The 144,179-nt window shown below is 38.6% G+C and overlaps 2 protein-coding genes across 2 annotated transcripts; one reads left to right on the forward strand and one right to left on the reverse strand.

Moving 5' to 3' along the window:
* Positions 1 to 4,170: 4,170 nt before the first annotated feature.
* LOC139711300 (polycystin-2-like) lies at positions 4,171 to 39,490 on the forward strand. Its single transcript, XM_071623205.1, has 15 exons — positions 4,171 to 4,745; positions 10,295 to 10,408; positions 18,004 to 18,134; positions 20,262 to 20,515; positions 21,198 to 21,422; positions 23,545 to 23,773; positions 24,344 to 24,514; positions 25,097 to 25,278; positions 26,175 to 26,295; positions 26,766 to 26,998; positions 27,704 to 27,821; positions 29,277 to 29,452; positions 30,299 to 30,446; positions 33,569 to 33,763; positions 38,993 to 39,490. Exons 1-15 carry the CDS (start codon positions 4,346 to 4,348, stop codon positions 39,020 to 39,022), a joined length of 2,727 nt encoding a protein of 908 aa, XP_071479306.1. The 5' UTR covers positions 4,171 to 4,345; the 3' UTR covers positions 39,023 to 39,490.
* A 12,458-nt stretch (positions 39,491 to 51,948) lies between these two features.
* On the reverse strand, positions 51,949 to 121,115 carry LOC139711297 (low-density lipoprotein receptor-related protein 2-like). The gene is made up of 16 exons (XM_071623202.1): positions 120,989 to 121,115; positions 119,204 to 119,335; positions 117,688 to 117,887; positions 116,915 to 117,102; positions 115,509 to 115,730; positions 114,508 to 114,698; positions 113,580 to 113,928; positions 109,615 to 109,716; positions 108,904 to 109,118; positions 108,040 to 108,225; positions 106,124 to 106,252; positions 78,992 to 79,108; positions 65,724 to 66,246; positions 56,795 to 56,950; positions 55,928 to 56,075; positions 51,949 to 52,446 (listed from the first exon to the last, which is right to left on the reverse strand). Exons 1-16 carry the CDS (start codon positions 121,113 to 121,115, stop codon positions 51,949 to 51,951), a joined length of 3,483 nt encoding a protein of 1,160 aa, XP_071479303.1.
* Between the last annotated feature and the right edge of the window lie 23,064 nt (positions 121,116 to 144,179).

Here is a 144,179-nt window from a genome sequence, read left to right on the forward strand (position 1 = left end):
GTTGAATATTACGTTTTGGCATAATTACGATCATGTAAGGCGCTTAGAAACTGTGTATTAAGCGCGATATGAATGTTAATTATTATCATTATTATAATATTCTCTTCACTTCAAAAAATAAAAAGCAGCATTGATATAATATACTTTCAGCATTTCATAAAGGACGTTACAAATCTTTTCTAATTGGTTCGACTGAAATCTGGATCTCTGACGTATACCCAGCGAATAAATATGGCTATTCATTGCAAGATCTATCACGATTGTCAGAAATATGCCTGTTGATAATCAGCTTTAAAATGATAAAAGAACAAAAAAGAGAGGCGGCGTTGCACCGTACAAAATTTATGGACTGTTTTACATTATGCATGATGACATCAATCTAAATGGCACTGTAGAATCTTTGTTCGTGGAAATGTATAATTATTTATTCCAAAACGTGAAATCATATGATTGTGAATGCTATGGGTGTATTATGTTGTCCGCCCAAATCGAACTGCGGCGAATTCAATAAAATAATTCGGAATATTGTCTATAAGCGATGTATATAGCAAAACAAACTGGCCATGATTTACCGTGTGATATTTTTAATGGCGCTGTAAAGAATCTCTCTTCGTATAATATATAGAAATGCATATTCCCAGGGTAAAAATGTGATTGTGGGTGATCTTATCACCCGCCCACTGAAATTCACTGACAAATATTGTATTGTCTATTTATAGGGAGGTGGGAAGACAACAATTCCCACCTCCCTGCATCGTCTGTTATAAGACTTGTATTCAGCAAGCAAATTCTGTGTGATCACCTGAGATTTTAACATAACCTACATTATATAATCTATGAAAATAAGATCAAGAGTTTAAGATACACATCTGTAGTGCCCTTCATTGTCTGTTGTCACAAAACCCAAGAGAATGAATCCTAAATCATCATTTTCACCAATTTACACATAATCAATTATGTATTTCAGGATGACTATCAGGTTTTCGCTCATTTTGTTTCAGGACGATTTTATAACGACAGGCCAAGAACCAAATGACTTGAAGCTATCGCTATAAAGTCACTCCTATCTTAATATACAACACATACATAATATAAAGTTAAGACCAGGGACATTACTATAAGTCATTACATAAAATACCCGGCAAATCTATAATAGACAAGGGAAAAGTGTTTTCTTTTTAAATAAACAACATTCTCCATTAGAAGTAATTAAAAAAAAACTATTCACAGAACATGGCACATCGTATATGCCCGTTTGACATTTATCGACAAAATCGCTCATTCGATATTGATTCCTCTCTCGATACTGTTAACATTTTCGTGGAACTCTTCAGAGGCCTTCCATACCAAAAACTATGAAATAAAACTTCTCCTCAAATCATCTCTCTTAATGATAGGCTTGTAGGTTGTCCAAAAATTACCCATCAAACGATAAATAATAAACAGTTCTTCTGTCTCCATGTTATCTGTCTCTTGTGATTCTTGCAAGGCAGCTTCACTTACTTGGGACACACTTGATCTTAATTCACGTAAACGACATTAATGTTCTGAAATACGTAGCAAATTATGCCTATCGCTAATAACCTGAACTTTATATAGTGAAGAGTATGTGTACAAGGCATTGGAACTATCACCTCATGTATAAATTATAATTTGCTTTCAGTTTGAATCTGGATAGGCCTTAATTTTGCAATCGATGTCACTGCTTCATGAAGACCTGAAAACTATCGACTCATTCCCTGATATGGGCTACTATATAATATATATATATATATATATATATATATATATATATATATATATTATTATTATTATAAGATAATGAAACGTTAATTATTTTATTTTTTAGACGCATTTAAAAGTTAACTCTATGTCTGGATTTCAGGGGTGACAACAATGTTCGTTCGTTTGTTTGCTTGCTTTTATGTAATCATAGAGCAAAATGCCTGTGTTCTCAATTTATATACTGGTGTTCAGCAAGGCCGTGAACATTCACTATAAAGCGGGTTTTACAAACGAAATTACCATAAACAGAAATATACAATCAAAACGTATACACAAATGAATATTATAATATGGAAACTAATTATATGAACAGAAATCGAGATACAACTGAAGAAAATATTTACATACAGAAATATGCAAAGATTAGAAATAACAGATGCTAAAAAAGATGCTGATGTCGTTTTTGTTTGATGGCGTCATCCGTCCCTTGTTTTTTCTTTCCTCTTCTTATATTATTTCTTATATTCTTTATATCCTCCATCACATGCAAACTCTCGGTTTAAATTTGTGATGTATAGTATCATTTCTTCTTTAGAGTTTTGTTTAGGAATCGACGTAGGGCCCAATACTAGTAATTAATGATTCCGTCACCGTGGGGAAGGTGTGCGGGGATTGAGACAAAATATAAGAAAGAATCAAAATGGACCATCCAATAACACCATAACGAATAAGCGATTAAACAGCAAAGTCTCCTCTTACGCCATTTTGACATCGATTATCAAGAATTACAATTCTGGTGCAACTTTTAGAATAATATTATGATTCTGCAGATGTGATTTTAGAATACTCTTGATAACAGTATAGCTTTCAAACTGAAGATAATTTTCATTAATTCTTATGTAGCAGAATCTTACGCTCTATATAATTTCAGGTTTCTTTTTCTTCTTGTCAAAATCGTTTATCGTTTCAATATACATTGTACACAATCTCTCTCATCACAATCTCTCATGAACCTCGCATCTTGTTCCTCGCGTGTGTTGCATAGTGACCTATCAACTCCTCTTCCTTTACCCCCCCTTTTTAACTTCCCTGTCTCCTTTTTAGTCTTTTTCTGTTACTCCTTCGACGCTAATTCCTCTTCTTTCTTTTTTTTCTCTCTTTACATGAGAGCTTCCTCGTGTTTGTTTGTTTGTGTGTGTGTGTGTGAACGTGTTACTTTTTCCCTTTCATAGGCAATTTACCTTAGTATTATTAGTTTAGTTCAATAAGTATAAGTTATTGTCCACGAGGAGAGGACTGCAAAGTAGAAGCTTTGCTTTTCAACATGTCTTCTGAATTTCCAACAATTTTGATTTGAATTCATCACAGGACAGTCAGAAAGACCACAGTACTGTCGATCACGACAGTATTTTTCTTTGTTAACAACATTGTAATTATTTTGTGTTATACGTGTATGAATGTGTTGTGTTGTTGGAAATAAACTAAAATGAAATGAAATGCGGTAGCGCGAATTTTTCTAATCTTTCTATTTCTTTGAAAGACATTATTTATGCTTTAAAAAGAGATAATTGTACGCCTAATTCCCGTGAGTACTGAGTATGTTGGAACTATGTCTGATTATATTTTTGCATTTCTGTATCTTTACCCGATATGCCGTGAGATAAGTATTTCAGTCCAATATAGTAGAGCCTAGGTAACTGAAATTGTTGCGTTTTTCGCTTTCTTTCGTGAATTTACAATTTAATTGTTAACACAAGGAGGTTATGACTACTAAGTAATTTGGGTGTTTTATTTTTTGCTCGAGAGTATAGTCCTATAATGTCTGAAGATTTCTGGGCTAATTGATATCAAATTCTCCTCGCTCCTTTCTATTTCGCAATCAGAGGTTTGCGTCATCGGACATCAATCCTAGTCTCGAAGAACAGGCAGGTTGCGAATATTTATTCCCTGCCCTACGCTGAGAGGATGCCAAAATACAGACCATTGCGAAATGATTAGAGAACAAATTAGACAGAATTCTGATTTTTTTTTTCTAATGTTAATTTCTTTCTCTGGAAACCGGTTTGATTTTTTTTTTCTTTTATGTGAATTTCATGTAGCACGTGACGCCAAACTCATCCTCCCGCTTCCACCACCTCCTCCGCTTAATACCGCATCTCATGTCTAAGAAGTAGACTAGACTTTCTACGGCAACTCGTCAGTATCGATCGGGGCTCTTGAAGTTGGTGTCTTGCGTTCTCCCGCTGCGAGAGACTGCGCTGGAAAATCCACGAAAACACGCAAAGTTTTGCTGCGCAGAGATCATCATCATTCTCTTCACACACCTCCAGCTCCCATTGTGTAGCACAATCGAACGGTTTATACAATGCACTAGTGGAGGGTGGTGTTTGGTGTACACGTACACACGCGTACAATTCAATGCGCGGATCGGCGGATGCAACAGAAGTGAGTTGAGCAGGTAGAGAGGACGTCGTACCGGTTGTCTTCTAAAGTTTTCATCGCGTGATGCTGATGAATACTTAGAGATTGATGAGTACGATTGTACCCGAATAACATCAAACCCTGTTACGTTTTGCTTGTCAGGTAATCTGAGTAAATTGTTGCAGAGAGGGCCTTCAAAATGAGTTCCAACAGGCGGGTGAGTCCATCACCTAGGCCTTCTCCTCGTCCGGGCTCCAGTGCGAGCGGACTTTCTCTACAAGACGAGATGGAAATGGACAAAATCGAGGAGGAGGCAAGGAGACCAGGCAGCTCTGCATCTCGCAATGCCTGGAACGACAACGAAGGTTTTGACATGGGTACAGAAGAAAGGAATGTTCACAGCAGTTTTGCCGAAAGAGAATATGATGATGATGAAGAAGAGGAATCGGATAGCGAGGACGACGATCATGCACCTACTGCCATGGAAAATGAAGTTTACGTCGGTGGTCAGATCAGAGCGATGGACCCGAAAGTTGCCAAGGCAAAAGCGGAACGGGAGAAGGCGAGTTGCTGGGTTAAAATTGGCCGAGGAATCAGATGTGAGTAACAAAATAGATTTTTCTATTAAATTATTATAATTTGTATAAAAATTCCATCTCGCATGGAATGTACATGAAGTAGAGTTTAGAGTGTGAAATGAGGCTCTTCAGAAAGGAAGTGGTGTAGACCTCTAAGTTTAAAGTATGAGAAGATAGGTGATGTAGTGTTCACAAACTTATAAAATAGGCCCCTAACTTGATTAAATAGTATTATTAAAGAAACCTAGACAAGCTTAATAGTAGTAGAATTAAATAGATACAAGTTTTGTCAATTTTTTAAACTCAACAAAAACTTTGATAGTCATTAAATTCCTCAATGTTTACATGTTTCAACCAAGGCCAACAATGAGTAGAGCAAAGTCAGAAATATCTTAGGTCTCCGCTGCACTGACAAGTCCAGAAATGTTCAGCATTTTTATTGCACTTAACACTGAGAAACAAAATCCGTCAAATAGAATGCATGCTCTCCACTTCTGATTAAAGTCTAGAATAAGATATCATTCCAGGTGTGAAGAAATGCATATTAGATATGATGACTTTTTTAGAAATTAGATTGTAACTACAAATGATGTAGGCCAACAGCAGCATGATTTTATTCTTTTTTTTTTTCAGAACCAACAGGAGAAATGTTCCATGATGACATACACTATAAATTGCTTTTGGTATCCAATGCATTTATAATGTAAACAAGAACTTTTTCATGCATTTCAATATGGCAAATCTTGACTCTCACCAAATGTGCAATATTAAAATGCATGCAAACGTTTCTGGTTTTACATTGATTGTGTTGTGTCAAAATGATGAGCATAAATGGGTTAAATTCAATTCAATTCATTTCAATTCAATTCAATTCAATTCAATGTCAATGCAATGTAGTTTTGATTTATTTTTAAAACAATATTTGTGATTAGAAGAGCCATCCCTTATACTGTAGCCTCACTTCCTAAGTGCAAGAGATAATTAAATCCTCTGCTGACAAATTAATCAAGAAAAGTGTCAATCAAGGACCAGCTTATTTTGCTATGTGACACATCATATGCATTTATCAGAGACACCTGCCAGAATACTCTGGTTAGTTGAGACTGTAGTCTTCAAAGGGTTTAAGTGCTCATTTTGAGAGTTCCTGGTTCAATGGCCATCTCGTCATTAGAAGATGAATTGCCCCAAAACAAAACAAAACAAAACTCAGTCCTACCTTGTGCACATGTTGATGGTATGTAATTTGATCCATAATTCTTCATTTTGTGTGCATCCCAAGAAATGTGTTAAAAGTTTTTTGTTTAATTTACGACTGTAGCACAACCATGTTCACAAAGTTGTTTTGACACAGTAGTAATCAGTCAAAGTTTCATTTTAACCCTCCCTGAAGAAGAGGGAAATGCATCACAGTTAGGGTTCTGATTGACCAATAAGGGTACTTTCTTTAGAATTCTGATTATTTGTGAAATTTTCTGTTGAGAATTTCTAAGCAAACATACACATTTGATGGTAATATCTAAAAAATCAGTGTATTATTGCTTAGGGGTGGAAATGACTGAGAATATGAAGTTTCTTGATTTTATAGCATTGAGGGAAATTTAACAATTGTTAAGACTTCTCATTTCATAACAATCACAGTATATAACATTTGGTAGCATGAAATGGCAATGCATTATTGTGCAATAATGGAAATTAGTTTAGATAGACTGGCAGTACTATACCTGTGAATACAGGAGTACATTGGTACAGATAGGTGTAGATTTGAGGGATTATCAACTTCTTATACAATTAAAAGAGTAAAGTCCCTAATAGATTGTTAGTAATATAAATAAGACAAAACCAAGTAAGTTTGGGAACGTGAAGTTAAAATTGTTGAAAAGTGCAAAAGAGTTCACACACAATCACATACAATGTACTCAAAATAGAAGTGGTAAGATTTCATGATAATAATACATTATATTTATAACTTACTGAATACAATACATTCTAAGTGCAAGGGGAAAGCGACAAAAGGAAAAGAACTAAAAAATAAGATATGAGAGATAACAAATTTGAAAGTACAAATTACATGTACCTGAAGAAAAGAAAATAATGATGTACACCAGTATGTAACAGTAAATGAGCAGGTGCAGGTAATATGATTTGCACAAAGGTACTCTGTGATAGTTTCCACATTTAAAGTTGTGCATATGGATGATCATTCTTTTATGTGAATCCAATATAATCCTTTTTTTCCCTAGTCATCATTGCTAATTCATTAAAACTTTAGAAGGATCTGGTGTGAAAGTATCAATTTCATATTTTTGGAATCAGTAAAAAAAAAAAAAGAGGAAATTTGGTGCAGATTTGTGCGCACTGCAGTGCTTTATCATCACATGTGACAGGTTACCAATATCACCGTCCTCATGTTCAAATGAAAGTAAACAGTTTTAGAATTTTTTTCCCCAACTTACAAACTGCTGTGTAAAGCAAAGTTAGTTTTATTTTGCCATAGTCATAAAGTTAATACAGGAGTGAAGAATATATTTTCACTTTGAGCAAGTCTAATTAGGACAAATTGGGCTGCCGTTGTACTCTGGACACAAAAAAAAGGAAATAAAAAGAAAAAGGTCCGCCTCGAACAGAATTCATTGGTGCCTCAGTCATGAATGTATTGTACAACTTGTACGTGTACGATGTACAAAGCTCTACATATTCTGTTGTTTATGTTTTGCCCAAGGTTGCTTTTCCCTTCTCCCACATTTCGACCAGTCTGCTGTGTGTGCCATTTACATTGTAGATGAGATTACAAGTGCTACAAAAAGATTAGCTTTGCAATTCAAGCATAGAAATTGCATGCTGTATACATAGGTCTCACTGACATTTTTCTCATAATCATGAAAAATTACACAATACATCAAAGTTTACCATCAGATCATCAGTCTTGTCAAGGTATGCACTGCAGGCATGTGACAGCAATCATCTTTTCGCTCATATAAATCAAGCCCAAATGCAGCATGAAGGGACATGCCTTTGTTTTGCATCCAAATGGTGCTGTTTTCTGTGCAATCTCCAGTGCCATTCAAATTAAAAATTGATCTATTGTGTGTCACCATGGCAATTTGCTGCGATCAATCAGCCCTGAATGGCATGGGTCTTGATCTTGATGCAATTTACCAGTGGACTGTCAGTGACAGCATGTGCAATAATTTGTACAGTGTACATAGGGCAGAATGGCTGTAGCTTCAGCCGTTGACCATTTACAGTATGCTGCTTTAGGTTAAAATATAAAAGATACAAACTCTATGGTAGCATTTTTTTTTTCATTTATTTACAAGAATTAAAACTAAATGTGAGCCTGAGCAGCAGGCATGATGTTTTCCAAGGGCTGTCATATTTTCATTGAATTATTGAGTGGTATTGTGAGTTGTATGTTTCACTGGAGAAGTTGCTGAGCTAGCAAAACAAAGTGCATCATCTCTGGTATAGAGAATGACAAAATAATGCAAACCACCGTTTAATATCTACACACCTTCTTCCCTGGTCCTTCGAAAAAGATACCGAGGAGTGGATACTAAACCTTTCACAAACCAGCATTAACTATTTTCAGTGAAGCCGTGATATGATACTCTTTATGTACATTGCAGAGGAATATAGTATGTTGCTGCACTGGAGTCTGCCCAAAGAGCGGGTAATTAGATGTGTTGTCGTGGATGTTGTTGATTTGATCGTAATTTATCCAAGCTTTAGATTTTGCACAAGGTGATTGTAATGGGATGTTTAATGAGAAAGTGTGTTCCTACAATATCTTGTGATACATCAGACTCTAGCAAGCAGGGTATTGATTCCCCACTAACCAATATTGATTGTGTATGCCTCATATGTAAGTCAATAGAATGCCCTTGAAACAGATCTGAGGGGCTACAATTGTTCTTGTAAGGTTGTAACATGTAGCAGAAGTGTTTTGTGTACTGGAAGTAATGCTTGTTGTTTCATGTAGGAAGTATCTGTAATTATAATCCAAGCGTAGTTTTTAATAGCTGAGCTGGGTAGCTTCTGAAATTTGGTTATAATTTCTTGTGGTATGTCTTATTTTTAACTATATAGATTTAAAAGCAACACTTGGGCTTAATAAGTTGTTTTGCTATTCAAATTGACAATAACATTCCAGCTTTTAATGTACATGTATTTTTTTCCTGTCAGTGTATTTAGAAGTAGGAAAAAAAAAAATAACACTTACTAATATACAACTGCAAGTATGTTGTATACTTGTAGACAGCATACCGTATATTTGTGTTAGTTGTGCTTCCCAGTGTGCTATAAGTATTACCTCGCAGAAAATGAAAAGTCGAACGATTTTTAGATTAGTGAGCAACTGATTTTTCGCGGGGGGGGGGGGGGGGGGGGGGGGGAAGGGTCATAAACATTACATCCAGGAACACATGGACCGGAGATTACTCTTTCTTTTTTTTCTCTCTCTTTTTTTAAAGTTAGAACCGTGTAAATGCAATGATAGTGTAAACACAGGAAAGAAGAAATTATCAAACTCAAGGCAATCACATGAAATGAAGCAGTTGTTTGAAATGAAGCAGTTGTTTGAAGTGAATTTGAATAAAACATTACATTGACGTAAGTCATTAAGAAAAAAAAATGATAAAAGAGATCATACAAAAAGTGCATCACACATGCAGTATTGCATGTTTTTTTTTCACATAGAATGAAGTATACAAACTTTTGATTACAAATAGCATGCTGATTGATAAGAAAAGAGTTATCAAAAGCAATAGTTTGAAGAGAGATAGAAATATTGCCAGTCACATTTGTTCGTTTCTCTTTTCAACATAATGCTCTGCTGTGTACCAGAATTATACATAAGGCTTTCTTTTTGTCAACATTTTTTTAAAGGTCTAATTGAAGAATTCATTATCATTCATTTAGTGCACAGGCTGTTTTCAATACAACAGTTTCTGTTCACAGTAGGTTATGATATGACTGGGTACCTGACATTACCTATTCTCTTGGACTCTCAAGAGATAGCTGAAGCATTTTGATTACTATTCAATCAACAAATCCTTTATTTTTCTTTGTTAGATGCGGAGTGTGCCTTGACATATACCTTTCAATGACCCCTAGACTTTTTTTTTTGGAGGCATTGTGATGACTTGCAAAAGAGGGTTATACTTTATGTTTTAAATAAGAATTTGCAAAACAAGAAGAGTGGTTTTGAAATGTGCTTGTTGAAGATTGAATTTGCTTTTCATGTGCATGGACTAAACAGTTACTGTTTTGAACATTGATTACTATCACACTGCTTGAACTATTTGTATTTTATGTATCAAATAAATTAAACAGGACACAACTGAAACATGCCTGTATTAAGATATGAGACTTCTATACAATGCTTCAGTTTGGAGGAGCCCTATAAATTATGAATACATTTTCAATGAAGAAGGACTTGTATAGATACTATAAAAAGTGAATGAATGTCATTATGATAGTGATAAATGTAAATTCATGTGAACAGGAAAGAAGAGATAGCACTTCTTCTGGTTTCATATTCTGTATGATTTCTGCATTTTTTCCCTTTCCAGCCTTGTGGAGGACCAGACAGACGGAAGACACAACGGTTGATAAAGAACTCCATGTCAAGACTACGTTGAGAGAATTGGCTATTTACCTCGTTTTCTTGGTTGTCATATGCATCGGTAAGTCGAGAAGGAAAGAAGTGTACCCAAAACCTGCTAAAAATCTTAATTTTTATTCCATCTTTTATTTGTTAGTAATGTTGCATCAACAGCCTTTTGTATGTTCTCTTTCTCTTTGTAGTTTACATGTTCTGCGACATCCATTGATGCTGCCCTTAAAACAGGGAATGTGTATGATTGCTCATGGTAATAGACTATTAAATTTCATTGTTTTACTTCTTGCGCAGTAGCACAAGGACGTAGGGTACCGACTTATTTATGACAACCATTTTATGATGTAGTGTGTAGCTAGCTATAACCACTTTGTACGTGTCTATAGCTGCTTTGTTCACATCCCCTAAAAGCTAGTTATAGATCGCTCTTTTCATCCTGTCTGTACTCCATTGTTGCAAGTACCATGAATCTTTAATGATCCCTCCCAGATAATGCAGCATTTGGTCGGGGAAAGGTAGGCACTAATCGATCCTGTGAGATAGTCAGCTCTTCGACAGCCCCCTTCCGTGGTGTTGTGGGTGTCTGTAAGCTCTCCCTACAGGAGATGACAAAGAAAGGCTTAGGCAGTCATATAACGGAGATGCTATTATTGTGTAGCGCAGTGAGTCAACAATGCAGGGAATGGGCATGAGGAGGGATAAATTGATCTGCATAATAATAGAACAAAACTTCCAGAAACCTTGGGAGAAGATGTGTTGATAGAGTTTGCATGCTCTTTGACTGCAGTACAGATTGTAATCCCGGAATTTGTAGAGCGAGCCTTTTCAAGTGTTGAGCGTGTATGTGTGTTGGAATGGGCTGTGGATGAGAACTTGAATGCATCAGCCAAAATTAATCTAGATGAATCCTTTGTTTGAATGAAGACACAGATAAATGGTTGAAAGCCAAAAGCACATTAATGTATAGAGAAATACATGTATGTATATGAGTAAATGAAACTAACAACATAACAGAAAATTATTACTGGAAGTACTGAGTGTAGAATGAGGTAGGGACAAACATTTAAGCAATATGGTGCAATCTCATGTACATGGATGCACAACTTAACAAGAAAACAATTAAATATTCCATCATAATCCCTTGAGATCAACGCACAGTTACCATCATATTTGTGCGAGTGAGGTATTATCCATCAATATTCAGCATAGCCCTTTGCGCGATGAGCAGTGATCGTCAGTAGCCATGAGGCGCCAGCCTCAGCAGTTGCCACGGTAGCATCAAGCCGTTACCATGGCGCCACCGGCATCAGCAAATTTGATGCATGCCTCATTTACCGTCAACATGCAGCATCATATGCAGTAGGCATCCATGCCTTGCTATTCTTTGTCACAGACCCTTTATGCACCTTGTCCATGGATGCTCATTAATCTATCTGAAGTGGGTTTGACGACAAAGTAAATGTTCAATTTCTTGACTAACAGAAATGTTCAGTAAAAATTTATCTAGCTCAATCAGAACAACACAAAATTTAATTTGATTAAGATGTCTTGCTCCAGGTGAAGATGAAATGATAGTAATACAGTGTACTTTGCGTTCACTATGAAAGACATCGAGTATCAAAGGTGATTCAAACAGACACGAAGGACCAGTGCAGCGAACTTGCAGAATTTGAATGCTAAACATGTTCATGGTCATGCCTTTTGTCCAACAAAATTGTTTGTGAAGGACACATCATTCATGTGAAAAGCCAGTTTAAATGGCAGTAGTTTGTTGGGGTTTTTTTTATTGCTATTTGCCATTTTTACAAGGCTCTATTTCATTAGAGCTTTCATATGGTGGTAATGAGGTATTTTTAATATCCTTTTGTATGAAGTGGAATTGTTGATTGGGTTCTAGCTGTTTTTCCACTGTGCGTACAGCGTTGCGGATTTAATTGCTGCCATCCATATACTCAGCTCTAATGAACTGACATTGCTTGAAAAACATGATACATCAGAAGAGACAGTCTCTGTAAATTGCAGTGTTTTGCCATCCCATTAGTTTTTCTTATTGTAGGTAAGTGCCTCATTTTCCAAATTGTATCTTCTGATATTTTCAGACTCTGAGTGAGCATGAATAATAGCAAAAGAAAATGAAAGTCCATTTCAAAAATGCCACAACTCTTTTTAATTTTCTTTGCTGCTCTATAACAGAATATGGCCATTTTTACAATCAGTGGTGTAAAATGCAGTATTGGCACTAATTGGTGTATAACTTTCTTATACACTGACAGATATGCATTATTTTTTCTCATAAACTTACCACCCACAGTGTCTACCTTGGGTACCTTAATGAACTTTCCTCTCTTTTTCTTTCAGATGTGGCAGGCACTTACATGCTTGAAATCCAACACTTTTGGTGTACTCACTCTGACATTGATAGTATTTTTGTCAGAGCTAGCATATTAAATTGTTTATACCTTTTCATTATTTTTGTTGCTGTTTTGATAGACAGGTATCCAACTTTAAGAACTATTATGTTTACCAGGTTCTGCTTTGTCTTCTTTAAATACTGAAATTGTCCAAACTTTATGTTTCGGAGGTGACATTTTCCGTTAACAATTAACCCCTCTTTTGAGTTAGCTCTTGTTCACAATTATAAAATTCAACTTTGCTAATTTCCATCAAAACAGAATAGTAATCAATCTGACTTAACTTTGATCCAAAGATTATTTAATTCAAATAACTTATCATTTTTTGGTGAGCGTTTATAAATTTATGTAACTTTTCCGTTAACATTTCTGTCACCTCCGAGACAACAGATTTATGTATTTAATTTTTTTATTCTTGATATCAGTTATACATTACATTTGCAAAAATGTAACATATCCCCTCACGTTATCTCTGAAGGAAGGTAGTAGAAATAAAGCCTGTTGTTTTCATTTCGGAGCAATTTACAATTTTCCGTTAACACTTGTCACCTCCGAAACACTTGTCACCTCCGAAACAACAGGCATATTATATTTGATAATTTCTCGAAGACCAAGCAATTTTGTTTGATTCTGTCCAATTGACAGGAATCTCTTTTGGATGACAATAGTAATATGGCAACAGGAAGTGAGAATTTTCTAGGGATTAATAAAAGATTCAATAAAAACTAAAAATAACTGTTTCGGAGGTGACAAAACACTGTTAACAAGATTTTTTGTTCATTTCTGTTGAAGAGAAACCATATCATGTACACCAATGGTTTCATTTATTTTAGTAACATAAGTCTCAAAGTGGAGAAATCAACTACCACACTCTCACTCTTTTTTTTATTACTAGACTGTACGTTTTAGGGCAAATTTACATTTTTTCACTTTTTTTAACAATGAGAATGCACAAAATACACCCATCTGTTGTATATATAATATTGTAATCAAGATAATTTCTCCTGCTTTAGTTAAGTAAACATATAGATGCTTTCATCTTAGAAGCTTGATTTCCAACAAGCAATTTAGTTGTGAAAATTTACCAATCACAGCTTTCCATGTAGGTTGCTTTTTCCTGTGTTTCGGAGGTGACATTGTCCGTTAACACCATATTGTTATGTGATAGTGAAAGGCAAGACTTCAGTTCCTTTTCACTATCTATTAATATTTTCTAATACATTCAATATCTACAAAATCATCACAACAGAAGTGACTTTTGTATACATACAGTGTAGCTCACCAGAATTCCCTTGATACCAAAGTAATACATGTGGCAGTTCATGCATGCCCTAGTCCACAATCTTTAAAAAAAAAAGAATGTAAAAAAAAATCATCAAATAATCAAACTCCACAAAAAGGCCACATGCCTATAGCTGGTGCACAACTTGTTCTTGAATTCATAGTTGTTGTTTTTCCATGTACAATGTGGTAATCATAAACAAAATTATGTGATTTTTTGTTAATATGACAATAATTATTACATTTTCCAAGTTGAACCAACTGTTTATGACATTGTATTTTTTAAGATTATTGAAGTTATGTGACAACTAAAGTGAACAGAGGAACAAGTCCCAAGGACTGGAAAGGGAAAGATAAAAAAAAAACAAGATTTGTAGTTCTATTTCAGTACTTTTGATGAGGTGTTTACCTTGTTTTGTTATTATGTTTTATCTTAGAATTTGGCTTTAAGTACTGGAATTTCAAGGAAAAGAAAATGGTTTCTTAAAGGACAAACCCACTTTCACATGTGGATTGAGTGAATGCAAATGTTCAACAGTAAAACATATCATTGAAAGTTTGGGGGAAATTGGACAATCCATTCAAAAGTTATGGGTTTTTTAAGTATCTGCGCAATCACTGCAGGATGAGAAGACTACGACAGTGTATGATGTCACATGCATACAACGATATAAGGAAAATATTTATAAGTGAATTTCACAAAACTTTACTTTTTGAAAAAAGTGCACATTTCTTCAACTTGCTTCTGATGTATTTTAGGGCAATATTATTCACCCTGCCGTCCAAAAGAGAGAAGTCATGTGTTCTTTTTTTTATGCAAGAAAAGTGAAAATACAGAATGTTGAATTTTCTTGATACTTTCTCTATATCCTTGTACACATGTGACATCACAAGCTATAGAAGTCTTCTCATTCAGCTTTGACTGAGCAGAAACTTTAAAAGTCCATAACTCTGGAACGGATTGCCTAACTGTCCTCAAACTCTCACTGATGTGTTTTACTAATATTGCTATATTTACTCAACCCTCATGTCTATTGAGGTGAACTTGTCCTTTTCCAGTTTCGGTCCCTTATAGGTTTATTTGAGACCAGTTTGTGTCCGGGACCTTCTGTGAAGTTGATGGGGAAAATTACTGAACAAAAACAAATTTTCCCCTCAAGTTCACAGAAAAGCATTATGCTGCTCTCTTCAGCTGGGAAACACAAACTGTTGTCTTAACCAAACTGTAAAAACCTGTTAAAGATTAGTATGAATTACAATCTCGAACAAAATATGAGCTGGTATCCATTATCATGAAAGAGAATAACCAAACAAACTAACAAGTAAGAACTGAAAGAAAGAGCTTATATTTGAAAATTAAAGCCATGAGGAAAGACATGAATGTTCACTGAATAGTTAACACCTGAGAAGTTGGGTTGTCTGTGTGTTGTGTCACCTCAAAAACAATAAAATGTTTTTTCTTATCATATACTTTTTACTCTCAAAAGTGACTGTTAAATATGCATGATTTGCAGGTGATTTTCAATCAATTCAAAATGATATGTAAAATATATTTTAGTAATGTCAACAGTTTAAATGAATCTGGTGTATAGAAAATTTATCCCAGATGAACCAAACACCTTTCACCAGTATTATAACATTTGTATGGTGGCTATCAAGGATGATGAAGAATTCATGAACATCCTTGAATTAATCTATTCATAAAACTATGTGCAAACAAAAACGTACACAAGTCAAATAAGAATTTTTGCTTTTGGTATTCATACCGTATGTCCTCGCCAAAAATCATAGTGGTACCCTCCGCAACAATAACTTTAAAGATAGTGAATCAATCTAAAATACAATGTAAGGGATTGAAACTATAACTCATTGCCCACGCCTTACAGAAAACCCATTCAATTTGCTTCAGAGGTCAAAGAGAGTTGAGGATTTTTGTAGAGCATGTGAGGAATCCCTTCCCTCCAAGTTCTGCATGTGTTTACACATTAATACTTTCCAAGAGCATCCAAGTGCTGAACTTGGAAGAATCAGACTCCTGACATCCTTTATAACAATCCACATTTCTTTGAGATCACTTAACCAAATTGACTGGGGCTTTCTGCAAAATAGAGCTAAGATGTTATAATTTAAGACCCCATAGTAGAATTTAGTTGATTTAATCATATTGGGTGCTATCAATGCAAAAGTCTAATTGTAAATTCTTTTGGGGGGGACATACTATCAATACATGAACACAATGTTAACATTGAATGTCACCTCCGAAACAAAGTTATTCTTCCCTGGTGTTGTGGAATAAAATATTCTGAGAGTAAAGAAACATTACTGAAATGATCTTACACCCTCATTTCAATTTAAAGTAGAAAATGGAATGCCATGTTTCTTCAGGTTACAATATCTAGCTTATGTCCATCATATTCTTACTGTAAATTAATATTTTAACACAATGTTAACATTGAATGTCACCTCCGAAACAAAGTGATTCTTCCCTGGTGTTGTGGAATAAAATGTTCAGAGAGCAAAGAAACATTACTAAAATGATCTCACACCCTCATCTCAAGTTAAGGTAGAAAATGGAATGCCATGTTTCTTCAGATTACAATATTTAGCTTACATCCTTCGTCCAAATGGAAGGCAAACTACCGGTACCCATGCTAATTAATGAAGTGTAAAAAAACACTTGTTCTGTGTGGTTTATCTGCTTGAAACAGGAGTTAATTTCTTGTTCTCGAGTTATAATTATTAAAAACATTGATAAAAAGAAGAAGTTTTTGTGTTATTGTCACTTATTCTCAAAATAAGTGAGTATTAATATTAATGTCACCTCCGAAACATTCTAATATGTTAACTGTCACCTCCGAAACATCCATGTGTGAAAAATCCAAGTTTTAAAGAAATGATTGGAATTTCATTTAACCTACATAGGAAGGTAGCCCTTCTTAAAGACTTATTATAGTAAGAGTTTGACCTGGCCTGCCCTCCAATAAATAGTTAAAATCTTAAAAATTACATGTCAATTGGTATTTTTTAGCAAAAATTTATAAATCTCATGTATTTTTTTAAATTCACTTTATATTCAACCCCCAAATAGTTTTGATTCACAAACTATATATTGTTGTTAACCATATAAACTTTGCATGGTGAAGTTTGACTACAGAGTTTTGTCAATATGGTGCAATTCATGAAAGCAAAATTTTGCTTAAATTTACTTCAGGTGCCAGGGTTTTCCTTAAATTACACCAATAACCCTTCAGCTTTAAGGTCTGAAATGTTATTTTTTCAAAAATTTGAATACTTTCAAATAGGAATCAAACAGAATAATGAAAAAATATTTTGTTTGAAATTTTGACCCTCCGAGTACAAAAGTTACACCACTGATCGTAAAAAAGGCCATATGCAAAATCAGAAGTCTTGTTTCCAATATACATCACATCACTGTACTTGCATACCTTTTAAAGGGATGATATAGTATTGATTGAGCTGAGGATTCAGCCTTTAACTTTTTGCGAGATACTTTATGAAATGTGTAAATCCCAATGGAATCCCATTTCTTTGCTCATTTTTCCACTAAATGTTAAAGAGCTTACAATTCTAATGGGAATTCAAAGTTAATTTGATGAAAATCAGTTTGGAAATGGCTGAGATATCCAAGGGCAAAGTAAAACAAAGCAATCCTGATAAAAGATTGGTCTCACCTTTTGTAAGAATTGCTTTGTTTTGGATATCTCAACCATTTCAATACCAATTTTCATCAAATAGATTTTGAATTCCTCTTAGAATTATGCTCTTTCATACACATTTGATAAGAGGTTTCTCATTATCTCAAAAAATCTCAACTGTAACTGTACCAAGCATCCCTTTGAGCAGTTTTCCACATTACTTTCAGTCAGTGTAACTCAACAATGTTTTTGTATGCAGTGGCAGTCTGTAAAGATGTCTATGATAATAAATATTGCACATTGTCTCCACACAGTGACCTTCGGCATGACAGACTCGCACATGTACTACTACACCAAGGTCATGTCAGAGCTGTTCCTGGATACCCAGTTCCCTGACACCAAGAACACCTTCCGCGGGATGACCACCATGCACGACTTCTGGAGGGTGAGTCATGATCTCTATAGCAAATCTGCATCTTCTGGTCATGCATGCAAACGGAAGATCAGCAGATCTGTAGTATGCACTTCTACAGGAGTCAAAGTCCTGTATTATACAGAATAGCCATGCCTGATTTGTTTATATTGCATGTTACAGGATTGACTGAAGTTGCTGAATCCAGTTGGAATTACACACTGAGTTGATGATAGGTTGCTGTTGTTATGTTTTTTTTTTTCACTACATGATATATAGTATGCTGTGATTATGATTAACCATGATAAAACTTTAATAACCAGATATTTTATTCATGCTGCCATGACATCTTGGCTTCAATATGGGAAAACACCTCCGAAGGATGGAAGGTGGCAGAATAAACAGGAGTTAGAGAAGAGAGAGGGCAAACCTTGGTATCTAGTCATTCAGTGTTTTAGAGACAACTATGTTATCAGTGAAGAGAGGATTGTTTGGGGACAATATTTTGTCAGATAAAGATCAGCAGGGCATTAAAGTGCAATTTCTGCAGTGTGTTTACATTTTCTTTGATCGATTGAGTAAAATTTGCAACAAATGAATGGCAGATGCCTCATCTACAATGTAAATCAGACATGTTTGCACCAAATGGCGATAATTGGTCTCACGTACACGCAGGCAAACTGGGAGAGGCGTAAATTGGTTCGTTCTTAGAAATGAATGAAAATTATGTTTTTAGTCAGTAAAATCACAAATACAGCACCTGTTCTACTGAAAGGGATCATATAGTTTTGGTTGAGACTTAAAGGACAAGTTCACCTTCATAAACATAAGGATTGAGAAAATGCAACAATATCAGTAGAACACATCAGTGAAAGTTTGAGGAAAATCGGACAATCGATGCAAAAGTTATGAATTTTTTAAATTTTTGTGTTGGAACCGCTGGATGAGGAGACTACTTCAGCTTGTGAGTCATATGCGTACAACAGTATAAAGAAAATGTAAAAGAAAATTCAACATATTTTCACTTTTTTCGCATAATAAAAGAGCACTTGACTTGCCTCTTTCTAAAGGCAGGGGGAATGATATTACCCATAACATTTGTCGGTAAGGAGTCAGGGGAATGTGTACTTTTTTCAAAAGATGGAATTTTGTGAAATTCTCTTTATATTTTCCTTATATTGTTGTACGCATGTGACATCTAAGTTATTCATGCGTTGCAGTAGTCTTCTCATCCAGCGAGTACTGCACAAAAACTTCAAAAATTCATAACTTTTGAACCGATTGTCTGATTTTCCTCAAACTTTCAATGATGTGTTCTACTAATGTTGCTACATTCTCTCAATCCTTATGTTTATAAAGGTGAACTTTTCCTTTAACTTCAGGTTTTTATCATTTTTTGGTGAGATAGTGAGAAACCTCTAATGAAATATGAAAGAGCATGTAATTCCAGGAGGATTTCAACATTTATTTGATGAAAATTGATTTTGAAATGGCTGAGATATCCAAAACAGAGTGATCCTAATAAGGTGTGGGACCCACATTTTATTACGATCGTTTTGTTTTACTTTGTTTTTGGATGTTTCAGCTATCTAAACCCGATTTTCATCAAATAAATTTTGAGTTTCTCTTAAAATGGTATGCTCTGTGCTATTTCATAAGTGTTTTCTTGGTATCTCAAAAAAAAGTTAAAGCCCAATTTTCATCTCCACCAATACCGTACCATCCTTTTAAGGTCAAGTTCTAGCTTATTAGAATACTATAATAATATGATACGAAGGCTACACCTTGTTCTTATCAATTTTCTAAATGTCAAAATAGGAAAATTAATGAAGATTTGTATGCACATTGTACGTAGGTCAGTGACACATGTGAGGTGATAACATGATCATTACTTCTTTCCAATTTACACAAGTGTTTAGAACTGATATCACTGTTTTGCAAAACCATGTAAAACTTTCAAATCCAATAACTTGCCTTTTGAAAAAAGAAAAAATTACAGTCAACTATAGCAGGGTATGGAATTGCATCATGACATCCGAAACTTGTAGCAGTAGCAGCCATCAGGAGCTCAGCCATTGACTCATGTTCATACCACCACCAATTGTAAATGGTGTAGTGGTTCATCACTTCTTACATTTGCTTTAATCACTGCTCTTGCAGTTTGCTGAGGGACCACTTGTGGACGGTCTGTACTGGGAGACTTGGTATAACGATGACAATATCACATCTGACGAACTGGGCTACATCTTCTATGAGAACAAGCTGCTTGGCGTGCCGCGCCTGCGCCAGCTGAAGGTGACCAACGACTCCTGCACCGTCCACTCGGACTTTGAGAGCACGATCAGGACGTGCTATGCCGCCTATTCTGAGAGTGTGGAGGATATGGCCCCGTTTGGTCTCATGAACGGATCAGCGTAAGTGGCATTTTCGCAGCCTGATGACGTGCTGGCTTATGTTACTCACGCTGTTGAGATCATTGTGCTTTTGGCAGGCCGATGAAGTTAATGAGCCTGTCCTTGGTTTTGCCTCTGCAACGATAATCTGTAGCAAGCAAATGCTAGATGCAAACTGCCAACTCATTTTGCAATGTGAAATTGGGAAAATGTCCATTGGAGTTCAATTTATTATTGTTACGAAACTTGTTGAAACAAATTTAAAAGCACAAATTAGTAAAAAATTGCATTTGAAGACCTATATGAAGATGCTCGGGAGCATATACTTGTGTGGTGAAATGACATGCAGTAGAACACAAGTGATCATAGCAAATTCTTGCTCTTTGCTCAACTTCAGTAATCTACTACTGCTTCTTCAGATGAACTGCTGTTTGGTAAGATTGTCAACACAAGTACTCTCAAGCTATCAATCAGTAGTCCAATTTTAATGAAAACCTTTCATATTGAAACCTGTAGAAAGTTTACTTATATAGTAAATGGCAAACTAAACAGTGTTCAAAAAGTAAGATATTTCATAGTAATGAACACTTTCTATTGAGGAAATAACTCGACTGGATTACCATGTACCTGTTAGCGTAATGTAATGTCCTAGTGAATTGCAAGTAGCCTCAAACTTTCCTCTACCTCTCCTTTATTTGTATAGGTGGGTCTATAGTACGGAGGATGATCTAGATGGGTCAGGGCATAGTGGACTCATCACATCGTACGGCGGAGGCGGTTACTATGCCGACCTGAAGAAGACCAAGGACGAATCCCGGGCGATCGTAGAGTCCCTGAAAGAGAACCTTTGGCTGGATCGTGGCACCAGAGCTGTCTTCACAGACTTCACTGTGTACAATGCCAATATCAATCTCTTCTGTATCATACGGTAGGTTTTGTGCAAGTCTTTGTGATTTAGTACAACTATGTGGCATTTTGAGATGTAGATCAAATTCAGTTCTAGTTGCAAAGATTCTGCTAAGATGTGGAGATCAGCTGATGCAGAATTCTTATTTTCAGTTCGTCAGTTGATATAACGGTGATTGTGCAGTCATAAGATTACCTTGATAGATGAGACATGTTTGTTTTTTTTATGCCTCCGCCACGAAGTGGTGCCGGAGGCATTATGTTTTCGGGTTGTCCGTCCGTACGTCCGTCCGTCCGTCCGTGTGTCCGTACGTCCGTACGTCTGTACGTCCGTACGTCCGTACGTACGTCCGTCCGCTTTCGTTTACGCGATAACTTGAGTAATATTTACTGGAATTTTACCAAACTTGGTCCAAGTATGAAGTATGATGGGGCAATGATTTGATTAGATTTTGGGTGAAATCGGCTAAAGGTGAAAAGTCAAAGGTCAAGGTCAAATCATGAAATTGTATCCGTTTACGCGATTACTCAAGACTGGATAGAGCAAATTTCACCAAACTTCGTTAGAGGATGATGTATGATGGGACAATTACTTGATTAGTTTTTCAGTGAAATCGGACAAAGGTCAAAGGTCAAAGATCAAGGTCAAATCCTAAAATTTATCTGTTTACGTGATAACTCAAAACTGGATGAAGCAGCTTTCACCAAACTTGGTCCAAGGATGATGTATGATGGGACAATTAGTTGAGTAGATTTTAGTGACATTGGCAAGAGGTCAAAGGTCAAAAGGTCAAGGTCAAATGTTAAAAATGTTGCTATTTCCCCTATATCTATGCAGTGCCCGCAGTTATTTTCTTGAAACTTAGTGTAGACATGTACTACTGCGTAAAGATTCTCCAGAGAGAGCTTCATGTCATAAGGTCAAAGGTCAAAAGGTCAAAGGTGAGGTGAAAATGTTTTCACTTTTCTCGCAAATGGTTCAATGTACAATGTATCTTCATGAAACTTGGTACATATGCATGTACTGACTGGCAGGGATTATCTAGGGAATTTAGGGGTCATGGGTCAATAGTCAGGGGGTCAACGGTCAAGGTCAACTCCTCAAAATGTTACTATTTCCCTCATATACTAGTATATGCAATGATTGCATTATTAGTTTTAAAATTTAATATATGTACATGTATTACTTAATGGAGATTCTCTTGGAAATTTCCAGCCAGAAGGTCAAAGGTCAAAGGTTAAGGGTCAAAGGTCAGGTTTAAATGCAAAAAAAAAAGAGATATATTTTGTACTGTAATTACACTCATTCTTCATACCTTGAAAATTATACTCAATGCATAAACTTATAATAAGGTCGGTCAGAAGTCAAGTAAAAATGTTAAATTCCCCAAATATGTGTACCTGCACTCTTTAATAGACAATTATAGCAAACCCAGTTCGTGGAAAGTGAACATTTAAGATATTTCTGACAAACCTGTTATTTCGATATTTTGCCTGTTATGTGAAACTGTCATCACACATTGTGAAGACATTGTACTATACACCTATTGGGAGAATCATGCATTATGGCGGAGGCATCAGTCGCCATAGCGACATTTCTAGTTTGGTTCTGCTCTCAATTATTCTGTTTACTCAAAAGATTTGATGTGTTCTAGTAATACACTTGACACACTTGAAAGTTCTCTCTTTGAGTGGAAAAGTCACTTTTGTTTTTCATTTACCTTAAGATACAATTAACATTGTGGATATCTGAATAGCATTGTATGTTTCAATGACTGCCATGCAAACGTGAGAATGGAGGAGACCTACATCTGTATCATGAAGAAGTTGGCAGAAAAAAAAAAAAAAATTGCAATTCAAGCAAAGCATATCCCTTGGCCAGTGTAATTATACAAGTAAACAGCAAAATAGATCAGGGATGCTCGTTTTCAGGCAAGAGCCTAAATTCAGGCCTGGATAGTACCACATTTCAGGCCCTATTTTGTACAAAGTAGCCTTATATAAAGTATTTCAAGCCCTCTCTTTTATTCCAACTGGCATCCCTGATAGATTGAGTAGCCTCAAGAAACAGAATAAAGGGGCCTTTGATAATTCATACCTATTCTCTGCTGACTTCACTCTTTTTCTTTCTCTTTATCCATCAGACTGGTGGTGGAGTATCCCCCAACAGGTGGCGCCATCCCCTCCTTCCAGTTCCGCACTGTCAAGCTGCTGCGCTACGTGACGGCCTTCGACTACTTCATCCTCTGCTGCGAGGGCATCTTCTGCCTCTACATCCTCTACTACATGGTGGAGGAGATTTTAGAGATAAAGCGCCACCGCTGGTCCTACTTCAAGAGCACCTGGAACTGCCTGGATATCATCATAATCTTGGTGAATTGAAGGGCAATGAATGATGCATGCTTTTCTTCGTGTACAACATAAATGCTTTAGTTGAATTTTGAGGTTGTCATTTGTGTGTGTGTGTGAGAGAGTGCTCAATTTTGTGGATAGAAAGTGATGGAAAGTTGTCAGGTTTTAATGTATCAGTTGAAGACATCAATCCATCACGACTGCTGTATCGTAGTAAATTAATTTACCTAGATTTTATATATCATGCTATCAGTGGTGAGAGGTACCTCGGCACTCATTTCAATGTGTGAGTTTAAGTTGCAACATTAGTGCTTGACTCCATAATGAAAGTGTTGTGAAAATTTGTACTGACCTGCTTTGACTTTATGTTTGAAAATATTCTCTTCTAGTGATAACAGTATTGATTACTCAGATGTACATGCTGCATCATGGCACATAAATGTTAGTAGTAGGACATTTGGTAATTCAGTCCTACTTCATTATTTTCTTGTGTTTGTTTGTTCTATTCAGGCACTCAAAGCAAAGATTGATCAAAAGACTCATAGACTAATATTGTAAAGATTAGTTGTCTTTGTCATCATTTCTTCCCAGATCTCCATTGTCTGTGTGGCGTTCAGCTGCTACCGGACCCTGACTGTCGGTAACCTCATACAGGACCTCCTCGACCAGCCCAACATCTACCCCGACTTTGAGATCCTAGGCTACTGGCAGGATCTCTTCAACAACATCATAGCTGTCAATGTGTTCTTAGCATGGATCAAGGTATCTATTTGCTTTTTCCATCTCCCATCAGTCCCACCCTATCATTTTCCAGCATGCTTTGCTGGAACAATCGACAGTATCAAAACCTGTTGTGTTTCCATGACAGGCTAGAAGAATGACATTACGATTATCAAATTTTTGTTGTTAATGTATCAGTGGAGTAACAAGAATCCCAACCTTAACTTGATACACTGTTTTATAGCCACAATTGTACTTTGTGTTGGAAGTTTATTGTGTACCTACATGTAGTATCCAGCAAGAATGTGCATTTCCCTTTCCTCTTGTCTTGTATACACAAATCAAGACATTTCAGATATGTAGAAATGTACAACTACAGTTTTGCCACTGAGTCATGACATATATCAAACTGTTTCTCCATTTGTAAGTGTTATTGATATTGAGGTATGAACTTGTCTTAATTTGTCTAGTCAAGTAACCATGACTGACATATCAAAAAGAAAGAAAGACAAAGTAACCATGATTGAAACTAAGCATGGCCTATAAGCCCCTGTAGTTTGATTGATGTGTGTTCATAGACTGATGGTTAATTCCTGCCTCCTCCCTCCGTGCTTGTAACCCCAGACCTTCAAGTACATCAGCTTCAACAAGACCATGACCCAGCTGTCCTCCACCCTGTCCCGCTGTGCCAAGGACGTGGGAGGATTCACCGTCATGTTCCTCATCATCTTCTTGGCCTATGCCCAGCTGGGCTACCTCATCTTTGGCACTCAGATCAAGGACTTCAGCGACATTGGGTCCTGCATGTAAGCAGAACTATTTTGTTTAAAGGGATAGTATAGTATTGGTTGAGGTGAGGATTCAGCCTTTGACTTTTTGCAAGATACTTTCTTTTGCAAGAAATCACTTTATGAAATGTTAAAGAGCATACAATTATAGAGGAATTCAAAGTTCATTTGATTAAAATCCGTTTTTGAAATTGCTGAGATATCTAAAAACAACGTAAAACAAAGCGATCCTGATAATAGGTAGTTCCACCTTTTGTTAGAATAACTGTTTTGGATATCTCAGCCATTTCCTCACCAATTTTCATCAAATAAACTGTGAATTCCTCTTAGAATTATATGCTCTTTCATGTTTTATAAGAGGTTTCTCATTATCTCTAAATGGTGGATGTTGGAAACCTGAAGCTCCATCTCAACCAAAACTGTACCATCCCTTTGATTTAGAGCTGATATTTTGGGAGGCTCACAGACACATTTTTGAGATTCAAAGTCCTTAAAAGCATTGAGATGTAGCTTTGTCCTCAGAGGAAAGGGTTTATTTGGAGTGGGATAACTTTTTATAAAATAATGCTAACATAACTTTATGTCTCACTCTAAACTGGAGCACATGATTGTATTGTTCACCACGAAAAGACAAAATAAAATACGGAAAATACTAGGGCTGATATTTATGTTCTTTGTTCAGAGTTACAGATCATACTGTCATCAAGGATCAGCACAAGTTCTCTGTTGTTGTTGTTTTTTTTTAGGGAAAAAATAAATGGAGCCCAAAGGAAAATAATTTTCCCCAGGCAATATTGATATCAAATCGAGCCGTATTTCATGTACGTCCCTTGCTCTCGTTAGTGTTCTTCACAAAGCTTGAAGGATGCATTTACATATTCCTCATATTTTCTTCTCTCCTCGTCGTATCATAGCTATACCCTTCTGCGTATCGTCCTTGGAGACTTCAACTTCCATGAACTGGAGGCGGCTCACCGAGTCATGGGTCCGCTCTTCTTCCTCACCTACGTGTTCGTGGTCTTCTTCGTTCTGCTGGTGAGTTTACTACCATCACTCAGGCATGACTGCTTGGCATTCTAGTGTATTTGAGGAAACTTGGAACTTGAGCAAATGTGAAGTCAGCAAAATAATGATTATATGGGTTGGTGCCTTTTATGTTTGTCAAAAGAAGTAATAACTAAAATGCTTTTATATGACAAGGACAATAGAGATCTTTCCTCAGTATTGCTCGTTAGTCTAGTGAATGCGACACCTGTCTAGTAATCTAGAGATTGGTGGTTCGAGTGCAACCGGAGTATTATGGCTTCTACTAAAACACTGAATAGTAAGTGGTGCCCATTTACTAACTAGATCAGTTGCAGTAAAAACAGCTCGATGCAAGAATTCATTAATTTGAATAGAGATGTTCTGATGCATACAAACAGACACAGAAAATATAAGACAAAGTCACTTCAAACTAATTTTGCTGTAACATTAATCCTTTCTTCTCATTTTCTACTTCCCAGAACATGTTTTTGGCCATCATCAACGACACCTACAGTGAGGTCAAGGCCGACATCGCCAACCAGAAGTCGGAGTTCGAGCTGACCGACTACTTCAAGAAGGGCTACGAGAAGATGGTGGGCAAGCTGAACTTCAAGCGGGACAAGATCGCCGACATCCAGGAGGCGCTGGCCCACGCTGACCACAACGCAGACCAGCACCTTGACTTCGACGAGTGGCGACATGAATTGAAATGGTACAGCCCAAGGCTTAGTTTACACACATCAGTTTTGTCTTATTAGATTCCATTACATCATTAGGAAGGGGACAAGAAGCCCAATATAGAGACATAGAATTAAACATGGCCAGAGGTGAAATTGTGTTGTTGACACAAACAGTGCTAAAATTATATGTCACAAGAACTGAAATGGTGCAGGCTTAATCTTATTTAATTTGTACACATCAATAAGAAGGATACAACAAGCCTCAACAACACCAACAACAACGAAAGACAGATAAAATAATGAATATTTGACAAAAGACATGATTGTGTTATTTACACACACCATGCAAAAATATTGCAAACTAATTGCAATGGGTATAAGAGATCAACAAATTCCATAAGACAGTTATGAGGATTTTACTTATGGGTTGTTTCATATGTATCTCCTTTTTCTACAGAATATCTGATGATCATGTAAAATATTTTATTTTAATAGTTTGTCAATAACACATCCCAAGAAGTTTGTAGATAGCCAGTGAAGAGTTTGCAGCCATGTACATAGAATTTCTGTGTCCAGTGATGCCCTGCCCGCCCAAAACTCACCAACATCAACACACGAAAAGTTGATATTTTTTTATTTTCAATATCATAAATTGCATATCTGATATCAAGAACACATGAGTGAACGTGTTCCAGCAGTTAGTTGGAAGGCTAACCGTGAGTATTTCACCTATCCAGCCGTGGCCACGCCGATGCTGAGATTGAGGCTGTCTTTGCCAAATACGACGTCGACGGTGATCGTGTCTTGGACGCTGAGGAGCAGATGAAGATGGCTGCCGACCTGGAGGGTCAGAAGGTAATCCACAAATTGACAAACACCAACCTAATGGCCTGTCATTTGAAATATCAAAAAACTTGTGAGCGGAGATGTCACTCAGTCAGTAACGTATCTGCCTTCCAGTTGAGCGGCTCGGGTGCAGGTGTAGTATCAAAACCAAGTGATTCATATCTTAGCGATGTTTTGAGTTTAATATCATGGTGTCCCCTCTAGTAGATGCAAAACACTCTCTCCCTCGGATGGGACATAAAATGGAGGTCCTGTGTGTGAGAGAGTCACAAATATTGCACGTAAAAGATCCTGCTTCATTCATTCATTGCAAAGGGCAGGGTACATATGCCCGATGAAGGGGTCCACCCCAAGTTCTCTCTAAACCCCTGGACCTCATGGAAAACCAGCTAGTGCAGCTGAAAATGGGCTATCAAGTCATCTTGTTAGATGGAAAATGTAAAACAAACAAACAATACAGCATTACAGTCCTCACCTAAATGATTGCATGAGTCCCCCTTTTCATGGATGCTGTGGGTTGAGATCGTAATGGTTACACGTCATGCACAAACGCTGTATTACAAGATATATTTTTCCCACCTACCCAGTTAGGTATTTTGGCAGGGGCCCTTGCATTTGCTGTTAATGTCTTTGTTTTTGTGCTGTTGAATTTTGCTCTGAATGGCTCAAAAACATTCTTCAATTTACACTTTGCAATTGCTTTTGATACTTGTATGTTTTCATCCAATTCACAGATGAGACAGAAAGTTATTTTAACATTGCCATACATGAATATGGATGAATGCTCCGTTCTGTTTCTGCATTTGCAGTATGGAGGTGTATCCTATTACCGAACGATTTTTGTTTTATTGCTCCAAACGGGCAACATTGTGCAATAATTCAGCCAAAAATATCCTGATAGATAATTGAAATGCTGATGACTTTAGCTGTAACGAAAATACTTGAAAAATAAGCCAACTTCTAGAAAAAATCCGTATTTCAAATGACCCTTCCACAAAAGTTGTCTCTTTTTACCGACGCAAATCGTATTGTATTACCGAACGTGCGCCCTCTGTATGGGGAAAATTGTACATTGTATTTTCGGTCAATGTTTATTAACGCAGGACAACGAACATCGAAATTTTAGCAATTATTACGTAAATTTGAGGTAAATTACGTTTTGTTTTGTTTTTTTGCTGCAGTTTAGCAATTTTCGGCACTGGCTTCCCCTGTGAGATAACAGTGCGTAGTGCAATGAATGCGTATTCGAGTAGTTGTACGCACTCCATTGACAAAGTACGCGTACGGTAATAGGATACCGTTCGGTAATAGGATACCTGACTATATATCCCAACAGACGAGTACCTATCATTTCTTACATGACAGTGTGTTTTAGTTCCCCTAGGCAAGCAGATGAATAGGTTTCCTCTCAAAGTGTTAGGTCATGTGTAATGCGTCATGTTCTCTTTGGACCATTCCCCCCAGACTGACCTGAACAACCAGCTGGCCGAGTTGGAGGAAGCCAAGGCCAGCCGCCGCCCAATGACGGCCCGCAGCCGTGCCAGCTTCGACGGTGAGGGCAGCGACGAGGACGATGAGGAAGGGGGACGTCGTCGTGGCGGTGGCGGCGGTGGCGGTGTTGCCTACGAGGAGTTTGTCGTGTGAGTACCTTATCATGTGGATGGGATCACTGCACATTTGAGCATGCTGAGGCCATACTATTCCATGAAAGTGATATTCCTGCAAAGCTTCCTTTAATTTGCCATACGCAAAGGAATTTTTTTCTCTGCCTAATGAATGGTTGTCTTCAAATGCTACACATATCTAATGTGAAACATTGTATCTTTGTTGGATGTAGTCAGTGAATGAGGTTGCCTTCTCTTACATTAAAAATGAGCTTGTGAAATTATGTGAGTAGGTCCTCACTTTAAGATCTTTGCAAAGTAATGTGCCAAGGTATAACTATCTACTCTGTCTGTAGCTCTGGATGTATTATGAGTTTACAGGTAGTGGGAGTAAGTAAACATCAGGAGCATATTGGCTTTAAGAGTATGCAAGTATTGGAAGAGTGCTAGTACTAGGAATGTATATGGCAGACTTACCCCGACGTGTGCATCTTAGATATCTGTTTAGGCAAAACTTGGGCAAGTTACGTCTTCCACATAGTCAGTGCTGCTTTATGCATACTGTAAAATGAGGAATGTTCGTGTGCATTTTAATTTCGCAAATTTCGTGAGAGCCAAAATTCACAAAATTAAAATGCACACGAAGGCTCTTGTCTACACTATATGCATTGAATGCCAGAGGCACTTTGCGAAAATTTCATGCCGTGTAAAAGGCAGTCAGCTCCAATTCGCAAAAATTTCATGCCGCTAAAATATAATGTTTTACAGTATTTTGGCAGTTATAGAAAGGAACTGCCATCCTGTCACATCCTGTACCATAAATGCACTGACTATCTAAGAAAGATTGGATGAGATCTCAATCTCTCTCTCTCCCCCTGGCAGCTTGTCACGCCGTGTGGACCGCATGGAGCACTCCATCGGCAGCATCGTCTCCAAGATCGACGCCGTCCTCGTCAAGCTGGAGGCCATGGAGAGAGCCAAGCTGAAGCGCCGGGAGACCATGGGCAAGCTGCTGGATAGCATCACTGAGGTGAGTCCCATTTCCCCCCCTCTCAAGGCAACTAGCGCAAAATAAAAGCAAATATTTTTCCCTGCTATATGTAATGCTCGGTCATATTTTGATTCCACAGAATGAAAAACGTGAAATTCACCTTACTCGGCAGTGTGCGAAAAATTACTTGCATGAGTATTTGATATTGTTTATTTTCAGTTATTTATTCCCAATGTCTTTTAACAGGGACATTCTGTTCAATTCTGCTGATATCCAGCAGACCTGCTTTTCAACGAAGCGGTGAATACAATGTACAAAGACATATAAAATAAAAGCAAACAAAACAAGAAACAAAGTATGTATGGTATTTATAATTATTATGTACAACTGCATTCACAAAGGGTGTAACATTTCGTGTGTACCAATGTGCACCAGCATGGAATGTATGGAATGTATGTAAATCAAAGCAATACTATAACAGAAAAACAAAGACATTTCAATCAAGCTCACATCAATAATAGTCTAGCTCATGAAATCATGTCCTTGTACCTTTGTGCCCAGATGTTTAGGATTTTTGTTGGTTCATCTTCACACATAATCATGTCACCGAGTGATAAGTGTGGTAAAATATATGAATTTGAACCATAGATTTAAACAGCAAATTTACTATACAAGCAAGTTTCTTGCATTGATATGCCTTGATAAAATGCCCCATGATACAGAGGATACAAGATAGCTATAGCATGGACTATCTAACTCGGAGTTGTGCTGCTGAATTGTCATCCCATGTTGTTACAAGAATTGTAATGATCTGTTTATGTCAGCTGTGAAAACAGTTAACAGTTAATTATTTCACACAATATATAGAATGAATAAAAGTGTATGACAATTCATTAGTGTTCATCCATGCAGAACTAATATTTTATCACACATGACATTGCTTGCTACATATTTGTGTGTTTATTACTCCCCTATCATGAATTTTTACCTTACATGAGACAATGATTACATTGTAAAACTGTTCAGGATATTTCTCTGGAAGCAGCTCAAGAAATCTAAGAGCAATAACAAAATACTGTATGTTTTGATTCATCAACAATACGCTCTTCATCTATTCATCAATCTACTCTTCTATCCTTCATCCCCCATCCTTCCTTCTATCCATCCATCTATCCATCATCTATTGCATGCCAAACTGACCCGTGGTCAGGAGAGAGAGGTCAAGATGGCCTACAAACAGGCCACGGGCATTGTCCCACCCCGCTCAGGCTCGTCTGCCTCTCAGTACAGTGAGGCGGATGAGGACGAGGTAGCGTAACTAACCCCCAGAGTGTGAATGTGCTGTGTTAGATATACTAACAATGTCAGCTGGCTGGAGCTGACTAGCTTTGCACCATTCTGTGTGTGTGTGTGTGTGCATTCAGAGGTGTTCACACTTTAAAAATATGTTATTCTTTTTCCATGGCCACATCAAAGAGACACATACAATTTCCTCTTGTGTTCGCACCATACTGTGTGTGCATTCTGAGGTGTTCACACTTGAAAAAACTTGTTCTTTATCCATGGCCACATCAATTAGACACATATGTTTGCTCTTTTGTTTGCACCTGCAAACCTGCATATGTGAGGAGATGAAATTAATTGAAATGTCGACGATCGATTATTGGGTGTTCTGTTTGAGTTAGATGTAGATGTTTGCAACTTGTCAAGTGGCAACTGTTTGATGTGACAAAGTGTACCACAACATTCATACAAAGACCACTGTAGTATCCCTTTCCTTTATCTACCTGCCTTGAAAGGCAAGTCTAATTCAAAATCATAATGATTTGGCAAAATTTTCCAGTGACACACAGTGTGCTGTGTATAAATACAAATAAAAATCCACTTTGAAGTGTTGTAGGTGTAGAGGAAGAAAACTGAAATACATTTTAGGGCTACCATTGAAAAATGGTGATGCCTTGCCATCATACAGCCCATGTAAAACCCATGTGAATGTTTCATTATGAGCGCGTGCCATTTCATCAACCCCTTGTCTCTAATAATGATAATAATAATAATAGTGTATATTTTTATAGTGCAACAGTCCATCAAAAGATGCTCATGGCGCTCTATGCTCTATGATATCATTAACAGCACCAATTGGGTACCATATCAGTCTATGGTTGTCCAGTAGCACAGTTTTAAAGCTACTTCGGGCTTCACTTTGTGTTATAATGAATCACCAGTGGCCCGTTTCATAAAACTTGTTATCAGTGACAACTGCCACATTTCTATGACAAATTTGCTCTCAGCCAATCAGATGCAAGGATTTCAGTAGCTTGTCACATCTATTACAACTTGTCACTGATGAAAAATTTTATGAAATGGGCCCCAGGTCCCCTTGTTTTAGCGCCGTAAAATTATAAACAAAATTTCTTATGTTCTTCTTGCAGCACAATTAAATTTCTTTGATAGAAATACTTTGCACAATATCAACTGACTTATTTCTAACCTGCCAAATGGAAGACTTTATCCAGTGTGTGACCTACTGATCCTTCTTTTCATACACCTTCATACCAAGGGAGGTAAAACATGATTAGGATAGTAATCATACTTTGTATACTTTGTATTGGAGAGAAATTGAACTGATCAGTTCTCTTTGTTCTTGCAATGTAAAATGTTCTTGCAGCCTTCTAAAAGAGATTACATTTTCTCAAATAGAATAAAGGTGTGTGACTGTGAATCTAATGTAATGTCAGATATCGAATTGTAGTCTTTGTGCTAGTATAAATTCAAGGAGTACCTGTCTTTGACGTTATGTCATCCAAGGTGGCACATTATTATTTCATAATGCATATTGCAATTTGCTTGGAATATTTGGTCTAAAATACGCTGAAGGTAGGTATTATGGGTCCATAAACGTTAATGATACATGCATGGGCCAAATACTCTTTGGTATACAAGAGTGTGTCGTTTTTAATACATCATGTTGTTGAATGTTGATTTACTTCCTACTTTCAAGAGCTGATTTCTTGTGGTTGATGTAAAATCTGTATAGTACAATGTAGTCTTGATTGGAGTGGAATTTTTTAACTTCGTAAAATGCTGCTAGATAAGGAATTGTCAGCTGTCCAGTATATCAATTATTTTGTTCTCCTCCTTACCCCCTACCCCTCCAACAGGATGAGCAGGGCGGTGAGAATGTGGACAAGCGTGAGAAGATGGAGAAGTTGGTCCGTGAGGAGCTGGAGCGCTGGGATTCAGAGGTGTCCCTCTCCCAGAGCAGCCGCCGGGCCGGCAGCTCGGCCAGTAACCGGCCCCTCAGCACCCAGAGGTCCCGGCCACCCAGTGCTGGATCCCGGCAGGTCAACCTTGGGGTAGGTTTTTGACTCTCCCAGATCTCCCAGTACCCCAGTACCTCAGTCAAAATGGCGGCCGGCACTAAATGATGCTTACTTTTCGTCCAATATTTTATCCATCAATCCAGTAGTAAAAATAACCAAAACAATGTCAAATTCTACTACTATCACATTTTCAGTCCAATGTTTTGTCCATCAATCTGGCAGTAGAAATAACCAAAACAAAGTCAGATTCCACCACTATCAAGTTTTCAGTCCAATATTTTTTCAGTCAATCCGGCAGTAAAAATAACCAAAGTGAAGTCGGATTCCACTACTATTCTTCAGGGATTTTACAGTCAAAAAGTTTTATGAAAGCTTATCGAGAGGATTAGGTAGTGCAGTATATTACAATCATGAAAGCCAGATGCTCTTTAATATGTCACTTTGGTTTGAATATTCTAGCCTGCCAAGCAATGTCATAGTTGTAGATATTAATAAGTTATGTAGTGGGGATGTATATTATTTATATGTATCAGACTGCAGCTATCATTTTCTTGTCTTCGTTCCTGTGGTAATTTTCTGCAACTGCAAAGTAGATTTATGTGATGCGAAATGTCCTCATTTACTCACTTACTCATGCAAAGACCATTGAAGAAGTTTCTGAAAGATCAAGTACAGAGAGAATGTCCAAGGTATGGATCTATGGACACTGCTCAGCTATTTCATCACAGTGTGTTGGATCATCATCAATAACACATTGTACTGATCACTGTTTCAGATCCATTTTACTGTTTTGTTGCCATCTTTTTATCATTTGTCATTCTCACACTACGTTCATGCATTTCCAGAATCAGTGAAAAGTTCTGCTTTGATGTTTCTAATTCTTTTGATGACCATATGAGATACCATAAGGCAGCACTGTATACTCTTTTTCACCATGACAACCAACAGGTGTCTGTATCCAGCAGTCATGACGAACATTAACCATTAACAGTCCATTTCATGTATATATGAGCATTGGTCCTAACAAAGTGTGTGACATTTCTTGATGTTCTTTTTCATATCCAGTCATATGTATATATATCCATACATATAAATTATTTTTTCCCGTTTTAATGTTTTGTTCTTCTTTCTACTGATATGAGCAGGTACAGATCTTCTTTGACATCAAGTTACTCTCTTCTCTCTAAATATGTAATGAGAGAGAGAGTGATAGTTTATTTCTTGTGCAGAAAGATGGAGATTCCATGAAAGTTGCCAGATTTCAATGGGCAATGTGGCCTATCCTCAAGCTATGTTAACTTTTCTTCAATTACAGAATCAGGAGGATGGTCCTCATCAGGCATAGTTAAATACAATCTCATTCCTTCATTCTGATATCAGTAAGTTTCTTTAGCTTGTCTGTTTACTGCATCAGCGATATTGTACTGACTTTGCATGTATTGATACACCCCCCCTTCCATGCGTCCCTCAAGGCGACTAGCCGGGCCAGTCGCGCCGGATCGGCAGCGTCCCAGCGTTCCGCCACCCAGGTGGATCTCGCTGTGGCTGTGAGTAGAGAATCTCTGTGGGAGATATCAGCACATCCAACTAACACCCACAACCCTGCTGTGACCTGCACACAGTCATAAACAATTCTCCAATCACTTCCCTACCTCCAGTGTTTCCATCTAGTTTGTCACTGTTGGGGCGACAAAACCTCATACTGTATCTCAAAAAAAAAATGTCAAATGTTCAGGAAACGCAGGAAAACATGGCAGCCTAAGCACTATAACAAATGGGATAGCCTTTCCTCGTAACATGCCTTGGTGGCTTCATTTTGTGCAGTGAGACAGCAAAGATTTGAACTAGACATCACTTGACTGATTATCTGATTATGTTAAAATCGATAAAAATAGTTTTCACCCAAATTTGAGATAAAAGCTGTTGTTACCCCAGCGACGATACAGAATCTTCATCCTCTTGAATGATTCTGTCCTCTGCCAATCCCATTAGCAATAACTTGTCTTGCACATGATATCAGTGGTATCACATTAAAAAAAGGCTACCTCAAAGGAGGTTTAATTGGATTATGTTATTGTTGTTTTGAAATAGAAGCTTGTAGACTTTTCTTATTCTACCTGTGCAATGCCAGACTGTTAGTTTGTAACATGTAGCATTTCATAATGTTTGTGTGATGGTGTTATTGCGTTGACGTAAGACTAACTGCCTTCATCTTGGTGCATCAGAATGAGAGAGTAGTGTTATCACAATATTCTTCATTCAACAACTCTGAGAGATAGGTGGTTGCCTAGCTTGTGTAGGGTGTTAAACAAGCAGCCTCTGTATCATTCGCTACAATTGTCAACATGACAATGTATGTGATCAATAATTTACCTTTTCTTTATGACATCCTATTGATTTGCTGTGAAACCCTCCCCTCCCCTCCACCCTCAACCCCCCCCCCCCCCACCAACTTGTTTGCCTTGAAAGTGTGCAAAGAGAAATGTAGTTAAATGACACCACATATGTCATTGATGAGATATCTTTGCCAGTAGTTCTCTTTGTAATTCAGGCACTACCGGTACTCATTTAAAGGTACAATCACTCATGGACGTAAAATTAGCTGTCCAAACAAGGAAAGGTTATTGCACTTTTAGAAATGAAATGACAACTCCTGAACTATATTGTGGTATTTGATTACAAGTGTAGTCATAGTATGGCCATAGACTGCTACAATATGATGAGAAGAGGAAGAGAGTTACAATGTAGGTTTAACCTGTAAACCACTGCACGATGTCTGAAAGATTCTAACCCCTCTCCTGGCAAATCATTGACAATTACCGAAAAGGACCAGATTGATACCAGCAATGCTAGCTGGAATTATACATACCAGTATCTTGATATAACATTGATGTATCTGCAAGAGGTTTTATTTCTACACAATACCTTTATATGCACATACTCTCCAAAGGTGACCGAAAGATGTTGGTGTTCCAAGAAATCAGGAGGAATTAGAAAATTGCTTCAATTTCCCACTGCAAAAGCTGGTTTTCGGTTTTATCCAAAAATTTCCTGACTCTCACTCGACAAATAACTCTGTTTCAATGTCCCTTTAGTTTTCACTGTTCTCTTCTTGTGATCACAACTATGTGCCCCAAATGTGTTTGAACATGATGATGCAATATCAATGTTTACTTTTCCTACTAAACGCCAGAATGTGGAGCCTGAAACCTCTCCTCGCAGTCCCAGTGTAGCTTCCACGGTCTCTAAGGCCTCTACGGTCTCCAAGGCCTCCACAGTCTCTAAAGCCTCCACAGTGCGGGCTGCCTCTCAGGCATCCAAGGCCCCGTCCATGGCCCGATCCGTGTCGCAGATCAGCGAGCGGGCCCCGTCGGAGGCCCGCTCCGTGTCCCAGCTGAGCGAGAGGGCGGCCTCCGAGGCCCGCTCCGTCTCGCAGGCCTCCGACGTCTCCCGCTCCACGACGGCCACGTCCCGCGTCAAGTCGGTGGCCTCGCGCAAGTTCAGTCCGCGGGCCGATTCGGCCATGTCGGATGGCTCTGTCCTCGTAAGTGATCGTCCTGCGGTGATGAGAGCTTGTTCCCTTGCACAGCGTGGAGTCAACCACTAACACACATTTTTGTCCGTGGCACAGAACTGAAGAGACCAATGTTTGCCTCTTCATACTCTATGTAACCTTTCTTGCACTGTGTGATACTGAAAGTGTGTCCTGGAGGGCTAAAAAGTCCTACTGGTGTCATTTCTTACCTTTGTACTCTCACAATTAACTGTTTTTAAGTGTTTCCTTTCCCTACCGACTGTTTTTCCATGTTTCTTTTCCCCAGCACAAGAGTAGTTGACCACATCAACTACAAGTACTTCACCTCTCTTGACCCTAACCTCCGTAGCTTCTTTTTTTTTTTTTTTTTTTTTTTTTTTCTTTTTGAGAGCAGTGTTGAGGACGATCACGTCAACACATGTTCTTTGCTCCTCAAAGCAATGGACAGGCAGCAATGCATTCATCACAGTACTGATTTGCCGTAACATTTGACCTCTGCAAATCACAGGTTGCATTAGCTTTCACATGGTGTTGATTACTCTTGTGACTGTTTGATAGTGTGTGTTACTTAGCACTTTTTTTTTCTGCTTGTTTAAGCTATAATCTTTTTCTCTGTCTGTTAATGATGTGTTGTCATTTGCACTGTGATAGTTGGCAAAAAAGTCATTTCATCTTCATTTTGTAGTTATGAGATACATCTGGGTGATCCTTTAATTAATGAAACTTGAGAAAGATCCCCCCCCCCCCCCCCACCCACAGATGGTGTATGGATAATCAGACACTGGGAATGTGACGAGCGTTCAAGCTCATAACTGAACTTCTCCACCCACCCCAGGGAACCTGGACATATGTCATAACCAGTCTAGTCCCTGTATGCATACATGAAAAGAATGCTATAACAAGCCATAAGATCTTGCATTCCAGTGTCCCTTGAGCAATCAATATCATCACAGCAAGATCCCCATTTAATTGTGATTGTTTACTCAAGTGAAGGACGTTGCAGTGTAGTTCATATGTTGTGTGTATTTGTGTGTGTGTGTCAAGTTTTGATCGAGACATTTTCCTAATACTGCAAGTTGTAAATGTGCCATATACTGAACTTGTGACCTTTGACCCTCCCCACCTTGCATGCTGCCCTCTGCCAGGAATCCCGTGCGTCGTCAGTGGCTGCCTCCGAGTACACGTCCAGTGAGGAGGAAGAGGAGAGCGACGAGGATTAGGCGGCGTAAGTCCGCGTGCTGTGACCAACCAGTCAAATGACAGTCATTCATTCATGTTTTCCAACTCTTCTGCTATTTGCAACAAAGTATACATGTATATAATCAATTTATCAATTCTGTCTCTCTTTTACCATTAAAAGTGATAATGTTTTCCCACAGCCCCGCAGCTGAGTAAACTGTATTCACTCAGAATGTTGTTTGCTCATATTCAATCCATGTGTCTGGTTTACATCATTGAAGTAACAGATGTCGTCTTTTTTCAGGTGCTGGGTATGTGTAAGAAAGGGCGTGTCTATTGAAGGGCCGCATTACAGGAACTGTGTGTCACTGTTTTCCATTTGATGCATCCTATCTATGTAAAGAGCATTTTGAAAAGATGATCGTGAACATGGTTTCAGTGAATATGTGAGAAAGATAAATTTCTTGTGATATCCTGGCTCCACTCATATTTGTGTGAATAAAAAATGATTCTATTATGACATTCTTGTAATGTATCCCTCCCTTCAGGACGCCAATATCAACACAAGCAATGTGTAAGAGCGCAAAGACGCTCCACCATCGTTTGCACCGGTCATCACGTGCGAAACCACATCCACGGATAAACAAATTCTCCAGCCGACATTCCCGGATCGTCATGAAGCCACGAAACAAACCATGGAAACCAAAAACCACACCCCCACTTCACCAAGATTCTGATATAAAGAAAAAACTGGATTCACCGTAATCACCACTGTCCCGGTCTTTACTAGACCAGGGAAGTTGTGTAATACCAAACTTGTGTTTACACTGCACCACAGTGATACTCAACCTTAAGACAGCTGTATGATACCATAATAAAAGCAGCCCTCAAACTTGCTTAGCACTTACTTGTTCATTTACCTCTAAATTTGCGGCTTGTTATTTAATAGTTCAGTTGGATGTTGAATTGACTCGAGGTATTTGTCATTTTTGAAGATTTATTATTGCTTGTAGAGAGAAAATATATATTATATATTTAAGATAGATGTGTAGCCAAATTGTATGATAAAAGTGTACTTGTATGGCATGTTATTTTAATCAATTGTATTGTTGCATTTTACTTACAATTTTGGAAGTTCATAGTATTTTTCACAGATTAAATCTTGTATGAACTTATTTTTCCGTTATTTGTGCCAAGTTATTTGAAATGATTAATCCTGTTTAAGTCTGTGTATCTGACTTCCTATTTGCTTATCTTCCTCTATGTCAGTGTAGATGTGTTCGAACTTTTGGCTCTCAGCCTTAACTTGGCATCAAAGCAGTGCCTCTACTTGTAGTGGATCTGTAAAAAGACAGTCTGTTATACTGCTTCTCAATATGTATTACATGCTTCTATGTTATAGGGAAGAAAGTTGACTTCTATCTAGAGAACATGCACATTCCAACTACTGTAAAAGTGGTTTCTTTCGCGGTGGTTTTATTTTCGCGCTTTTTGCGCTTTGAGGTTGAACCGCGAATTTAACATCACGCGAAAATGTTTTGAACTTGTCGCTTGTATAATGCTATCATTATCGATCGCGAATTTAAACACATGCGAAAAAGTCCGCACCAATGGAAACCGCGAAAGTTTCTGTACGCGAAAGAAACCACTTTTACAGTAATCATTCAAAGCATTTAAGAGCTTTCTTCCTTTTTACTACTCTTTGCTAAGTGTGGAATTACATGTACATATATTTATGACTGTAAATGTTCTGTCTTTAAAACTAAGCCTTACATTATTTCTACTTCCATACTTAACTCCAGATTTTCTTCCTTTCTTAACAAGAAGCAAACAAATATAAAAAAATGTAACATAGTAGGTATTCATCACATTTATTAACTTGAGAAAAAGCTGACAATGGTTTTATCACACTTTGAATGTCATCAAGGATTTACAGAAAAACATCAGAAAACACTGGTTGGAACTTAATTATGAAATTCTGGCACTGCATATGATTTAAGTTCGAGATACATTCTCTGTATTCAAATATGACTCCCATGGTTCTAATCCTTATGAATGCTGTTCTGTACTTGAGCATTTGTAGATGTCTTACAAGGGAATTCAAAGACTTGATTTCTTGTTGTTAATCACAGCTATATCCGTACAGAATTACAGTGTAAAGGAGCAATACTATTTGAAATTGTAATATACCGGTAAGTCTTTTAGATCAGCTTTAGCTTAAGAGTGTGCTGACGTAGACATTCATGTTGTGATTTAAAGATTTATTGGCTTATCATTACTTCTTGTAAATGTTACAGGCTCAAAATTGGTTCGTTAAACTATGTATTTGTGCACGTTGTGAATATTGCCTCTGTGAAAGTTTGATGAATAGGGGTGAGCAATTGATCAATTTTGAGATCAAACGTAAAAACAGTTCTTGTCATCTTCAGATGAATTTTTGGAGACAATTTTTCAGACAATCAATGTATATTTTCAGAGAGGTAATGTACAAATACCTTCATTTGGCTTTTTTTTGTTTGTAATTCATAAGTTGTCTTGTGTTTCAGTACACTTGAAATATTCTTGGAGCTAGAGCAAAAACAGGGAAGTGAACAAAATTAGAACCAAAAATTTTTGAAGTGGGTCTTGTTTTGTTTCAGGAATTTGTACAGTTTGTTTATTAAAAGGCAATGTAATTGTAGCGATCAGAAATCCGCAGTGTATGAGGCGTAAAGTTGTAAATCTGCTGAAAGTAAGCAACAATGTTGGACACAATGTGAAGAATTGATGTTCAGTTCTAGATTACTGTGTGCTTGTATAACTTGCCAAATCCAATTTGTAAATTGAATCTTTGATCCAAGGTCGACAGAGAACAGAGATTATCGATCAATCTACCACAAACGAAAATTCATAACACATTGAACTGACACGCACATACAACCACTGGTCTGACAGTCTTTTTAAGTATAACAAAAGTTTTGGCAAGCGTTTGTACATATTGTAACGGCACGTAGTGTAAGGTGTATGTCTTGATTGTAACAATCTTCATTCTAAAGCAAATGAAGAGCTCAGATGTGCAATGTATAGTATTCAGGAATGTTATGTGAACTTTTGCGTACTTAATGATTGCCCCCCAGTAGTAACCGACTTCATACTCTCACACATACACACCGTTGTGTTCACCTCTTATCAAAATGTGACAGTTTTCATGGATCACAATTTTTGTGTTTAACTTTCCCAGTTTATGAGTGGTTGGTAAAGAGAACATGACTTCAATGTACAAGTCATCTCTGTGAGTGAGAAACAAAAGTTGAGGTGTTCATCTGATTTTGGGAATAGTTTCAAAGATGTGAAAGCTCCCAGCTGTGATTTATTTTGTGTGTCTCTGGTCGTAAAGTATTATTCTGTGCTACTGAAGTTGTTAGATGTGATTCATCCTGCCATTTTCCAGTCTTATTTTCACCTTGATAAAGAATCCTGCCCTTTTTTGTATTCACCATTTGTGTGCTTTTCTCTGATGCTGACTGCCAATTTGGTTAGCCATATAAGCCTGTGATATAAGCCTGTAAAGTTGGATTGCAGTTGGACTGCAGTTGGACTGTGTTATTGACCCAGTAGTCACTTGGCTTGTTCAAAGATTGAACAAAAAAAAAAGTCTTTGTCCGAAATCTAATGTTGAAACACCGTATATGTGGAGCATGTTTTGGCAGTCATGCAATCATCAGATGGATTTACCCAAATGTAGGATGGCCTTGCACGACTACAGCGTCTTTCAGATGACATTCATGTAGCTGAGAATGACACGGTTAAGGTTGAATTAGGAGACGATGTTATGCTATTTGGTCCCATGCCAGTACATGTTGCCCGCAATGATGCTAATTAGACACGTCGCCTCGAGTTCATACAGAGTGTTCCCTAATTTTTTAAGTGACACAGGCTGACTTGATGACTTTTGAACCATACAGTAATTCAATAACAAGGCTGAGACTACCCTATGGCTGAAAATAGTGTTCAAGTAGGTGATGTGATGCCAAAAACTAAGTAAGAGTACATTTCGAACAACAACAAAATATGAGTGTCATTTCTTCTTGTGCTTGACAACATTAATTAATTAATGATCATCCTTGCTCAAGAGTTGACCAAAATGTGATAACTTGAAATACCAGTGCCTTTCTCCCTCATTTTGAATACTTAACCTGTTTATACTAAAAATACAAGCCCCATGATCTCTATGCAAGATGTGTAATGATTTATGCTCTGGCTCAGTCTACAGAAGATGTTTTTTTTTTTAACCCATTCACCCCAACAACCTGTACCCCTCCCCTCCTCTCCCCTCCCCATAGGAAGAAGAAAGGAAACTCCTGCAGACACGCAAGCAAAACTTATACTTAGTGACATGTGAATTTTATAAATTTACTGAATTTTTTTTTTTCATTTGGAACACCTATGCTGATGCATTTTTACGTTCTTTCCATTTTTAATGGCATGTTTTCTGAATTTGATAATTGATTCATGCTAGTCCTTACTAACAAAATAAAAAACTAGAAATTCAATTGACCTAAAATACAAAATTCAAAAATATCATATCTGTGAATTTTGGACCTAGAAATGGCACAGAAGTTAATCCCAAACTTGGTGTCCCACTACATCGAAAATGCATTAATTATATATGACAATAGTCTGTCATTTTCATGCTTTGATTTATCACAAGCATTTCACATATATTACAAGTTATTTTACTCTTGCTTTTGATGCTTGTTAATAGTGCCTGCATAACCCAGGATCTTTCAAAATTTCTGTATAAGGATTTCATTGATATCTACAAGTGTGCCTATACAATCCTGCCATTATATGAAACCTTGAATATCACTGAATAAAATTATTTGTTGTAGCATCCCAATACACTGTGTCATGATCTCTTGATTTGAGGTGATCTTGATTTATGCAGATGTTCGGGTGATAAGTTGTTTGTCTCAATCTTCAGGTATGAATATCACGCAGCTTTGAGTGAAATTTCACACTATATTCAGGTTTCGTTTGATAGATAACAATAAAATGCAACAAAAAATATAGAACTTTCTTGTATATTGGACATGAATGAGAAAAATCAAGTTCAATTTGTAATGGAAAAGTTATGTTGATCACAACCATATATGCAAATTATGTGTGCCATCATTTGCATTACATATTTCTCCTCAGATTACACCCCTACCCACTGAAAGTCATGACTGTAAGTTACTGTAAAAGCGGAAATTTTCACACATGTAGTACAGCCAGCATGTAGCGCGAAAATAAAAGCACACGTATATTCTTGTTTGCCATATGTTCCAGTAGTTAATGCCTTAATGTGGCGGAGTAAAACACATGCAAAACTCATCTTACCCGGCTGAGCACGAAAAATTACTCACGCAAAAATATCCACTTTTACAGTACTACAAATGTAAAATGATTCAATGCAAAGGAATTAAGTTTGAGCTTTTTGATTTCATGTCAAACAAAATTTAGAAAAGACGTGTGTGTGTGTGTGTGTGTGTGTGTGTGTGTGTGTGCAGGTTAATGGGAGGATGTTTGATGCAATGACATCATCATCTCGCCTAATTTGCATATGAGGTTGTGACTACTGTTGCATCATTTCATGGCATTGTGGAAACTTAAAATGTCACAGTTTTCTTACATTGAGTCTGATTTCAATGAAACTTGGAAGTAGTACAGTCTACTATGTCGAAATATTGGGTCCCGTGAGATTTTCGTGCCAAAATTGATTTTTTTGGCTAACTTGGTCAATTTGGGGGTGCTGAATCCAAAAAACTTTGGTTCCATTTTTTCCAACCACGTCTTCAGCCGCCATTTTGAATTTCAAAATGGCCGCCATAGCAAACTGTATTTTGACCCATTTCTCATAATGTGAGCATCATAGAAGGCTCACATTTGATGAAAAAAGCATGTTTATGATGTCAGACATTCTGGTACACAATTTTCTGATAATGTGGATAATATTAATACAATTTTTAGGCAGCCATCTTGAAATTCAAAATGGCCGCCATAACTAAATATATTTTACCCATATCTAAGGTTGTAAGTATTATGGAAAGTATAAATTCGGGGTAAAAAGCATGCTTGTGATGTCAGGCATACTAACATATACATTTTTTTTTTTTAAATGATGGATTATTCTATTGGCGGCCATCTTGAAATTCAAAATGGCCACCATAACAAATGTAATTGGGCCTGTATCTTATATCGTATACATTGAGTAAGGTTGTAATTCGGGGCAAAGAGCATGCGTATGCTATCAGACATTCTGAAACATCTTTTTCTGAAACGATGGTTCATTTTGATATTGAAGCTGGCCATTTGAAATTCAAAATGGCCGCCATACCAAAACGTATATTTTGACCAATATCTCATGTTGCTAGGGGCTGTTGTAAACAATAAAGAAAATTTACATTTCGGGCATAAACCAGGCTTATAATGTTGAACATTCAGATGCACTTTTCCCCTCCCTGAAATTGCAGATCACTTTCGAGGCGACCATCTTAACATTCACAATGGCTGCTTTTCAGCTAATATCTCTGGTTACAAGCAATGAATGCCTATGGTAGCTTACAGTGTACATTCTTTTTTAAAAAACACACATAGGACCTATACATTCTGTAATAATGGATTATTCGCATTGGCCGCCACTCTTGAAATTCAAGATGGATTTCGACCATATTTGGTGCTATAAGATCATTAAACTGCAAACCCAAGCATGCTAGAACACTCATGTGTAAGTCAATCACTTCAGTGAATTGCGTAGGCGGGACTACTTCCTGTCCCGTGGGTACACTGCCATGTTGAAATGCAAAATGGCAGCCATGGGAAACATTCCTTTAAAAGCGTAGCGTTTTGTAAATGGGAAATCATGTGATTCTGACGTCAAAACAAATGACTTTCAAAATAACCCCTTAATAACTGTGTCTGAGTGACTAAATGCCCCGTTTAGACGATTTGGTTGTAGAGTTTACAATAATAGCCCTATATTCTAAAAATTTGTGGGATAGTCACTTTAATAGATATAGTGTCTTCTAGGCTCATTCCCTGCATGAGTTTTTTGAAGTCACAGCACTTTAAGGCTGTACACGGGGAGGATTGGTTCTATAAAATTCTTCCAGAAACAATAACTTTTGCATTTCGTTGGTGTAGGAAGCTCCAAGTATTTAATTTGACAGTTTATGGATACCCTCTGGAAATAGCTACAATGTAATATATCATACATGTATTTCCCTGTAGTAGAGGCACAAATTAGGTTGTGAGAGTTGACAAGGTTTGCTCTTTCGATGTGTTGTATCAAGACTCTACTAGAGTAAAGCGGGAGATTGTCCTGGTTGAAGTCATCCACGCCAAACTTCTGGAAGACATGGACTGTGTCTTTTCACATTCTGCATGATTTCAGGTTCAGATACTTCTTGGTCTATCTGCTCTTCGAGACATCCTCAAATTTTCAACTTCAGCCAGCACCATGAAAGGCGTGAAAAAGCAGACCTTTATAGTTGTTTTTTTTTTTTCACAACAAACTGCAGAACATAATCTCTCAATAATGTCAATTGTACTTTTATAATTTTAACAATTTTCCAGTAATGGAGCAGACATCATGCAATGCAGAAAGTAAAGCAAACTTACAAGATCCATCAGGAGAATTGAAATGTCAGTGTATACGTAATAATCATCAATATCTCTGATTTTCCCGTTGCTCTAGAAGTAGCATCTAATACATACAAAGGAATGAGGCTATCTGTTTCCTCGTTGTGAGTGACGGGTGACAGCTCCCATGGCATCTTTGATGAACCCTTTGTTTCTTTTCTTTCCGTGATGTGGTCTCTGTGTCAGATAGAAATGACTGCTCAGTATGTGGATTTCTAAGGCATGTGTATGAAAAATGAACCTTTGTTAGTGAGAATGAGGAGAAGGCCATGAAATTATGAGATGAAGAGTGATTGTGGAATTACCTAGAACTTATACCTTCCGATAATTGTATCGTCCAGCAATGACTGGATAATGACAGGTCTATTAGACTGTAGAACCAGTAGAAATGTTTTGAGAAGTTGGTGATCCTCTTATGCTTAATGACTTTGGATCCAATCTTACATGGTGTATTTTGATTGCACGAGCTGAATGTCTGGCCTTTTCATACTATCCGAAAAATATATATATTTTCATTCTCTTAGATACGAATTCTTAGTATAGAAGATGAAAACTGCCCTTTTCATCTCTTTCTAGAATATCCCCCTTGCATGTTTCCCATAGCTGAATGCCAAACACCACATTAATCAGCTTCAAGGCAGTGACAATTTTTGAGATTACCCTCATGTGATGGTCTTCTAAATTGAGGAGGAATTCTGATACATGCAAAGTGCCACAGAACTGAGCTGTTATTGCTCCTTTGTTGTTTTAGAATCACAGGCTGTACAGCAGTAAATATCTTGGAAATCTTAATAATTGAAGATGACCCACTCAAGGGCAATCAGGAAAGAGGCTACTCATTCCTTATTCATTCTGCATTATTCCAGAAATATATCTAGTGTCTAGCAAATCTAGTTTCAGTTTGTGGCCAACTAACAAGCTTGTGAATGGGGTGCCTGGTTGGGTGACAGTGGCATTTCTTGCCATTGCGAGACTTTTCCTTGTTTGTCTTCAATCTTTCGAGGCAGCATCAAGTTTTTGAAGATCACCTTCAATTGTATCAGTGGTTGCTTTTGTACAAATATTTTACTGTCTGGGATTAAATGTAATCATTAACGAGGTTCCAAGATGCAAAGTGATGTGTTCCCTGAGAGGCAAAAACAAACCGCTTTAGCGCGCAATTCGGGAACCGCATATACCCCCCTGGCTATATGGGATGTAACGCTTACATGCTTGCCTGCCCACATGTATTGGACAGGGGTATGCCCCCCCCCCCCCATGCTCAGTTTTTGCCCCTCAGCATGGCTTGATGACGTCATTGGAACCTCGTCCTTACATTTTGAATTCATGGCGACCATTTTGAGAGTTGGCTGTCATTTTGAATTGAGAGATGGCTGTCATTCTGCTTGAAATGGAAATGAATTCGATCTAAATAGAACTATTCTAGCATATTCATCTAAGGCGCTTACAACAGTATTATATGTTTTCTATATAGCAGCCATCTTGAATTTCAACATGGTTACCTGTCTAATGATCCACAATTAGGAAACAGCTGTACTGGAACGTTGGACACCACAAGCATGCGCATTCTTGAAAATGTGATGCTTCTACAATAATCGCAACCTAGGATATGGGTAAAAACGCTACGGCAGCCATTTTGAAATTCAAGATGGCAGCGTACAAACTGGACAAAACAATGCACAATGGATTATTAGAAAAAGATATATCAGAGTGTCTGACATCACAACGAGGCATTTTGAACCAAATTTGAACCTTCTACAATGCTCGCTCTATGAGATATGGGTCAAATTACAGTTTCCCATGGCGGCCATTTTGAAATTCAAGATGGCAGCCTACAAATTGTATCAAAACAATCCACAATATCAGAAAAAGATATATCAGAGTGTCTGACATCACACTCATACATTTTGCACCAAATTTGAAGCTTCAACAATGCTCACTTTATGAAATATGGGTCAAAATACAGTTTGCTATGGCGGCCATTTTGAAATTCAAAATGGCGGCTGAAGACGTGGTTGGAAAAAATGGAACCAAAGTTTTTTGGATTCAGCACCCCCAAATTGACAAAGTTAGCCAAAAAAATCAATTTTGGCACAAAAATCTCACGGGATTACATAGTAGCCTCTACTAAAGTGTTTTGTTTCTACCACTCAATATCGACTTGAAAATCGAGTGGAATCTCACCACGATACCATATTTTAAGAGACCCGTTAGCATTGGGGTTTATGGGCGGTCCAATTCATTCGCTGCCCACGAGAGTACAGTTGAAAACCACAAATACACTAGCATCGGGGAGCGAATGTGTGCATTGAAGCGTACTCTCGTCAGTTCTGGTCGACTCCATTTGAGATTCTTCGGCTGTGTGTCTTTGCACAGAGTTCAATGATAGAGCTGTACAGTGCACTCCTGTTATAACGAACTTGCTTATAACAAAATTCTGGTTACAACAAAATAAAAATTCAGGCCGCAACATTATCCTTTCCTTGTTTTTTTTTTTTATTTTTATTGTTTAATTGTACAGTTATAATGAAATTTCGATATGATGAAAGAAAACTGCCAGTCCCAAGGTCTTCATTATAACAGGAGTCCACTTTACTTAATTTGTCACAGGGATTCTCGAATATATCCAAGCCAGACCTGGGTCTGTAAGTACAATGTATTGTAAATGAAGTTCAATGACAATGGATGTCAGTTACAATCATACAAATTCTTTTATTGAGAACAAGTTCCAACTGCAGACAGAATGGGGTTATGGACAATGGGGACATGTGTAGTATGATTCACCTCGTAGTATACACAAGGTGGCTGGAAAGATGTAATGCTAGATGTAAGGCAAGAAAGATGTAAGGCACTTTAGGTATCGAATGAGTGTGTCTTTTGATGGTGTTTCACCAAAAGATGTGGAATGATATGGTTTGGTAGGTCTATATTGACAGTGCTTGAAACATACATTAGCCTCATTTTCAGGAATTAGAGATTTCACATAATCAGTACCAATGAGTTCTCTTTCAGATGAACCATGATTGTCCGCTATAAACCCAAAATCAAGAAGAAATGCCTCCTTGGCATATTCAACCACTGAAAATAAAAAGATTAAAAATGTGGTAGTGTATTCTATTTCTTCAGACTCACTTACCAGTATTCAAATTCAACATGAGGGAAAACTTGTTTTTTTTTTTTTCTTTCTTCAAAACTTTGTAACGGGACAAAATACAGCTTTCAGCAAGTGTACTTGGTATTTATGCTGTATCTCTGTGATATTTTCACCACTGAAATACATGCGTATGTACTTGACTATGAGACATGACATTGCATTCCCCAAAATATCCTCTGCCTTTGATGTTAATTACCTTCCAAATCAAGTGGAAACCTATTACTTCTCTTTTGAAAGATATGACAAACTTAACAAGGAGGACACACCCCCTTTGTAAAAATCTACCTGGGGAAGGTTTTTGGTGTGTGTCTGTTAAAACGGTACACGCCTTGCTCTCCCCTATGATTTCATTGCTTGAGGCGAGGAATTTTGTTCTCCTGACGTCGTGGTAAGGTCTGTTAAAACAGGGCTTCAAATACCCATGGTTAAACAATCTCACATACGTTATATCAAATGAGTAAATGAAACCTATATATTAGAATCATTTTTTTTTTACAGATTTTATTCATTTATATCATTTGCATGTTAAAAGGTAATAAACTTATCTTGTTACAGAGTGCTAGACATATAGGACAAGATCATAGACTGAAATTAACATCACTTACATACCCAGCTGGATCAAGAAAAAAAGGATGATGACCAGTATGCCAAACGGAGTGGGTCAGATTACAATGCAGCAAAGTTAGTCGATAAATAAGTCTTTGTTTGCTGTCCATATACACACTGAACACATAATATACAATATACACTGTACAAGATGAGATGGACACAGTTCATAGAAGAACTCTGCATTCTTACAGAAATGATGCATACTATTTACACGGAGACCACTTCACAAATGTTGGCTTTAGCGAGTGTCCACTTTTTCCCCATAAATTAGTAGACGGGTTCTCCTCTGCACAGCATTAAATCTCTCCACAATTACAGCCACAGCCGCTGAGTTGAGTTGAGTTTTGATAAGTTTTACGTGGCCAAGACGGCAGTGATTACATGCTTATAAGCCAACAATCATGGCATGGATTGCTTTAATTCATCCTTGAAACACTGGATGACTGGGATATAAATGTGGCTTGCCCAATTGGAGCCCCACTGCTGGTACTTAACCCGTTGAGGACGAGTCCTGAGTATACTCGAGCAAGTGTCTATGGGAAATGCGTGTTGTAGCAAAATCCAGCCATCCTCAACAGGTTAACAGACTCATAGTAGGGATATCAGGATTTATAAAACTAGCTTCTGTGGCATTCTCCATCAAGTAGGAATTACAGTGCACATTTTGGGCCCTAAAATGGCACAATAAAGAAGAAATGTTTGCACTGAAAGAAAACTAAACCTTTTGTCGATGTTGTTGTTTCATTTTCATCGATGCAATTCATTTTGAGAAGATGCAAGCTTCAATCTTGGCCAACTTTGCATGGTTTTGTCGAATTGTGAAGAGTTCCGATGAAACCAATAAGCTATCAACAGAGAAAGGGGGACTTTCCAAACACAATCTAAGAAACTCCAAACATATCTGTACAAATAAAGGATATTCTAATTTTCTATTCAATAAATGATTATACAAATACCTTTTTAAGCTCATCTGCCACTGGCACAAAATTAATTTTAACATCTCTCTTTCAAGAACCAACAACTTTAATAGTACAATATGAAAATGAGTAGAATTCATTTGTGTTCAAAAAGAAACGATGTGACAATTGTGCAAGATTTGAGCTTGCCATGGAAAATGCATAATTCCAGAAAATAAGAGTTAAGTTCTTGGTTTGTTGTTGTGTTTTTCTTTCGGTGGTGTTAATTCTGATAAAAAGCAATAATGTCATCCGAGTCCAATTAAAATTGGGCATTTACGTTAGGGTATACAGGGGAATCAGGTAGATATTATCCTTTCCACTGCTATATTTGCTCATATACACGTTATCATTGGTATATGTTTTAAAGATTTTAATGCCAACACACTACAGAAACACTTCACTGTAACAATGGGTAGAATTAATTTCTCTATTTCTTCTTCCTTAGACAGCCACTCGAATGTGCCTCAATTACATTTCATGCCACAGACCCATAAATATTTGTTACATGTGGCACAGTTCAGATATCATAATGACTGCCAGGTTATTTCATTCTACACTGAAATCACTACCTCCCATCCCCCACCCCCGATCATTCATGTATGGAAATGGATGTAGTAAGTTAAGTTTATCTCTGGCCAACCTTGAGAGATCAATTACATCAATATTTGTTACATTAGCTGCTATACACGGTTTTAAAGTAGATTAGACCAGAGCCGACATGACACAGTTGAATGTAGGATATATATCAATTGGCTCTATTAAGTCTCGCCGTACACATTGTCCCACTGCACGGGCGATGAAGAGCACGTATAGCTTGACAGCCAGAGATGTTCATGATAGGCTGTTTGTGGATGGCGCGATGTTTTAGCCAACCAGCGTCCATCGCCCAATCTAGCGCTCTCTCTGAGTTCACATCTCTATCCATGAATTCTCTCCCGAGGTGGAAAAAAAAAAACCATACTGACCCAGCTGTTTACGAGAACTCGGGGAAACACACATCACGCACTGTCGCACAATCCTGTGGCCACCCTCTCTGTCAGATTCTATTCCCAACCATCGGAGGGCTGGGAATTATTCGGTGTGTGTTCACGTTTCTTTACTCGAGCGAGATGAGCAAACATCATTTGACATTGCTCTTCATTGACGACTTTGGCATGTTCATGTAGACGTTGCTCAGCTTGTTTTTGATGCTGATGAGTGGTTTCTGCGGTATGAAGCTCTTGGTGTCTTTGACGTCGATATAAGCTGACACCCGATTGGTGTCGCCCTCTGTGACTTCCGATATGACCTCCTTGGGGGTCAAGTACGCCGTGTCCATTGTCTTTGCCTTGTCCACGTCTGTCATGGGGAATTTATTTCGTCCCTGGGTGGACAAGGTCTGTGTGCGCGGCTGCTGCGTGTTGTCCCTGGACAGCTGAAGGTTGTTGGGCTTGAGGCCTGGCTTGGGTCTCAGGTTGGGGGCGCCGCAGCGGGGCACTTTGTAGTAGTGGTGGGCGTGGGCTGGGAGGGACCTGCCGGGGCCAACCACATTGCAGGGGTCGGAGTAGCAATTCTGGAGTTGGGTGGCAACTGGTGGCTTGGGAGGGGATCTGGTAGGTGGCTCCGATTGGGTGGAACTCTGATTTAAACATTAGAAGAGAGAGAGAATTACAAGAGTGGTGACATATATTTTACCGTCACAATAATACTGTCTGGTACATGTAGTCCTGTATATACTATGAGGCAGCATTTTGAATGAAGAACACTGTAAAACACAACATTCATTTAGAATCATTGAAAGTTGTTAAAACGTGAAAAAAAAGCCTGAAAACACAAATACTGATAGATCCGGATACATTCCACCTAGTTCTGTATTGTATGTATATGAATCATTATGCAATCTGTGTATCATTACTTTCCAAAGAAGTTTGATAGTAAGCCTTTCTCTGTGTATCTGTGTGAGCATATGAATGTGCAAACTCATGATTTCAGCCAGTTATATCAATAAAGTGTTGATGACCCGCTTTCCCCTCTCATGCAGTCAATGGGATGAGTGAACATGACTGAGGCAAAACAATGCCATCGACTTTGTGTGATGAAGAGGTGATAAGACCCCCTGCGCTGACTGTGCACCGGCAGATGGGGGGCTCCCGCGAAGTACGGACAGTGACTTTGCCCCATCCGCGAGGGCAGTCTTCAACGAATGCCTTCCTGTCGTCTGAGGTGTACCACATGACACAACAAAATGTCCCCACTAATTATGTCATAATTTGTCATAACCTCTGTGGGAATGATTAGCCAGTAAAAAGCAGTATCAGTGAAGAAAAAAAAAAGCAACAGATATCTATCTTTCCTGAACACTATTTATACAATAATTACTGAGTCTGTGCTTAATGGTAAGGTAAAATTTGAAAGTCACTAAGTTTTGTTGCCATGATGTCTTATGGTCATAATAGTGTGGAATTAAAGTGTCAATGACTTTTCTTCCTGTGTCCCAATTCTTGTCATCCCCTCCCCCACCCCACCCCCACCCCATCCTTCCGATCAAAACAAGATGACAGTTGAAGTCAAAAGCTGTTGAGGGAGGAAATGTATACAAAATGAGCATCTGTCTCAAATATCTCAAATCAATTGTTCTATCTAAGCATTGAAATTGAGTAAGAGTGAGATGACCGAAGGTAAGGCATATGTACAGAGAATTAGTCTGAAGCCTCAGACTTCATCTGATTCTAGCCCAAAATGATGGTGAGGAATGCATCATAAATGGACTGAAGAATAGACTATATAAAGGACAAATGTTAAGAAGATAACAAATATGTGAGCCTGCAAAAAGGTGAATCTTTAAATGGGCAGAGGAAGGAGAAAGTAAACTGGTTGCATAATTTAAAGTGATAACATCTTCAACTTCGTACAATTTCTGGTGTTTTCAACAGCGAAGTTAAGGATTCAAGTCCATTGCTGCAGCCATAGATTACATATGAGTGTCCCTGCATGAGAAACTGAGGGCAAAGTTGAAAAAAAAAATAATTGATTTCTTGTCCCAGCCAAAATTATCTATGGCCACCACAACAGTAAGTTGTGTTTTTTTTTAAATGATAAAAAAGAGAATTTTTAATTGATTTTTGCTGTTTCAAGCCGATGAACTTCAAACACACACAGCTTATATACATATAGTATGAATTATAATGAATGTGTAAAGACATATGGCAGGGTACAAATGGAAGCCTTGCCGAAAAGAAAATATATCTGTCGTCTTTAGGGGAAAATTGTTGCTTTTGGGAAAGAAAAAAAAAATGAAGTGCCCTCATCCTCAACTAATAATTTTGTTTTACTTGGACTCATTCCTGCTGCTTCTACTGACCAAGGTGTGCATTTAAAATACCCAGTAAAGGAATGGTCAGCAGGAAGCAAAACATTATCATGATTTGAGTTTGCAAATGTGCACCAGAAAATAACCACCTGGCTAGAACCTTTTTCAGGAGGTGAAATGAATTCACTGATATGTCTGAGTGTGCATGTGTGTGTGTGTGGGGGGGGGGGGGGTGTAGATGGTAAGCAAGTTGAACACCTGGATAATGTGAAAAGACACCATACCATATCAATACCAAATATTTCTATTAATATCACTGTTATGCTCTATGATGTCACTGACTGATGAAAAGATATGCAGATTCCAGGAATGATGATGTTGATTCATGAATATAATCATATTCTAGAAAGGTCATGAAGAATTTTTCATTCTAACCTTACAGCTGAAGGAAAACTTGCAAGTTGATGTAAATGAGCCAAAATTAGATGCATTGTGGCATCATGATGCAATTTCAAACCAAGCTTTAATAGAAATCTAGCTGTGGATTTGGGTATGTGGTGCACGTGATCGAGTTATCATCCCTAATCATGAATTATTGGGTGCCTGGCTGAGATCAGTAAGCTCTGTTTCGGATACCTGACAGACACAATTTGATGAGTAACTTGTACATCCAAAGTGAATATCCTCATCTAGTTTTTGTCACCTGACTTTATCACCTGACAGATCTCCCTGTGTCTGATGCTAGGCTAGATTGAAACATGGGTGTCATGTGATCACCACCTGACAGTTATCACCTGAATAATCTCTTTGTCTGACACAAATCCTCACAATGGAGATGATTATCAGTTTACGGCATGACTACAAGTGTATCAATGATCGTCTAGAACAGCCTTACATATCATACTTTCTGGGCCAGTCGATGACTGGATAGATATAATAGTTCTACAAGAATTTGTGATGTCACAATAGCACAATGTAGAAACACAGAAGAATGTCACAAATTTTGTACCAGAAATAACACATGCCCTTAACTTGTCACAAGGATTTTAATGGAGAGGGCAGCACATGAAAGCAACCAAAGCTTTCAAAAGAAATTCATGTCCTTTGATAGGATTGTGTGATTTTCCTACATTTTTTCTGAGTGTTTCATATCAATCACATAATCTGCATTCAATAATTTGGGAACACACTCCCTTTAAAGGTAGAGTTAATTAGAAGAAATGGAGTCTTGTTCCAGATCCTCTTTTGGCTACATATATGTCATCCTACTTGTGTACCACCTCTCCACCGATTTGAAGATTATTTACTTTTTCCATAACCCTAACTGACCTTCACAATTCTTTCATCGTGGGCTTCCCAGGGTCAATGCGGAAACAATCTCTTTGATTTTTTTTTTTTTGCCCGTCCTTGCAGTTTTCCTGGATTCTTTTGACTTCATCCTGAGAGAGTAGAGGACAGCTGTTATCAATCTTCACTCACACCATACCGCCCCTGGGTCCTATGGACAGCCTCATATCCAGGAGGTGATACATCCTGCAACTCAACCTAAGCTCTGCAATGTATGATTTTACCCATATTAATAGGATTTCACTCTTTAAGAAAAAAAAAAATTACAAGTGTGCATTTCCTTCTGTGAGTTTTTACGAGATATGTTTAGGCAAACATTTCTATCTTGTATCTTCTGTATGATGCATATGGCTTAATCTCTCGATGTCCTGGAAAGATGAAATTTGCATTTACTTTACTATCCATATATAAATGTTTGAAAGGAAACCTACCTTTCCTTTAACAGAATGTAAGGCTGTCTTACCTGAGAAACAGTTGATATGAGTGGTATATGTCTTTTATCCAGGGTTGATTTCATATTGTATTTCATGGGGAGAGTATTGTCGTTACCCGGAGACGACCCAAGAACGAGTTCCACATTGTAGGCCTGACTCCGGGCCTTTGAGCGGGCTCTGCAAATAGAAAATTACCATGAGGAAACAGAATAATTGTGTTGCCTTCAACCAAATCAAACTCATTACTGGGCAGTCTCACTGATGTCTTTTTTTCCAAAAAAAAGTTTAAAAATAGCTAGTGTGAATGAACACTTTGATATGATCACTGGTATTTCTAGGATCAACTGGGAGTCAGGATGAAATTGAGTTTAATTCAAAGTTGTCGATGGGAAGTCCCTTCATTACAGGTTGCGGTAAAGACTTTTTGGCCTATGCTTGGACACCTCTGCTCTGTCAATATTGCGGGGAAAAAACTGAAACCCTGTAAGCATAACCACAACCTTTGTATTTCCCAAGAAATATTTCTGCAAACTCCATCCTATAAATGACAAAATAGGGGATCACATATTTGCATGTGCATCCCTCACACTGTGGAAAAAAAACAAGACCTCCTATTATACTTATCGGAATTTTTTGCCACAAACCACTTTCAATTCATAATATTCAAAAGCACATCCTTATACATAGATATCTGTCATTTAAGAGCAACTACAATGCAACAGAATATCTGTTATTTAAGTTTCTGAACTTAAGAAAGCTGGTCTATCAGTAGTTAATTTTTCATTGTCTATGTTGGATTGAGGAGTCTGTACACAGACCATCAAAACATTCTTACTTTTACTGGTGCCCCCATGGGATATGATAAGTGAAAGTGTTATACGCATCCCTTCTCTTACCTTCGCCAGTAACAAAGCAGGGCAGTTATAACGAGTACTAGAAAGAGTGGAGCCAGGATGCCAGCCGTTGCTGCGGTGACCGTCTGCATGTTGATGCCTTTTGTGATCCGCTTGTCAGTGAACTGGCATCGATTGCCCGCAAATCCAATCTGACATCTATAATACGAAGACAAAGAACAAGGAAATATTTTTAAACATGTATTACATATATCTACACATCTGTTTAAACATTACAAGATTCATGGTTATTTCTATACAGTAAATCATGATGCAGGTTCATCACAAATTGAGACAAATTGTTAAACCACTAAGAGATATCCATTTATGCAGTATAAACACAGTACTGTGATACAATGCATAGATTTTTCGACTCCTAACTCTGTAAAATACTGCTCTCAATCTCGACTGGATAAGATCTATTATTAGCACTGCGAAGTGATAGTTCTTGGAGGATTAATCAAGGGAGTTTGAGTTTGACACCTGTCCTTGGACAAAGTATACTCCCAAACTAGTAGTATCCCTTTTGCCCAAGGTATTGAAATAGGTACTTGCACAATTAAAAGCAGTATATGATCTGAAAGAACGCCGAGTGCAAAATACTGAACATGCTATCCATGGTCAATGACACCACATTAAAGGCAACCGATCGCCATCCCTAATGGTACGTAAACTCCGAACGACCGAAGTTTGTGCATGCAATTGCGCAATGCTACCACTGAGACAAGTGTGTGTGTGTGCGTGTGTGTGTACGCATCATACACAAATATTGTCACCGCGAGCTGCGGTGATTGGAGGAGAAAGGCCAGAAGACGCGTGGCTCTTTTGGCCAGCTCTCTTCATGCGCATGCGCACTGAGAGTGTGCGTCCATTCGGAAGCTCTCGTGGCTCGCTGGGACAGCCATTTTGGGTTAGGAGATGGGCACAGGGAGCTTTCTTGTAGCCTACCGTATTTTCGCTGACCCATTGAGCCAGCGCTATTCTCATTCGGGGGTCACTACATTTGATACAGAATGGGGGAGGCAGCGTGTTGTGTTCGTCTCCGTGCCGCACAAACCACTCGCCACGACTGAGTGTCTTTAACATCATCTTTATTTCATGTCAGCCATGATACCTGCGTCACTCCTTAGCGAACAGGAGAGAAGGAACAAACAAGATTATTCAGATTTTGACAAACTTAGGATATGTTTTGAATAACACAGGCACAACTAGAGGCCTGCAATGCTTCAATTTTTTCTTCCTGACGTGTGAACTTTCATCAAAGTCTACTGCCATCTTGACCATGAAAATATTTGGGGGGGGGGGGGGGCAATGCCATTTCAGGATAAGACCTGTAATATATCAGTTTTTCTTCCTCTTCATGTTTTCTTCAAAGACCATCCCCACTTTGACCTTGATGTTGTTAACTGTCGGAAGTTGACTGCAAGGCAAAGGCTTCTATGAGATGTGCAGTAGCAAAACATAACCGCGACTATCATACAGAAATAAACTTGGCATCAGTTGGAATAGCCATTGCCTGGTTATCTTCTCCCTGCGTTTGCTTTCAAGGGCACAACAGGACATTATCATTAAAAGAAACAAAGAATTAACCAGTTCCTTCCTTAAGCGTCTTGAAGATCAGTGCAAACAATTCAGGAGAACGATGGGTTATTCAAGGCATCTTTTCTTTTATTGACGAACCAGGGGCCTGGCCATTTTAATTTTGTTCAAGTCTATAAACACATCCTGCATATTCTTAGAAATGTTATATTGTAATGTCTAAACATGAAACTAAGTGGAAATGTTGAGTCTTACAAAAAGACTACATGAGGAGGATGAAGGCTTAAACTTTGAAGTTCCTATGATTATGAAAGAGAGACAGCATCTATGGCTCTTACTAGTTATTCAAAGAGCAATTTTTAATACCAAACCAGAGACAAAAACAAAACACACGCCCAAGTTACTAATTATGGGTCATATAAAGTCTTATGTCTAGGAAAAACATAGCGTGATAAAAGGCAGGTTGTGAGATCATCGAAAAGAAGGGTGAAACAGTTTATGCAAGAGAATAAAAACATCATCGCCCCACTTACAAACAAACAACTAATGGTGATCTCACTGTAAAGCTACCATGTCAAGAATCCCACAGGAAGATTTCTGGTAGCATACTGGAAGTTGAATTAGATACCATATGTGGTGTTAGATTTAGGAGTTTCTCAGTCAAATTCACTGACCTGAGGCGGTTTAATTTACTTTTATTTCCCTGGGGTATAAACCCATGAGTGATATCACAGAAAAAAAAAGAAAAGCCAACAGAGGACAGTACACTTGCAGGGTATAGTTAAAGCAAGATTAAAGCATGGAGGTAGAACTATACTTTCTACCTCCATGATTAAAGTAAGGGTTTTGCTCATCTGTTTTGTATTCTCTTCAAATCAAAGGCATGAACTAAGTATAGGAAACTATGATCAAAGACGTATAGCTTCAAACATTGTAAACTTATTAATGGGATCAGCCTCCAAAGGCCAATGGCCTACTGCTGATTTCCACCACTATTACTCACATTGTTATGTCAATATCCATCACACACTTTTCAACTATGACTATGTACTTACCTGAAATAATTTTGGTATGTATATACTGTATATGATGTATATATATACTGTATATTTTAATTGATTGTCTCTCTGTATGTTCTTCACTGAATTTGAGGAAATAAACTTGAATTGAATTGGATGACAATGAGGCACAAGGTGGGCAGTAGAGCCATATAAAACTAGAAGCATTTGTGGCATGAACTTTTGCCAACTGGAGCCGACGACCTTGTCTGCATCACCAAACTTTCGCGAAATGTCAACCATGAAAATATTTACAAGTATACTACATATCCTGGATTGCATAGAGAAAAACTGCCACATGCATTTTACTTTCCAGAATCATGGCTTCTCTTGAAATTTGCAAGAGTTGTTCAGTACAAGTTTCAAGATGAGCCTTGTGTATTCTCACTGAGTTGTGGACACTTGAAATAACCTCAGCTAAAATATTCCTTTCATGCTACCAGTGTAAGTGGAACTTGAGTTTGCAGGTGGAGAGGCAAATTTATACTTTGTTCCAAAGATTGGTGAAAGAATTGATATGATTTTATAATTTTGCTTCATGTCAAGAATGTGAGTTTAACAAGCAAAAAATCCCTATTTTTTAGTGAATAAGAAAAATTAGCAAGAGAAAAAAGAACACAAATAGGAAAACTACAGTCAACCTTGCCTAAGTTGAATCTATTCGGACTGAAGAAATAGCTTCGACATACAAAAAACTTGACATATGAGTGATTAAAATCAATAGAATATAAAAAGAAGAGGACTTGAAAATACCTTTGACTTAGGCTATTATTTGACTTATGCAAGCAAGGTTAATTGTACGTACACTGTACTGTCAGTCATTAAAAATTGTCCTATCAACTCAGAAATGATCAATTTCTGTAACAAGTTTAATCATTTACGAAAAAAAAAAAGATGCACAGGCGCTCTTCTCTCTCTCTGCTCTCTTTTTTAAAAAAGATGAAACAAGTTATTCCAGATCGAAGCCTGTTTCCTTTTCTCTTACATGGGGGATTCATTTTTGAGCTGTTTGAAATATTTATAGCACACTTTTGTTTCAAATTGATATGTGTATTAACCATGCATCGGGATATTGAGGCCAAAAAAAGAAAAAAGAAAAAATGAAAATAAGGGGAAAAAATGGTGGCCCCCTCGCTTGTGCGATCTTTGAAACAGCGCAACGAGGACATGTACTGACACCCATCTGAAACAAGGCTGAGGAAATTAAACCTGACATGGGGGTTACATCATCGTGGGTCAAACATAGTCGAGGAAGTTTTTCAGTTTTTGCCTCGATCTTGCCTATCAAAGAGGGGAGCCGGCTTGCCTAGACTACAAACATCACCATGTAATTGGAGATCTCAATGACGATTACCAGGGCAATGTATGATAACAAATATCACATGGCTCAAGACAACATTTTGAGTACAGTATAAACGCTGGTAAGACGGCATCTTAACAGTTGGTGATGTCTTGATGCAGGAAGGTGATTAGGGTATCTATAAGAGCTTTTATGTGATATTGTATATAATGTTTGCAGCTAATCATTAAAATTTCACCAAGCTTTCTGACAGTGAATTAAAGATGCACGCTCCTACAAATATCCATGCTTTCACTAGCGAAAAACTGAATGAATAAACAATGAATTGTGAACAGTTTCAATGCCCGTTTTAGGACTAAGGCTTAATCCACATGTTTGAACTTTCAAAACTGTTACTGCTATGGCTCCTAGCTACAGTAATCTAAACATACATAGAGGTATTCTTCGTTGAAATTTAGGTATCATATGGTATCATATGGTGACATATTTGTCCACTGTAATTCAGGCTAGCTTTATTGAAGCAAAACACTTAATAGGCTGTAACATGGCATTTTATAGTACCAGAATCTTTTCTCGAGTACAAATTTTGACAAATATACAAAATTTGACAGCGTAATGTGTGCCGTATAGTGTGCAGAGACCCTGCAAATTACAATGCCTTTTCCCTCTCTGATTAACACGCAATTTGTGACCCGCTACAACAAAATGATCCTAAAGTCGGGCGAGGTCAATTATTTGAAAATTGCATGGCATAATTTCCTAATCTTTCTCCTTTAAATTGATATATAACACATCTTATAAAAATAATCGGCTGCGGAGATATCGATGTTTAAAAGAGAGCATGTCGAGACGTCTGGGAAATCACTGTTTCGAGAAAAGCACCCTAAAAGTTTTCCTTGCGACGCAATCGCGATCAAGGGACACGCAAGTCAGTTTTCACCTCCGGACAATAGAAGGCAAGCCCTAGCAATTCCCGAAATGCTCATTCAAGCACAGCGTCGCCGGTCTCCTCATAGACCAATCAGTGACCAGGATGCCAGGAGAAGCGGCTGGGCATAGCGCACCCTGCCTGCACGCACCAGTCAACTGGGCAGTGGGCAGTCGACTGGGCTTCACGCTTTGGTTAGCGGCAAGCAGCAAACTGACCGATGAGATCACTCTGGTCGTTGTTAGGGGCGGAGCCTATCTGTGGCGCTCAATCCAAATTTTGGAACCAGTTTCTGCTTCGTTGAAATGCCAAAAAACATGGCCCAGAAAAACGCTATTTTTTGGTCTTTCCTTTCACCATTTTGCTTCAAAATTTTGACAGATGATAGAAGATATGTCAGACTACAATAATATGTCAAAATAAGAAAATCATAAGTTTTGACCAATTTTGATGCTCTGACTTCAAACTCGATTTTCACGGCTTCGACTGTGCGCGACTTTAGGACCCTTTTTTTTTGTTGTAGCGGGTCACATTTATATTGAGATGACTTTTATATCATGATGATGTTGAAGGCATAAGAAAGACGAAGCTCTATGATACTGGCCAGGATTATTTGAAACTCATAGTTTAAACCCTGAAAGAGAAATATGAAATTTGACCCTATTCAATTAATGTCTTTTTGTTTATTACCCCTAATCTTTTTTTTTAATAAGATTTATACAGAAAGTGATCCTCTTAACTTGTTGAGGACAAGTTCCGAGTATACTCTGGCAAGTGTCTCTGGAAAATGTGTGTTGTAGCAAAATCAGTCCATCCTCAACGGGTGATATGTGATATGACTTCTTCACATCCAAACAGGACTGACTGAAATTGCTCTTTTGAAACGGAGACAGAAACATATGACCCTATCCTCTTTCCCTCTCTTGGTTTTTCTTCTTCTTCTTCTTCTTTTTTTTATGGTGTTTCTCCTTCTTTTTTTTATGGTGTTTCTCCTTCTTTTCTTTTTATGGTGTTTCTCTTCCAGCAGAAAATGTGAGTATGAGTCAGGGGCAGAGCATGGGACCACTAATGACATCAACTTGAGGGAGGGAGGATGGGGGAGAGAGAGCGTGGGGGGGAGGAGGAGGAGGGAAGGAGTCCAGGAGGAGTGGGCGTCTCCCCATTCTCTTTATGGAGCAAGGGATCAGTGCTGGGGGCTTTGTCCACTTGCTCCACGTCACGTTGGGGGGGGGGGGGGGAGGATGGAAGAGGATGGAGGAGGAGGAGGAGGAGGAGGAGGAGGAGGGGGAGGGGAGGGAGGCACAACACAAATAGGATCAAAGCCACATCCTGCCACACTGCTCTGAGCAGAAAGAAACGGCTTTACATCTATTTTTAGAATTCTCAAGAGTTTACAATTTATGACAAAAGCACCTGTCACTGAACCCTACAAACTTTCAAGCTAAACATCCTATTCACACTCATCTGATACTAACAATTTCTGAAAATTCATATGCGCAATTCAACACACACACACAAATTACTAGGTAATTCTTGTGCGCAGACAAAAAAAAAAAAAAAAGATTGTAAACTCTCACAATATGCATGGCAATGGTGATGGCATGGCAAAACTGGTCTGGCTTCCTTTTTTTTTTTGTTGCTATGTATAAGTCTTTCAACGCTTTGCCCCATGTGGCATCTGATGTATTGATGGCATTTGAATAGACAACAACTTCTTTTCAAAAATCTCACAATGCAATTTATCACACTCTTTGTTTTTTAAGTCTGTGGCACACTTGGGTGCCCTGTGTCATTGTTCAGGCAGGCAGAGGCGGGAGATTCAGAGCCCTTCATATGTGCAACCAAGTGTTCGTTATACATGAATGTTGGCAATTATAGAACTTAATTTCCTCATCACAATGCAAAGACCATAACTTCTATCTGTGAATGCATCTGAAGTCTGGTGAGGACTACTTTAATTACAATCTAACTCTCCTGGTCTTTCATACACGACATGGAAAATCTAGTGTAAAATCTATGCATGAATTTTCTGTGAAGATATTTCATTTTGATGGTAGATTTCATTCCTGCCTGTAGATTTAATGTTCAATGGTAGCAGATGAAATCCATGTAAGTTTTGCAGTGACATTGGAGAGATAGACGATGTAGTATGTTTTTGTGTGTGTCATTTCAGTCACAGTTTGTATCAATGGTCCTGCATATGATAAATAGATATGTGACGACTAATCTTTCCTTTTAAGAATTTGGTATAAATGAGCACAGATAACTCTTTCATACAATCACTTATGTTTCATTAATGGTGGACTAGAAACCCCTACATCTTCAAGGTCAATCTGTCATTTTTCTTTACTTTTTTCCTTTAAATATTCATACATTTTGTTTTCATTTCATTTCAATTTCAGTGTGCCTCTATTCAAATCTTTTTTTCAATGAAAATTTGTAGACTCTACTCAGCAAAGTTATCTACAGGAATGTGGGGGAGACGTGATATTGTGAAGATTACATAATCATGACAGTGCAGTCACCTATAAAGTTCACCCTGCCATGATGTACAATGTGAGTCCGCTGAGACCATGAAGCTGAGACCATGAACCTGAATTGCTTTCCACATTATGAGCCACGTGAGAAGGTTCAGCAACATTGCAACCTAGTTTGATGTTAGGGTCCCTCTGCCTCACGCTCTCAAGAGGTTCCCACACACCAGCCTTGATTGGTTGTAAATTGATGTCTTCTCAGTCAGGGGTGCCCTGGGCATTGAGGTGTGAGGTGACCGACCCTGAACCCACATTTTCTCCGGACCAAGGCTAGGAAGGGTTCATTACTTCATATGGCAGGCAGAACTAGTGCAATAGTGCACTAGCTGGTAGTCTACTTCTTCAGACTTCAATAATTCCATGCCTTCAATAACACAGGGACCACCGAAACAATTCATGTCCTACCAGTGTCGATTAAATTATCTTTCAGGTAGGTTTTGTGCTCATAAATTTATCTCAGCATGAATCAGGAATGTGAATACCAGGTATGCAGTGTATGTAGACATTGGGAAATGGTATTTATTATATCAAAGCTACTATAAACATCATTTTTCTTTGACAGCTTGGTGAAAGATCATAGCCAAGAAGTCCCTACAACACAAATGATGGCATGAAGGTAACACATGACATACAACTGTACCAGTATATGCATGAAAGAATGCACACTGTATTGATATCTCCGGAAACAGGTCGCTGCTAATAAACACTAAGTACCGGAACTTTTGGTGAAAAGGATCATCCTCCCCTGCGGGGCTAGGAGTTCGCCCCATGGCTCCAGTCAGTCAGAAATATTAATTCTGTAGACCGATCATGGTGTCAATGAGACAACTCAATTAGACGCCGCCCTCTAATTTTGGTGGCTGGAGGCTGGGGTGGTCATTGAGAAGGCTGTAGGGAGAGGGGGAAGGGGAGGAGGAATGCTGGAGGAGCGGAGGGATGGGTACTGGAAACCCCCGGCGTTGATCGCCATAATTGATGGCCTTCCTCGCTTGCCGCCACTCTGTCATATTCTGCTAACGAGTCACAAACCTTTATTTGTGCTCGTTATTTCAGTCTACAGTTTTCTATTTTCACTGCCATTTTCTACCTCGTAAAGTGTATAGTCAGATATTTGCTTCCATCCTGGCATTATACTTTCAGGGCATGGCAATCTACTATGAGAACTGTGGTGGCAAAACATTTCCTTCAAAACTCCAGCTGTGTCCTCTCTTGATAAAGTTTTCAAAAACCACTAAACGCAAATGTAAGACAATTCCTTTTTTAATTGTTTCAGGTGGCAAAGTGTGCGTCACAGTTACGGTAATCTTTATCCTGGATAGATCTGACTTTCAAAATGATCAGGGTGGACAATTGCCCTTTACTGGTGGTCAATGGAATGTGGCATAGGGAAGCAAACAAATAAACAAATATAAAAAAATGAGAATGTTACAGGTTGCAAGCTATCATTATCCCATGGTTTATGCATTAAAAGGCAGTTTGAGGTTAATACAGAGGTGTGAATATCATATTAAGGTTGAGAGCCTTTTTTGTATACAGCCAAAAAAAAAAGAAGTCTAAAGATGGCTATACTTACTCGCATGAGGGTTTCTCCAGAGCCTTGAGGTAGGTACATTTTCCTCCATTGAGACAAAAATACTTGTAGGCCAGTGGACAGACCCCAAAGTGACCAGGGGGCCTACGTGGTGTGGCCCCTGGTCCATGAGTAGCATCCCCCAGGTGGCTCCCACCGTGTGGGTCTCGGGTGGTGAAGTGGGAAGCTGGGCGTACGGTGGGCGGAGTTAGGGTACTCCGGACCGGAAACAAGAGGAACGTCATGGCACTGACGGACGCTGTGGCAGCGTCTGTTGTCGTGGAGACGATGCTGGGTGTGGTTGCTTGATGAGGAGTTTGCGAAGAGGTGGTGGCTGATGGAGAATGAACAGTGGGGGTACTGCCAGTCAATGACGAAGTGGCAGAGGAGGGGGAGAATCCGGGTGTTGCTATGGCAAATTCATCCTTGATGGCAGGTGATGGAGAAGGTGGCGAGGAGGATGATGCTCTTTCAGTAAAGATAATGTCAGGTGCACCAATCAGCTCCTGGGGACTGGTCGTCGGTGCTGGAGGCACAAAAATTTTGAAAAGAAATACAAGAAAGATAGGCACAGGTTCTTTGTTTTAATTTCTTGGTAGACCTGTATACAAGGTGCAGCTTACATTTGCAGAATAGCAGAATCTTGCAATTTGAGACATATATCTTTTTTTTTAGCTACAAGATCATATCTCCTTGAAAATGATACAAATTCATAGTTTAATTTTAGAGAATTTAAGGGCTTGTTTATCTCTTCCAATGCTGAATGCACTATCTCACATGTCAACAAGGAAAATTCATTTGAATGATGCAGAGTCTTTCAAGGTAAAACTTGGTCACAAATACTGACATGCTCAAGAAAAAGTCATGTAGTTTTATTTGGTGAATGGAGATGGGAAAAAAACCCATGATGAATCACATTTCCATAATACTCAGGGACACAGACCATTTGCCAATTAATATCAAATTAAGTGGACAAGTACTGTGTCTGCAAGAATTCACTCACTAGCCCACAGAATGGACCTTGCGAAGCAGGTCCACACTCAGACGACGCAAACACAGACTAAGTTTTTCATTCTAGGATCAAGAATATCCCCATTGAAAAAGAGAAAAAAAAAAGAAGAAAAGAAGGTATGTTGAGGGGTGTAAAATGATCACGATAGTTTTTCAAAAAAAAAAAAAAAAAAAAAAGATAGTCTGCTAACAACCATTGCACCAAAAAAAAAAAAAAAATGCAAAACCCCAAAACTAAGTCTAACAATTATACAGCAATGAAGAAGGGAAATCTATCTTGCAGCCACAAAAACAACAATAGACGATATACAAGAAACCATTCCCTCCCCCCTATAAAAAGAAAGTAAATCTAATAAAATAAAAAATACAGATTACACAGAACACCTTTACCCTATAATCTTTCCTTTCTAATTTGATTCATGTCAGTTGACATTGGTTCGTTTGATTTTGTTTTATGTCGGTTTGTAGCTTTCTTAATTCATTATTTGCTGTCTTATGTATTTTTCTGAGGGTCCTATATGGTACAAGCTTAATTTGCTTTTTAGTGAGACCCTCCATTTCCATTCCCATCCTTAATAAACTTGTACTATATGCATATGCATAGATACAATTATGTTTTCTTTATCTGTTATGCATTTTCACATGTAGTTTGTTTGTTTGCAATTATTACAAATATGTTCTGCCTATACATTGCATACAATTTCTCTGTTTACTTGATGGAAATGAAAATAAATTTGAACTTTGAACTTGTCAAACTCCTCATACATGTATATTCTTGTCAGCATATAGAACAGAATATGAGCTTGCATATCTCAACATCAAATCTAACTGTTGGGACACGCATGCGGGATTCACGCATATTTGTGGACATTACAACATGCCGCATCTACTATGTCTTCACAAATTTCCACATTCCTGTACCCCCTGAATGAAGGAAACACCACAAGGTAAGAGCTTGTCATCAGCTTACCCATCCAACCTTACACTGACTTCAAGGTACAATATGTTTTGCCTATAAAGTGATTTCGACAAACAAACCTCAAAGAGCGTACAAAAGACAGAACGTATGTGGTTTCTGTGGTTGTGAGGATGAAACATCTAAAGATTGAAAAATATTGTGATATCTGTCCTTTAGCTCTCTCTAAAAAAAATGAAATAAAAGGATTTTTGATTTCCTAGAGAAAGTGACAGCCACCACTTCCTTACTCTAAACGAGCCAGCATACATATCAACCCCCTACCTACATTCCTAAGCCAGCTACCCTCCTCTAATCTTAGCTCACACATCCACTCATCAATCGCTAATTTGTGGAAGCATTCAACACTCCTCCAACTAGTAGCACAGTGGAAGCTGATATTTCCTTGCACAACTTCTTCCCCTTCTCCCCCTTCTCCCCCCTCCATCCCCCCTTGATTCCCACTCCTGATGGTGTAACCCCTTTACATATTCCGAGAGATGATCATTCATGCTCTGTTTGTTTTCATGATCCTGGATACGAATTAAAGGTAAAGTGGGGGAGATCTGTGTCGACATGAAATTATTCAATTTCCTCCAGGTAACACAGATTTTAAAGCTGATATCGCAACATCTTATTGATGACACAGCTCTGGGATTTCAGGTAGGTGAAAAGATGAAAATAGAACACATTGCATCCCTCAATAAATATCATATCCTGTTGAAGATGTATCACAAAACATTTTCTCTCTAAAAAATTTCCCCAGAGAGCTGCATGGCTTCTAGTCTGCATACTTTCCCTTTTTTGTCAGTGTACTTGTCACAGCATTGGAGTTTCATAGAGTGGTAAGTTGTATTTCGTAACATACACTGAAGTATTAGATTCAATCAAAGATATTTCTCGAATCATCTTTGCAAAGTGCAAGAGAAATTGCTTTTCAATTTTGTTTGTTTCTTTGTATGAATGTCCTGGAAGAGTTTGAACCTTGCAAGTCCTTAGTTTTTTCACCACCTTCAGCTATAGCAACTACTTAAGAATGATGAATTAACAATTTTTGATATGCGGGGTAATCCTCTATAAAGGCCATCATTTGAATTATTTCTATTTCAAGTGAAGTCATTTTGGAACATAAAAAAAGACTTATAAAAGTGATAGAAACATCAAGACCAAAGACCTTGAGCCATTCAAAGTGCTAGGATGCTAGATGATCTCTACAACAGCAACAACAACAAAAGAGAAAGGGGGACTTTAATGTCTCAATAACGTTTGGCCTCATACAAACATGGAACAGTGTGCGCGTATCACAGGATTTGACTTAAAATAACCACGGAGAGTAGTCGAGTGAAGTGGGGCGTATCTATCAGTGGGGGGATGCCGAAAAGCCGCTATCTGCTTCCATCAACTGGTCCGCCACATTAGCTGCCCGCCGGAGTGATGGGCTGCGAAAGGTGAGAGCGCGCAATCGAGTCACCTGCCAACCCCGTTAGGAAGGGGGGCTCTTGTGCCCACTAGTGGCTGCGACGAGACAGATGCAGTAATTACTCATGACTCCCCAATCAGATGCCGGCCCTGCCCTCGTATCTCTAAGGAATACAAACAAAACACCTCAGCTGGACCCGTGTTGCCCCCCTCAAATTACTCACTGGTAGTTAATGCCACAGGGTGTTTTCATCCTTCCCCCTTCCGTCTTGTTCTGCTTTTGCGATTCCCCCCTACTGAAAAAGCCCCACCCATTTTCATCCACACCAAGCAATACTGTCAAGGCCGTCAGAAGAATATCATCTGTGATCGACTCTGTCAATTTTCATACAGAAGTCTAGGATTAATCACATCCACATCAAACAAAAAAAAATCAGTTGAGCTAGGACACTACTGGTGTCAGGCACTATCTTGAGATCCCTCACCTTGGAAGGTCTATACAATGGAAAAAAAAATGGATTTATTTTAAACCAAACCCCTGCCACTTTTCTAGAATTCCATAGACACTGTAAGCAATATATGTAGGTGCCAGTAATGACACATGGAAAATGTATCCTCCTGCAAACTTTAAGAATTCATCCCAAAGCAAAGAAAGGGATTCCTTGATAGTACCCCAAGGAGAATAGCACAACTCTAAAAAAAATATTAAAAAAATCTACTGATTAACTTGTTTGATACTTTTTTATCTTAACTGTTTGGTCTCAAGTTTTACACAAAATGCATACTTCTGACAAACATTGATACATGCTTTTGAAACAAAGTTATGAAGACGATGTGAAAACTGAATACTCACAGCATTGCTCGCTATAATGATGATACTACAATTTTGTATGGAGGGAGGGAAGAATGAAAAACCCAAAGTGATCATGAAAAATTCAAGATTCAATTGGCCTACAAATTTGCGTCAAGATCAGCTATCTACTCTAGATAAGAACTCATTGAAAAGTCTTTTAAGTCCAGGTTTCAGTGGATGAACTGTGTCTTCTTGTCCATGGGGTGAGGAATGACAGACTTCCTTTCGGTGATATGAAACGATAATGAATTTAAACCTGATATACCCAACATGACACAAATATCACATCACAATCATCCGCTATTTATGCAGCACAATATCATCTTGACAGTGATCCTGTACTCTAGTGAGTAAAAAAAATCTGCAAGTACAACTGAAAATGTAAAGTTTTTTTTTTTAATGTATATATTCAGAATTAATTCACTGCAGAAACAGAAACCAGGTGCAACGCACATTAACTCTATTGGGATTTACCCAGTTCTCTGCGGCAATGAGTTGAGATGTCAAAATCTGACAGCCCCCAGATCGAATGACTATTAAATTTAATTTAGAAAAACAGACAGAAAATAACATTCCAGCCTAGAAGACATTAACTCTGAATTTTGTTTGATAAAGTCTCAAAATACTAACACACAGCATTATTTGGGGGAAAAAAAAGGAGAGAGAGAAAAAAAAAAAAAGTGGAGAAGATTTTAAATAGCACCCCCGTTCGAGAGTGAACCCTGCCCAGCAGATGACAGTCGACCAAAAACGGCAAGGCAAACTGGATTAGGGCCACTAATCCCTTTGATTGGCACTGCCACCAGGCATTCCCCCCTTTTGCCGGCGATGTCATCTAATCCCACCCCCCATGCTTCCCTCTCATGGGAGAGGTGACGTTACCCGAGGAACCAGGGAACATCTCTGACATCCCGGCCCTCCGTTCACCTGAGCCCAAAAACTGTTCTAAAAATATGATTTCCTGAAGAAAAAAAAATATCGGAAACTTGCCACGATCCATTGAGAAAACATTTTTGTACACATGAAGTTATATTCATAAAATCCACAGGGGGGGGGGGGGGGAAGGATGCCAGCAAATGTTTCATGCAATACATTTGTATGCGAAATACGGGGGTGCAAAAAGATTAAAGATGAAAAGAATAAAGAGAATAAATGAATTGATTGCATGAACAACACCCCAGAAGACAGGATGAAATAAAGTGAATCTCAAGAGTTTAACAAATCATTTGATGAAGACTCTTGCTATATCATTCTTCTTTTTTTTTATGGTCAGTGATTTTTTTTTTTCTAATGAAATCCAACCAAAATTATAAAAGTTATCACTATCCAAATGCCAATAAAGCCAACCAACAAGATGCCCTTGGTATCTCAAAATAGCCATTGTTGTCTCATGACCTTGACAGGGTTTGTTATGAGTAGTACCCCTAATGTTAATTGGTACCTAAACTGTTACTAATTTTGCTCCCATCTTTTTTTTTCTATAAAGAGACGACTCTCTGTGACCTGACGGAAGGTACAAAATTAGGGAAGGGAATTCTCATTCAAATTCTGTAATGTAATTTCTGTATCAAAATTTCATTTTCAATTAGTTGTTTTCTGTAAACACATAGACATAAGAATTATGTCAAAGAGATATAAACCCAGGTAAATGATCAAGAAGACAAAAATAAATGCCCAACAACAGACCATATGAAATGAGATGCTCATATTCAAATAATCGAATGTTTTCTATCATTCATTCATTTATTTTTCTTTTCTCTGATTGTAACTGCTGCATTACGTCAATGCTTTCATTCCCAACAACTTCCTCACTTTTGAGTTTATTTGTGAGTGCTTTTGCAAATGGTCCTTCAAAATGCATATAGCCAAATACCTGATATCCGCGCAAGCTTTTGCAGGCTGAGAACAAGCGATATGAAGGAGGTGGAATACTTTGTTTTATGTGTTTGTTTGTTTTTTGCTTGTTGTTGTTGTTGGGGTTTTTTTTTTGGGGGGGGGGTACTTTCTTTACTGAGTTCATGCACATATCTGCTATGCTGTTATAGTTATTGGATGACATTACAGCCGATGCATTAATAACAGACCTCGAAAACTGCTAAAGCACTAATTTGTGAAGTGTAAAAAAAAACACATCCAATTCGTTTTTCTTTGCACCTAAGCCAATTCCCACAACATGGCAAATTAATGAGATTTAAAAAAATGGCATGTTCAAGGTTAGCTTGCATATAGAAAGACTGCATTACAAAAAACAACCACAACAATGAAACAAAACAAAACACTGAAGTAAGTTAAGTGAAAATAGACTGAAAGGCTCTAAGACAAAAATATCAGATACAGGGTACTTCAGATTCAAAAATTAGGATGGGGAGGAAACACTTGTTACATGAACTCTTTGGGGAAGTGTTCAGGGACAGCACTATAGCCAGAGCACATGACATGCATTAACACGGCCTGCCTCTTGGTGTGTTTTGCGTGTACATACTTGCAACACGCAATGTCTGAATGGCAACAACATGGCTGACAAAATTTTAAAGAGCACTCTACTCTCACATTTTCATTCCTTTCTCTACCCCCTAAACACCTGCAGCTGCCCCTTCCATAACTCACTGAATGGCCCATGGTTGCCTTTACGTATGTTTGACTGTATGTCTTTAAAGGACAAGTCCACCTTCATAAGGATTGAGAGAATGCAGCAATATTAGTAGAACACATCAGTTAAAGTTTGAGGAAAATTGGACAATCCGTTCAAAAGTAACGAATGTTTTAAGTATCTGCGCAGTCACTGCTGGAAGAGAAGACTACTACAGTGTATGATGTCACATGCGTACAACTATATAAGAAAAATAAAAAAAGAATTTCACAAAACTTTACTTTTTGAAGAAAGTGTATGTTAAGGGCAAAAAATTATTACTATTATTATTCAATATTATTCCCCCTGCCTTCTGAAAGAGAGAAGTCGAGTGTTCCTTTGTTATGTGAGAAAAATGGAAATATGTTGAATTTTCTTTATTCTTTCTTTATATCGTTGTACTCAGGTGACATCACAAGCTATAGCAGTCTTTTCATCCAGCCGTGACTGAGCAGAAACTTCAAAAATTCATAACTTTTAAACGGATTGTCCGATTTTGCTCAAACTCTCACTGATGTGTTCTACAAATATTGCTGCATTCACTCAACCCACATGTCTATGAAGGTGAACTTGTCCTTTAATGTTGTTGTGAGAAAATATGTTTTTTTCTGTCCGATTCACAATATCCCTGCTAACCTCACTAAAGACATGACCAATATCTAACATATAAAAAAAAAGAAGAATCAAACTAACAAACCAACATCAAGCAAATGCTGCTGAGTAAGATGAGCTTTGTGTTGTTATTGTTGTTGTTTTTTAATTCTTGGGATCAGTGGTACCTATAACAAGTAAAAAATATTTGCACCCTATTTGTACCCTATTGCATTATTTACTTTTTTATGCTTTCTTGTTTTGTTTTGTTCTTTTTGCTCTTTTTAGTTTTTTTTTTTATTATTCTTATTTGATCCCTTTGCCATTCGCAGGTGAAATTTAGTGAATCTGTAACTTTCACCTATGAACTGACAGAAGGTGAGAAAGTCTTCTTTTGTTTTGTTTTGTTTTTGCTTTGGTGGGTTTGAGAATGACTGCATATGTATGTGTATACTATGAAGATTCTATGTCAAAATGTAGAAAGACATTTGAGTTTAAGTGCTTTTCAGAGGACACATTTATCAAAAAAAGGAAAAAGAGGTAGAATACATGTGTACCAATGCATCTACAAAATCATTACCGGGGTTAAATTATAGAGCTATATAAAAATTGGCAAGACAATCACCATTGTACACCTAGGATTCTACTTTCATCAAGTCAATGAAAAACAGATTTATACTGTAAACGTGGAAATTTTCGCGGTACATTAATTTTCGCGGATTTCGCGCTACGTTCAGCTAGCGCGAATTCAAAAACGCGCGAATATATCTTCGCAATTTTCTACGCACATTTTGAACGGCCTGAATTGTGTGCGCTTCGTCGATGATACTGCTACGTAGTACAGACATGTTTACGCATATAGCAGTATCATCGCACGCACCGCACGCACCGAGCCCACGGCCGATTTGTGTGCTACATCCCCGCGACTACAGTACTAGTACTACAGTACATGACGATTGTATCGAGTAAAATACATGTACAGTGTACTACGTAGTTGAGCGCTTGTACTCGCACTCGCTTTTCATACGCTGGCATCGCTGGATGAAAACAGCGACTGTGTATTAACCCGCTGCGGAGCGCGAATTTAAGAACCCGTGAATATGTTTTCGAGCCGCTCAGCGCGAAAAATTAATCGCGCGAAAATATTGGCGTTTACAGTATTTGGAATATTTTTGGTTTTGTGGATGGAGGTCATACATATGTCTGCAGTGTCCTATGTACAGAGTAGCTTGGTGTCCGATTGAATGATCCCATCCATATGTTATTGGCTTATGATCTATCTGAATTATGCATCATTTGTGAACTTGACTGGAAAGAAACCAGTTCAAACTCATATGAGTAAGATGTGTCAACATCAATTAAAAGTGAGCACGATAAAATTGCTTGTCATGGTTCTTCTGCCGAGGTTGGTATAGGAGACGGAAGGTATAGAAACTTGCTCATTTTAGTATGTTACAGGTACAGGACTGAAGCGAGCCACCCGGTGGGCTATTAAGGTTGTGTTTGGAGGAGGAAACGTAACAAATGGTAGTGTGTTCTGACGCGTGGCCAACCTCCCCATTGGCTGAATCATACCATTAATTAGCCGGGGTATTGGCAAGTTAATTATAGGATGGGCCTAAAAGGGGGTCATTTTCACACCTTTGCTGGGGCACGCATTGATAATTGGGAAGGGAACTAATGTCGAAGGAAGTATTGAACAATTCAATCACTGTGGCAAAGGTGTGACCAGACTCTCAAACACCCTGCTACATCTGCACTTAAAGAGATTGAAAGATGTGTATGTACTCTACTTGTTTAAAAACATACTGACTGATGAGGTTTTAACTACACAGATTTCATGTGCTGTTTTTATCTACGCTATCAAGAGAACATTGCTTATTTTGCTGTGTCTTATGTTTTTGCTAATTTCCTGAATCAACTGATGTTTATTTTATTTTGATTATATTGTTGTGCGCAGTTGAGTATATTCCTATAGAAATTGTGCAATATAAATTTACAATTATTATTATCATATCATAACTACACTAAATCAACAACTTGCATGCATATCCTCTCCTGTAACACATGTATACCATAATCCAAGGTGGGATCTCTAAGTTTTCTTCTGAAAAGGGATAATATCTATGTCTCATTTCATCACTGTGGTTCTCGACCACAAAAGCATTCACTTGCCAAATTGTCTTACATGTCCCAAAATGCCCAAAACCATACTAACAAAATATATGGTGAATACAGTACTGATTCCATCTGTGATTTCTATTGTTAACATTAAAGATGTGACTGACGTAACTTTATTGGAAAATTTGTGGAAAATCTGCATGAATAAACTCATGATCTATAATTTCATAATGAAAATCAAACAAATCCCTGAAGTTTGGTTTTCTTTAAACTCTTGTCTTTCTTTTCTTTGGTATCCAGAGTCATGAAAAATATTGCATGATTGTGGATGTCCACATAATTGCACCAAAAAAAAAAAATACAACACACATATACCGATGAGTCAAAGAAAAATTAACGCTTTCATCACCACTGGTAACTTGTTTGCATACAGTATCGATGACAGTCTGAGATGTGTGGCTCAAGAGGGCTAAATGTTGGATTTAAAGAGATCTGAGGGAAAGCTTGACACATTTCCTCATGAATCATGGTGAAGGTCTGAATAATTTTTGGAGGATTTGGGAAAATAATGCAGGACTCAGGAGACCCATTGCATCGAACAAGAAAATCACTGTAGAAAAACCTCAACTAAATCTGTGCCATGCAGGTAATCTGAACTGGGTTATCACAAGGAGATATCAATAATCATATTTAATGATGGAAACATGGAAATCACATTCTGGAGTTGATTTGTTGACATGTCATGGGAAGAATAATTCCCTACCATCTGTCAACGGGAGGAACGAGACGGATATTGTGGGAAGACTGCACATATCATAAAATCAAATGTTCCCTTCTGGCCCAAGAACCCAGCACGAAATCATTGGAGTGGGCGAGAGGAGGGGGGGGGGGGGGGGGGGGAGGGGGGAGAGAAATGATCCAAACAGGGCCTCAAAATGGCAAGATATGTGGATGATCTAAGAAAGTTTCTACAAGACTGGATAGACCCGAAGCACAGATGAGAGAAAATATCCCTGATTTGAGACACAGCACTACTACTTAGCACCTTCTTGACTGATATAGCTAAAAATCATGCAAGACATCGGACCGACTGATACCCCTTTCAGTAACTCATGCATTTCTGGCCAGCTCCTGGCCCGAGCTAATTTGGCCCGTGCCAAGCAGTAAAAATTGCGTTCAGTAACTACAGCAGAGCCGTGCTACTTTTACTATAACCCATTCACGAACTCGGCCACGTAAGGGATAACTACCATGGCAACTGAACGCGCGCTCCGGCGGAGGGCATGGCCAGGTAATTGTGACCTTTGACCGTGCAAGAAATTTTGGGCCGAGCCTGGTGCTGCTATCATTCATAAACTCTTCGATTGGCATCAAGACTGAGCCTGGCCCGTGCCTGGTGCTAGCTTCAGCAGTGCCAAAATAGTCCGCTCCTGGCACGGGCCACTTTGGCCCGACCCATTCATAAACTCAAAATTTTATGACTTAGCTCGGGCCTGGCGCTAGCCAGGGGAGTTACTGAAAGGGGTATAATACTAATGTAGGTCTGTGCAATGTCACACAAGGTGACCTGTATGGCATCTTGGAGGTGACAGCTTCACTGCAGCAAAAGTAACCCTTTAACCATGAAGTATCAACTATCATTTTAATAGACATGCTACTAATTTGCTGGAAATTTTCTCCCAAATGCTGACACTTGCCATTAACTCAGTCATTGCTACAGGTCAGTTCAAACTGCCTCCCTATTTAAATATAATGACTTTTAAGGTCTCTTGACTTTTATTTTACTTTCTTCGATCACTTTGAAAATCTCTGAATCAACTTTCAATGTTAGATTTTTCCCTTTTGACGGAGATGGCATAAAAAATGGCATGAAATATGAATACGTGCAAATAAGATACCTACTTTTGTGTACCCTTGCAGTGAGGGATGTTGCTAGGACGGCCATTTATGAGATTGCACTCACACAAAAGAGACAGAGGGCAGCTATAAACATTCCTTTAAGTTGGCATTTAAAGTTATTGCTGCTTGTGGCCAAAAACGATTTGCTCCCATACTGTCAATTTCACAAAATTCTCTCACAAATGGTATTAACCTTCACAAAGAATTTTTGACATTTTGTGCCGTGCTTTCTCTAGTAAAGCTAACAGCAATGACTGCAATTATAGCTACCACTACAGCTACTTCTTCTATTGCTACCATTGTTCCCATACAGTATGAGGATATTATTACATCAATCTCTTATCATACAAGCTCTGAGTGTTCAAACATGTGGATAGCCACTTGATTTTCTAATGAAATTTAATGAATTCTGACAAAAATTATCATATTCTTCAAAGGATGGATCACAGAAACACTCATGTGTATTTCAAATGCTACTTGTCTAGTTTCAGCTATGAAAGATTGTTACTGCTCAGCTTGAACACTTGCAATAGGAGAGAGAGCATGAGAGAGAGAGAGCTAAGAAAGATATGATCATCTTTAAAAAGGTAAACTTGGAGATATTAAAAGAGCAAGAGGAAATACACAATTGTGGTGCTCATGGTTATGTAACAACCTCGCTGAAGGGGTAGGAAGCCGTAGGGCTTGACTGGAGGGTGGCTGATAATTGGAATGGTCACCTGTGCTTGGTCAGATGATTGCCATTTCTCTTCATCTCTTGTGGTCACTTGTATTTTTTGTTTAATCCTAATCTTATTGCATCATGACTGATATGAAAGTGAACATTGGACAAAGCTTTAGCTGTATTAAAAAAGAGAAAAATGTGTCACAATTTTTATACAATTTTTTCCCCATTTCTTTGCACCCCTCAATGAAAATGAATCTGGCATTGTCTAATTCTCAGTAATGTGACGAATGATATCTGTTTGATGCTAAACAATTTCTAGTCATCTTGTCATGAGAAAAGGGCTTTCAAGTAATTCCTTGGATATTACAACTTTTGGCATCATAGAAAAAGAATATTATGTAGAAAAAAAAAAAGCTGCTGAATTCTGCTTATCAAATAATAGCAAGCCAGTAGTGTAAAATTGAGACAGAGAGAAAGTAAAGTAAAATTTCCTATAGAAAAAGAAATTATGATAAACATGGCTGACATCAGCAGGTCTGATGTGCACATATCATAACAAAGGGGGGGGGGGGTGTTTCATAAAGCCGTTCTTAAAGGTACAAACAACTTAAGAACGACTGATGATCAGTTCTTGTGCTGAATTATGGAAATTCTGATACACAAGTATAGCACATCAGAACTGATCACAAGTTGTTCTTAAGTCGTTTGTGACTTTAAAGGTCCAGTTGACCTTGGGAGCAGTGATTTCAAAAATGTTCAAGATATCACATTGATGCATATGATGTGTGGGTCTGTTGTATCACAAAACATCCCACCATATAAGATTTTCGCAATAAAGCCTAAAATATAAGGAGATATCATTGTTTTTCTCAATAAACCATAACTGTAGACGGTTTAGTCTGGAAACATTTTTTATTGTAACTATTGTTCACATTTTTTGTATTTAACAACACTTAACATCGATTATACAGATTCAAATTTCTACAGTGGTTGTTTCTATCCCTACCTCACATTTTAAAAGTATTTTAAAGCACGAATGCTGGGTTTTTGTTTCATCTGCAAATGGTAAACTATGCCTTTAAGAACAGCTTTATGAAACAGGGCTCTGGTTTCATTCTCCACCTACCAATGCAAGTAAAGCCGTCCCCTATGTATCCCGGCTGGCAGGTACAGCGATAGCTGTCTGGTGTGTTGGTGCAGAGAGCCTCTGGATGACAATTATGGAGTCCCAGAAAACATTCATCTAGGCAGTGAGAAAACATGGTCAAAAGATGAATATTGAACATCAAAACTGACTACAAGCAAAAACCAGATTTTGCATCAGTTTTGCAGAGCAAGCATTTTCTATTTCTTCTATTGTTCTCTCTATATCAAATGAAACTGAGGAATGTGTGAAAATGAAAGATAAAAATTGCTTCTGGAGAAAAGATACACTTATATAGTGCCTATCTTTCATCATCACAATCATTATTCAAATCTGATGCTCTAAGTAAAGTATGGACAACTAAATGAAATCATATTTCTCATTGTGACATGAAGACTGTTACATTTGTACTCTGGATCATCATTAAAAAAAGAAGAACTTTTACATTCATGTTCACAAGAATGACTAAAATCACACAACACACAAACACACAAACACACACACACACGCACACACACACACACACTCATATATGAAATTGTCCGCGGCAGACTGTCTATCCATCTACAATGTATCTGTATGCATACATATTAAAGAGTATACACATATTTTTATGTATGCGTGCATGTATGAACAAAACACTTACTAAGAGAAAAAAAAGTGCAGCAGAAGCTGTATAACACCATTGAAGATGCCCTGTAAATTTTGGCATGTGATATGCAACTGCTGATCTTTTACAACAGCCAGACATACATTTTCTCAAAAATCATCTTCCTTGAAGTGATCTGGGCACTGAATCATATAGGTCAGCTGTATAATTTTTGTTCCCTTGGAATAGCTTTGAACAAAAGCATCATTGACCTACAGCCAAAAAATCTGCAGGGGGTAAGGTAGTAGCCAAGGGGGAAATAGATAGGTCATGGCAAAAACAAAACAAGATCAAAACAAAACCAAAAACTTTGCAGGCATTCCGTTTAATCCCCCAGAAATAGTTGACCTACAAAAACTGGGAGCAGTATTCTGAAATTAGTCAATAGTACAATGAACACATATGCAATTTTATAAGCCTTTTTATGTTAAACAAAAAGGAAATTCCTTATCTTTGATGCTGTAAGTAACCTTGAGGCTAATCCTCTCCTTACTATTTACATTTCCACATGTGAAGAGGGATGGTCTCTCATTAAGCTTTGTCCCCATAACGTGATAATCATTTAATCATTACCACAAATGTCACAGCCTAAGGACATTCATTCATTGATATAACCTGACATTTCCAACCAGCATGACTGTGGTTAGACTAAGGGAAATTCCAATTCAAATGGTAACAAAATTGGCAAAAGCATGCAAACATTACACACTGCAGCAAAAATGAAAAATGCAAATATGATAATTGTATGAAGTTGCATTAGTCGCAAGAAAATTAACACAGAATGTTGGCAAATTGTGTTCTGCCCAATTGAGCATTTCCTTATAGTTTAAAAAAAATGACATTTTGTCTTACCTGATTGTTCCAAAAGACTTCTCCAAATTCTTTTCTTTTCTAGATTTGATAAGCCCAGATAGATATCCAACATGCCATGACTGACATCTCAAACATTTCACTCAAAATGTGACTTTGCCAATGTGGAAAGATTCAACAAAAATCTTTCCCCTACAAGGAATAATCCAACAGTACTTGAAACAAGCGCAAACTTCAGGCACGCTGGAAAAGTAAGTGATATCCCAAACAAAGAAACTCAAAAGCAAAATGTTGCTTGAGTTGGAGGAAGTGCGACGTGTTAAGTGATCCGGCTGGTCCAAAAGTCTAGTGTCTGCGGCAGACAGGGAGAAAGAAAATGTTTACTGCATGCCCCAGAGCGATCAAGGAAACAAGCGACTGGACAGCGGAGGAGCAGCAAATACAGAAACAAAAACCCAAGTGAGTAACACTCAGCCCGATGACGACAGCAACAGACACCCACGGGCTAGCAGAGGACGTAGGCCTCGGAGTGCACACTTTCTTCGCTCCCTCCAGCGATGATGCGACTCATCATTTCGCGGAGACTACCTCATGGTGACACCTTTATCACTGAAGGCATAATCAACTTTTCTGAGATCTCAAAGCCGGCCAGCACATTTTGTTTCTTTCAGCACACAGCCCTTTTCAATTTCTTGCCACTACTTCTTTTCAAGTTGGAGACATCATTTGACAATACTTTAACAGATTCTGGCACTCTTATTCCTACAAGAGTAGAAAATAAACCACCCTTTAAGGTATTCTTAGACAAATCTCCTGCTTTAGTTCATTGATTTTTTTTTCTTTTCTTTTTAACTCTTAATTGTGGAATCATCATTATCGGCTAAAAACTCTTCCTGCTCCAAATACTTTGTTCTTTGAGAAAGAACAAAACAGTAGACATCAATGATATCAATGCCCACTTTTATCAATGTTGTCACCACACACTGAAATAGTTTTGGGGTAATCAAACAACCTGTAAGACCAAAAAGCCATGAACATTGGAGCATCCAGTGTTTTAATATCAAATTATTTTCACATTTCCCAATGAAAATACATCTAATATAACAAAGACAGGATGAAATGTGGTAACCAGCTTGAATGTACCACAAAACATTACCAAAATACAATGTTCAATTCATTAAATCTTAAATCTTCAGTGAAAATGCAAGAGAAATATTATTAAATGCAAGCTTGCTAAGCAAGGGTATCCAATTGCACATGAATGTTGGTATCCAGTTTTGTTCTATATATTGAAAAAAGTCAAATTCTATTAAAAGTAAGAAGAGAGGCATCAATGAGGGGTTTGGACTGGAGACTGAACCCCATGACTTGGTGAACTAATGGTGTAACTAGCTTCTCCATGCTCATTGGCTCAGGCAGTCACAGGCAGTGACAAATTACTTCATCAGCAAAGCACACTTCCTCGCCTGCCATATCACCCTCCCTCCCAGCATACGTACATTGTACATCCCCCTGACTTCCCTCACCTTATTCTCTATATAGCCCTCCCTCTCTTCCTTCCCTACCCATCACTACATACCGTAAAGTTCCGTGTATAAGACGCACTATTTTTTCGTCGGAAAACATTGAAAATCGGGGGTGCGTCGTATACACGGGTACAGTACAGTCAAATCACGGAAAAAAATCTGTCATGTACACCCAATTTTATTAGGTCAACTTGGGGCCATGTATGCCCATCGACGTTTGGAAGGTAAGCAATCACGAAAACTCACGGATAAATGAGCGATCTTTCAATCTTGCACACACAAAAGCTGCAAATACGGGATAAACTTACATCGGCCTTGTGCAGTAACGATGTATCAATCTGGCCATAGACAACAGCTGTAACACCACTGCTACCGATGTATCACTACAGCTGTATCACTACAGTCTACCAAGCTACCAACAGCCAACCTAGTAGCTGAAATACGCGATGTACAGGTATCATTACCAAATTACCGATACCGTAAAACTTATCAGTGTACTAGCATCAATATGGCCATAGACAAAAGCTGTAAAATACGGAGTAGGATCGACACTATGTCACCGTAATACGAACGATGTGTGAAGCATGCATGCATATCCATGGCGTTCGTTTGCTCTTCATTTCACGAGGCCAGAATAGCATAGCTACACTGTAGCTAGCTAGCTAGCTAGCAAGCCTTGTGCAAAGGCAGCAGCTGCAGAGAGGCTCTTGCAATGGACTCGCGTGCACACAACGATCGGATCGGAGCGCGCTTGCCCGTTGCGCGCTGTGTGTGCAAGTCCATTGTTCTCTGTGTGCGTGTGCTGAAATTATAGCGAGCTGCCTTTTGCAAATGGCTAGGCACTGCATACCAAGCATGGTACAAGAGACACACATGTTACTGGTAATCCCTCCGGGCGAAACAACAGTGAGTGTAATTACCGTACGCACCGTACGTCTCGCCGTACGATCCCTCTGCTACACTTGTTGATGTTTTTCTTATTTTTCGTAATGAACCTTCCAGTCTGACATGCGTCAATATGCGAGACATCCTCTGCTATGTATGATAGCAAAGATCGTACTTTACAGTCATCATGAGTACGATATGATACATGTACCACGATTGAAAGGCGAAACAATAGCAAGTGAGTACCGAGACAAGTCTCGCATTTTGCGTCTTCCATATTTTGCCGATGTCCGATGGATACCATTAAAAGAAAGTATAACAGGAAACGAAAAATAGAGCAAATACATGCTGCATTCTAGGGAAATTTTGAGCTGAAATAATGTGTTTGACACATGCAATATTTGCGTGGAAATTTTCGTGTTTTTTTTTTTTTTTTTTAATTTTAGGTCCGAAAGTAGGGGTGCGTCTTATACACGGGTGCGTCTTATACACGGAACTTTACGGTACATATATGCAAATAGTACATACTTTTATTGGTAATAGTACTGTCCACTCTAATGATACCCCTATTATGTATGAATAATATATACTAATAGTTCTGTGAACTTGGAATGTGCACACACAGAAATTCATTCCATACATCTTGAGAAGAAAAAAATTAATGCATCAAAATATCCACACCTTACTTTCACACTGTGATACAAACACATTCGACCTGTAAGTACATTACTAACCGCATTTCACAGAATTGTGCATGTTTCTGTTTCTTTTTTTCTCCCTCCTTTTTTAAGACTTACTCAAAGTATCACTTTAAAGGTATGTGACAATGTTTTTCTGTTTCAATGCATAACAGGGGAAATGGATTCATGAAATCTAATGATAAGATGTATTTCAATACTTCTGATGAATTAGTCAGGCAATATCAAACCTCAATCATACAATCAAAAAGTTTTGATGACGTCTAAAAAAAAAAATAAATACAAGGGCATGTAAATGTAATGTCACCAGTCATTATGACTTAGCTCTCATTTCTGTGCTGAGGTAAACACTAAGATTTAGGTTTATAATGATCTCCTAATGACTTGAATAATTCATATCTCACTGAGAGAAGAAACACAGGGCATTGCACTTTTTAAAGGTGCACGGTCCCGGTGTTTTAGTCAAATGCGTACGCGGGCGCACGGCGCAAGTTTCCTATAGAGACCTACGCTATCGACTTCTCTTTGGCGCTTACGCTTTGGCCCACTTTCCCGAGTCCGTAGAAGTCAGATCCACTGTGTCAGTGGTCCGATCACAGTTCGGCTCATGATTCGGCTCAGGGGGATGACAGCTTTAGCAAATTTCTTTTGTGATGTCATAATAAGAAGCACATATGCACGCACCCTGGCATTACTACAGACTGCGTGATGCGCAGAGAAGACAACGAAGGCAACGTTACTTAGCAACACCTACGCGCTTTACTCTTGATGACAGCTCAATTTCAGCAATCTTCGTATCAATGCTAACGGTGATCGGTAGTAGCATCAACAGCGCCATCTACACTACCGGGACTATGCCCCTTTAACTTGACTCAGAATGATGGATCTATGACAATCCTTCATCCTCCTGGATGTGTATATATGCAATTCTGTTCAGGAACTAGCTCCTTGATATAGCAGCGATTGTTAAAGGGACAGTTTATTATTGGTGGAGATGAGGATTGGGCTTTGAACTTTATGTAATATATTAAGAAACCACTCATGAAACAGTACAGAGCATACCATTCAAAGAGGGATTCAAAATTTATTTGATGAAACTCAGTTTGGGAATGGCTGAGACATCTAAAAACAGAGTAAAACAAAGCAATCATAATAAAAGATGGGTCCCACCTCTTATTAAGATTGCTCTGTTTTGGATATCTCAGCCATTTCAAAACCAATTTTCATCAAATAATTGGTGATTTCCTCTTGGAATTACATGCTCTTTCATATATCATAAGAGGTTTCTCATTATCACACACACACACATACACACACACACACACACACACACACACACACATAGAAACGTGAAATTAGGTCTTAACCAAAACTGGATGATCCCTTTGAACATGCTGTGAGGAAAAAGAGGACAGTCAATATCCTCCCAAGCTCTTGGCTTTACAACAGTTTGTGAATGACATGAGAGTGAGCAATGTCCTCAATAGATAGCAGCTCACCATTTTTTAAAACGTTAACATTGACCACAACCAGGAGATGACACTGGCTAGTTACATGATCATAACAGTTCTCCAAACATACAATATAAAAGAAAAAAAAAACAAGTTTACCCTTGAAGCTGACCATCAGTGGCATGCATGGAAATTCACATATCTTTAAGATGTGTCTGCCATAAACTATAAATATCAGTAATGTACTATGGTATATATTGATATTTTAGAAGAAAAAAATCTGACATTTTCACTCTTTTGAAAGTAACAAAAGCTTGTAATGAATAGTATTCAAAATTAGTGTAACTCTTATTTCACCTTTCTTTTTTTCAATGCAAGCAAAATTTCTTAGGAGGTTGGCAAAAATAGATAAAAAGATAGATAATGACTGAATAAACAAATATACATACATACATACATACATAGGCCTACATACACAGTATATACGCTGTATATCTAAAAGGATCTTCAAGATGGAAGTGATGTAGGTAAATTATAAAATACATGAGAAATCAGATTCAAATTTTGGTGATAATTGAAGATGCTGTGAGCACTGAGAATTAGCTTTTCATACATAAACATTCACAAACTTCCAGAGTTTCAAGCATGACTATCATGCAGGTTACAGACAAATGTGAATTCAAACTCTAAGCATTCTCAGAAGCATTTATTCTAATAGTGATTATCATATTAGCACATTTCTAAAACAAAAGAAAATAAATGATATTTTATATCATGCTATCTACATAACTACTTCTCTTGTATTCAAAAGAAACTTGATATTAAGACAAAAGGTTCATTTACAACTAACAGTTTTAAGAAGATAGCATTAATATTTACATTGTTGATGTTTTTGTTGTTGATATTCAACAGGGCGTCATTTGAATTACTACACAATAAGCCCTCTACAAGCAAATTTTGGGCAAGTGCCAGTTCTAGCAAACAGGAGATATTACGTTATCGCTTGAAGGACCACAGAAAACAAGATATACTCTGTAGAAAACAGGGATAACTGTTTCAATAACACGTCTCAATCACGTAACTAGAACCTGAATAATTCAGGAAACAAATTCAGTAAAAAATGTTGTTTTCCTTGAAGGAATATTGTGTTGGTCTGAAAAGGGAATTAGATTTGACATCTGCATGCAACAGAGCCAGACCATGCTGTGGACTTTAATTGGAGGAAACACGGCATCTGAATTCAACTCCCAAAGCTCCTGCTATTACACTGACTGACCCTCCACATCTGGATGCGAACCAATCACAAATGACATGGAGAAACAGAATAGATGCCACTTGTTGAAAACTTTTATAAAATTAAAGCTTAAAGTGAAAACATAGTTCTGGTAAGGGTTTGAGAAACCGTCTTGCACCATTTCATATCTGCTTGTGATATATCAAGAGTCTACCAAGAAACTTACCTGACTGACACAATTTGCCGGGATGATGAGTTGTTATGGAGTATTTTGAGATCAATAACAAAAGTTGGTATACCGACTTTTATGCCAAAAGGATCCAGGTTAATTCGGTCTAAGGGACAACTCGGCCCTATTTCAGACAATTTACACGGAGTTCGTGATTGCTATATTCTATACTTAGGCGCACGTTCATTTTGTTTGCGCGCCAAAGAGGTTCTTTAATGCGCGCGTTGTATCAACTCGGCCCATAACTGTGAGCAGCCAGAACGCGAAGCGCTCCCATAGTATAACACTGTATAATCCAGAGGGACAACTCGCCTCCGCCGTCAAAGCGAGGCCGAGTTGTCCCCCAGTCTGAGTCAGCCTGACCCCGATTGGGTAAGTTCTGAGATTCGAACGTTTTTGTTTAATATTTCGCATTTTCGTCGTTACCCAAGGAATATCTTGCTATTACAGCGTTATTCCACACATTTCTTAGGCATAGGTCTCATTTTTGAGTGAAATTTGACAACTTTGCAGGCGGACCAGAACTATGTTTGGCCTTTAAATTAAACCCCCTGAGAAAACATTCCTCCAACCCCCGCAAAAACAAACAAGCAAACACACAAATGCAAATACAGATGCGTGTATATGACATACCAACCACACACTAAGTTCATTTCACAACTCTGTGAAAACTGTAAAAGAAAGTCACTTTAGGACCAAGATTTTGGTAACTCTTGTTTTTGTATCAATAGAAATTCTCTTGAGATTAAGATTCACCATCTGCACTTCTGCAGAAAAAGAAAGACTTGAACTCTCAAGTTTCAATTGTAGTAGTTACCATGGTGACAATCAATAGTTGTGGTTCGTTATTCCTAAGGCTTCTTCATCTGACAGTAAAGGTAAGGTTCGTTACTCTGAAGGTTCATTATCCCAAAGGTTCATTATTCTGAATGTTTGATATTCCACAGGTTCATTAATAATGAAACTGAAATAAGATTCCCTATTCAGAAGAATCGTAAAAAAAAAGATTTTGTTATTCTACAAGGTTTGTTAAACCCAAAATGAAAAAAGATTTGTAATTCCAACGGTTCATTAGTCTGCACTTTCTTTTCATTTTCGGATGAACAAACCTTGGGAATAATGAACCTCCGGAAGAACGAACTTTCAGAAGAACAAACCTTATTTCATATTTGGATTAAAGAACCTTTTGAATAATGGACATCACCCTAGTCCACACCCAGATGCCAAAAGCAGATTGGCTACTGAATAGTCGCTTGATATGGTGGCTTTACTTTTTTTGTGTGTTATGAGGTAGTTGTTATTTTAAGTGGTGTGCTGATCTGAACCTAATAAATACCACCTGCATGTTCTACTCAGGAATGAGGCAAAAACTCCATGACTAATGTGTGTGTTGGACACGAATGAATTCTGAGATATGGCATGACCTAGAATGTCAGCTGAGGAAGTCAGAAATTTAGAATCATCAGTCCCGAGAAATCTCAGATACAATTTCTTCTTTAATTCTTTATTGTTCTAATCCCTTTACTCTGTTTGGGTTGTGAAGAACAAATGTCTTCAGTTTGCAATTTTCCAAGAGAAGTGGAAATCTTTGCTAACTCAATAAGTGTAGCCTCTCATTGAGGACATAGACTCATCAAGCTGAGAATGAGCAATCCCCAGAATTGATCAATTCCCCCCCCCCCCCACAAAAAAAAAAAAAAAATTATCTCTTCTCTCCTAAATTTGACGGGGCAGCAGTGGAAATCCCCACCATCCTCTCAATTGTGACATGTCCTCTCTCTTTGTATCACTTGTTGGGACTTGATATAAAAGGCCATTAATTCATCATCCGTAATTGTGACTTCCCCTGAAAGGACCCTGTGAATTGTCACTTGTTCTCTTTGGGGACACAGAAGAGAAGAGCCCCCAAGTACTTATATCGACCTATTTTCCATCCTATTCCCAGAGAAGTTCTGATTTCACGAGCATCTTGATTTTAAAAGAATGGTCTCTTTTAATGGTGACAAGTAGTCATAAGAAAAAAAAATAAAGAGAAATTCCACAAAGTTTGCAAACTGACAGCAAGTATAGAGAGGGAACCAAAGCAGATTGCTTCAGACAGATATTACATGATGGCCAAGACATGCCATCGATGAAAAGAACTAGAATCATGTGCAAAATTGGGTAAGTAGGTGATGGAAAGTATTTCAATACTATTCTTGTATGACTACCACTCTAATTTATTCAATTGTGAAAGCATCAAAGAGAAGTAAACTGTAAGCCACCCTCAATACAGGAGCTAACATGCAACATACTTCCAAGTATACAGTGACAAATCCAGTACAGAAAACCACTTTAACAGGCAACATACTTCCGAGTAAACGGTGACAGAAGTTTCAGATTTATCCGCAAATCCAGTACGGAAAACCACTTGACATCCAATCACCATATAAAATGCAAGCTACATGTGACAGGAACGAAAGCACCAGAAATACTTTCATTGTCCTGTGGCATTTGGCAATTTATCGATCTGCTTGGGCAGGTTTGTTTGTTTGTTTGATCAGAATGTGCGAACTTGGCGTGCCATCAACTGAGTCTGGTGTGTGAAAGTGGTACATAAAGAGTTTATAAGCATTTGTAAAAACAGATTATTACTTCTGAAGACTTACAATGAAAATGACAAAGCAAAGAATCTGATCTGTGGATACAAGTAAAGTACAATAAAATCTTCCGAGGGGCTTTCTAAGCAGAACAGGAAGACAAGCGAGAGAGATCAAGCGAGATAAATAGACAGCAGGCACCCAGCTATCATTGATACACGGTTAACTTGGTCGGGAAGTCATCAATTGGCTTTGTAAACTCTGAACAGGTCTTGGCGAGTGAAAGTCACAGAGCTACATGCTGAGGCAGAAGGCCTGGTGAAGAGATCTGTGAGGGAACACCAGTGTGTCATCATGGTTAATCTAAACCCAATCAATGCCAAAGACAAGGCACACTGTTACATAGATAGGCACTGGAATTTTAAAATGATGGTGCTGTAAGGGTTAAAGCTTGCTACAACTTTCAGAGTTAAGTATACAAACTTGAGATCCTCTTCTTTCTTTTTTCCTCTCTCCCTCTCTCTCTCTCTCTCTCTCTCTCTCTCTCTCTCTTTTAATCAGATTAAAAACCAGACACTAAACAAACCTCCATCCCCCCCAAAAAAAACCCACACACAAAAAAGGCATATCTACAAGAGTTGATGACATTTATTAAGCCTGTTATGAATTCAGACATTAGTTATTCACATGATAATGACTGTAGTCTATGCATCTATTAGTTTGGGAATTTGATCAAACACAAACTATAACCGAGTTTGTTTACTTGGTTGTTATAAGCTCGTGAGACAGCTAGGGCAATAAAGTTTAATTCTAAAGCACCTATCAATGGCTCTGGATTATCCTTGCACATAATTATATACATTATACATAAGCAATTCTTTACCAGGCACTTGCTTGTGAATTTATTTTATTGTGAGATCTGGACTAAAAGAGGTGATAAACATGCCAAGAGGGAATAATGATTGTAAGAGATATTAAAGGTCCTGTTTACCTTTGGGAGCAGTGATTTTAAAAATTTTCGTAAGATATCACATTAGATGTATATGCATAGGTCTGTTGTATCACAAAACATCCTACCATATAAAATTCTCACAATAAAACCTAAAATTTAAGGAGATATCAGTATTTTTCTCAATAAACCATAACTTTAGACGGTTTAGTCTGGAAACATTCTTATTATAACTATTGTTCATATTTTGTGTATTTAAAGTGCATAACATCAACTATACTGATTCAAAATTTTTACAGTGGTTGTTTCTATCCCTAACTCACATTTTAGAACTATTTTAAAGCACTAATGCTGGGTTTTTTGTTTCACGTGCAAATGGTAAATTATGCCTTTAAGCGATAACACCTTGCAAACCCTCCACACTTGCCACAGTTTTCACATACATTTACAACACAGATTCATGCACGTGTGTCTGGCCCCCTGTGCCTGTGCCTAGATTTCACACATGTGATAATTATAAACTTGGGACAGAAGCAGAAGGTAACAGGTGCTAATCCATAACCCCGTTCCTTCATCTGCTCCTAATCTTTGCTTCTGGAAGGAGGGAGCAGCTAGGGGATGAGGGGCAGGGGTTAAAAAAGAAAAGAGAAAGAGCGAAGATGGTATTGCCAAAAATGTGTGTGAAAATTTTGACGGGTTACAACAGTGATGAACTGCAATGTTGTGTGATGTGAGGAGCTGTGAGATTGAGGGGGCACCTTGGCTTGTAGGGTTTCACAGAGGCTTAAGAAACTAGAAAAGTTATTAAAGAGAATTGTCTTTCTATCAATGGGAGCAGATCGAGTGACTCAGCACTATATGCATTATCCAGGCATTTGAGAAGGCCTATTTTGGAGAAGTCCACCCTGAAAATTAATTTCTGTGAATAAAAGCAGATCAATCATAAGAACTGGACAATGACAGTTGGAGCAAATTCTGATCAATGTTACAATTTCTTTCTTTTTTAAAGGTTGACATCATTCAACCACATATTGGCAACTCTGTGATGCAGCTTAGGAGCTCACCTTCCACTTGTCGTGTGCATAAAATTCAATAAAATCTCTGTTTTCTTTATTGATGACGACATATAATTATTTTTGGCATGCAGGGCTTGTAAAGAAAAATATTTACATTGATTGTATTAAAGGTGCATGCATGACTGAAAATTTACTTCATAAAAGAATACAAATTTCTTATTTTATGGTACAGAGAGAATGGGGGGTGACCAAACATGTGACATCACAAAATTGGCAATTTGTGTTTGATAGATGACAACTTCAAAATCTCACAATTTTGTCAGTTTTTATCTACATTTGCTCAAACTTTCAATTAACTGTTCTTCTGATTTTTCTGCCTTTATTAGCACATGCAAACTTTTTTTTCTTTTTTAATTCAAACGAGTTGCTGGGAATAAAAAAGAGATGAACATCGTTTTGGGCAGAATTATAATCTTGCGGAAATTCTCGCTCTGCGTGAAGACATATCATACAACATCACTATCCCTAAATCAGTCAGCTCTTCTTCTTTTTTTTTGAATGGATAGTATGTTTTTTTTTTTTGGCAAAAACTTTTGTTTTGAGTTTCACCCTAATCTGTTAAACCAAAACTTTACCCAGTTTTTAAAGCTTTCAATATGGGTAAACAGACTATTAGACTAAATTCATATGATTAATTCTTATGATTTCTTTACATGAAAGGGAAAAAAAATCTGAATAATTTCAATTACAGTTTGACAGTCAATCGCTTTGATCAAAAACTAAATGAAACTAAAAACTGAATATTAACATTATTAAATATGCAAACATTGTTTGTTTTTCAAATATGGTCCATTTACTGAACAAACCTTTGTTATGCATTGTTATTGTGGTCAAGTTACTTCTACTTCATGATCAGTCCCTTTAAGTTAAAGCAAAGTGTACTGCATTGTACTTCCAGCAGAGGAGCTCGCATTCGATGTCAAGGATGTAATTAAGTGAGTCAAGTTTGGAGATGTCACGAACAATTTTAGCATTTTGAGGGACAGGCCAGCATTAAAGGGCATGTAGCATCAGCCTGTGGTTTGGCGGTGATCTAGCGCAGCCCCTTGGCAGCGTCCAGTAAACAATATTCGGTCCCATTGTTCAGCTAATTATACAACACTTGCCTTTTGTCGGTGAAGAGTGGCCTTGATATAAAGATCCCCTTCAACACCTGAGGCAGTTACTTCAAGCCAATCATAATTAAACTTTTTGCCTTGTAAGACAATGTAAAAGTGGAAATTTTCACGCATTTCGTGCAACCAGAAACCAGCATGGAAATAAAACCATGATGCCAATATTTTTTGCTTGCTACATGTTCCAGTAGTTCGTGTCCTGATTTTGTGGAAATAAAACATGCAAAACTCATCTTATGCAGCTGTTCGCGAGAAATTGCTCATGCAAAAATATCCACTTTTGCAGTATATTATTGATCCATCTAATTGTTGCATCCAGTGAGGAGATAGAGGAAGAAAACAAAACAAAACAAGGAAAAGTAGAAATTACGCGGTGCGTAATATATGTCCCCGCCGGAAGTAGCATTTAGTAGCAAAATGTACAATATAGGTAAAAAGATGAAGGTCAAAGGTCAAAGAAGTCAAAGGTCAAAATTCTATGTAGAAGTTCTGAAGCCCTCAACTAGTGCCATCACATAAAGCAAACGGAATCGAAATCGGGTTAGAAATGGCGAAGGAGTAGCATTTTGTAGCCAATGTACAATATAGGTAAAAAAATCAAGGTCAAAGGTCAAAGAAGTCAAAGGTCAAAATTCTGTGTAGAAGTTTTGAAGCCCTCACCTAGTGCCATCACTTAAAGCAAACGGAATTGAAATCGGGTTACAAATGGCAAAGGAGTAGCATTTTGTAGCAAAATGTACATTATAGGTAAAAAATCAAGGTCAAAGGTCAAAGAAGTCAAAGGTCAAAATTCTGTGTAGAAGTTTTGAAGCCCTCACCTAGTGCCATCACATAAAGCAAACGGAATCAAAATCGGGTTAGAAATGGCGAAGGAGTAGCATTTTGTAGCCAATGTACAATATAGGTCAAAAATCAAGGTCAAAGGTCAAAGAGGTCAAAGGTCAAAATTCTGTGTAGAAGTTTTGAAGCCCTCACCTAGTGCCATCACTTAAAGCAAACGGAATTGAAATCGGGTTACAAATGGCGAAGGAGTAGCATTTTGTAGCAAAATGTACAATATAGGTCAAAAATCAAGGTCAAAGGTCAAAGAAGTCAAAGGTCAAAATTCTGTGTAGAAGTTTTGAAGCCCTCACCTAGTGCCATCATATAAAGCAAACGGAATCAAAATCGGGTTAGAAATGGCGAAGGAGTAGCATTTTGAAGCAAAATGTACAATATAGGTCAAAGGTCAAGGTCAAAGGTCACAATTGAAATTCTGTATAGAAGTTTCAAAGCTCCCATGTAGTGCTATCATATAAAGCAAACAGAATCAAAATCGGGTTAGAAATGGCGAAGGAGTAGCATTTTGAACATTTTGATCACACACGGACGCACACACGGACGGACACACGGACACACGGACACACGGACGGACACACACACGTACGGAGCCCGTTTCATAGTCCCCTGCTCGAACTCGTTCGGCGGGGACAAAAACTTTCTTTGCCATCCTCCAGACTGTCACTGGTTCATAGCTTTGTGAGGGAGGTCAGAATATCTATAAAAGTACCGGAGAGAAATTGTGTAGAGCAACACTAATAAAGGCCCAATATGATCGAACAGTAATTAATTTGAACCCCATTTTGTCACTTCCTCAAGGGCAATTACGATTTTTAAAAAAACCCAAACTAACAATGGAGACGTGCCAAATGTTCTTACTTGGAATAATAGTGTCACAAAGAGTATGTATGTATGTGTGTGTTACGTATATGTCCCTTAATGTGAAGAAAGAAAAATTATTATATACAGTAATGATCCACATCACAGTCAAGTTGCTATTAGAATTTCAGCATATCACATATTTCCCCCAGAATGTAACATAAATGACAGTCACAAGTGTAAATCATGTAGGTGATGACCTCACAGTCTCATAATTTTCCCCTTCTCTTGCACTAATATCTTTACTGAAATTACTTTATTAGTTGGCATGAATCTAAAAGAAAAAAGTGGAGAAAGTTCACACTTAACATCAAAGTGTTTATAGAGTTGTAAATATATAGAGCAGTGACAATTTTCTGCAGGGCGTGGGGCCGTACTTGCTGAAATATTGACCAAAACACCATATATGTAGAATTTATTCGCCCAACCAACAGAAAAATTTTGAGGCGATGTCACCACTTCATCTAAAATGCATCGTGGTTGCACTAACAGAAATTATCATTGCTTCATGGAATCTTAATACATTTAAGGTTCCATAGCCTAATTTCCATATCATTGATTATTAATGAAACCTCCATGATTCTGTTGATTTGAATCCCAATACACTGCTTTTGTTAAAATCAACTTGATCATGGAGTAGGATGTAACTACTTTTGGTATTTCCAGGCATCAAAACAGAGAGCTAGCTGTGCCCCTTGACCCACAGGTAGGGGGGCATCCGGGAATTTCATTACATCAGACAAGGAGGTCAATTGTCTCTCTCCCAGAGATGCGGCAGACCTCCAAGTGCCGTATACCGTCCACCCTACGGCTCTCCAGAGATAGGACCCCTTGACACTGAAAAGGGAGTCGAAGCTCAGCGATAGGATACGGTGCGCGGAATCCTTTGATGCCTTCCATTCCGTCATTTCCTCTCACCTGTCAAGCCTTAGTCACCTGCGGTTGGCCTCCCTATTGAAGCTAGGCTACAATACTTATTGGATACGCCTCTTACCTAACAATAGGGTAGGCTAGAGCAAGAAGGGTGCTATAAAGTTACAAAGACATCGTACAACATTAACACCCTTCTGATTCTCAAATTTCGACAGGGAGGTACTGCAGCTAACAAACAGCTAGGCAAACTCTAAGAGAAAAAAAAAATGTGAAAATCCCCGAGTTTAAGATTGTGGTCATGATCTCACGCACGTCAAACCTGCAATTCAAATTCATGCACTGTGAAGTGTTTCTACCCCAGGAATCTTATGATCCTTTAGGCATTCCTCAACATCTATGTCTCTGTGTTTTCTCAAAGTTCGTTTGGAATGGTTGATATTCCAAGAAATCGAATTGATTTATAAAACAGTGCCAGAACACTTGACATAACTACCACAATCCATTCTCAAGAAAAGGTGTCAGTGAAGTGACTTAATTGGAATACTCACAAAATCTCAAGTATGAAATTATTAAATGATATAATATGCTTCTTCAAGCAAGCCTTTAATGTACACCTTGCACTACCTGGTAATAACTCAGCTGTGTTTGATCACTTGCCAGCACTTTAGGAGCGTGTTGGCATCTATAAACCACAAAGTTTGGACTGAGACTAGAAGGATGATTACAGTGAAACAATCAAAAGCCCTTTTTACACTTGTGTTTCTTAACCCCGTACTTTCTCTGACCCAGGACTATCGTTAGTCCCGTACTAATTTTTTCAGCTTTTTACACTCGCCAATAAATCCCGTACTAAGCTCTTGTCCTGGGCTAAGGAGAAAACTAACCTTTTTACACTCATATTTCTTAGCCCCGTACTTTCCAAACCACATGAATATTCATGATTACCCTGTGCACTGTACAAGTACACGTACGCACCGGCAGCACTTGATTACCTCGTTTCTGATTGGTCAGTGGGGGTCGGACTCCGTCTCTGTCGCTTGCCCCGGATTATTTCTTCGTTCTGTTTACACTCGCTTGCTTGGCACCGCAATTGTGGGATTAGCACCGCAATTGCGGTGCTAACCCTGCTATTTTGCAGGGCCAGATAGTACAGGATTATCGGTGCGGCTAGCCCACTTTCGCAAAAACAAGTGTAAACAGAAAGTGGGCCAAGGAAAGTCCGGTACCAACGGTGGGGCTAAGGCCCCCCCCCCCCCCCTAGCCCCATTGAAACTCAGTTTAGGGCTTTTCACACTTGCAAATTTTTGCTTAGTCCCGTACCAACGGTGGGGCTAAGGGGGGGCTAAGCAAAAATTTGCAAGTGTAAAAAGCCCTAAACTGAGTTTCAATACATTCTTGTTAATTGGAATAATTGGTCATAACACAGTCCCTTGGACTTGACAGACTGATTTGCTATAAGCACACATTTCCCATAGACACTTCCCAAGTATACTTGGGACTCGTCCTCGGTTAAAGTGACAAGCTGGTCCATTTCAAAGTTCACTTTGGTAAAAAGAGTAAAAGCAGAGAAACATGAATTAAAAACGGAGTTTCAATTAAATTAGAGGTACATTGTAAAATAAGAAAAGTTTTCAAGATCAACTTGTTTCCATAAAATTGTGAAACAGGTCACTACAAAATCTTCATGCAAAATAGATAAGGTGAATGCTCCACTGCCTCAGAACTGTCCTAGTGGTTTGCATATGCAGGTACAATGTGTACTATAGAACTCATATACTTATGGGTGATACCCTCTGTTGTTATTTTTTTCCAACATGCAATGGAACAAAGATACATATTGAAAACTTTCGCCTTAATTCACGCAGAAAATCCGAGGTAGCAGACGCTGGCGAAAGTGAGTGCGTGTGGGGCGCGTGGCTAGTCGACACGTTAATGGGGGTGGTCTGCAGCACTGTGCGTGGAGGGACATCATGTTCACGTAATTTCACGCGTAGTGTGTTGTGTGTGTAGGCGACAGAAATCGGGTTAAATCTACAGTTGAGATAATATAGTCTAGGACCTTATCATTCCTTTACAACATTATTTCAGTTGATCGGTCCTGTGTATACAACACGTGTATATAATATGTAAGCGCCCCATTGCAGACAGCAGGTGGCAATCGACCGTTGCAACTACTTACATTATTACCACCTCCGAAGGAAATGCACCAGTCCGACTAGAGCCATCATCGAAAAATGAGACGGAATGAGGAATATATTTGGTTGTGTTTGCTCCCAAACGTAACAGTTATGATGTTCATAAGGCTGCTACGTATCTAGACAATGTCTCATATACAACTGTATCTGGATATTGTGTTGAAAATGATATTTGGCGAGAAACAAAAGCTTGAAATCACAGGAATTCACACTGCTGACGACGGCAGACAGTGAAGGTCAACGGCTCAAATTTTCGTTGGTAGTCTCGTGACGTGGTAGTTCTGTATGGATTGTACACGTTCCCTATGACAGCAATTGTGACTGGGCAGTCTAGCTTTACTGCAAATTTGCGTCAGGACTGCTCAACTAATAAACAAGATTCTTGTATCACAAAAATGGGCAGAATCTCTACTTTCTGAAACCGTGCGCCCCAAGTTTGTGCGACCTTCCGTTCTGGAGATATCCCGTCTGGAAGAATTGCAAGACGGCAAAATATGCTCAAATTCGTCAAATTTGGACTGTTCGCCATAGACAATTCTACTCATAAGGTACTTTTCTAATCAAATTTGCGTCACTGCTACAAATGTTACAATAATGATATATACACATAAATAATCCATAAAGTGTCCACTTTCAGAATCCGGGCGCCCCAAGTTTGCTTCTTAAATAGTTTAAAAGTTATGGCAGATTTTGTGGAAAAATGCGTCGATTTTTGACCCGTTTTACGTGTTGTAGCGTTCGCGCGGAAGCGCAACTTCGCAGATGACCGAAAGTTTTCAATATGATGCACTCTCAGCACAGAGCATCCCTTTGCTACAAACAGCATAAGTACTTCATCAAAAATAACAACCACCTATGGATTATATATAAATATACTTTTTAAAACTCAAACAATTTTAGTTAGGTGGTGGTCACAAGACTGATTATGAGACCAGGACCGTGACATGAGGGCCTCACATGCTGCCTTCCATAAACATTGAGGTGTGAATATTTACACAAGGACATAAGAATATCCCTTTCAAACCAAGAACCAAGGTTAAATGACAATGCCAACACCATCATGTGCATATAGAACATACTTTGGTAAGAACACCGTCACGTCAAGGCATCATAGTCGCAAAAAGTGATAGGCTGGGGCCACTGGATGCCTTCAGTCCATCCAATTATAGATGTTGTGGCTGGGAATAATGATGCCAATGACATTTTTAGCCCCATCTGCTGACTCTCAGCTAAATTTAGCTGAACATGGCATCATCCCCCGAAGATCGGTGGACAAACTCTCAATTAACTCTACCGAGGGGCACACAGTCATTGCCGTTCGACTGCTTTCGTTTATAATGACTTGTCATTTACTTCCCTAGCCAATCAGCAGGACCTTTTAGTCAAGGTGAATGATGATGGAAAAGAACAGAACAAATGCTCTATTGTTCTACAGATTATGACAAGAAAAAAAAAGAAAGAAAAAAAGAAAAAATCCTCATAGCAAAAATTCATCTTTGCTTTCATACCTCCATTGTACCATCCCCAACCAATAAACAAGATAAGTTTATCTCATTATGAAAGAAATAACCAACAGGGGGGGGGGGGGGGGGGGGGGGGGGTATGAGATTCCTTCATTTTTATGACAAACTTATTAAGGTCACAACTGTTATCCATATCCTGCTAATTTTCACAGTAGTAGTCCTCCACCAAAGAAGTTCCCTGTGAAAGGTAATACCACCTTGTAACAACTGGTTCCAGTATTAACCTTACTAACCTGTAAAATCATGGCTCAGAAGTAACAAATTTTGCTGCATGCAGATATCATATTCCACACGTAACATTTTAAAATCAAAGAATCAAAAGAGGTCTTCTAATCATGAAGATATTGCTTCTAACAAAATAATTATCTATTTGAATATTGAATATGGGACTGCCTGGCTCAAAACCCACAAAAAGTAGGCAAAATGACTTTTCACTTTTCTACTTAGTTTAAAAGAGTAAGCTTTAAGCTTTAAAATGATATATGAGTATAACCTACCAACATTGGACTATCCCATGGCTCGACACTAACTTTTTTGCTTGGTGGCCCGATGGGGTCACCAAAATCCTAAATTTCAAATTTTTGGTGGCCCGAGAGAAAAATTTGGTGTCCCCCCCCCAAAAAAAAAACAATAAAAAACATTAAAAGTCCTTTTTTTTTTTTAATGAGTCAAATACTTAAGTTTATGATAGTAAGAATTAGAAGTTGGACATATCTACTCATGAATAAACTTCAACAAACTTGCAACACTCACTCTCAGGCATTCTTTCAGTTCTTTTCATCCATCCTTTGAACAAATTTAACTGCTAATTTCCGGCGCAAAAAGTTATGAATTTATTGACATACTTTTCAAAAAATTTTGGTGGCCCGAGGCGGGCCACCAAATTTGCCCTTTTTTGAAATTTGGTGGCCCGACTTTCATTTTTGGTGGCCCCGGGCCACCGGGCCACCGTTAGTGTCAAGCCCTGACTATCCTAACCCATTCACAAAGTGATTGATATAGGAGAGAGATAGGAGGTGCAGTTTCATAGAAAAGAGAGAGAAGAGGATTTAATGATTATGGTCACTCAAGTGTGCTATGCAGAAGCATCAATGAAAATTGCAGAGAAAGCAGCGCCTGTCCAAAAATATATTGTCCAGAAAAATTGCTGATAATATCTATTTTGGTTTTGCTTTAAGCCGCCAAATTTTGATGGTAGGTAGAGAAGAGAATACTCTCCCAGGGAAGTCAAACTTTTTTTTAAAGTTGGTCAACCCAAATGACTATTTTGATCCATTACTGAGAATCCTTATCTGTTACATTTTGTGGGATTTGAGCCAGGCAGCTACATGCGCTCAAAATGTTTTTCAATCTCTGGGGATAGAAAATGATGTATCGTACAGGGGCGGATCCAGAAATTCCATATGGGGGGGGGGGGGGGGGGGGGGGGGGAGGGCAAAAAAAAAACATATATTTCTGATGTCACTTCCGGTTTAATCAGCTGACAAGACAAAAGAAAAAACAAAAACAAAAACCAAGGCAAAAGCCAAATTGTGTCTCGCCCATTTGCATAGAAGAAATTAATGTTTTTGTAACTCCCGGAAGTTCATTGACCCACCTATGACCTTTGACCTCTTGGTGACCATCAACTCCCCAAGGGACATTTACCATCCAAGTTTGGTCACAAACGGACTAAGGGATCAAAAGTTATGAGCCATAATCGAAACGCACCGTAAAACCTTAACATTGGGCCCTAAAATTTCGTTGACCCGTCTGTGACCTTTGACCTTGTGATGATCTTCAACTCCCGGAGGGACATCTACCATCCAAGTTTGGTCACAAACGGACATATACATCAAAAGTAATGAGCCATAATCCAAACGCGCCGTAAAAAGTTAACATTGGGCCCTAAAAGTTTGTTGACCCCTGTCTGTGACCTTTGACCTTGTGGTGACCTTAAACTCCCCAAGGGACATCTACCATCTAAGTTTGGTCACAAACGGACATGTACATCAAGTTATGAGCCATAATCGAAACGCACCGTAAAAAGTTAACATTGGGCCCTAAAAGTTTGTTGACCCCTGTCTGTGACCTTTGACCTTGTGGTGACCTTCAACTCCCCAAAGGACATCTACCATCCAAGTTTGGTCACAAACGGACATATACATCAAAAGTTATGAGTCATAATCAAAACACGCCGTAAAAACTTAACATTGGGCCCTAAAGTTCATTGACCTCTGCCTGTGACCTTTGACCTTGAGGTGACCTTCATGTTTGGTAAAATGTGTAACTTTGTATAACCACTCTTCCCTCCAAGTTTGATTGAAATTGAAGTCCTCAGTAGTAGAGAGTTATTCAAATTTCTGTAGCGTCACGGACGAACGATGGACGGACGGACGACGAACAGACGACGGACGGATGGACGACGAACGGACGACGGACGGACAGACGCCGCAGGCGATCCCTTAGTCTCCCCACACCTCCGGTGGGCTCGACAAAAAAGGTTCCCATGCCATTTTTTTCATTTCTCGTGCCACTTCCGGGTTTCATCGGCTGACAAGCACAAAAAAAAAAAAAAGGGCTTCAGGTTTCTTTAAAAAATTCAAGAGGGGTGCACACACCGCCTTTCTTTTTTTTTTTTAATTTTATTTTACAACAAATCAAAGGGGATGCACGTCTAGTGCATCCCCCTCTGGATCCAACACTGTCACACACTTAGAATGTTTCAACTTGGATGCTGCTATTTGCAACTTGAATGGTCAGCTTAATTATGAGGACAGTCTTTTATCTGTTTGGTTGTGTCCCCTCAGTCTTTTGATCATATCTATGCATTCTTATTCTTATGTACATATTTGATACTAGTAGTTGTGCCTAGAATATAATGTGCATTATTGTGGAAGCTTTTTTATGAGAAAATGATTTGAATTTCATTAAAGTTTTTTTTTATATGTTTTCTCAATGCACACTATGTATCTGCTCATGTCTGCAATACAGGGAAGACTTTCTGCGAGTCATGATTTCTGAGAAAACAGCAGAATTTCTTGAACATTCTTTCTCACAATCTCGACATCTGTGGAGAAGAATCTGTCTCGCCTCACAAACTTTTTGTTGCAACTGCATCTTAGGTGCAAACCTATGTCTTTTATTGAATGAAGAGTATTAAAAAAAAATCAGCCTGAGGTTTCTGTATTATAATGTCACAAGAAAAGGGTCTTAAGTTCATCAAGCATGAATTAGCCACATCCTTTAAATCAACTCTGATGAAGTAGGTGCCTACAATGGACACAAATTATAATAATGTGGCCAATTTCCATGAAAGACAAAAGACACACCTAAAAGTTCCCTTTATTCTGTTACTCATTGCTGGACTTCTGTGAAAAAAAAAAAAGAAGAAAAGAAAGACGAGGATGTGGATTTTTAATCCATTACAGACCTCAAGATGCCGTGTATGAAGAACTCAAGGAGATATTTACCAAATCTTGGCAAAGGCTGAAATCTGCTGGACAGGTTGACACTTTGTGGTAAAAGGATGAGCTCCTAAACCGCTTAATCAATCTCACCCATAACATTAGTGGGCCGAGAGTACACCTCACTTATAGCTAACCATTGGGATTAATCACCAGATTGGGAGAGTTCTACAATGTCTGAGCAGATGAAAATCTAACCCACACCCTTGCCCATCCGCTGTCTTAGTCACTATCAACTTGGGGGGGGGGGGAGGGATGGAGACAACAAACAAATAAATCCTGAATCATGGTGTCTCCTTGTTTCTTCATTCTACATTGATCCTTTGAAACAAACATTGCAATGCTATGAATAAAGCGTTTCCTGCTTTAAACTGATCAATTTGTCCATATCTGTCAGGAGGACAGTGACAAATAATAAGAATGATAATGCTGGTGTTTTCTGATATTAGCTTTCAAACGAATTTGAGTTTGTTTGAATTGTATATTTGATTTTGTTTTTATTTAGGTAACTATGTGATTTAAAGAAATTACCCTTATCATATAACAGTCCTGTGGCAGAATCATTAAGTCTCTGAATTCGTAAATCTATGGCTGATCCTTAGATTGAAGCAGAAGTTTAAATGTGATGTTTGTGTTTAAACTGGCAAACTTTTGTATCCTTTATATAATTTTGTGTGAATTTGATAAATTTAATCAGTTTTATACAATCTTTGTCAATGCACGAGTGATATGTGCATACAGGTATCACATCAAACAAACATTTGAATTATCCACATGCCAAAGAGAATACTTAAAGTTAGATTCCTTCCCCAATCTGGCAACTCATCATGGTCTAGATACAAAGAGTTCATCTTGGTTTTAGTCATATGCACATAAGACTAAACATAAATACCAGCCACAATATGCCAAATTTGATTTTTGAATGCAGCGTTCTCACTTGAATCAGATATGCCAAAAGTGAACTCTATACCCGAGGTGTATGATGTCGTCAGACATAAAGACACATTTTCAAGCTCTATAAACAAAGAAGAAAGATAATATCAAAATAAAATAATACAAAAAAAACATATATCATGTGTGGACTTCAAGAGTCACAAGGCCCAGACACCATGAAGTGATCACCAGTCACTGACAAAAAAGAAGCCATTACATCGTCTACTGGGCAGACTAACAGTAATTTAATTCTCTTTCTTTTCTTCTTTTCTGATGTATCACACAGAGGAAGTCGTCTGCAGGGATGCAAGTCTATACCAATAAATCTTTCAAGTCTAATCAGTTCCTGTTTAGAATCTAGCAATGCATTACGCTAGCTTTTCTCTGTCTGGTACAAGTAAAGATTCACTCCCTGTTCAAGTGAACGGTATACATAAGTACAGGGGGAAAAAGAGATTAATTAAAAGAAAACAGAGAAAGTTTCATTAAAATGATTCCTATATACCCCCTTCAAACTTCGTTTGGCGGGGGTATAATAAAGCACACAGAAAGTACAATAATGACTCATTTTCATTGCAGTTGTCCATTATCAGAATTTCAGGAAAAGAACAGAAGAGGGAGCTATGCTACTTTTGAAGTTTAGAAGGCTATTCAGGCAATAAGAATGTGTCTGTGGATTAGCACTGTTACCAATTTTAGTTTGATTGTCACCACCACCTTTCCACAGGCTATTTGGCTTTCTGACTTTTTGGATTCATTCTATCAGATATGTCCATATTATCAGAGAAATCTTGCAAATTATAATCATGGTCATATGTGTGGACTTGCCAATACTCTTGCTTTTGGATTTGTTTGTTTTTTTAAATATTCTTGCAAAGTGGTGATGAGAAAAATGAATTTCAAAGTTGCATGGAGAATCAAGCCATATAACTTGTACAAATCTCTAATTTCTTGTTAGATTCTGATTGTTAACTTCTTTGAGGTCTCATGCCATAAAAGTTTGATCCCAACTTAGAACTACAACTTTGATTCTCCATATCATTCAAGACTGGGATGAAAGGGTTAAGGGGAAGGGAGATTGAGTGGGCCCAGTTAACACCTGTCATACCACAAGTAGTTTACTGGGGCATAAAACTGGAATAGGAAGGACCCAGTGTATGCACCATCTCAACCTCATGTGAACACTTCCAGGCATGTCAAATGGTCTACTGAGCTAAAAGAAAAAAAAAAAGTGGAGGAAGTTTTTCCTGGTTTTTTTCCCCCTTTACTCCGGTAGTCGTAGACGACAATTTTACTCCAGTGGTTCTAGACAGCACGTTTTTAGGGCTGAGTATCAGAGGTTGATGAGCCATACACTTGTAACAGACGGACAGTGGCGGCTTGTCAACCTTTGGTATAAAGTGGCCCCACACACACACACACACTTCACAGTCTCTGTCTGTGACAGATTCAGGAAATAATATGTTTATAACAAATTGTGTGTATGAATGTATAAATATCAATCTGCAGACAAAGATATTTGAGGCAGCTTTCAAAAGCATGACTATCAAAGAACAAAATCGATTGTCGGGTATATTCCGTCTAAAACTGAGAACCAATTGAATGCATACTGTCAATGTCTTAATTGGTCGCAGGTATATGAGAAATATACCACTGTATGTCATATACCATAATTATCAGATTTTATCTGATATAGTAACACTAAACATTCCACCTGTTATGAATGAAGTCTACCTTTAAACTAATACCTCACAAGCTATAGCCTATATCTCACAGACATAGCATGTCAACCTAGCATTTCATCTAAAGAATACAGGCCACAGCAGTTCAAGATTTTGGGGGGATGGTGAAAAGCATATCATTTGACCTTTACATGCCACACCATCCCTGGATTCTCTGTGTATATATACAGTGTATTTTCTGTTCTCTATTCCATGGTATGAACCTTCTGCATCAGATGATAATTGTGGTGGCAGCATTGGTCCACAGTTGGTTCCTATTAATCCATCACTACCTCACATGTAAAATGCATGCATAAGACAAAGTATGACATCATAATAGGATAACCCTCAATTCATTTGCTCCAGCATGAACAATGTAAGGATGACTAATATCAACAAAAAAGTAAGCAAACATTGATATCTATTTTACTTTATTTAATTTCATCTTATTTATTCATTCTCATTTTCAAAAAACAACATAAGTGTACAAAACATATCATGCAAAACAAAACAAAAATCAATATAGAAATTCCACACATATCAAAATGTAATATAATGTCTAATCCAGCGTCAAAGCTCACAAGTAGCATTTAGAAGTAATGCAAGTTAGTACAAGTACATGGCAATCGGTGTGTGTATAAGCTCATGCAATAATGTCATGGCATGAATTTAGTATCATGAGCACAGATGATGGATGCATGAACATGTTTGGAAGACAACAAATACTGTATAAGCTGTTATTTTCGCGAGGGTTTACTTTTCGCGAATTTCGCGAATCACAGTTGGATCGCGAATTTAACACGCAAAAATGACTCCATGTGCTGTGTTAATAGAGCATTAACGTAAGCGTCGGCGTCGATTCGCGAAAACAACATCTCACGAAAATGTCTATAACCTCGTCATTCGCGAAAATATCTGTATGCGAAAATAACAGCGTATACAGTATGTTGCGTAAAACTTAGTTTTTGTTGAATTCATATCAGTAAGTTAACAGGTAGAATGACTTGTAACAAATTGGACTGAAGTTTCTTCATACCAAGACTGCTCCCTCAGTGAAGGAGTTGGCAAACATCAATATGATTTAACCCTTTGTGTGCTCTGAGCGTTGATTGGCATAGAAAACCCCACATTGATGTACAGATGTTCTATCACATATCTTTATATCACACTTCTCTGCCAGTCCCTGGTACAGAAAGTGCTAAATGACTCCCTAAACTTTATCTCAAGTTCAACAAATGTGACAAATATTACTATACCAATTTAAAATATCATTGATTCAATGGGAAATACAGTCATGTTTCATGGATATTCATGACACACTTATCATAGCTTCTGATTTGATGGTTAAAAAGGTTGGAATTGTATTTTTAGAAGTGCTGTATTATTCTATGTGAGGGCAGCATCTCACTAAATGACTACTACATGTAGTACTTGCCATCATCAGCAGTGCATCTAACTATCTACAACAGGCAAAGTGCTGTGAAGGCTAGTGCACTTTCCAGTTCGCTGAAAAGAGTAACTGACCTGGTTCGCAGGACACCGCGTCCCTTCTGAGATGATAGCCCGACTCGCAGCTGCACACAGCCTGGTTCACGTGGGCATAAATGCAGATTTGTTCGCAGCCACCATTGAACACTTGACATGGATCAATATCTTTATGTTTCGACATGAGTTCGGGGGAGGAGAAAATGAGAGCATTTATTTGGCCGAGTTTGTACTGACAGGGCATCATCTAATTCAAGTCTTGTCATTCTGAAGATACAATGTTTTACAGGAGAGAGAAATTATGTGAAATTCCAATCTACTTGTCGTAATAAATTTGAAATGTATCCATTATTGTCAGTATGGCAGGGGATACAAGAAGTGCACCATAAGGTGGCGCTGTTCATTTTCCTCATACAAGGTCATTGCGTTAATGCACCCAATATTTATACTGGGCCAGTATGGTCATTTTACAACTTCAATGTGTCATGTGTTTGTAATATTCATAACCAAAAATATAGTATGCCGCTGAGTTGGATTGGAACAATCATGTCGCAAGGGAATGTTTACATTACATGTTTTTACAAGCAAGTTATCATTATTACTAGGCATTTGATACGATAAATCTAACATGAACATATGGCAGTCTTACTCTCTTGAAAGCTGACTGCATAGGGCTTACATTTTGGAACATCAATGAAGACATCAATGTGGAGCCGTTTTTTAAAGTAAAATGGCAAAGTCATAGGCAATACTTTTACTTCAGCACATATGTGTTTGTTCTTTCAAGCTCAATAAAGGTATTAGCTATAGACCAAAGCCTTTATATGGCATCTAAGACATAGGACATATCACAGCATAAAAAATGTAGAGATCAAAAGTACTTTGCTGTTGCTCTTTTCTAGACTTTCAAGGTCGCTTTTTGGTGGGCCTGAGGCTCATTTCTTGCAGGAAGTTAATGTTCAGCTTCATTTAACAGAGGAACTCCCACACACAGACACAGAGTCATATCTTTCCTATCATTTCATTGACCCTCTGGTCTCTTCCAATATGCCCCATGATAACATCAGAAAGGATTACACGTTTATTAGGTTTCCTGCATATCGCATAGAAACCATGTCATGTGATATTACAGAAGGGCACAGTATTAGTCAAACAATCGTCCAGACCACAAAGTGCCTTGTAACATTTGAAATCGTTTTTAGACAGAAAGGGTGAAGTTTTAGCAACATGCCAATGTTTCTGAAAGGCTTGATATGATCTAAAATGACACACTTGTTGGCAGGTGATATAAAATGTTATGTCTTTCACAATTTAAATAAAATGACCTTTGATTCAAAACATGATGCACAGTCAAAAGTACACATAATACAACTAGATATACACACATTTTGACTTTTCATTTTCAATATTTCATCACTTCAAATCTGTTGGCAGTCAATTGAATCAGTACCTCATGCACACTCATGAATTATGCTTGTCAAACTTGAACAGCATTTCAACCATGTATGAGGGCAAGATTGCAAATTTCACACAGCATGCCAAAATTTTGGTCATTAAGATTAGGCTTGATTTATACTTGATTTTGCAGAATTCAGAAGATTCAATTTTGAATATGTGATGTAGAGTAGCTCTTTGCTCAGTATTGCTCGAACAGTAGAACTCTCGACCATGTGGCGTACATTAGATTTACTATCAGATAACTCTTGACTAGGTGAAGAACATAATTTCTGAATACAAGTGTGGTATATCAAATTTACTTGTGATTATTCAAAATGTCAGCAGGAATCACATCTGATTATGTGCTGTACAATACTTTTTATTTTGGTGATGTAGAGTACAGTAAACTTTTACTCGACTATGTGGGGTACAGCAATCTTTTTTTTTCCCCTAGCTCCCCACAGTGCTGAAAGTAGCTAATCTTAACAAGGTAATGTTCAGAAATCCACGGGACTGACCCCCAATGATCCTCCGCCCACTGTGGATGAGATGGACGTCGATCGGTATGATCCAGTCTCCACTGAAGGAGATCCGCTTTTGACCACTCCGTCGGTCAAGCGCCAAGATCTCCCTCCGAGCCGGTTCAGTAGACCACATTAGGTCTCCAAACAGGGCCAGACCAAACGGATGCTGCAGATGGGTTCCTGGAACAGCAAAAGAATTAAGCAAAAGAGAGACAGACAGACAGACAGACAGACAGACACACAGACACACAGACACACAGACACACAGACACACAGAGACAGAACAAAAGAATGGCAGGAGAATTAAGAGAAAGAGACAGACAGACAGAAGGAGAGAATGTAGAATAGACAATGATTTGATTATTAAAACTTTGATCTTAAACTTGTTTCAAGGGACAAAATAACGTGTCACTTCAGTTTTGTATCATTCCATTCACTGAATCATTCCTTTGAAGAGGACCCCATCACACAGTCCTAAAATAGCAAGCGATATATGAGTAAAGCACTATTGGCATATTAGCACCTTTGTCTGGAAGCTGGCTTTAAATGACTGATATCAATACAGCTTTTTGAAGTTTTTGTTACATTTCAATTTCAAATTTCACTGAAAAACTGTGTAATTTTCAAGTATATTATTTCAACTGATGCAGTTTGATACATTCCTCTTTACTGCTACTGAACATACAAATCACAAAAGGAAATTACAACACAAGAACATTGATATCAATCTACAAAGCTTAAATCCACAAGACATAGTAAAACTAAGTTTAGGGTACATTAACATCACTTTTATATAATCTAGATGGCAGCTTAAAATGAGAACTTTCTATTGAAGTTCAATGTACTGCCAGTCGTTACCTTGCCCATTGATGACCCTATGTCCCGAGCCATCCAGCGCCGCCTCGTTGATGGTTCCCAAGCCAGCGTCCAGCCACAGGATCTTGTTGTGCTGGTAGTCGATGGCCAGCTTGGTGGGCTGGACTGGTCTGGATGCAACGGTCACTCTCTTGCTACCGTCATGTCTCGCTGCCTCGATCCTCGGAGAGGATCCCCATGAGCTCCAGTAGATAATGCTATCATCAAAGCAAACATTATTTTCAAACTTTGCCCATTAACGACACTTTAAATAGTTGCACTTTGATAGTTAGAAAGCAGACAACAGGATCTGACTTTTACAAGTTTCCTCAGTTTCTCTGAAGTTTTGTGTAGCGAAGGCATTTGAAAATTTGATTACTTAAGAACTTGCGATGGGCGATCAATCTATGTATGGTATTGCTTTATTATTAATGGCCATCATTTGACAACAAAATGCAAAATTCTATTCATGGAAAAGTAAATTTGATGAGAAATTTAGAAGTTAACAGGTTAAGAGCTGTCGGTCAGATTTTATGAATATTCAATCGGCAGAAAAGTGGCATCATTGAACAAGCTTATTCACTTTAGGCAAACTTCTGTCTGCATAGACGTCAATTGGAGTGAAAGGAATTGAAATCCTCCACATCTTGAAGTGTGCAGCCACATTTGAGATGTAGGGGATCGTAGAGAAGTACATTGTACATGTGCACTCACTTTAGTGCGGGATGGACAGCGATGCCATGAGGTTCATCCAGATTAGAGAGGAGAACAGTCTGTCTCCCCCCATACAGACTCTGGGTGGCGATGTGGTTGGCCCTGTGTCAGGATTGAGAATAAGGATTCACTGATAAACTGATGAATACATGATATACCTGCTTCCCATAAGCAATAGATTAATAAACTAGAAATGTCGCTACGGTGACTGGTGTATGCCTCTGCCATAATGCATGGTTCTCCTAATAGGTCTACAGTACAATGTCTTGACAATGTGTGATGACAGTTTCACACAATTGGCAAAATATCAAAATGACAGGTTTGCCACAAATGTGCTGAATGTTCACTTTCCTAGAACTAGGTTCAATTGGATGAATGATTAAAACGTCAGAGTGCAGGTATTTGGGGGGGAACTGATGATTTTCACTTGACTTTTGACCCTTTTATAAGTTTATGCATTGAGTAATTTTCAAGGTATTGAGAAAAAGTATAATTTCAGTATCAAATGGTAAAATAGTATTATCTAAACCTGGCCTTTGACCTTTGACCCCACAGTTCCAAAGAGAATCACTGTTAGGTAGAACATGCATAAATATGCAAGTTTCATGATAATACCTTGAGTTACTTTTGAGATATGGAGGAAGAAGTGCAATTTAGCACTTTCACTTGACCTTTGACCTTTTGGCAAGAAACTTCCCACAGAATATATATTGGGTTATACATGCATACATCAAGTTAAAAAAAATCCTTCAGGCATTGCATAAATATAAGGAAAGTAGTGATATTTTGAGGAGTTGACCTTGACCTTTGACCCCCTGACCTTTGACCCATGACCCCCAACTTCCCTAGATAATCACTGCCCATCGGTATATGCATATATACTAGGTGTTTCAAAAAACATTTCCCACTTTTGATTCTTAATAATTCATAAACTATACATCAGATAACACTGTCATTGATATTAGTGATAGCTGAATAGTGTACAATTTTGTTGAAGGTGGTTTGAATATGAAAGCATAAATCAGTTTCATGAAATCCATGATTAATTTCACAGTTAGGTTCCAGATTTTGCTCTATTTTCAACCCTCTGTACAAAACTTCACTTTGCACAGGGGTCAATGGGTGTGTATGGGAGTGTGTGGTTAACACCCTGACAATGGTCTAAACAATGGCCAGGGTTTCAATGCTTTATTATTTATTCATGAGAAATTCCACTATCACAACTAGTCTTTATTCAGCCTCTGGCAGTATCTGTGTGAAGTGAAACGCCTGCCGATACTGTCGTTGAGTGGCGACAGTGCTCTCCCTACTTCTGAAAAACGAAATTCCAATGAATACCTTCTGTTCTGTCGTAAACAAGGTGACAGGAAGCAAAGAAAATCAGTGAGAGTATACACTTGTGTATACGGAGCCTTAAATAAATCCACTCACAACTGTGAAACAAATCGCCCCAATGAAAAATGCTGCTGAACTCTTTACCAAAAATGATCTCTTTTATCGAAAAATCGACAAATTTGTCAGAATATTAGTAAACAGTTGTATTAAAATGAAAAACTTTAGATCATTTACGCTTATTTATATCCCAGATTTAGTGATATGTGAAGCAAAATTTGAAAATGATTGCCAGCTGGAATGAAATGTGGTGTTTGCGAGCACATGATGGAAGCATGTGCTTACTTTTTCCATGTGCATGCATTTTACCCTTTATCGTGCATGAATTCAGACTAGCAGTGCCCAGGGCAATCAACATGAATTATTGATTAAGCATTCATGTGCCTGGGAGCGCGAGACTGACGCCGAGTCAACAGGTGGTTCAGGCATGTCCATTGTTCAGGGCCATTGTCAGCACACACTCACATACACATCATTGGTTCCTGTGCAAAGTTCATTTTTGTACAGAGGGTTAAAATTTGACCAAAATCTGAAACCTTACTTCAAAATCAATCTTAGATTTAATGAAACTGATTCATGCTTTCACATCCAAATTACCTTCAACAAAATTGTACACTATTCAGCTATTACTCATATCAATGACAAATTTATCGAATGAATAGTTTTTGGACTATCAATGATCAAAAGTGGGAAATGTTTTTTGAAACACCTAGTACTAAGTTCCATGAAGATACCTTGAACCATTTGCGAAATATGAAGAAAAACATGAAATTTCAACCTTTTTTTCACAAAATAACCTCTGACCTTTGACCTTTTACCCCATGACCCTAAAATCAAAACAAAGTATTATTCCACCAGGATATACCCTCATACCAAGTTTGATGCAAAACCACCTCACGGTTCTTGAGATATCGACAAAAACAAACGGGACGGACGTACAGATGTACGGACGGACGGACGGACGGACGGACGGACGGACGGACGGACGGACGGACGGACGGACGGACGGACGGACGGACGGACGGACGGATGACCCGAAAACATAATGCCTCCGGCCACTTCGTTGGCGGAGGCATAAAAAGTTGTAATTTATCATATCAATCATCATGAACAACATTCATTACATATGAATGGTGGTTGATTTAGCAGTATATTGGGCATGTGACATAAAAGTATTTTTGCACTTTTTGAAAGGTCGTAGATTTTGACCAGGTCCAGGCAACATACACTGTAGGTGAAACTGAAACATGCCACGAACTTTGATCCAGCCAATCTTTCTATATTTGTACTCCAATGTGGATGAAGAACTTGGCACAGAAACTATTTCAAAGTAGATGAGAACATAAGCTCAGGGTTTGACTTCAAGTTTGTAAAGCTTAAATAATTTTTAATTGGAACTAGCTATCCATGATAGATTTGCTTTGGGGGAATTGTGTGTTTTTTTAATTTGTCCATATTTCTGAAGATTTCAAAGACGTACACACCTACATAACCTGTGATAGTATCATACCTGCTTGACTTGCAATTCAGCATGGATGTTGGATATATGTAACCATGCCAACAATATGAATTTGAAACTAAGATAAGCTCCAACCCCCATTAAAAAGAAAAAAAATCATCTTGCACACACTGTCAGACATCTACATCTTCATCTTCAGTAGATGGTAACATACTACTGAAACTCATTTTACCTTGACATGACCTCATGGATCAAATATGGCAAGTGAATTCATTTTATCAAAATTCTCATTAATTTAACCATAAATATCAAATTCGTGAGACTAATTCTTGATAATATGCCTACTGTTTGTTAGCCTTGGTCAACTAGATAACAGGAAAGGTGCTTATGAAAGTGTTCCTATTATTTAAAAGCTCAGGCACAAAATGTGTACAGCAAACTTTAAAATCACTTGTATCTATCCATGTTAAGGAAAGATTATTTCTTAGAAACATACATGCATATCAGAATTTGACACAAAGTGACTAAGAGAGTGAGAAGACAGTAGTGCAATGTTGGCACAGTGGGATATTGGATATTTGATAATCCTTCCCTCAGAAATGAATTAATCTAATACATTGAATTTCACAGAAATCAATCTTTTTATGAGAAACGTCTCTCAAAGCCTTTCCCTTTTCATTTCTTTTTTTTTTTTTGGGGGGGGGGGGGGGGGGGAAGGAGGTGTATTCTTATGTCCACCATGCTCGAAATCAACTCATACAATGAATTGCTCACTAGAAAATACACATTCATATTCTCATGATATTGTAGTGCATATAGACCTACCTAACAAGGGTCTGTCCTAATAAATACAAGCTTGCCCCAAGTCTTGATATAGCAACCATTAATGCATGCAAACTCGGTTCAAAGTGCTGATACATATTTCAGACGAACGGGTGTATTAGATAGCATCTTGTTCGGGTTCTCAGTGGAAAATACACCAATGAATTTGAATGAAGTACGAAGCTGGCCTGTTGAAAACTACAAAATCTCAGAAGTAAAACTTCTGGCAATCTATAATCCATAAATGGGAAACTTCGGCAAATCCCTTTTTTTTTTCCTCTATCCTACTCACTCAGAGTCAACCCAATACAGTCGCCTATGCATCCAGTCAATGGCCATTCCTTCAATGGAAGACACCCCCTCTGTTCTCACGACCTCCAGACCCAGCCCATCAGCTCCAACGCGCTCGATGACCCCGCGGCCAAAGTCTGCAAAGTACACCTTCTTCTCCAGCGGGTCGTACTCGATGGTGGAAATGTTCCGCAGGCCGATGTCGGCAATGGTCATGTGACTCGATCCGTCGGCGTCGATGCGCTGGATGCTGGTAGTGTTGGCATAGATGAGATACGGCTTGGAGGCATCTTGAGTTGGGCTACGAATGGTGGTCTGGCAGTCTTCGCTTGTGGTACAGTTGAAGTTTCCTGAGCAAGGAGACGTATTCACATTAAAAGAAGTTACAATGATAATTTATACACTTCTGTGTTTTACATACAGTTGTCAGTCATCTAGGAAGGTCGCCAACTTCAATTCAACTTCTAACTTCAATTCAACTTTCCATTCCAAATTGACCATGCCAAACATTCAAGCAGGTTACAGATTGCCGTGTGCATCTATGTTGTGATTTTACATTTCCCTAATAAGGTATATGACTTAATTAAATGCGTAAAACAACTTTTGGAGCTTAAATTCAAAATTAGCAAAAGAAATCTAGATGAAATCACAATAAAGTCAAAGTCATCCACTAGACTCTAGTTTCAATGATGCCATCACTGGAAAAACTTTGCAAATTTTGTGGGAGGAAATAAATGGTATGGCATTCAAAGGCCAGAAGGTACACGTTGAATGGATGATTCAACATTGTGGCTACAGGAAGATGTTAAGCTATTTGCTGCATCAGGTGGTTTGATAATGAGGCCACTGCAGGCCACGGGCGAAAATAGAGAAAGACAGAAAGCAAATTGCGACCTCCCAATATTGTGTAGGCCTGTCTGTGTTCCTACCTGTCGGGTCTCTGCTGGGCTGAGCTGAGGGATGGCTGATGGAGATACTACGGGGACTGCTGTCTACATACAGACTCCACTTGACCCTCGACTCCACCGAGCCATACTTCACCATGCTGCTGATGGTGTTCTCTACGGAGTCTGTCCAGTACACCTTCTGCTCAAATACTGCCAGACCAAAGACATTTGGACTGCCGATGGAGAGCACAATAAAGGTTAAAGAAATGGTGATATTGTCAAAGTATATATTTCATACGTTGGGAAAAAGTGCAAGTTTCTCCTTGTTTCTCGTGGTTGGTCTCAAGTTTTCATGGATTGGAGTCAACATAAAGATATTCGACAAGGCAGCACATTACCAAAAAGTTTAGCGTACTGCACTATCTTCCAAGGTATTTCATGGTAGTTTATACTTATCCAGTGGCGGATCCAGGGAGGACCGCAACCAGCGCACGCCCCCCTTTATTTTTTGTTGAAACAAAAGAAATAAAAAGAAAAAATGGGGGAGGGGTGCGTGCGCCCCCATTTAATTTTGTAAATGTGCCCCCTCTTTATGGAATTCCTGGATCCGCCCCTGTTATCACACCATCTCACACAAAGAAACCTTCTTTCATACTTTAAAATACCATTAATGATACATCAGTAATCAGTCTACCATTATTAAATGGATGTAGTCAATTGCTGCATGTCCACGCTCTGTATTCAACACTAGAAATGTACACCTGCAAAGTCATTATCACACTCTTCCAATAACTTGCTTATTAAATTCAGAATGGAACATCTCAGTTTTTCAAATAAACACACTTTAATGAATAATAAACTGCTTATAGCATGATTGATTGATTGATTGATTGATTGATTGATTGACTGACTGACTGATTTCAATTTATTTTCATTTTGTGTTCACAAAAGCAATTATTATCAATATTCAATAAAAGTTTGTCTTGTGACATGGGTCTCTTAGCATGGGTCAACATTGAGTATTTCAAACTAGGTGCATTCACCTGACACTTTCCAGGACAACCTCCCTCCTTTTTCCATCGTATCTCACACTCTCGATTTTTCTCCTTCCAATATCCATCCAGTACAGGCGCTTGTCGACAACATCCACCGCAAAATTCCTGATGGTCTGGATCCTGTTTTTCACAACTCGCTTGGTCTTTCTACCATTGGTGGACACTCTTTCAATCTTGTCCGTCTTGGCAGAGGCACTCCAGAAAATGTACCTGGTGGGTTTTAATGGAAAATAGACAGCAATTTTTGTAAAAAAATTAGTGGAAGACTACATCGTATAGAAAAGAAAAAAAAAAGAGACCTAAAGAAGAAAATAAAAAGGCTACAGGTATGATAAACAAGGATGCAAGAAATTATTCAGTGTTATATCAAATATTTGAGCCATTTATGAAATCAGATTGGGCTGGTCCCTGGCACAAGTGATCAAGGGGATACTATTTCTCACACACATGGGCAATTTCTTTCATATCTGCTCAATCCTAAGCATTTTGATGCATTATGATAAACTTAAATACTTTATGGATCTGGAGTTTGATCGCTACAATTAGATCCTATTCAAACTTAAGAAGCATGTCATTGAAAATGAAAACAGTGCACCATCCCTCCCCTACCCCCCCCCCCCCCAAAAAAAAAGACAACCAAAAATAATCTACTCAAAACATCAAGAATTATACCATTCTGAAATCACCTTCCTCTTGGCATTAAAAGATACACTTTTTCACATATAATCAACATCTGGCATGTCTATTTTAGAACGATGATGGAACTGCTTTCTTAATATATGTCAGTCACTTACTCAACCAATATTTGTTATGAGAAATAAAATGAAGTAAAAGCAAGGAGCACATGCTGCATTTCACTGAAATACAAATTTGGAATTTTCTTGATCTCGCTCAACTGTTGACGCCCACCTCAAGCCATTTATGGCAGCACGTAGTCATTGAACTCCTTCAAGATTTCAGGTCTACAATGTGCATTCCTTTTACCGGTTCTGTCATTTCAAGGATTGAGTCATGCAGTCGTACATGACTCATACTCGACTCATCTTTACAAATGTGATGGTTGGCAAATTCTTTGAAAGAAAGCTATCATTTAGGCTGTGCATGGAGAGTCTGGCCACATCTACAGTAGATTTGACAGTTGAGGGTTCTATCAGAAACTGTACACAGGTTTCTAGCAGAAAGTTTCTATCAAAAACTGGACACAAGTCTTGTGTAAAATGACCATCAATGCTTATTTACACAACTGTTGCTCTAAATTGACTTTCAGTTGGAACATTTGGTTCTCATTTGGGGAAAAATCCGACCGACGACAAAAAGATTGAGCAGACTTCCACAGGGCAGGTGGAACTACTTTTGATTCGTTGCTGTTTTTATTTGAGGCTACTTCAACTGACCCTTCGAAAGGATCCAGGGCAATGACTCTTGGTTTCCTCTTGCCGGTGCTGAAGACGACCTCTCTGTTGGAGCCATTGAGGTCACACCGCTCTATGTGCTTCAGACGGTAGTCGGTCCAGTAGATCTTGTCATGCACCCAGTCCACCGCCAGACCCTCGGGCTGATAGATGTTCCTGGATACAACATGCTACCGAGATCAAAGTGAAACCAAGGCGAAACAATTCCATTTCAATGGTGAAGGGAAAATATTGTGCTGGAATTATAAACACTTATGAACAACCATATAATATCTAATGAATAAAAAGCAGTAGATGAACAAAGATAAGGTATGTATAATTCTTGCATTACTCCAGACCATTTTTGTTTAATCTTTCTGCTCTTTTTGAAAGTCTAGACTATAAAAACAAAACATGGTAAAACAAATTCCAATGAATATGAACACTTCGCAACTAATATTTGCAGAGTTTAAAAAGTTTATGATCATTATAATTTGGATCTAAATTGACTGTTTAATCAAACAAGACAAGTACAAAATATGTCATCTGCTGAATTCTTCAAACAATAGATCTCACACAAATTTTCAAGATAACTCTTCATGATCAAATAAATATCGTTTTCTCTGACTTACACTCATAGAAACACCACAAAACATATATAAAAAACGATTATCAATAGTTCTGAAGTCTTACTGATATGATAACAGCTGTATGCTGCTATGTACACTTCTGTCACACACAAAAAAGTATCGATTTGAAATCACTTTGACCCCAACCTCTGTTTCGCCTCCGCCCAGCTCCCTGCGGTTGATCTGGTTTGTGGACCTATCAATCCAGAACACCAGTCGTTCGCGATGGTGGACACCGAGGGACAAGACAGTGCCCAGGTTGGTCACCTTGCGACGAGGGACAACTGCCTGGAAACCAACTTCTGAGATGCTATCCCTGTGGCTAAAGATGATCTTTGCCTCGGCTCCTGTGGTAGTGAGCAACAGTGAGAGGCCCGCAGGGGGACCAAGCATTATCAGTAGCATTCAGTAGGCCTATCTGTGGTGATATGGAGCCATGGTATTGCATTTCACTTTTTGCTGACCATTTCATTTTGCCAACTTTTCCTAGATTATAGAATGTTATAGAAAATCTAGATATCTTCAAACACTCCCTTGTTTGACAGGATTAAGGCCATGCAGATAAATTATGAGTTGTTGTTAAATATTATCATTTAAATCGATTTTGGAGTATATCACACATCTTTTTTTTTTCTTTTTTGTTTTGTAGTTATTTTCAAAAATTCGCAAATGATAAGGAAATCCCCACAATATCACGCAAAGAATATGAAAATGCTGCATGATAAATCAACAAATGACCAATTCTAGTTCCTCTATTTTAGACTACATTCAATCAATGATTCATGTACTGTAAGGAAGGGTACCGGTATAGCCAGATAGGCCTAGATTCTATCTCCAAGGTCACAGGACCAGGCGCAGGCCAGTTTGTAAATTTGCAGCCAATAGGTTATATTAAGACAGTTATCTTTGCTTTCTTTGTATAATAATGGTTATGGGTCTGACTGAATCAGTCTAAAACTCATTCAATGTGAAGAAATAATGGTGCTTTTTTATCACAACAGAAAGAACAAAAAGTTGTCATGGCCTCATCTGAGTCATAAAATAGCAGGGCTCAACACTAACGGTGGCCCGGGGCCACCAAATTTCGAAAAAGGGCAAAACTTACATATTTGACTCATTTTTAAAAAAAAAAGTTTTTAATGTGTTTTATTGTGTGTTTTTTCGGGCCACCAAATTTTTCTCGCGGGTCACCAAAGATTTGAAATTGACGATTTTTTATCACAACAGAAAGAACAAAAAGTTGTCATGGCCTCATCTGAGTCATAAAATAGCAGGGCTCGACTCTAACGGTGGCCCGGGGCCACCAAATTTCGAAAAAGGGCAAAACTTACATATTTGACTCATTTTTTAAAAAAAAGAGTTTTTAATGTGTTTTATTGTGTGTTTTTTCGGGCCACCAAATTTTTCTCGCGGGTCACCAAAGATTTGAAATTGACGATTTTGGTGGCCCCATCGGGCCACCAAACAAAAAAGTTAGTGTGGAGCCCGGCCTGTGTAGTATATAGTAATAAAGATATTAGCTGGATATTAGTATTAGTAAAACACATAATCCTCGCTCTGTGACATTTAGGATAAACCTGTCACTGTCTCAGACTAACACTGATGGTAATTACAAATCAAGAGCTTAGAAAAGTCACAGTATATGAACGAGAAGGGTTCCAACCTCCCGCAAGGCAGGACCAGTCGTCTGGGCCGATAGAATACCCCGGTAGGCAGGCACAGTGGTACGACCCCAATGAGTTAATACACAGCTGGCCGCACTGTGCATAACCACCGCTTTTGCATTCGTTGATGTCTAGAAAACAAACAAACACACCAACAATTTATAGAAAGTCTAACGTTAATCAAACAAGCAATGAATTCGAAGCGAAAAACTTTACAATCGTACCATGATATCACGGCACACGGAGAGACGTTAAACGAGTTGCAGCCATCGATAAAGTAATGAAGCAAAACATCTGTGTCCCGGCCCGGCTCATGATGGCAAATTTGGCCCGATCGTCTGCTTTTAATGTAACGCATACGACGTTAGAGGGCAGCATACAAGCGAACTTGATCACTAACCTTTGATACATTGTACTTTGATGTCCGACCAAAGAGATTCCCCAGGAGAAAAAATCCGACGGAACTCTACACTCGGCATGAGGTCCATTATCGAAGTTGACTCATCTACTAGCATTCACCTTATTACAACAATTTAGGCCAACTGATTTGAGTTGTACGTCTTTACTTTAAAACAATGCCCATCATTTGTGTATAGTGTGATTCAGATTGAATTCTTCTTCACCGTCAATTTGTTTCTAATGACATTGTTTTACAGATCAAAATTGTCATTTTGATGTGAAAAGGAGTGCAGCCCAGCTCACAATGGCGGAAGCTCAGTACACTGTCTCGTCTAGATGCTAAACAAGTTTCGAGGAAGGACTGAAATACCAGCTAAAGTTAGAGGTAGAAATAGAAACTATTAAAGTATGTGCCAAATATCAGATCAAACTGCATTTTGCGGTTTGGCAATGACGAAATTAATTCCATTCCAGCATCTATCATTGCCTTGATACTTCCCGACCAAGTCTCTTAAAAACAAAACAAAAAACAAAACAAAACAAACAAAACAAAAAAAAACTCATTTTGATTTATTGTGTTAATATAAAAAAAAAAATGCCTATAAATGATTTACCAGGTAAGTCGAATGTGGGGGCATTTCGTGAAGCGTTTTGTCCGACGAATTGGTGGGACAAATCTGCTCTCAGCCAATCAGATGCAAGGATTTCAGTAGCTTATAACAGTTTGTCAGAAAAATATATCCGACCAAAACGCTTCATGAAATGCCCCCCTCCCCCGATATCCTAATACTTACCACATAATCTATCATTTTAGTGAAATGTGATCAAAACCATATGATGGACTCATCAGTAGTTTGAGTGAAAGAGACAATTATGATATATGCACTAAATGGAAATAACAATTTCATCAATTTTAACGCCTGATATTTTTATCACACCATGCACTTAGCAATGTTAATGCATTCAATTGATGGTCATAGTTGGTATTTTCGTTGACAAATTTTGATGTAAATGGCTTACATCTTAAAACTGTCGTCGTGTTTTCTTCCTCTTTAAAAAAAAAATAAAATAAAAAAAAGTTGAATACTGAAATATTGAGAGGGCTATTTTTCAGCCGGGACTGCCCCGGGGACTGGCCATGACAAAATTGGTTTAACAGGTGTATTGTATTGAATTCCACACAGGCGCACACCCACACACACGCGGGCACTCTGCAAAAACAAAAACAAAAACAAAAAAACACACAGACATATCAGAGACAAGACGACAGATAGAGAGAGCCAGAAAGAGAGAGAGAGAGCGCGTATATATAACATTTACAAACATTGATAGACTATGCAAAAGACGTTCTGTTTAAAATAGACTGGCAGACTCGGTTCACCGACCTGTACATCCGTTTTTCTGACGTCGGAAACCCGGGGGACAGGGCATCTTGCTACGACCACGCCCCCTCCCTCGGCCGGCCCAGGCAGGCGATGAGGTGACGATCAGATAGGCTGTGGAGGAAACCATAAAGTAACGCCAACTGTCACACGCAATGATATTGCCTCAATCATTTTACAGTCTTCTAGTCGCCCAACATTACTTACAATGAGGGCTCAATGTTGATACGGTCACCGCACAGAAACGAGGTTTGGTTGTTTCCTTTAATGTGCAACATCAGCACGCAAGAGACCTGGATCGAAAACCCCAGCTTACCGTTTGATTCAAATTAAAACATTATTTTTATTTTCCTTGTCTCGCCTTAAGATCCTGAGGGACAACTGCATATTGAGGTTTATTCGTCTGAATCATCATTTTGTCTTTGCTTTTGTCAATCTTTTATTTTTTTTTTCATATGAACAAAAATACACAAATTAGTTAATATATTGCAATATAATACAAATTTCATTATGACAACATAATAATTCCACATTGTCAATATTACGAATGAAAAAGGAAGAATTTTGTGCAAAAAAAGGATAAAGAAAAGACATGATTTTTTTCATTTTTTTTATGATACCTAAAACGCACACACAGGCACACACACACAAACACACACACACACACACACACACACACACACACACAGTCTGCCGTCACTTCTTGTCCTTTTTTTTTTTTATTCTGAATGTTGTTACGCTGGTGTCGAAGTAGTCTATTCACAATATATCCGCACTTCCTTTGCGTTCCACTTGTGACCAATTCTTGTACCATTCCTTCCTGTGCTTTGTCTGCCTTTATGAATTACGTTTCATGCTTGGATGGTCAGTGGCAGACACAAAATGGGTCAACCGATGGCATGGTGTGCCTAGAAGACCTATATTATAGGTCTTCTAGGCACACCGTGTTGGAAGTACAGTGTATAGTACACTGTACTTCCATGATTAAATACATGTACTTTGAATTTGAGACAGGACAGACAGACCTTTGGGGGGGGGGGGATCCTGGGAGTGAGCACAGAGTGGAGCACATTTGGGGATAAACAGTATGCCTAAATTGATTAGGTGAATGGAGTATACCAACTTACAACAACAACAACAACAACAACAACAACAACAAAAACAACAACAACAACAACAGCAACAACAGCAACAACCATTGCAAAACAAAAGAAACGAAAGCAACAGCAGCAGCATTAGACATCTGAAACAAAAAGCAGTTCCAACAACAGCCATTAAAATAACACCTGAGACTGTCACAGCATCAACAACAACGTCGACAACTTCCGTAACAACGACAGTTTCTGCAGCAACACAGTACAGCAACAGCAGCCACAGCAATTACAACAACCAGCCTGTTGCCATTATAGGCTGTGGGTGCAAAGTTCACTACTGTATATAATAGACAGGGACATGGAAGGTGAAAGAAGAGGCTGATGGGGTGCAAGGGGGGGGGGGGTGTCTGACTTTCAAGTTCAAGTCTCAAGTACAATGACATTTATTTCCACCAAAAATTAAGTTTATAAGTACTTATGTATATACAAGTACTATGTGCGGTCAATTTGAAAATGCTAGGGCTCATCTCTATAAGTACAAAAACTTGTGACGAGTGTGCCCAAAAACATAAATGAGCATATTATGCAGTCAGATCGCAGTAATACATGTAGGACCGTACATAGAAATACAAAAACCGAGGTAAGGACAAAGACAAGAGACAGAGACAATAACAGAAACAAAGACAGGGACATACGGACATCAACTTCGACTTATACAACAATAATAATAGGGACATTGGTCCCTACAAACGTGTAATACAGGGGGGATTGTCGAGGGTATACAAGTGTATAGAAAATTGGGGGGGGGGGGGGGACTTTGACTGTGAAGACGAACCATCTAGTGTGGAAAAAATGAGACCCTGGGAATCTCCGGCACCAGTAAGGAGCTTTGCATCCTCCGTGTTCCATACTTTGACACATCAATAATTACATGGTTCCAAGTATTTTTCTTTCTGCAACTTTCTTTGCAAAAACTCAAGAAAAACAACCCCTATCACCACCATATTTTGCACATGTTTATTTCATGTCACGTACATTATTTCATAAAATAACAACTACTTGGTCGGACACCATCTTGGGTATGTAAATTAGGGTCAAAGATCATAAATGTTTCATCCTGTATCTTGGTGAATACATGTCCTATCTTTCCCATCTTTTGCACACGCAAAAACCATGTTACAAGGATCATTTCATAAAATAATCACTTTTTGCTCAGACGCCATCTTGGGTGTGCAAAGTGGGGTCAAAGGTCAAACATACTTCATTCTATAGTGTATACGGAATTCGGTACCAAAGATGGCAGGTCTGACTCCCTTTTCTAAATGAAAATCCATACATCACAAGGCCAATGTCCCCTCAACACCGATGAAACCTGTATGATCATGCGTATTTGGATCAGGACTCACATCATTGATTTCCGAACAGATCGGATCACCTAATTTGTCAGTCTTGACAAATTCCAAGTCTAGTTTTAATGGTATTTTGTTTGTTTGTTTGTTCGTTTGTTTGTTTGTTTATTTGATTAAGTGTAAAGAGCGCGAATTATTTTATCATGCCGGTAACTCAAGTAAACGAGGAAACATAAATTTCACATCAAATTACGAAGCAAAATTTTCACCTGAGGCCGTGACCATAGGCGATCGCAGATGGCTACCGGGGAAGCGAAGACAATTTGAATTGCGGTGGTCAAGGTCCTGCGGTCTATTCACAATCATGCCATATTTCTTTGCTATATCGCACGTTGCCTAAACTGCTTTTTAAAGGGGTAAGTGACGCAAGGAACAATCCAGATTAGCAAAGGAGAGAACAGACTCAGATGGGGAATTTTCACATTAGATGAAGTCGATAAAGGAGACATTCGTAAACTTTGGTAAAGGAACTGTCCAAATGTTCCTGACAACATGCGTTATACAATAAATATTTTGTTCGGAAGTTGTGGTCTCCGGAAACTCGTGTATAGTGTTTGCGCGTTATCTTAATGTTTGGGATCTTAATCAATTTTAAGTAAGCGGCACATGTGGTATAGTTTTGCTGGTAACCCTACATGCCAAAAAGTGAAACTTCAAATTCAAATGTCAAAATTTGTTTTGTTGATAAATTAATATCAGCAAGAGAGGAACGCAATTTGGATTGCCCTCTTACGATCATTTTAAACTATACTCGGAAGATAGTAGTTGGTAAACTTGCCTTCTTCTTTTTTCTTAAATCTTAACCATCTGCGAATCTTGAAATGAAGATACAAACTCTTTAACCTATACCTTCTTTGAAAAAGATAAATAATTACACTGAGTCTCTGAAATATGTATCAGTTTAAATCTTTTTTAAACCATTGTTTAAACCATTTTCCCCTCTATAGCCACCTCTCAGTCATGTATACAATGCATATTTGCTTCTGAAATGTTAACTCCTGCAACATTGGGCAGCATTTTGGAGTCTGCTCAGTCCTTCTAATCTCTCCCGCTCTGCACTACCTCCTGCTGCGACCATCTCGTGAACATCCGCCACGCGCTTCAGGGGGCTATTAAACCAACTAACAATCAATTTGTCGAGGAGCGCGAAAAAGTGACATCTTCGTTAGAGATTACAAGCTAATCAGAACTGGTAATATCTTGTGCGTTGTTGGCAAACCTGTAATCGGAGCAATGATATATGTCAAGATTATTCTATGACATGTCGTTAAGACTTAAGATAACTGGTGAAAAGGACATTAACTCCGAATCAGTTTTGCATGTCTTTATCTTTTGACACCACTTGGTCCTGGCAAGTTCGTGTGATCTCCAACCCGTGTCAGCTAACGACGCTCGTCGAAGTTACTGAGAAAATATGGAAATCAGTTTGTTTGTTTTTCAGAGTATAATGCAAATTTTGTGTCGTCCTTCTGGGGACTGCATGAATTCTATAAATGGGGGAAATCCTCAGTACACTCTCATTTTGTAAAACTCGCATGCAGACACTTTGAGCTGGTTGAATTTGGCACTTGTTATTTTGACACAGTTAAGCCATCTTGAAGATGTCATGTGGCGGAAAGCGGAAGGACATGGAGTAGAGAGCTAATGGCTGTGACAAAGACCCGATTCAAGAGTATAAACTGTTATCTTCTCAGAGCACTATATGTCTGTCCCTGCAAAGACGATTGAACTAGAGAGGTGGGAACACCTCCCTGATTGAACAGTTTAATTTGAACAATATCGTTCGCGATAAATTGTTTTTCCGATATCTCTTGCGATTTTTATTCTGCTTTAAGTTGCTGTTAGATAGACAAAGTATCTAGATTTGAGGTCAGACATCTTCTTCCTTGATAATACCTTCTCATCCCGGATAAGAACTTAAAGTCATCTTTACAAGAATGTAAAATTATACTTTCTCACTTTTCACAGAGCTCCGACACCGTCAGGCCTAAAGCGTGACATTGTTATGTTAGTTTCTTTGTTTCTTTTTCTCTTTATATGTGATGTCTGTGTTCCTTTTCCTTTTCAGATTGATTTCGGAAAACCAGATTCATTCAGTGACAGTCGTGAATATAATATCCAGTTTGCCCCTGGAAAATAAAAAACAGTTTTCCTTCCTGAAGTACATTGAATATGACTTGTGAAAAGGATACTCTTTTGTCTGAGCAGAAGACGTTAACTCAAGCCGAAGCAAAGATGACTGTCATGCCAATTCATTGTAAGATGATGCTGTCAAGTCAGACATTTACATGCATGCTCTTTATATATACGATATCCTCCTTATGAGGAGTGTGCCGTTGCTTTACACAGCCGACTGAACTGGACGAGATGTTGTCACTCAGGCCTCGACACGCCGAGCACTGTTACGGCAACAGTCCGTTTTTTTGCTATGGTGCGCCAAAAAGAAACATGACTGTCTGTGGTTCTGTTACAATATCACGTCCCCGCAAATAATTTTGTTACAAGATAAATCCTCAACTAGTGATTTTTTTTCTATTGATTTTGTATCAAAATTATTGATTTTTTAACAGAACCAGACCGGCATGGTTCCTTTTGCCACACTATAGCATAAAACCGGACCTTTGCCGTTACTCGGTGTGCCGAGGCTTTTATACAGTGCCCGTCTCTCCGACCAATGATTTCGGCCGTACATGTCTACACTGGTCGGAAATTGTCGCGGAAAGGCTTGCCTTATATTGGCGGCCAAGTCAGCCGTGACTGAACAACATCACAACCAACGGGATAACAGGCGACTTCCTTTAATAATAATTTGCTCGTATACAGCCATTGAAATGCTTGTCAAATGCGGGAGAGTGGCCACCCATGAAGAAAAACATAATGGAGTGATCAACGTCATTACATTAGGAAAGGGAGGCTACAAGCAAAAGTAAATAATTTATTATAGTTCACTCATCAAGACATTTTTTTAAATTCTAGGTCCGACATCTATCGTCAAACATAGAAAAAAAAATATCTCTCTATATGATATACTGAAAGTGGTTGATTTACATAAGGATAATCTCCTTTCATCTCGTCTACTTAACCTGCTCTTATGCAGAAGTTGTACCCCTTCTGGAGAAAAGAAAGAGAAAAAACAAACAAAAGGCAAACAAACAAACAAACAAACAAACGAACCAACAAACAAAATTTAATGTGGTGAGAGTAGAAAGTGGACTAAATGCAGTTGGTCAACGTTAGATTGTTGATTGTTGAGTGTGATCCGCAGTGTTTAAAGACATCAGATTGCAATCCTTGTTTGCAGGGAATCTGATGTTGGGATGGCGGAAGAGGGGTAGCGAGGAGAGGAGGGAAATATAAAGAGGGGAGATGAGTAGAGAGGGAGGGAGAGAGGAAGAGAAGGGGGTGGAGAGGAGACGAAGGGGTGGGGAAGAGAGGGTAGGGTATATAGGGGAGGGGAGAAGATGAGGAGAGGGGAGGGGAGGGGAGAGTGTTAAAGGGTGTGTACAGTTCTGGTCGAGGTAAGGATTTATTTCCGAGATATTCAGAAACCACTCTATGAGATGTCAAAGAGCATGCAGATCTAAGGGGTATCAAAAGTTTATTCGATGAAAATCGGTTTTGAAATGGCTGAGACATCCAAAAACAAGGTGAAACAAAGAGATCCTAATAAAGTTGTGGCATGTCGCCTTTTATTATTAGCACTTTTTGGGATATCTCAGCCATTTGAAAACCAATTTTCATCAAATAAACGTTGAATCCTTCTTAAAATTATATGCTCTTTCATATTTCATAAGAGGCTTTTCATTATCTCACTTAGGAATGTTCAAAACATGAATCCCCACCTCAACCAGTACTGGACAGTCCCTTTAAGTTAAGGGCAGGTGGGAGAAATGGATTGAAGGGAGATGGGGGGTGCAGAGGAGGGAAAGGGAGGGGAGATATGGGAAGGTATGCAGGAGAGGGAGGGGTGGGGAGGAGGAGTATAGGGGGAAGAAGGGGGTATAGGAGAATGGGACGGAATAGGAGGGGTGTTGAGAGGCAAAGGAGTGGAACGACTTGGGAATAGAGAAGGAAGGGAGAGAAAGGGGCGGGGAAGGGGAAAGGGCAGGGATAGGGAAAGGAGGGGGTTTGCGAATGTTAACAAAAACTGAGAAAAAAAGTATAAGAAGGCTACCGGAAAATGACTATTCATGCGGTAAACATGTTACATCGTCTGTATCGCGGTCAGGGTGATATTTACCAGAGAAGTTCTTCGTTGTTCTACTGCAGGGCAACTAGGAAGTATACTCAATAAATGAGTGAACAAAAAAAGGGGCAAACAAGGAGCACAACAAGAACATTTTCAGTCTTATCATGGCAACTACTCAAGAGTTTGTGTGTAAGATTTTAAGAAAAACGATAACTGTGTTGGCAGTCATTTTACTGTGCTTATCTGAGATATACTTTCAGGAACGAGATGTACATACCTTGACTAACGATCTATACCAGGAAGGCGCACAATAGGATTGTGACTCTTTCGCACGAGTCCCCGCATCATGATCCCACACATGGAATCTCTTTTGCGTTCAGGGTTTGACAAACACTTCTTCGCTGGCATTATGTTATCATAGCTATATTTGATATAGTTGTCAGCATGCATGAATTGCCTCCATATTTATTTTCAGTGCTTCTCTCACACAAATGACTTGATAACCATGAAATCCTGACTGTTCTTTCTGTTGTATACCTGCCTATATACGACTCCGTTAGCAAGATGGGGCGTACATGACAATAGTTTGTGGACTTGAAGGAATTTGAGTTCAAGCTTACGATATCAGGGGCAGCAGCAATACAGGTACACTGTCCACACCTAAAGGTCAATGAACGCATCACTCGAGAGGGGCACCGAACACTACACGCCTTTCAAAGTAGAATATTGTTGATGGATATGGCACTTCCTATCCACGTGCTTGAGTGTGTGTCAAGAGTTAAGACACACTCCTATATAGTGCAGATCTGAAGAAAGGAGTACACGTATGTTGTGGGAAATGAGACTATGATTTACATAAACGCCATCCTGATTGTTGTATAAGCTATTTGTTTTAGACCACTACCGGAACTTCTTTACTACCGGAACTACTTTGTGTTCAGCTGCTATACTCCCATGTTCCTGAACCTGAGGACAGTGAACCGACAATGATTGGACTTTTGTCAGGCGAAGGTTTGAGGACTCGATGGGTTTTACTACGAAATTTCATCTTGGCAACCACGTTGCTGTGTTAAAAAATCGCTTTCACTCGTAACTGACGAATGAATGACGTCATATCAACCCTAAATGAAATTTTTTCCACTCCGTCTGTATTATCGTCTGCTTCGTTTTCCTTCCGTTCCCGCGTTTTCTCGTTACATTTCTTTGTCCTCCTCCTCCTTCCTCATCCCAATCTTTTCTTCTTTCTTCTTGTATTTCTTCTTCTTCTTCTTTATTGTTCTTTTGCCCTTTTTTAGTTTCTTCTTTTCTATTTTTCCTTTCAGTTCTCTTCTTCCCCAATTTTCCTCTTTATTGTTGTAATTTTTGCTCCGATCTTCTCCTCCTCCAACTTATTTTTCCGTTCTCCTCCTCATTTTCCCCTATATACTACTGCTACTACCACTACTACTACTCCACTGCCACTGATTTATACACTATACTACTACTACTACTACTACTGCTGCTGCTGCTGCTGCTGCTGCTACTACTACTACTACTACTACTACTACTATACTGCAATTGTACTATTAAACTTCTACTGCTTCTTCTATGACCACAACTATACCACGACTATTTCTCCTTTTTTGTGTTTTCCATTTCTATTTAATTGGAACAACTCTCCGCAGTGATTTTTTTTTTGGGGGGGGGGGCGGGTGGCAATGAAAGTGAACATTTCCATCGGGTTTATCCTACTTTGATCTCTTCTACGCTGCAGAAATCCATCTTTGTCTGTCTGTCTCAGTGTCTCGGAACAATCTAGTCCTACGAATTTCCGCTGCTTTTATTAGTTCCGCGCGTTTCTCGCGAAACATACCCGCGACACACACATAGCTTGGTTTTGCGGCAAGGGATGATGACGTATGAAACGCGGAGATGATGATTTTTGAGCGAAAATGCGTAAAACATGATGATGAATATTGAGAGAGGTTAAAGAAAAAGAGGTCGATAAAGCTAAAACAGACGTCCAGACTGACAGCCAGACACTGACGAATATCTATTTATATATCAATATCAAGAGAGAATAGCTGTGACACTTTATAAGGGAATCAAAGCTGAGACGTATAAAGTAGTATAATCGAATTATGAATAGAATGGTACACCACATGCAGTCACATCACACAGTGTGACGAAATGGGATTTTGCAGAACATGACAGAAAAAAAAAGCCTGAAGGGTTCAAGTCTGTTCTCAGTGCGACTCTCTAGGAACTTATAAGTATTTAAGCATTTGGTCTCTTATTGGTATCAATTAGACTTTAGGAAAATTTTGTTGTAGGATAAAGTGGTAAATTAATACTCTGAAATAAAGAACGGACATTAGTCATGTCCGTGTAGGTACGCTTAGATTTAATGGTGCTATTAATTTGAATGGCGAAATCAAATTTCGAAGTGGATGCTTGAACTAGATAAACATGTTTTGCCGTAATGATGTTTGTGTGAGTTGACAAAATTTTAGGATTGAGTCCAGAGAGTAGCCGAGACCGTATTAAATTTCCTCCTCCCCTCCCCGGTACCGGTTTTGGGAAGTTCTGATCAACAGGTGAGCGATCGTTTTCTGAATACTTGTGGTGGAAAAAAAAAAGTATTGCATCATTTTTCCAACATAAGCGGTCTTTCTCATTCCTACATCAGTCTTTTGTTTTTCTTTTAGATTATTATGATATGATCATTCTATTTTCAGATACTATATAAGCCCATATTCAGTATACTGTCAAAATAATCTTACAGGGAATCCAAACCCATAGAGCAGTGTGGATTGAGTGAAAGCAGCAACATTAGGAGAACACATCAGTGAAAGTTTTGGAAGTTTGAGGAAAATCGGACAGCGATGCACAAGTTATGACTTTTTAAAGTTTTGATGATGTTGGAACCGCTGGATGAAGAGACTACTAGAGGTTATGACGTATATGTGCTGACAACAATATAAAGAAAACATAAAGGGAATTTCACAAAACTCACTTTTCTAGTATAATGAAAGAGAACTGCTTTCAGAAAGCAGGGGTAATAGCATTGCTACCCTTAACATAATGTTAGTATCAAGTTGATGGAATGTGTAATTTTCATGGAAAATCAATTTTTATTTTTTTATAAATTCATAGGTCTGTGTGACACTCGCATATCGCGGTGTTGTTTTCGGATCTTTTCTTTGCTGCACATAGCTGCACACGTGGTGTTCCGACCAGGTAATATTATTTTAGTTCCGAAAAAGTCTCTCTTTGACCCATTTTGGCGCGTTTAATGATAAACAGTGGCCTGGCAATGTGGCGACGAGCCAATCTTAATGTGTAAACAGGCGATGCACAGAACATAAACAAACATCTCACAGCGACAATATTTTCCTCTTTGAATTTTCCTTAAATTCCGCGATCACTCCAGACTGTGTTCCTTCATCGGAAACACTTGATATCGGACAGGAAAAATTATACACCAGATTTCCTTTCCCGATAACATAAGAAGAGGGAAAAGGGCTATCTAAATGGGGAACAAAAGTTTGTCGAAAACAGCAACTAAGAGAATGCGGCGTTATGACCGAAGTTATTTTCATTTGTGTAGAAACTAATCGTATATACTATCAGATCGCAGACGATGAACATCGAGGACAGAAAGACCTCCAATTACAATAGTATCTCAAATAAAATTGAACACCAAAATGAGTTCCCCCCTTTCATTTTCATTAAAATGAGCCAGATGGCTCCCTCCCACTCACACGGCGTCATGATTACTGATATTTTTATCTAATTATTTTCGGATTAACATTTATCATTTCCGATAGTTTCAGGGGGAAGTACAAAGAATGCTCTTGATGTTTCGTAAGTCACTGAAAGACATGCAAAGGAACGAAATATCAAGAGATATAGATTTCACATGAGAAAATTGGAACAAGACAGTAACCCAATTATAGAATAGGCCTATATGATTTCTAACATCGCAAATCACCCCCATTGGGATGTAAATGATATCAGGAGAAAATTTATTTTTTGAATAATGTTACAGCTATTGTTTCGTCATAGCACAGCAATCTCAGTAAGAAGGAAATACATGTACATGTAGAATCTCTTAGGAGGATCGAATGACTAACATGCTGCATTTCCGATAACATCCGAATTACCCACATGAAGCTAACAGCAAAACATCCGAAAACTGGGGATCCCAAAGCAATAATCCATGTGAGCCACTACAGCAATACAAGACACGTTTGTATCATTTTTATCTCTTACTATTAATGTGCAATGCTAGTAGGCCTATATTGTAGATCCCTACTGTATACAGTTTGAATAAATCTACAACAGAGACTATAGTGTGGATGTGCGTACTCATATGTGAGTGTGTACATGCGTCTTTTTTATTCCTACGAAAAAATGCTCAGCTCGAGATACGACCTCGCCCAATTATGGCCATCGTCATCGATCAGTGACAACGTAACATGCGACGACGGACGAGAATGTCAACTTGATCACCGAGCGGTGTATCGATGCCGACGTCGCTTGGATTCCTCAGTGGCTTGTCAGCCGTGACCCAAGCGTCTCAATCCTACCAATGTGCGACGAGGAGTATCATGGGGCTGGATGTATAGACGAGTTCCCAGTTACAGCAGGGGCGTCACCAGCTTTTTTTCAAGGGGGGTGCGTTTTGACACTAAATGTTTACGAGATTTTTTTGACAGACATTTGGAATATAGGAAGCTCTCAATCCCTAGACTTTTACTGTTTTTTGAGGGAAGCTGGGATTTCATCTTGGGGGGGGGGGGGGGGGGGGGTGGGGTTAGTATGCGAGGGAGCGAGCAAGGGTGGGGGGAGGGTGTGGAAGTGCCGGAGAGGGTTATACCCCTTATAAATGGATTATGGAATGACGGTGTGAAACGACAAATTACTGGCAGCGATATCAGGGGAATGGCATCACGACTACATGCGAGCGAGCGGAGCGAGCGAGCTTGAAAATTTTGACATTTTACAGTCCCCAAACTGCCGTTTGTAGCCATATTTTTTTGCTTTGTAAATTAAGGGGGGCTCAACGGGCGCAACTGCTGGCAATTACTGGCAGCAACATCAGGTGAATGGCATAATAATTAAATGCGAGCGAGCAAAGAGAGCGAGCTTGGAAATTTTGACATTTTACACTCCCAAAACTGCCATTTGGAGCCATATTTTTTCGCTTTTGAAATAAAGGAGGGGTGGGGGCGCAACGGCCGCAACTGCCGGTAATTACTGGCAGCAACATCAGGAGAATTGCATAACAATTAAATGCGAGCGAGCGAGCGAGCGAGCTTGAAAATTTTCACATTTTACAGTCCCAAAACTGCCGTTTGTAGCCATATTTTTTTTTTTTGCTTTGTAAATTAAGGGGGCGCAACGGGCGCAACTGCTGGCAATTACTGGCAGCAACATCAGGTGAATGGCATAATAATTAAATGTGAGCGAGCAAAGAGAGCGAGCTTGGAAATTTTGACATTTTACAGTCCAAAAACTGCCATTTGGAGCCATCTTTTTTCGCTTAGGAGATAAAGGAGGGGTGGGGGCACAACGTGCGCAACTGCTGGTAATTACTGGCAGCAACATCAGGACAATTGCATAACAATTAAATGCGAGCGAGGGAGCGAGCTTGAAAATTTTGACATTTTACAGTCCAAAAACTGCCTTTTGTAGCCATATTTTTTTTGCTTTGGAAATTAAGGGGGTGGGGGTCGCACCGGGCGCAACTGCTGGCAATTACTGGCAGCAACATCAGGGGAATGGTATAACAATTAAATGCGAGCGAGCGAAGAGAGCGAGCTTGGAAATTTTGACATTTTACAGTCCAAAAACTGCCATTTGGAGCCATATTTTTTCGCTTTGGAGATAAAGGAGGGGTGGGGACGCAACGTGCGCAACTGCCGGTAATTAGTGGCAGCAACATCGGGAGAATTGCATAACAATTAAATGTGAGCGAGTGAGCGAGTGAGCTTGAAAATTTTGACATTTTACAGTCCCAAAACTGCCTTTTGTAGCCGTATCTTTTTTTTTTTTTTTTTTTTTTTTTTTTTTTTTTTGCTTTGGAAATTAGGGGGGGGGGGCGCACCGGGCGCATCTTACTGCTGGAAATTACTGGCAGCAACATCAGGTGAATGGCATAACAATTAAATGCGAGCGAGCGAAGAGAGCGAGCTTGAAAATTTTGACATTTTACAGTCCCAAAACTGCCATTTGGAGCCATATTTTTTCGCTTTGGGAATAAAGGAGGTGGGGGGGGGGCGCACCGGGCGCAACTGCCGGCAATTACTGGCAGCAACATCAGGAGAATTGCGTATGTAATGCGAGCGAGCGAGCGAGCGAGCGAGCTTGAAAATTTTGACATTTTACTGTAAAAAAAAACAAACAAACAAGCTGCCGTTTGTAGCTATATTTCTTCGCTTTAGAATTTAAGGGGGCGCATCGGGCGCAACTGCTGGCAAATACTGGCAGCAATATCAGGAGAGCATAATGATTACATTCGAGCGAGCGGAACGAGCGAGCTTGAAAATATTACATTTTACAGTCCACAAACTGCCGTTCTTTTCTTAGCCATATTTTTTCGCTTTGGAAATTAAGGGGGGAGGGGCACCGGGCGGAACTGCTGGCAATTACTGGCAGCAACACCAGGTGAATTGCATAACGATTAAATGCGAGCGAGCGAAGAGAGCGAGCTTGAAAATTTTACATTTTACAGTCCCAAAACTGCCGTTCTTAGCCATATTTTTTCGCTTTTGAAGTTAAGGGGGGGGGGGGGGCGCACCGGGCGCACCTGCAGGCAATTACTGGCAGCAACATCAGAAGAATGGCATAAAGATTAAATGCGAGCGAACGGAGCGAGCGATCTTGAAAATTTTGACATTTTACAGTCCCCAAATTGCCGTTTGTAGCTATATTTTATATATTTTATATTAGCACCCCCCCCCCCTCCGTAGTTACGCCACTGCTTTTGGGTGAACAGATTTCTTGAATTCTAACAAAAAAGCAAGAAAATCTTTTCAACGCGGGAATTATGATTATGTGGGATGGGGCAAACGTGTATAAGTGCTCCGTATCGTACGGATGTACAGTACGGTCGATAAATAGTAAACACTGTAGAATACTAATAGATATGTACAAAATCAGTGCTGCCAGAACCAGGGGTGCGAATTATTATTATTTTTGTGTGTTTGTGCGTGTGTGTGTGTGTGTGTGTGTGTGTGTGTGTGTCCCTGGTGCAAAATATAAAAACAAATTAGAAAAGAGTAATTATTTAGCGTCCGGCGTTGAGGTCGCTCGCAGACTGATTTTTTTTTTTTTTTTTTTTTTTTTTTTTTTTTTTTAAGGATCTGAAGGGGGGTGCGTTCGCACCCAACGCACCCCCCCCCTGGTGACGCCCATGGACAGCATTGCTCATTAACGGAAAGTGCCGTTATGTACATAAAGTGTATAACTATCTGTAGAATTACTGCAAAAATTCCAATAGGGGGTATGTTTTATAGAACTTTTCACTCTGAAAGTATGCCATGCAATTCATAAATACAAATGGAAAATCATCTTTTACTGTGGACTCAAACTTTGCCTTGCTACAATCTCTGTACAGCTGTAAATTAGAGGTATTTCTCGTTGCTGTTGTTGCAGACACAAATCATGAAAAGAAATTATCCATTTCAAATGTCGTGAATAAATTTGAGGCATTATAGTGTTAAGAACGAAGCAGCATACAATTAATGTAGGCCTATACAGTTTCAAAAAGCTGGATAATGATTGTGGAAAAGACCAAAAGTAAAGCCCCTGACCCCAAAGAAGTCCTCGACACTAAACGTGCATTTAGTTTGTTTGATTCTTTAAAGAATTGCAACCATTCGTTCACATTACCATCTTGGGAATGAATACCAGTGGCAGAGATGCCAAAGTATGTCTGTTAACGAAATGCGCACAGCGAAAATAAGCATATACCCTAAAAGAAGACAATGCGTCAGTAATAACGTTTAGCTACATGAAACCATTAGTGGTCTCGTTGACTCAAAATGACAATTTATTTTGGCGCCCCTATTTTTCCCTTTGCCCTTTACTGCAGCTCTCTCTTTCTCCCTCCCGTGTTTCGTGTGATATAGCCATGGAAGGAGAAGATGGCAAAAGAGGGTCGTATCCTAAAGGTGCACCTTCCTTCTCCACGGTACAACCGCAATCGTCTAATATATTGTCTACTTATCGTCTGTAGATGACGCGGGGCAGCGAAATGCTCGGCAGAGGCTTGACTCAACTCCGCGGCGTCGCGATGCCATGGGAGCGTGGTAAGGCCAGCCATACAGCCTCGGTCATTCACCATCTGATACCCAAGGAGCTTAGCTGATACTCAAGTCGGGTTGGTTTACGGCTTTACGCCAGACCCTTGCTCTTTTTATATATAGCCCATGGGTTCCACCCACACACAATATAAGTGTGCGATGTTTCTTTGTAGGAGCAGGGAGGTGCACCTTCCTGGTAGAGGACGTTAACTGACTCGGGTACGTCGACTTATGTATCTACTGGAGTATTCGCTAGGCCATGTTAAACAGTAAGAGACGTGATTGTACAGAAATTCAGTGAATGATTTTCGAGTGAAAGATATCAGCAATCTCGTAAATATCTATCATGTTGCTATCAACTAGCAAATAATATTCTTTATACATGCGGCAGGTTTCGTGAAGGAGGGGTGAGGGTGGATGCTCACTCGGACGTCTTTTGCCTTGTCTAAATCTGTGCTTTCAGTTTCACTGTGTTCAAAAATCCCTTTTTAGTCGCACAGACATTTTGTCTGAAACATCATGTACTAGTATAGTGTAAAGGGCAGAAATAACAAAATACACGGAAATCACTTATTTACAATTCTGAGAATGTCAAAGGTAACGGGACCGTGAAAGCACTTTTATCTTTATGTTGCATGCCACTCAATATCATATTCCAGCTTGTCAGGGTATTTATACAGAGATATTGATTGATTTATGGGTACATACACATTGACGGATCGATTAGGTCGATGGAAGACATCTAGAGGTAAATTCTGATCATCTTCCATTGAATAGCAGGTATCCAAATCAAGGTATGGAAGTGATAAGTGATGAAACACACATTGTCATGATTAGAAAATCACTAAATCTGAGATCTAAATCACTAAAACTGAGATCTATACATCGTATCGAAGTGGGAGCGGCATACAGAATAATCATCATTCTAACCCGACCAGACGCCGTGCACGGAGTCGCGTTTTTGCATCGACTGGGCTGTGTATAGTTAGATGCTTTCAAGATTAGAGCCTATACATGACTCTTCACTGCGAATGTCATGTTTTTAAACAACACACTTCTTTTAGTCACTGAGTGACTCGTGAGTATAAGAGCACGCGAATTTCTGAAATGTTGTTGGGTCATATTTACAGTAGCACAACAGACAATTTGTTAGAAGCGAAATATACAGTAATATGAAACAGACACACACGCACGGACACACGCATAGTTATACGAATTGAAGAGCTATGACCAATTAGTTTGGGCAAACGAGGCATTCAACATGATATTCTATTTCATCTGTATAGGTCCGTAAAGAGGGCATTGACAGTTGACTGAAATACAATAACCCGTCTCGAACACTGATCTCTATAGGACTTCCTATTTAGAGATCAGAGGTCTCGAAGCAACAGGGCGATCAGATGTACGGTAGCTGTGAAGAGAAAAGAAATCGCACCATCCCTCCATGAATCATCGGCCATGTTACAGCGAGAAGGAGAAAGATGAGGAGCAGTGATAACATTGCCAGGGTCGTCTAGAATGGAAAGCGCTGGATATCAGAGGTAGTTAGAGATGGGGAGGGGGGGGGGGGGAGGGAAGGGAAGGGGTAAAACAATGAAGGAGTGGAGAGGATGGTCGATAAATACTGAGTAGGTCAGATGTCAAAGAGATGAGATTGTTGTATCATAGCTGAATATTAGATATCAGTGAGTTCTAAGCAATGGGGTTATGTTTGTATTTCATATTTACTTTGATCAAATCTGTCGTTTATTCCCTCCTTTTGAATACCTTAAGATTAAAAAACAAAGCGATGAGCCGTTATGTTGAAATTCTTTCCAACATATACGACTGTGTGTAATATAACAGAATAATTCAAATTTCAGCATTTCTTTATACTTGAACGATATCGGGCTGGATTATTTTGCAGAATCAAATCAATCGCACAACGAAGTTTCATACCGCATTGAGTTAAGACTCGTGTTTAAATACTCACAATACTGCACTCATGCACTGTACCGTAACTTTTCCTCAATTAGAATAACACGTCCCCTTTTATGCCTGCCTCTTCTCCTTTTTTTTTCTTTCTTTTCTCGAAGACTTTAAGCCTTTTATATGCACGTAGCTATAAAACCAGGGCGGCCGTCAGTGTGAAACCTCCCTTGTCAGAGTATCATTTTTTTCAAGCCTCGTCTGTCATTTTTCTAATCAAAACAATTTATACAGATACTTGTTTTGTCTTTTTTTTCTCGTTGCTTACGTTTATTAATTCTAACAAGGGTGATTATGTGGTAGACATCTAAAAATATCATATTGCGGTATACTCTGTCTCCCTTTTACGTCTTCAGCCAACGAGTGTCTCCTCATCTAATTTGGATAATCATGTGAATGTGAGGGAAAGTTTGTAAATTGGAAACGCATGAAACTCTAAGATTTCATTGTTTTATAATCGTTTACTCAGATTATCACTCCCCTGTGCATAATTTTGTGTTCACTCTTTTCATTTATTTCCACCTGAACATAAAGCGAAGTTATCATTCTCCCGTACAAGCACGCATCAGGGAATCCTCGGTTTCGTTTATGATGATCATAGACCACAATAAGTACTTAAAGTAGGAACGAGTCTGCAGAAATTCACAACATTTCGCTCGCAAAACAACGTACCCCACGTAGCACTGTTCCGTCACGTCCAAACAGGACGTGCTTTCCCGCCCAATTGTAAATTCTCCCTGAAGGTTCATTACCGTCTGTCATCACTGCCGTGGTCACATTAATACAGTACACTCCGAAAAGCAGAGACATGATATCGACATGGCCATGAAACCTGTTCTAGCACATCAAAGTGTCACGCGTATCTTTATGACAAAGTTTGCCCAAAACAACCATAAAGGTTGCCAGGCGATTGTCCAAGCATGGACCGTCCATGGTCGGAGAAACCAACTTTTACGAACGATTTCACTTTTTCAAAAAAAAAAATAACGAATTTGATTGTTACTTGTTTATTCTTCACTATGAGTATCGCGATCACCGCACTATTACGTCAGTCCTGATGTCATAGTATACTAGTAGTGCAGTACTGATGCATAACTATTTAGGCCAAACTAGATGATAGTATAGTTATATATTCGCACCCACCAGTATGACTCCATCTTCCTTCTGTTCTCTTACTTTTGCAGGACAAGCACGGTGTAACAATCAGAAAAATCCAGTTGCTGTCATGCTCCCAGTCCATGCAAAGGATGCCCGATATGTATAGTTAACAAATTGGAATATCCAATAGTTCTTTTGTCTATCTGTTTTGCTTTTGTTTTCATCATACAGAGAGGGTGATGTGTCATTTCTCAAACACTCAATGACTGAATCATAACTTTCTCAGCTTTGACATAAGTAAATTTGTTCTGAAATTTGAAGATTACGATCAATGAATAATGCAATTGACATTTTATCAGCGTACACAGTTTTTGTCGATCTTTAATTAAATCGGCATGGTTCACTACTTATCCATTGCAATATCACGCCTAAGGGCTTACACATTCTTCATTTTCTTCTTTAGTATCTCCACCGCTTTGTTTTCTCTCTTTTTTCACCCTTCTTTCGCTCTTTTCCTTTCTTTCCTTCTTTCTTTCCTTCTATACTATTCTGTTTTCATCAAGTGAATAATTTCCTCTGAAAGGTTTGTTTTCCGTAATGCTTCCTCTCTATAGTTCTCCTCGTTTGTATATGTGTCTTTGCGTTGAACATGACCCAAGGGATGCGAAGCGGCTGGCACGCACGTCTAAACCTTCCCACACCCCTTCCTCGATCCAGCTTGTCGAGCTTGCCAAGCTCAGATGGGAATTGCTTTGCCTCTTTGGGTTGAACAACTCTCTTTTGATATAGCCCCTAACACTTTATTATAACTTGATTAATAGATGGCCGATAGCTGAAAGATCCTCGTAGAATGTCGCGTCAAATTCTTTCAAACCTTGGCGACGGAATATCCATAAAAACGTATTGTAAAATTTCAAATTACTTTCTTCCAGTGGTTATGGGGCACTTGCATAAAGAAATTAAGTCTTCTGAAAAGGAAACTGAGTTATACCGCTGGCTCCGAGTGTCTGCTGCCAGGGTACAGGGTTTGAGAAATGATTTGTTATGATTGTTATTATTGTCAAGATCAACCACTGAGATAAAAGCATGGCGTCTATGTTTTCAGGGTTCCTCAAGGTTTGGTCCCCCAACCATGAAGAGGACGCTGATACAATCTTATCTATCTTAATCTCCACGTTTCTTGGCACGTGTCAGGTAATGTTCGTATATTCTCAAGATTAACTGTACATTCATCCAACAGGAATGCATACATCATCACATGCGTCAACATGTTGTTATCGAATTCGTAAATTTAAAGCAGAATTAACTGTAATTCAAAAACACACCGAAGCGGTAATGAAAATTACGATCACCACTTACTATCCTCTGATAAGATTTCAGGATATTTCAGGAAAATCAAATTCAGAAAACACAAAACTTTTAAATCTACAGGCCTTCTCATCCAACATATAAAGGAATAAAACCACAACAAACAAACAATCAAAAATGAAACACATATCGAAAAAAAGAGGGAACAATATCTAATCATATTAACAGCTCGGGAAAGCATGCGCCGATGAAAGGGAAAGTAATCAGATAATGAGATACCGACAGACAAACAGAGAGATGGACATAAATAATCGAAACAATAGGAAAAAGAGATATTGTTGTTCGGGGACGTGAAAACAAAACTGCAGTTATTTACTCTAATTAAAGTGAGTATCTCTTCCGAGTACAGGATGTTTAAAACATCGCATTCAGAGAAGGCAAACTATATACCTGATATACTTGGAAGTATAAACTTAATAGAACTCGAGGACTGTTTTTTCTTTCATTCGACAACCATGTTACACAAGAGCGAATTAGCAGCAAAATCTTTATTCGAACTTTACCAAAATGCGCATGATGAGAATCGATGAAAGTCGTCAGTTCCTGTTTATAGTTTGTGCGTGAAGCATCTGTACGAGTCTGTCTAAGTTATTCTGTAATTGGCTTAAAGTTTGGGTTTCATGCACCATTTACGTGGACCGCGAAAGTGATCGGATCAAACAAGAAAATAAAATCATTTTTATTTCTAGAATGGTTCAGTCATCATCATTAGCAGTGGCACCAGAAGCACAGGTGTAATGCAGCTGTTTATTAAATCGCAGTAACAACGACTATATCAGTAATGTTGTTCGATATTCAGCAGCTAATAGCAACTTCTACAAAGTTGGCTCACAGTCAAAGTTCAGTCTTCAAAGATTGATGATATCTCCATGCAGGGGTGAAATGCATAGTCGAAAAGATCTAACGACTAAAGATAACTAATCTGCCCATCCAACTTTTACTATATTATCTAATTTCTATCTAATTATCTTAATTTTCTAATTTGTAGTATTGGTTAAAGTGAGAAAAGATATTACAATACAATGAGCTGAAAAGTGACGAAATCTATTTCAGATTTCGTTAGAGGTATAGTTCGTGGTGCAATGTTCCCGTTCATAATAATATAGTTCGATGAGAAGAGAGTTACTAGGTGAGTGCCAAATCCATTTTCTTTAAGTACTTTGGTATGGTATGCTGAAGCCCAGTATACTGGCGCCGTCATCGTTGACGGCAAGGCTAGTCTCCGAGGACAGCCTATTTATCGAGACCGGATTTCCGTCTCATACCCGCCATGACCACTTATGAGCTGTGTTCACCGGCTCAGGATGCGTCTTGTTTCCGCCCAATTTGTCCAATGAAATTATGACAAAAATGCGTGCCGCTGAATGTATGGACTCGGGGGGGGGGGGGGATGGAGAGAGAGGGGATGGGGTAAGATGGTCGTCATTGTCTCTGTGTATAATCTCTAGTTTCTTGCAGGTGTTGTGGAGCACGATAAGCACTTACTCACGGTGATTGTATATTTGAGGTCAGTTTGTGAATTGTGTGTAAATTTACCCGCATTTACAGTAAAAAACAAAATCAATACCTGATACTACTCATCCTCCACCTTCTATAAATTATACTCGTCATTGCTCGTGGACAGCACTGGGCCCTGTTTCATAAAGCCCTTCGTAAAGTTACGAATGATTTTACGAACGACTTGAATATGAAGTGCCAATATGTGTGCCCATTTTTTTTTCTTACGTTTTAACAAGGTACGACTGTATGTCAATATTTCATCTACATTGGGGCAAAAATACACTTTTAACTAAAATCATGTATTAACATGTACGAATACTCATTATCATCTGCAAATTTAAACTCTGTAAATAGCTTTTGAAATTAAAAATGATTAGGAAACGCACTTGGCTTGCCATATTTAAGTCGTTCGTAAAGTCGTACGTAACTTTACGAACAGCTTTATGAAACAGGGCATGCAAGGTATCAACATAACCCTTTATAACTATGATATCCACTGTTGATTCATTCCCATCTGCCCAGCATCCGCCCCAATAAATGTTTGATACTACACATACTTTTACATCTCCCTGAGCTATGCGTCAGTCCTTCGCGATCATAATCACTAGCTTGATATTTTTCTCCCTGGGACAACCTGAAAGGAATAATACCCCTTTTTAATCCTCCTTCTGTTCTTTCGTCACATGCTCACCTTTGTGGTAACATTATCGGATATTATAGATAGCGATCAACCTGTCACCGCGGTAAGAGACGAAAAGTGTGGGGACAAAGTCTAAATGACAACCAGACTTGGCGGACGGGAGCGACGGAAGCTGCCTCCCACGCGGCTAGTCTGTCTGCGGGCCGTCGCGGCTTGCAGTCAAGTTTATGAATGGAATTCCTCCTGCTTTTCTTCACTTTTCTTTTAATAATAAACCACCGCACTTTTAGTCCCGCTTTTACATTTATCTTGCTGTATTATGTGTGGATCGATACGAATATCTGGCGCCAAATCTATTCTGGGTGCGTCTCCAGCTCCCAAGAAATACCGTTTTTATTTAAAAATACCACGCCTATAAAAAATGGAAATTCACATTTCTTGATGAAAAAAGGGGAAATATATGGCAATAACTTTCTAGCATATAGCTGACGAAACTGTTCGAGATGTTTTACATCAACAGGAACAACGCCCAATTTCGTCGAAAAACCACGTAAAATAAAAAAGGGTTGTAGTGGGCGATAATCATCACAACTAACAGAGTAATTTACTATGTAGACATGTACATCATCAGCTGTTGATTATACTCTTGCATAAGGATCATTCATATCAGCTGTTCGAGAACAGTTACTGTTTTGTAAAAATTAGCGAAACTTCACAATCTCATAACTTCCCTAATCACTAATTTCAATCCGATTTTGATCAAATTTTCACTGCTGTGCTTAGACAATGTTATTCTTTCTTTCCATGCTACTAGTAACTTTTAAAAAGGTTCGGGATTCTCCTTTAAAATTTCGTCACATAGGATCGGGGGTTTGTATACGTCATATTTTATTATGATGTATACTTTCTACATTAATTTTCTACATTAATTTTCTACATTACAGCGTTTACAAGGTAGATACGCGAATCCATTGTTTAAAAACCACCTTCTACAATCGAAACAAAACGACAGAATAGTTATTTATTGTATGAATACGAACATCGTACGATGATTGAATTGTCGACAGTGGCTCCTAACGTAGCTCAAGAGAGTACCATGCACGGCCCTTTATGCCGCGCATACCAGTCCCATTATCATAGCCGGTTACAGTTCGTTATTCCGACGTTTCATTATTCCGAAGATTCGGTAGACGTAATTTCGATATTGAGATATGGTTCGTTGTTCCGCAGATTCGTTTATCCTAAAATGAAATAAGGTTCCTTACTTCGAAGATTCATTTATCCTAAAATAAAAGTTGTAAGGTGTGTTACTTAAATCGTCAATGCGAAAACGAATTAAGGATCGTAATTCCGAAGGTTGGTTTTACAGTACGCTACTTTTTTCCCTCAACTTTCGGACTAACGAACCTGGTTTCATTTTCGGATTAACGAACTTTCTGAATTAAGAACCTTTTTTTCACTTTTGGATTGACGATCATTTAGGTATACTGAATTTGTGTGATCCGGAAGAACGATCCTTCGGCGAAACAAACCTTAATTCATTTTCGGATTACCAAATCTTTGGAATAACGAACATGATATTATCACCCATCAAAACCCCTGCATTCCGGTTAAGGTGTGATTTCACGGAGAACGCG

Source organism: Diadema antillarum, unplaced genomic scaffold (assembly GCF_040938485.1).
Source record: "Diadema antillarum isolate AM-2024a unplaced genomic scaffold, OU_Dant_1.0 seq00001638_RagTag, whole genome shotgun sequence".
In the NCBI taxonomy this organism is placed as follows: domain Eukaryota; kingdom Metazoa; phylum Echinodermata; class Echinoidea; order Diadematoida; family Diadematidae; genus Diadema; species Diadema antillarum.

Coding starts and splice junctions, on each gene's coding strand:
- LOC139711300 (XM_071623205.1), top strand. CDS start 4,346: ATGAGTTCCAACAGGCGGGTGAGTCCATCACCTAGGCCTTCTCCTCGT. Junction 26,999..27,703: donor TGGCGACATGAATTGAAATG/GTACAGCCCAAG, acceptor TCACCTATCCAG/CCGTGGCCACGCCGATGCTG. Junction 30,447..33,568: donor TGCTGGATAGCATCACTGAG/GTGAGTCCCATT, acceptor CCCCTCCAACAG/GATGAGCAGGGCGGTGAGAA.
- LOC139711297 (XM_071623202.1), bottom strand. CDS start 121,115: ATGGTTTCCTCCACAGCCTATCTGATCGTCACCTCATCGCCTGCCTGG. Junction 56,951..65,723: donor CTGGAGAAACCCTCATGCGA/GTAAGTATAGCC, acceptor TTCGTATTATAG/ATGTCAGATTGGATTTGCGG. Junction 52,447..55,927: donor TCATATCAACTGTTTCTCAG/GTAAGACAGCCT, acceptor TGTTTAAATCAG/AGTTCCACCCAATCGGAGCC.